The sequence below is a fragment of the Brienomyrus brachyistius genome, chromosome 7 (genome assembly GCF_023856365.1).
Source record: "Brienomyrus brachyistius isolate T26 chromosome 7, BBRACH_0.4, whole genome shotgun sequence".
NCBI classification, from domain to species: Eukaryota; Metazoa; Chordata; class Actinopteri; order Osteoglossiformes; family Mormyridae; genus Brienomyrus; species Brienomyrus brachyistius.
Window position 1 is genome coordinate 5,846,399 of NC_064539.1, and position 144,179 is coordinate 5,990,577.

At 44.0% G+C, this 144,179-nt stretch overlaps 1 protein-coding gene across 3 annotated transcripts; it reads left to right on the top strand.

The window, feature by feature from the left end:
- The first annotated feature begins 29,846 nt into the window (after positions 1-29,846).
- On the top strand, positions 29,847-115,446 carry brinp1 (bone morphogenetic protein/retinoic acid inducible neural-specific 1). 3 transcript variants are annotated; one of them, XM_049021421.1, is made up of 8 exons: positions 29,847-30,286; positions 55,505-55,772; positions 75,937-76,127; positions 80,347-80,516; positions 89,455-89,560; positions 105,445-105,681; positions 108,968-109,190; positions 113,610-115,446. In XM_049021421.1, the coding sequence occupies exons 2-8, from the start codon at positions 55,555-55,557 to the stop codon at positions 114,748-114,750; spliced, it is 2,286 nt and encodes a 761-aa protein (XP_048877378.1). In that variant the 5' UTR covers positions 29,847-30,286; positions 55,505-55,554; the 3' UTR covers positions 114,751-115,446. The 3 variants fall into 3 exon arrangements, with proteins under 3 accessions (XP_048877378.1, XP_048877379.1, XP_048877380.1); XM_049021422.1 differs by lacking the exon at positions 29,847-30,286 and adding an exon at positions 52,426-52,509; XM_049021423.1 differs by lacking the exon at positions 29,847-30,286 and adding an exon at positions 53,642-53,737.
- Positions 115,447-144,179: the final 28,733 nt, after the last annotated feature.

Sequence of the window (144,179 nt, forward strand, 5' to 3'; positions counted from 1 at the left end):
AATTTAGGGTCACCAGGTTAATTTCATGTCTTTGGGTGGCAAGAGGAAACTGGGATACCTGGAGGAAACCCGTGTAAGATCTGAAGAACATGCAAACTCCATACACATAAGGTGGGGCGGGATTTTAACTCCCAGCCTCGGATGTGTGAGACAGAATTGATGCCTATTTATGTTTGTATGAAACGGGCAACTTCCCAGACAATGTTCTTTATTGGTGACCCATGCTTCAAATCATACTCCTCTTATACATTTTAGCTGTTAATTGACTAACACATCTCCCAAAGACTAGCGCCATTACTTTCCCACACACACGTCCATGTACATTCTCATAACATTTCAAAACTGTTCTACCGTAGGCTGTCGAAGGGTACGGAAGATACTTGTGAACTAGAGTAGCTTTTGCGGGTGTGACTGAAATAGATTTTTCCATCATTCAGGGTGCTACGGTGGGACACACTTGCGTTCGCTGTGGCTTCGTGAGACGCCTGGGATGCTTCCGCAAAGCACAAATCGTCTGTGCCTTTGCGAGCCCAGATATGCACTCTTAAGTGAGTCGAAGCGGTGGTACGGAGAACTTAATGAGTTGTGTTTGAGCCGGCTGTGACTGCTAATTCTTATGTGGCTATTCTGGAAAGAGACGTCATGCTTATCCTTGTGCGTGTTGCAGAGGACACTCGTCACGCTACTCTAACCATTTTTGTTGTGCTTGCTTGCTTCCTTATGTGGTAGCTGGAACCTCCGAAGTCTTCTGAGCCTCATGTCACCTTGCTACACTATAGTTTTCCAAGAGTTTCCTTTTTATATAATTGCTAGCTAAAGTAAGGCAGTACCAGAGGTGATTCTACGATATCTTTAAGGTGGGCGGCACAAGATGGGTCATAATTCATACAGATGGGCCAACCAATGATATATATTTTAATTAGAGAGCGACACGGGGAAAGGACACTCTGGGGACCAATTAGCTGGGGCCAGCGCCCCTGTGGCTCCGCCCCCATATACACTGCTGGGCTGCTCAGAATTGGACGTCTGAATCTGCCTCTTGCTCTGTGTGCAGGGATTGCTTGTTTTCCTCTGTATTTGGGTGGATTTCATCCTTCAGTCCACAAACATACATCTAAATGTGACTCAAAATTGCCCTGTATGTGTGTTATGTAGGAGCCCTGCAATATGGGGGCACCCACCCAGGGAGTAGTGTGCCTCATTTATTACTTTTCTCATTTTTTGCTTTCTACTGTGTTACTTAAATCCACAGTTTCCCACTTACCCTGGCTATGGCACTGTGATTGCATTACATAACCAATTTAATGTTTTAATGGCACATCAAAACAGACATGATTTAAAACGCAATTTGACACTGTAGAATTTACACTTGCATTCTTGTACTTACCAGTTAGTTTTGTTAATGCCTCAGGGTGAATTATTGCCATGTGTCAGGGGAAGTCCTGGTTGTACCAGAATCGCCTTTTTCATATTAGATTTAAAAGGATACATTTAAAAAATCTACTGTTCCTTGCTTTGTTTCCGTATTTAATTTATTCATGAAACACACAGGTATAATCTACTATAGAAGCGGTCTCACCTGTGTTTATAAAGCTGTTCTGCTATCTACAATAAACGTTCTTCTTATTTGTATTTTCTCCTTTTCCTTTTCTGTTCTTCAAATTAAGAATTGTTTGTTTAATTGATTTCTGTGCTCTGTGCTTCTGAGTGCCGTGGGGTTTCTTGACAAGGTAAACATGAAAACCTCCCTAATGTTTACGTTCGTTGGATGCCGACCAATCCTGCCTAGGAGAATCTCTGCAGCCAATACCTTACTGGAGTTGTAATAACTGTGTCGTTATTGGCAGCACTGTTGGAAATAATGAAGATTATACCAATTGTAAGGAAGCCATACAGAATATGAAATATGCATGTTCATTCTGTTCAAGTTATCGATACCATTAAATGAAAACAACAAATACAGTGCATCAAAATAGGCTCTATTTCTCCTTTTTTACATTTTTAAGAATCCTATTGCACAACACACAAATGGGTGACTATGTTTTTTATTGTTTTGGAGGAACGGTATCCCAAAATGCATCACACTACAGTGACGGGCACATATTGTTGGGCTCAGATGTGCACTGGACCTTGAAATTGTCACGGGAAATGTGCACGTATCGAGGCCTACAGTAATAACTTAAGAGCAGAAGTATGCAAATCCACCTTGCCTGAGTGACTCCAGCAGATCTACTGACTCACGCACAAGAGCTTGCCTGGCTTCTCAGTCAGGGAGTACACCAGTAGTCACGATTAAAATACATAACTGCAGGCTGCAGATAGCACGCAAATATCTTCACTAATTATTTGAATTTTGTAAACAAGGTCCAAATAGAAAGCTGCCAGTGATATATATATAAAAAACATTAAACAAAGAGTAAAAATATAATGGAAAAACTTGCATTCATTTAGGATTCATTTGTTGTTTTCACATTTTAAATAACTGAACTGGGTATATGCATTAAGAGTGTTATTTCAGAAGAATAATTTCTAGAACCTTCTCTTCAAAACCTGTGAGGTCAAGTCACCTATCACCTCAGAACCCACAAAATCCCACAAACGCCGTCACATCAGTACCTGAACAGCTTCAGACCTGGTAATGTTGATAACTGTCATTTCAGAATTCACATTTTCCGGAACCATTGCATCGGTACGAGTGTAAAACGTTTGCCGGTAAGTTCCTCCATAACTTCTGGAAGGATCCATGTCAGATCGCAAATGTGCAGATGCCAGCTTTATGACATTAGGCGACTCAACTTAATGTTTTTCTCTGAAGCTGCTATATCTATTGAAATTTACAATGATGTGTAACTTTCGTAATACTCAGTTTGGGGGACGATAAAAAACAAAAACTTTCCATACAACAAACTAATTTAGAGGCTGGTCTTTCTGTCTTATTTGTTTATATTATGTCATAAATATGTTTGAAAGGACTGCAAATTTAGTGGGTGTATAAACTGGCGGCACAAGGAAGCTTCCTAGCCGTGCTAATTAAATAGCGATGTCGCCAATATCATTAAAATGTACATTTCATTAAATAAGCTCTCACTCCCTTAGGTTTGGAACTTAGTAATTAAAAAAAAAAAAAAACTAAACAAAACAAAGAACAAGAGACAGTGGTGATGTAACTGTAAGTAAAGTATTGTGTGAACTGTCCTGCCAAGATTGAAAGATGCAGATTCATTTATGGGAAATTATCGGCGCAGAACTGAAGATGTGATCACGTCCGTGAGTGATGCAAGCGGGGGGGGGGGGGGGGGGGGGTTGCTCGTCAAGAAATGCTGTCAGCTTTTTACAGCCCTCACACGATTGCTGGGATTGCAACGCTCCCCCCAATGGAACCTGATTCGGTAATGTTTAGGGGCTTGTGATACATGCATAATGGTTTTTTTTTTCAGAGTCGAGGCACCAATGGAAAGCTGAGCGAAACATTTCGGCTATCACTGTCCATCAGAGTGCCTGGATGGGGTGGAAATTCGTAGGCTGCCTTTAGGGTTCCCTCGCCTGCTGTGATAAAAATCAATCTACCAACCAGCTATTGGTACCTCAGGAAGTTGTGATGTATGATTTATACTACAAGGGGTTTCTGCTTAGCTGCCACCTCAAAGTCTATAGGTTCCCATCTGGGTGCAGCAGTCACAGGAAAAGGAAGGCAGCAGATACTATGGGCTATAAGCCAGGCCATGCAATTGCACACTGAGGGTAAGTTAGAGATGACAGTGCGCCTCATTTTGGGACTGTATTCAGGAGGACGCCCACAGAAATGGGGGAGAATGTAATAAAATCCACATACTCTGCCTGGGGTGTGAAGCCGCACCCAGCCCTGGAGGTGTGATATCCACAGATGTCTCTTCAGCCTCTGCATAAGGAGAACGTCAGGAGAACATCAGGAGAACATCAGGAGAACATCAGCACCGATGAATTACTAATAAAAAAAGCAGGAACTCTCCATGAGGCTGAACTTTTATTTCAGGCTGTCAGCCATTTCATTCTGATGGTTCAAATTAAACTTGAAAATATTACTGTACCTTTTATACAGAACTCTATTAAGGATAATTTCAGCAGACATCCGCAGTTTTTAAATATTCATTTTCATATGCAGGATTCTGCTAAATACGCATCACAGACATGACTGGTTTTCAGACATGTACCTTGCTGTCGATAAATGAGGGAAAAACTATTACACTTTCATGTCCTTCATATTTGAAATGTGTCATTTATAAATTTTCCTGTAAAATATTTGAGATGGGCTTATTTAATATGCTTCATGAAGGGTTGCCAGAGCTGGTCAAATTGCACATGGCAGAGAGGTGGAAAACATGTTAAAGTGTCTCTGCATGGTCTGCCTGCCCCGTTGATTAAAGCGATAGGAGGGAACCAAAGGCTGAGACAGACACATGACTTTAAATTGCTGTTTTCTGAAGCCGTTAATCATTAGTAGCACACTGACAGCAGCGGGATGATGGAAAATATCCATTTTGAGCAGGGACACACACACACACACACACACACATGTACACACTTCATTTGCACTGTCCTTGTGCTCTTCTTATTGCGTCATCTAAAGCAATGTTTCCCAATCCAGCCCTTGGAAATCCATAACCGGTCCACATTTTTGCTCCCTCTCAGCTCCCGGTAGGGAGCAAAAATATGGAAAGTCTGCGGGTCCCCAATGATAAGATTGGGACACACTGATCTAAAGGGATGAGTCTTCTAAGAGATAATGGGGAATATGCTCGTAATAATGCCATCACCGACCTGAAGGGGGCGAGCTTCACTTCAAAGGCCAAGAAGTCGCAACACCAGGGGGCAGTTTTCACCGCCGTTGCGTTCGCTCTCATGACAGTCACCATGTTGTTGTCATGGTGATTCACAACAATTAAAACTCTTGTCATTGATGACGGACATCTGTTGACCATTTGACGTGAGCTCCACACCGTACAACGTGTTAGTGTTCATAGGGTATTCACATAATGTGTGCACTGCCAAAATCAGCGGTTTCCCCCTGCAGTAGGCCCCGAGGGCCGGGCCCCCTGTGTAACAACACCGGGGATCGCAGCGGGAGCTGAGAACGCCTTCGAGGGCTGGGTCCCTTTGTTTTGACATCCACCACGCTGATTTGATAATGAAGGCTTCTGAGAAATCATTACGAAGGCGTCCGAGGACTCTCCTGCTGTGAGCAGTCAGCTCAGAGACCAAACGGAGAGCGGAGCCGTTAATAAATGCAGCTGCAAGAGGAGCGGATCCAACAAACAGTTATAGCCCTGCAAATTGCCCTGTTCAACAGATTTCCCCGCTCATTCCAGGATACAGCCAAACGTACTGCACCTCGTAATCTCTGACTTAGCATTGCACCCCTGCCATCTTTGCTGATGAGCATGTCATGCTTCCAGATTTAGCACGTTTGGTTGCTGCTCGAGGACTGTGCGTTTCCTACTCCTTTGTCCGCCCGAATCAGTTCCATTCTTCACATGAAACTTAGCTAGAACTCCCTGTGTGCGATCTTTTAGGCCGTCTGATTATTCCTCATAGGATACTCCTTCCAAACACTGCAGAAAGCATTGCCAAAGAAACAACAAAACAAGAAAGAAACAGAGAAGCAGAAACAGGGGGATCAATACTGATTGAAGTAAATGCCTGAGTATCGATCGGGCCCTTCATCTTAGCCTCGGAAACACATGCTGCGTGCATTATTCAGGTCGAGCCGACTCTCTCTCGTAGACAGGGACGTGTGTGAGCCAACTGCAGCTCCGTCTCTCACACATCTGCTATTACCAGGGATAAAGTTTGATTGCCTGTCAGCGTTCTTCATTAATGAACACCCACTGCAATAGCTTATGGTTGGCACGAGTCTTTTCTCTTACGCAGTTCAGACTTGTGGATTTTTTTGTTTGCTGCTGGTAAAGACCATCAGGTGTTCCCTTTCAGTGTCGGCAGAGCACGTAATGCGGTGTCACAAACTGATGTATGAAAATATGTTGAGATTACATGTGATTTATGTGGAATGCAATTGATATGAAGGAGTAGAAGGAAAATACATAAAATGATGGTGACAGCCCATAAAAAAATTTCTTACTTTTATATTTATTATTATTACTATTAGTAGCTATTATTATTATTATTAGTCGTAGTAGTATACTAGTAAACATTAGCCAAATATTTAATGGAGGGCAGTTCTTCACCTGCTTCAATTACACTAGACAGTAATACAGAAGCGAAAGATTTTGTCTATTACAATACATTTTACCATTCAGGACTTGGATTTTTCCTTTTATTTGCTACATTTAACAACAGTTCTTGCAAATATAAGCAGGTACCTAAAGTGCACAGATGGTGGTGGATAAGAAAACTAATAATTATTAAGAATTATTAAAGAATAATATAAAGAATTATTATTTTTTTAAATAAAGGAAATTATATAAAAAGTATATAATTTTGCTATTTCCCCCCGCGACCCAATAGGATAAGCCGTTTGGAAAATGGATGGATGGATAATTTTGCTATTTTACAAACAGTTAAAAATTAACATTAAAACCATGTAAATGGCATGTTTTAAAAAAAAAAAGACACTGAACAATGTCATTTGTGTTGTATGTATTTATATACTGTATAGAGCACAGCTGCAAATTAATTTTTTATTTTATAGTTTTATGTAGTTTTATTTCGCAAACATTGTCTGCAGCTTGTTTTAGATTGGAGTGACATGTGGAGTGAATCTGGTCATTTAAGAACTATTTGTGAAGGAGAAGCATAAATGCTCTCTCCAGAATGGCTTAGGGGGGTGGGAGGCAGGGGTCCGAACTGCCAAACCTGTAATGTCACTAATGTCACGGGAGATGGCCGCACTTCAGCAAGCTGTCGCAGTGAGACAGGGACACTTCCACAAACATTACTGCGCCCGCTGACACCGAGTGATGGACACGCTCACCTCCTCTCCGTCCAGTACGGCTGGGCTGACTTTCCCAAATTGGTTTGCTTACGTCTGGACAAAGCCAAACGAAGTTTAATCCCATCATTGTGCAATTATTTTTAAACATGGATCTTATCGACATATCATGCCACTATTATGACTGTTCAGGGGAGAAATTTCTCATTCCTGCCATTTCATTTTATTTTCCTGTAGTTGTTCTGTAAGAAGTACAATATGGTCGTGTCTAGTTATACACAACTATGGGTATCATACCAAGCTCAGCATCCATGCAATGCATAACCAGAGATTTTCGATAAAGGTAATCCAGGATGTACTTTAATGTATCCGTAACTGCAATGCTCAAGCAGAAGTGGAACAGAAGATTATTCCTACAATGTATGCTCAAAGATTTTTTTCTCAGATATAACTGATAAATAAAAAAATCCTGACTTGACCCACTTTTCTTAAGCGAATGATGGTCTGAAATGCGATGGCAGAAACTTTTAAGTGCAGTTATTTGTCAAAATATGAGTAATACAAAGAAAGACTGCAAAATGCGTCTTTAATGAGTATTTTTTCATATTAACGTGGATTAGATTAATAAATTATGCTATACAGCATTTCAATACACTTCAGTTTTCTGTTGGGAAAATTAAATATGATGGCTGAAAGTATGCATAAGCCCCCCCCCTCCGCCCCCCATATTAAGTTCAATTCATTTTTATATAGTGCCTTTCACAAGAGTCACCCCAAGGTGCTTTACATGGGTATAATATATTCCTAAGAAAGAAAGAAAGAAAGAAAGAAAAGAAAGAAAAGATGATGGAGAAGAGGAACCAAAAACTTCCAAGTGGGGAGAAAAAAAAACCTCTGGGGGTCCAAGGTCAACTGGCAGCCCAACCCCCCCGGGCATACTAACATTATACAGAAGAGAGAATAGACTTGCCCATTAATAAATTCCCCAGCTGACAAAATCCTTCAGCAGTTTGGATTTTTTAGTCAATATTATACAATGAAAAAAAAAAAATCACTGTCCAATGCAGTGATTTGTTTCACAGGCAAAAATTAAACGCATCATCTTTAGTGAAAAGCTGAGATATTTGACAGACACGACCCGAAGCAACATAATGATTAACAGCTGCTATAAAAATGGCAGAGTGACAGCAATGCCCAGACTAGCATTTCATAAGTGGCACATCCGCCCTCTACATTTAAATGTAAACGTTTAAATGAATTTAGGTGGACAAACATATATTACAAAATAATAATGTGAAATTTCTGAATAAGCTCTTCTTATGTGAACCAAAAATACTATATTTGTCATAACCGTGGGGATACGGAATGGGGAAGCAGGAGTCGAGGAAAGGAGGAATTTATTCGTGGAGAACTCAGGCAGGAACTGGGAGTAGCACATAAAACGTCAATTACAAGACTGGGGAAAGACTAACTGGGAAACACTTGAATATACAGACTCAATTAGACAAGACTAGATACAGCTGGTGACCAGGAGGATTCCACACGAGGTTAACGAGGGGGCGTGGCACACGGGAGGAGTGACAATATTCACATCATTTAAAATATAATTTGAAGTTCAATGGCACTGGAACGCTGCTTTATGTTAAACCAATAAAGGCCCTTAACATAAAGTTAAAAGTGAGCAAAACGTTGTGACAGCACAAGACGTAATGCTTTACTTGTCTGAAATATAGCCAGTGCCAAATTATTTTTTATAAGATGATGGATAAGGTACATCTGATTTCTTGTTTTCATAATGGCCTATGTAATTGTATTTCTACAGGAGGGTGACGTATGGATTTGACAAAAAGGTTTGGGCCAGTATTCATTCCCAAAAAACAAGTGGCAAACCAGAACCTGCACGGGTCCCATCCTTTCTGCTGGGCTACGAAGGAATGGTTTTGCCGCGTTCCAGCAAAACCTGCTGCGCCGCAAGTTCATCGAAACTTTTATCGATTCGGTCTACAGTAATTGACGAGTGTCGAGCTCGAACCGCAGGAATATTTCATCGCCAGCAGAATGGAAAAGTCTGCGCAAGGCCTGTTAAGAGCGGTGATTGCAGGCAGATGAGTGCTTGCCTCGGTATTGTGTGAAAAGAACATCGGATATTTCAACACAAATAACTAAATATATAAAAATGAGCGAAACTGAAGGAAAAGTCATTTTAAAATGTGCCACAGAAAGTGTAATCAGAGGCCCTGTGGTTGCCAACTTGCTTAAGTGCAAAATAATAAATAAACAACACCTCTTCCATGTGACAGTACGCATGTGCAAGACGGTTCTGACAAGCCTTAGTGTGATCTAGCAAGTCCTAGCCTGTAATGTAGGGGTGTGTGTCCAATTTTATATGACAGCTTCTTCCTGACATTAATAGGAATGTTAAATACACACTGCTAACTTGGCAACATAATCCCAATCACCACTATTACTTATAAATCACTGCAGCAGCTTGTATGTTATCGCATATTTTATAAATATTGTATATTGCTTGCATGTTGTATTCATTGTTTGTACATTGTATATTATTGTTCACTATTCTGGTTCTCTTGTTCATAGTTATACGTTGTTTAAGTCTGCAGGGAAGTTCGCAAGCATTTCATTGTAGTTGTATTTGTACAGATGATGGTTACTCTTGCGAATGCTTGATCGCGTCTTGCACCTTGCAAGTTAAATGTGCCTCTAGACCAGGTAAACGCCTGCGGCCTTACGTCTTACTCACATACATGCGTTAACCTGAGCCTGATTCAGCCGCTTCAGAAGTCAACAGGCTCTCATAATCTATAGCTATGGCTAAAGAAGGCTAAGCCCGTGCACAGGGTTCCTTCCATCTTCCATAGCTGCTTATCCAGTGCAGGGCTGCGGCGATCTCCGGAGGGATGATGCTGGAAGCAGGATACACCCTGGGCCTCGCATGCTCGCACACGCAATCGCGCTCTGTGGGGAGTTGTTTTGAGAGCATGTTCTTGGACTGCCGGAGAAAACTGGAGCGTCTGGAGGAGACTCGGGTAAACGTGGGGAGAACATGGACGTGGAGCCAGGGGGAGGATGCAAAGCCCCCCCCCCCCTGCCATGGAGGTATCAGGCTGCAGTTCTGCTTGCTGAATCCCGGTATGGAACCTCTGCTCAAGGATAATACACAGGAAACCTTCGACTCCAAATCTCTTTGGTCTACTGTGACTATACAGTTTTTTTTTGTACACCCATATCTCTTCTTCATGCTCATTGAAATAGTGACATTGATTTGCAAGTACATGCACAAAATATATTTTGTGCTTATTTTTTTATTAATAATAAATATGGTCCTAATATATAGACCAGTGGAACTATAAGGATGACTCATTGCCTAATATATAGGCCAGTAAAGCGGAACTATAAGGATGACTCATCGCGACATCATCATCCTCACCACCTTTTAGATGAGGAAATAAAATCACTTTTTTTTAATGACCACTTGCTGTCTTCTATGCACATAATTTTCACTTGTTGTCCTGTGGACCAACAGAATATAATAAAATTATTATTATTTCCTTCTGCTCACACAGCCAAAGCAATAATAGATACACTAAACAACATAAATTTTTAATCAAAGCTTGGTCCTAAACAGTCATAAACCGCTTTCCAGATATCCGTGTATAAAATTTGCAAATAATTTCTAAAAGTATCTAAATGGTGCACAGATTATACATTGCGCCACTGACCACAATAACATATTTAAACAGAAGCCAGAATATGCTACACATCTTAACAAACAGATTATAACAGACATATTTACACATAACATGGATTATACCGCATATACCCACAGAAGCAACCCAGACCATAATCCTCAAACCCTTTTTAGCAATACACAATAGAGATCACACATTATTGCTGTAAGCAGGTATTTAGCAAACTTTTTAAACCGTTAAGGTATCAAGCTGTTAGCTTTCTAACAGCATAACACATTTGCGTGTGGGTTTAACAGTGTTCTGACATAAACCATAGGACAGTTACCCATCTCCTTTCATTGCATTCTGTTTTATTCACCTGCATTTGGAATCTTTTTAGTTATGTAGTGTACGTCTGTTTCGTAATCCTTGACGATTCATACTATAAACATTTCCTGGCCTATTGTGTTCTGTCAGTGCTCCATCAACCCACGAGAAGATAATACTAGTAAAAGTGAATTATATAATCATATAAATGTAACTAAATCACTTCTCTACTTTGACTGCTATTATTAACGTCATTATTGTTGTTCTGTATGAAATGGAGCAGCCATAAACACATCATTACGTGACATTCATTTAAATCCAGTGTTTATTTACAGGCCTGAAACAACATGAACATTCCGGTCAAGAAAACTGCTGAAATCATGACACGTTTAAGGTGTATTATGGATGGATATACCGTTCACATCTCACATGACGGCGTGCAACGCGCGTCCTTTCCCCGCAACATTTAAATTGCAAAGTGGATGAGCAGTGTCACAGAAGAAAGGAAATCTTGGGAGAATAATGCAAAATTAATTATTTGATTTAGATGCAGCATAATTGGTTTCTTTCTCCAAATGGCTCTATAATGAGGCTGTCAGATGGGGCGTAATAGTTGAAGAATACTGCTAACAATAGGCATGAAATTGCACCCATCTCCCCACATTTCCCCACTGCAGTGGCTCCTCTGGAAAGCGACTATGTACAAGAGGCGGTGGAGAGAGGGGCAGAGAACTGGGGGGTGGAGAGAGAGGAAGGGAGATATTGGGAAAAGGATGGAAATGGAGGGAGGGAGAAAAAAAGGGTAGAGAGAGGGACGACTAGGACGTTTTAAGGTGAGGGGCAGAAGGAGGACCACATACAGAGGGGTCAGCCTTATCTTTAGCCAATGACGTGCGGAATCGGTGAGTGACAGGAGAAAGGTGTGCCGGAAGCCAATCAGGTTTCAGTTGGGGTCAGTGACCCTGTGGCCACACCCCTCTATATGCACCTGAGTGATAGAGTGATAGAGGAGGGGAGGGAATTGGAAAGAGTGCACTCTTGAACACAATTCAGAGAGCATTGAAAAAGTTATTCCATAAAAACAAAGTTAACCTAACCCAACCTCAGCTGATCACATGACGTTGGACTGGGGGGTAGCTGTGAGGATGAGGTCACGCTCACTGCCCTACCAGAATGCCCCTCCCGGCCCCCGGTGGACTACATGGCCTGTGCCCCTTGTCGTTAATTTTAGCTTAGACACATACATGGATGTGACGGCTTTTGCCACGCAATGCGGTGGAAGACAAAGCCGGGCGAGACGAGACCAGACGAGCCGGTCGACAGCAGGCCGTGAAATGGGCTGAATCGCAAGCGTCCACCGAGTCCGAAATGAGTGTCACTGAAGGCAGGCAGACACAAATGCGTGGTCACAGAAGGGATCGTCAGTGGTCATACGAAGGCGCTACGGAGCAGCGAATCACCAGAACCGTGTGACTTTGGATCTTTGGGCCAGGCTCTGGAAATTGTGATAAATGATAAATCTATGAAACGCTCTCTCTCTGACTAGAATGAAGCACACGAAGCAAGCAAAGGGAGCACAAAGTGCATTATTCATCTGTGCTGGTACACGGCTTGCTAAAGAACCCCTGATCTGACCCCCTGCAAGAAAGACCGATAAATAAACAAACAAACAAAAAGAAAAAGGAAACTCCCGTGTAAAGGCACGAGTCAGGATGTGCTGAGACTCATGTGGGTGGGACCCATGAACTGACATATGGCCCAAACCCGTTTTGATGTCCTGGTCTTCAGGTTTTTCTTCAGAGAGAAGACACGCAAGCTGGAGACTGCCGGAGCACCGGCTTCCCACGATTCCGCGTCGGGTGCAGCATGCAGGACACCCGGAGAAAGTCGACTCGCTAATTAGGCCAGAAATCCTAAGTGATTCTGATCGAGAGCGTTGCTGGTGCATTCAGCAGTCACGCCCTAAGCTCCAGCTTAAAATCTTATGTGCTTCATGTCAATAAATAAGCCCCACATACACTGCATGCCAGAAAATAGCCCACGGAGCTCACTGGGGGTTCCATGTACACAGATGGAGTACTGCTGTTTTTTCGCTTTTAGTGAAAGATGTCACACTGTGTCTTTGTTCGCGTTCCTCATGTGTACCGATCCTGCGTGCGTGTTATGGCAGTCCGGCCGAACCACCCGATGCTCCCGACATTTACAGTACATCCATTTGCCTTCCATTGCACATCCATTTTCCTTCCATTGCACATCCATTTGCCTTCCATTACACATCCATTTGCCTTCCATTGCACATCCATTTGCCTTCTGCATGTCTTTTCCAGTACAGGGTGGCAGTGAACCTGGAGTCCATCCCAGCAAGCAGAAGGCGTGAGACGGCGGGACACCCTGGGTGGGTTGCCAGTGCCTCAGTCTCAGGGCGAACATTTACACAGACACACATTATGGGTCGTCTAAAGACACCATTTAATAAAAATATACTAACAGCTTATTTTTGGATTCTGAGAAGGGAATTACAGGAAATACATGCACAATCCACACACACACACACACACAAACACACACACACACACACACACATGCACGCTCACATATTAGCTGTGTATATCTTTGTGGGGACACTCCGTTCATTCGAATGAGCATAACCCAAATCCCAACAATCACGGCCGTAGTTAGGATTTTTAAAATGCAGAGGTCAAAAGTGTTACCCCTTCCTAGCTGTGCCCCGTAGCAGATCTGGTTCTTAGAGCTGCAGAAAAAGTACTGAGGACTTGACCTTGGTGTCCTCACTGGCAGGCACGGGCATGCCAACAATGACAACTTTCATGAAACAAACAAAAAAACAAGACTTTTGGCAGTTTTTGTCTTTTTGTTTGCAGTCACGGATATTTATAAAAATTTAGGTTATCCTTGTGAAGATAAAAAATATAGTTCCCAGCAGGTCAAAATAACAGGTTTTTATCACATTGTGTGGTCATTTAGTCCCCAGAATGTAAAATATATGCCTCCCGCACCCCACCCACACACACAGAACAGTTGCACTGAATGTTGTATTCGCATGAATGTCTAATCATTATCCCAGCATTTGTGAAGTTATGTGTAACAGACAGTTGCACCTCGGCTACATTCGCCTCTTTTTTTTCCCCCAGGTGCTGTTTCATTCCTCATCGTTCCTCACTTTAGCTACCGGAACCACATTACATAGCCCCCTACCTGAGGCTCGAGGCTGCCCATGCTCTGAGCACGCAGTATGCGCGGGCGTCTGTCTCTTCGAAAATAAAGGCCAGATTTAAAAGCCAGGCAACATTATCCTCAGCAAACAAATCAATACAAATTATTTCCATTTAGTCAGTCTGTAATTAAAGAGCAGTATTTTTTTATTAAAATCTCCCATAAAGCAGAAAAAATATCACTAATCTTCTGTTTTGCCTGTTTCCATAGGGATGATTTTTGAAAAGAATTCCAGTAATTTTCGTCTTGATTTTCTCTTAAGAATACTCAAACCTATACAAACATACGAGAAACACTGTTAATGTACATATTTAAGAGTGAGCAGCATCACTGTTGTTGGGCTATAGTATAGCTGCTATTAATAGTCATGTGACAAGCGGTAGGCTGTTAGCACAGTGCTAACACTCATTGAATTTCATCTTTACTCGTGCCTCTTGAGCAGCTGATATCCTCCAAGGACATGCTGTCCTTGACACTCCAGAGTACAGGTTTATAGGCTCTCATTGTTTACTTTCTGGCATTGACAGGGAGCCATTTTGGTTTACATCCAGTGCGCTATTCTCAGGATGTCGTAGTCATTTTGTGTTGGGCTGCAGTGTGTGGCTGCCTGACGTCCGCTGTCAGTCCTTCGCCTGTCGCTGTCCGGTGGTGGATTCGCTTGGGCCCACTGCAAATTCAGACTGCAGAGCTTTGCCTGGACCCAGTAAATCCCTGTTTGCTTTGAAGGATCCTGAATAGAGCCCCAGAAATAGGCCGCCATCATCCCCTATTCTTTCAGCAGAGATGTGGCCTGGCCAGGAGAGGAAATGACAATGGAAATGGCCAGACGTGGACAAACAAAACATTAACCCTGACTGCAACCCTGCATTATCTCTTTGCGGGTCCTCATCCTGACCCACATATATATCGTGGTCAAATTAAAAGCACCATACTTTTTATACTCTAGTAGTTTTGATACACGATCCCATTCATGTCCATTACTCAGCAGTCTGTCTAACCAACATGACCTTGTCTCAGGAATACAAAACAAAGTCACATGGCACGAGGCAGGACAGCACGCGACCCTGGGGGTAGAACACTGTGATGGGAAAGTCGCCGGTTCAAATGCTGTTTCTGGCAGAGTGATGCTGCTGTTGTACCCCTGAACAAGACCCTAACCCCCAATTGAACCATTGACACTAACTGACCCTCTTCTGATCCTCGCTTACAACTACACTACTTTGAACAAAAGCGTCTGCTAAATGAGTCCTACTTGTTATTGCATGTATACTGCATATTATATGCTTTATACACTCTATGCATTTTGCATGTACATTATAGTCTCAGTTATTTGATTTTTCTTTTTCTTTAATCTTATTTAATTTATTTTCATTGTACCTGTACGAATGACAATGAAACCCTTGAATCCTTTGACTAAATGAATGAAATGTAAGATGACAGCGCATCTTCAGTCCGAGTGAGAAGGTCCTCCGTCTCTTTACTTACTCTTTTCGTAGCTGCCTAGCCGAGCTCTTCCAGCTCTCTGCTGCAGGAGCATACAGGGAACACGTTGCATCTCTGGTGTAATCTGGCGCTTGTTAGCAGCGCAAGTCGTCTGCCGAAACCCAGGAGGCTTGACAGAACGCAGGTGTTTATTTGCCTTCGGTGGAAAAAAAATAAAACAGAACTATATATTTATTACATTTTGTATTGTACAGGTGGTGTGGGAGAGATGTAGAGTTTTAGGGAAGCAAAATTAGCTTTATAAATTAGAGTTAACTGTGCATTTGACATTAGTAAATTTGTCTAAAAGCCCTGCTGGTTTTTTCCATCACATCTGTTGTTATGAAAGAAATTCAGAATCCCTTGTAGGCTCATTAGTGTAACTGACTACACATTGTTTCTTTAAAGGTTTATATATATATATATAAAATCCCTCGTTCCTTCTCTGATATACATTATCATCTGTGCATGTCTTCCACACTTAGTCGCCGTAAGCTATACTGCACTCCTTTCCCTGCCGTTTCTTTTTATTTATAATTGCTTTGACAGTTCAGTAGCTGGTGTCTTGTGTTTTAGAAGTGCTGCCAATGTTCTTAGTAGTTAAAGCACTCTCCAGCTTCACTTTGCATGTAAGTAGATTTAAATCAGGTTAACGGCACTTGGGCGGGTGGTATCCAAACACGAGATACGATAAGCGCATGTGACGAGCTGTTAGTGAAAGTCTAACAGATTAACGCCTGACATGACAAGCAGCATTTTGTGTTTGAGGAGTGATTGTAATAACATGTCATTACAATAATAGGACCGGAAACTCCCATATACCCTTGGACTCAGTTCTACAAGGCATCGTTCCGTAGCTCCTGATTGCTTTTACTGTAGGTTCTGCCCGGAGAAAGCATGCGCTGCTCGCTGTATGGCATTTTTCAGAATGTTTGAGAGGACCACGACTGTACAGGGGCTGATCCCTTATTACTGCAAGTCCAATTTCCTGAATTTGTGTCTCAGGGGCGAATCTAGGATTTTTTCTGTAAGGTGGGGGCATATGAAGGGACATAATTCATACAGGGGGGCAACATTATTGTTAGCTAATGATATTTTTGAATTGGTGAGTGACAGGAGGAGGAGGGGCACTCCAGGGGCCAATCAGCTTTCAGCAGACTTAATTCACTCTCCAAATAAAACTTGGAAAAGGGGCATTACTTTATTTCTTTCTTTAATATGAGGGACTTTTCTTTCTCTTTTCACTGTGGGAGTTCTTTACCCACTGTTGCCAAAAGCTTGCACTTTCGGGAGTTTGAGCTTCCCCGTCTGCCAGAACATTCTTTGCAGACATTAATAGCACTAATTCGCCTGTTGTGCTTTAAACACGTTAGCGTTTTTTTTTTTTTTTTCCCCTAGATTCACGGTCTAATTCACATGGCTGTGTTCCTTTCCCCTGTCCTGGTGCTTACCTGCTGGCGATGGAGATTGCAAGGAAGAATGAATCACAGGTTTAAAGTGGCCATATATCGATAGCATAATGACGCAGTGCCTGCACACCTGGACGCTTTAATCCGAAGGCTTTGTCCGATCGATTGGGCATTAAACGAACTTTTACTTGCCTCATGATGTGGCTGCAGCATACTGGTGATCTGCTGCCACAAGTGCCCATGAAATCTACAGCGCTGAAAGTTTCAAATGAATCCCTAAACCAAATCTGACTTAATTGCTTTTAGCAAACAATGACCTTCATAGGCATCAGACTGTCTGCAATAATTACGTTTTAAGAGAAGCATATTTGCCTGGCGATCAGCTCTGTACCCCTGACACATCTGTTGTCAATAATGTGGCTTCCTACGTTTTTTATCGTACTTGACTCTCTTCTACAATTCGGGTTTTGGTTTAAGTCCAACCCCTAAAAAGTGCTAGACATGTGCACTAGTTCTTAATGACAGAGTAAGCAGGGGAACTTGACCCAACCAGGTGGAGAGCTGAATTAACCACAAACATGGTGGTAGACAGTTGAACTAACCACTACTCATCAGGCAGGTAGTAGGAGTAAGCCTTAAAATAGGTGGATTTATTGAGAAGAAATAGAGACAGACTCAGCTGAGTATAACCCCCCACCAGAGTCATTCGGCAGAAGTTTCAGGCCAATTTTGCCAGAAACAGGAAGTTGTGAACATTACGATTTGTGCTGGCGGTAGGGCCATATAGAGGGGCAGATTCAGGGGTCCGAGCTGAAAGCCGATTGGTCCGTGGAGTGTCTCCTGCCCTGTCACCCATCGATTCAAAACATATCACTGGTTAATAAGGGTAGCCCCTCCGTATGAGTTATGCCCATCTTATGCCCCCAACCTAGAATCCTAAAACCTAAAACCTAGAATCACTCCTGGTAGGTGGACAGAGAGGTTCTGGATGTTACAAGGCATCCAGTTGGACAATGCTACGTCAACTACACTAATGTCATGCATGGAGATCTCCATCCGGCTCTCCCAAATTCCTTTGTGACTTCCACTGTCTCTTATGCTACATCTGAGAGGGAATGTGTCACTCGCTTTTAAGGCCTTAGCTTGTGGCATCTGTCAACGCACTTCAGTGTCCACAGAAAGGAAATACCATGGAATGTCCTGGCTTGCCCTGCTGGATAGAAGGAGGCTGGCAGGAGGCAGTTCAGTGTCTCCGGATATCATAACATTGAAACAAGGCACGCCCAGATGCAGACTGCATTAGGGACACGCTAGTGGGAATGTGAGGGGATTAGACAGGTGGTACGGGCTGGATATGACAGTCCCCCCCCCCCCCCCCCCCCCCCACAGGGTAGGACCAGGTGAACAAGACAGGATCGTACACCAGACAGGCAGACTCTCGGGACTATGGACCTAGAGAGACAAAACTGAATCAGGAACAGGACCAGGCAGATTGAACAGGGAAACACTGCACCAATGGCAGACTCACAGGGGAACTGATCAGGTAGGACCAAGGACAACCAAGGGGGTGACACACTACACACCCACTAGGACAGGATACCAGATGAATGAGTATACAGGACAAGACTCAGAAACTCAACGAAGATCAGGGAACAAAAAGGGCAGAGACAAGGAGCACAGGGACAGCAAACAGGACATACCTAACAGAGTGGACAGGTGGAGAGACAACAAAGACAAGGACCGGGACAAACAAGAACTAAGCATAGTATGGACCTGGGTGAAACAATGATATGATAGGACAAGAGGGCAATAACTGGGGCACAACAGACAGGAATGAAATCAGGCAGGGGGATCCCTTTTGGGAACCTCCAGATTGGCCCAGGGATGCTGGCCCAGGGACAAAAGACCTCCCGGGCTCCGGAGCGCCAGTAGGGCCTGGCGGTACCGAGGGACTCATAAGGTAGGAACCAGAGTAAGAATCAGAGCAGGAACCAGAGCAGGAACTGGGGGATGCAGAGGGACCTGTAGAGTAAGAGCCGAGGTTGAGGCAGGGACTGGAACCAGAGAGCCCCAAGGGGCCTTGCAGGGCAAGAGCTGGAAGTGGGGTGGTGACCATGGATGGTGTGTCCTCTGTTCGGGAGATGGAAGACCAGGCTAACTCCTCTTTAGGTTGTCTGCTGGGGCAATTGACGTCTGTGAGGACCAGGCTTAATGTGGCTGGGGCTCTGGACAGCACTCCCCAAAGCAAGACTCAGGGCAGTGCTGAGAGGGTCCCACTCAAGGTATTTCAGGGGAATGTCTTCCTCTGGGACAGAATCACCCAGGGAATCAGGCGTGGGACTAGCAGCTGCTGGAACATCAGGTGCAGGACTGGAAGTGGCCTCAGGCAAGCAAATTCAGGCTGACAAGGCAACGACCACAGTTTGGGCAGGGAGGGCTGGGCAGCTTAGCTAGAAGCCATCGGGACAATGGCTGAAAGGAGGCAGGCAGAAGCCGTCTGGGTGACGGCCATAGGTGAACAGGCAAGAGCAGGCAGGTCTGCTGGCAACTGCATGGCAGGAGCTGGGACGAGGGCGGAGTGGCCCTCTTGGGCTAAGGCTGGGGGCAGGCACAGTACAGTAGGATCCTCTGACTGTGAGTGAAGCACAGCAGACCCTCTGGAGGTGGGTGCAGCATGGTGGGATCCTCAGGCCATGAATAAGACACAGCAAGGACCTCCGGCAATGAGCAAGGCACAGCAAAGGTACCTGGGGGTAAACAAAATGCAGCAAGACCAACTTAAGGAGGGCAGGATGGAACTGGGGCACGTGGACTGATCACAGCAGCGACCAGTGAAGCTGCCTCTTCTGGGCTGGACTCCAGCAGGGAAATGGTTTCTTCTGGGCTTAACAACAGCGGAGCAGCGACCTCTCCTGGGCCGGATGCCAGTAGAGCATCAGCTTCTCATGGACCCGACACTGGTTAAGCAGAAGCTTCTCATGGACCCGACGCTGGTGAAGCAGCAGCTTCTCATGGGCCCGACGCTGGTGAAGCAGAAGTTCCTCATGGGCCCGACACTGGTTAAGCAGAAGCTTCTCATGGGCCCGACACTGGTTAAGCAGAAGCTTCTCATGGGCCCGACACTGGTTAAGCAGAAGTTCCTCATGGGCCCAACAACTGGTTAAGCAGAAGCTTCTCATGGGCCCGTTGCTGGCGAAGCAGCAGCTTCTCATGGGCCGGACACTGCCGAAGCAGCCATACCAGGCCGGGTGCTGGCAACGTGGCATCGGTCTCTGCCGAGTCGTGATCTTGCAGAGTGGTGATGGCCTCTTCCGGCCAGGTTACTTTTGTAGCCGTGGCGCCTGTAGTGGGTCTGGCCGCTTGCTGAGATGCAGAGCTCTTCTGAAGCTAATGTTGCTGCATTGGGATCCGTCGGCTTTTTAGCCCTCCATCTCCTCTGATGGGAGTTAACTGAGAGTTTAGCTGGTAGCACAGTGCTGGGCTCATCTGAAAATTCGGGAAAGGTAAGCTTGGCAGGCAGGAGGGTAGTGGCAGATGAATATGCCTCGAGTGTTGGCTCCTCGGTTGGCAACAAGTCAGATGTTGGAGTCGTTTCTTTTCCTCTGGCGGTGAGTGCAGCACGTTGGAACCCTCTGAAGTTGGTGCAACACAGCGGGACCCTCAGGCTGCAAATAAGGCACAGCTGGGACCTCCGGCAGCGAGCAAAGCACAGCAGGGGTACCTGGGGGTAAGTGCAGCCGGGCCTTCCGGAGGAGGGCAGGATAGAATCGGGGCACCTGGACTGATCGCTGCAGTGACCTCTCCTGAGCCAGATGCCAGTAGAGCTTCAGCTTTTCTTGGACCAGAAGTCAGTGGAGCAGCGGCCTCTTCTGGGCCAGACACTGGCGGAGCAGTGGCGTCTCCTTGGTAGAGCAGCAGCTTCTTTTTGGTCAGACCCGGGGGGAGCAGCATGCCAGGCTGGGTGCTGGCAGAGTTCCAGTGACCTCTGTTGAGTCCTCAGCTTGCAGAGCACTGGTGACCTCTTCTGGGCAGGGCACTTTTGCAGCAGAGATGGCCGTATTAGATGGGGGTGCTTCCTGAGATGCAGTGAGCTCTCCCAAACTGGATGCTGTCTCATTAAGGTCCGTCGGCATTTTAGTCCAACTTCTCCTCTAACAGAATATTACTGAGTATAGCTGGTAGCATGGGGGTGGGCTCCATGGGAAATTCAGGCAAGGTGAGCTTGGCAGGCAGGAGGGCAGTGGTGGATGAGAGTGCCTTGAGCGATGGCTCCTCGGTCGGCAGTGGGTCAGATATTTGAGTCGTCTCTTTCACCCACCGGTGCAAGGCAAACAAAGCCCTGGATATCTCCCATGTCACCAGGGAAGTGGAGGCTAGGGAGATCGCTTCCAGCTCTGCCCCTATCGGGAGCAACAGGGCGACTGCCTTGGGTGACCCTTGAAGCCGGAGATCTCCGAGGAGCTCCAGCAGAACTCCAGGGAGAGTGTGAATTGCATCTCACACTTCATTCTAGTCTAGAGCGGACTCAGTGTCTGACAAAGGAGCGACTGCAGGTTCCTCTTGGGCACTGGGCCAATACCACCATTGCTCATAGAGGTAGGTGATCTCTGGAATCAGCTAATGAATGAAAGTAAGTGATTCCTCTGGTTGGACCTACCTTTGTATTCAATGTTCAGCCATTCTGCCGCGACATTGAAGCAAGGCACGGCCCACATGCACGTGGTATTACAACAGAGTGTTTATTAGTGAATACGGGGAAGGTTCACACATGTTAACATCAACAATGGCAACTACGGTCAAACAGGGAGTACAGCACTGACAGACACTTATAAAAATGACTAACAAAGAAGCAAACACAAGGCAGCTATGACTGGTTAACAGGAGGGCAGGAACAAGAGGTAAGACTACTGAGCAGCAGGCGTGGCTAGTTTAGAGCCAGGCATGAAGGGAAACGAGGGGATTTGACAGGCAGGACTGGTTTGGACGTTACACCTGATCGGCCTGCACATGTGGCAACACAAATCTCCCAATCCTGTTTTGCATTGCTTGGTGTACATTTTAATTGTGAACAGCTAGAGCTTCTGATTATACTAAAAACAAGGGAGGAATCAGGAGGAGGGTTATGATTTCAAACCATTTCCAATCATTTTAATTCTCAGAAAAAAAGTTGGTGTCACCACTACTGGCCTCCAAGAGGCTTGTTACTCACAACATCGGCATATGATCTTCCTGTCAGGGTACCAGCAACGTGACTCCGCCGAAATGTGTCAAGTGAATGTCAATAAATGTTTTGGTCATGTGACACAGGGGTTACAGAGATTTTTACAGGTACTATTTGGGATACTGTGTATCGCATGTATATAGATATGGAAATACTAAACTACCCAGAGGGAGTTTTTACTGGACAGTTTTCTCTGTAATGCTAACATCTGCTAAGGCATAATCTCACGTCTGTCCGCAGATGGAGCTTTTAATTCTTCTTGCTACAGTGAATCATTTTTTTGTGCAGACTGTCTGCTTTGGCACTAATGTACTTTATTGGTTTTTTGCTGGTGGAAACCACACCCTGGGAAGAACCCTATTTCGAAATAAGTTGGGAAGCCGGGCAAAATGTAAATAAAAACAGAATGCAATGATTTGTAAATTATATAAACCCATATTTAATTTTAGATAGAACAAAGATAAAATATCAAATGTTGAAACTGAATTATTATTTTTTTTGTTTTCTGATATATACATGATATTTATATCATGCCAACAGCATGTTACAAAAAAGTTGGATCAGGGGCAACAAAAGACCGGAAAAGTGGTGTAATGCTAAAAGAGAACACCTGGTTTAAGGTCCAATAAGTAATCTGGTTAATTGGCAACAGGTGAGTAAGATGATTGGGTATAAAAACAGCCTCTCAGAGAGGCAGAGTCTCCTTGTAGTGAAGATGGGGGAGAAGATCGCCACTCTGTTTAAGACTGCAGGGGCAAATAGTGCAACAATTTAAGAATAATGTTCCTCGGCTTAATATTGTAAAGAATTTTTGAATTTCTCAGTTTCGACATTCGATATGTTGTCTTTGTTCTATTTGCGATTAAATATGGGTTTAAATGATTTGTAAATGGTCGCATTTTGTTTCTCTTTCATTTTACACTGCATCCCCACTCTTTTGGAAACGGGGTTGTACAAAACGATGTAGAAATTGCGCAGCCTAAGTACAGCTCTCACCTGCACTCACAGCCCCCTTGTTCATCAGTGACCTACTATGATTTTACCATGGAAAACGGCAAACAAGAAAACCCAAACAGCAGCTTAGCAGCAATGATTCAAGTGCAGGGTGGATTTAAATCGTCACCGAGGAGTGTCATCGAAATGCTTTCTGAAATATCCCCGAGAAAGAAGTCTTCTATGCCCGCTTACAAAAAAAAAAGTACAGGAGGGTAACATCTGCGGTGCGATTTGGAGAGGAGGGTCACAGAGGCTGTAGCTGCTGAGACTGCAGCTTCAGGAGGCTAAATGCGACCTTTCTGTCGAACGGCAGACTGGAGGACCCGGCATCTTCATTACTGCTCCGCATACTGCACTTAATGACTGACGCCCAGCGACCCCCATGAAGAAAATGTTCGTGTTTATTTCTTAATATAAAATGTTTCGTTTTCATGGTTGTGGGAGATATGGTTTAAAATTAGCTTCTCGTTCAGAATACAGCTGACATAAGGTGCGGCTGAAATACCCGATTTTAAAGAACATGCGTCAAATGAGACGTATATAAATAACTGGACCTTTGGAGTGTGTGTGTGTGTGTGTGTGTGTGTGTGTGTGTATGTGTATTGTACATGTAAAATCACTTTTGCTGACTACAGCCTCGTAAAGAACACAGATGTACGACATATTGATTTCTGATTATTATTTTGCTGTCTGCTGCACTGTACTGTAATGCTTTCTCAAAAGAAACCTTTTTTTTAATAACTGTGTGGCCAGCTAGACATATTTTTTGGAGCAATTCAGGTTAAGGACTTTGCTCAAGGGTACTTCAGCACTGCCCCCTCTGGAGACTTTAGGTTGCACGTCTGTGTCCTTAACCACAATTCCACCTGCTGTCCTGCATCGTCCCAAATGTTTCCCCCAAGGGTGCCGAACCCGGGACCCCAGGACCATCGGTGCGGCTCTTCTGTCCGCCCCGGCTGAGGCCGGCCTGCCACGCCGATGCGTATTTAAAACATGCGGGACGGGCACACGGTCATCGTAAATGTACTGTAACGATCTGGAGGGCACCCGATTTATTTTCAGGGGGGGGTTGGAATAGCAGGACAAGAAGCGGAGAGGATTAGAATGGAGTCATTAGTCCGCCTTGTATTTACAGTACAAAAGTTCGAGGTGGTGTAGCGGGGCCAGGGGTGCACCTGGAAATTCTGGACCCCCTGACAAAATGTCACCTTGGGCCCCCCCCCCCCTCCCCACCCAAATTTACACATTCACTGGCCCCTGTAAAGTGCTGGGACTCTTGAATCTGTCAAGGTTTCCATGCCCCCCCAGACGCACCTGGGAGAGGGGGTTTTGCTGTGTTTAGCTACTCATTCTCGACGAGCCGGGCCTGTCCCTCAGACCCACGGTTAGCGCCGGCTTCCCCATCACACGCTCTAATGGCTGTAAGCTGCCATTACCAGAGTCATTTATCTCTACAGTAAAGCTGCCTGTCCTCGGCCTGCTGTAACACTGTGCCACGGGAGTAATGTGGGGGGGCGGCGTCTCGCGGGCGTCTCGCGCCTTGTTAAATACATCCAGGTCGATCTGTCTGACCCCCGTTAACCCAGACAATCACAGGGAGGTGTTTCATTTCCCCCTTCTTGTTTTATAGTCCCCCCCCCCCCCCCCCCCCATAAAACCCAGACCTCTTAATGTTGAATGAAATATTATAATTTGTTGACTGGCACATCAGCAGCGGGGCCACTTACTGGATGGCGGCGTGTGTTTCTTGTGCTTTCTTGGGGGGGGCGTGGCATTCCAATTTCCTGGGACTCGTAAAGACGGCAATGGCCTCTCTAAGGAGTTTTACAGCAAGGAAGGAAATTTACTCAATTTTAAACGGTTTTTATCTTCTGCGTTTATAAAGCCAGTAACTTCTTAAAGAGTATTTTTGTTTTGCTACAAAAAAAATATCAGTCTATCTATCCCTCTGTCTGTCTTTCTGAAGTTATCGAATGTAATCCTTTTGTATTCACTGTGTTTTTTTTCCCCATACAACATGCTAACTCTCAGAACACCCTGATCTGTACACTACATATTTCCTCCGGAATCAGTCACTAAGCTGATTCTTTGCTAAGGAATTTTACAAAGTGTAACCACCCCCCCAATGGAAAACCTCCTTTGACAAGAGTATTGCCACGTTACTAGATTCCTAGAATGCTTTGCGACTTGGTAACATTTTCTGATTATGATTTTGCAGATGCTGTAATTCTTTGACTCTTTGTGACTGTCCACTTCTGTTTTATTATTATTTTTTTTTTGTTTCTTTCTGTTCCGGGGGGGGCATCCTCATGCAAATGCAATGACGGATGCATTTGCTGGGTGTTTGGACATCTGTCGTCCCCTTCACAACTCACTTAATGAGGTGTAACTCCACGGCAGACAAGGAGGACCCGAAATAACACGGGGGGGGGACGCTCTGAGGCCTCATTCGGGAACCTTTACAGCACAAGTCATTAGTAAGTTGTCAGCTAAGCACCACGAAACTCCTACCTTGCAGACATGCTCAGTCAACGCTTTGGGTCTGAACTCCTCTGCAAGGGTGCAAATTATCATTCGACCTGCGATTGCTCTGTTTCTTTGGGTCTCTTCCCTCCCCTTCACCGTCTGAGATGAATGCCGCACCACTGAGCGAAATAATTCGTTACAAGAAAAAAAATAAGCTACCGTATTTTATGAGCAAAGATAAAATTCTACGTTTTGACGTTGTATTCGACTGCATTATGCAGCAAAATCAATAAAGTGCATCTACAGTAAAACAATTCCAAAAAACTATACCCAAACCACGTAGAACTCCTTATTTTACTGTAAAATAATGTTCATTGAGATGAGTTGTATGATATATCTTCATCAGTTCTTTTTCACAGCATGAAGAAGGATCTCAAACTTCAAATGGCAACTTAAAATCCAAAATCGTGCCATTTTCTCTCCGCCCCTCACCAAGCAGATTGCCTCGCATGACATTCCAGATCATCCACAATCTGCAGTCTTCAGCTTCACTCCTCTGTTCGTTTCTCATACCATTTGATTCCAAGATGATTCACTCTGCACCATTGTCTGGTTTATTTAAACCGTGCGGCAAAGCCTGGCCTTTGCTCAGTGTGGGGGAAAAAAACCTCAAGACAATCATTCATTTTTTCTTTGTCTGCCTCAAGGCAAAGCAGATTCCCAACACAGTTGAGCCTCCCCTTTGTTTTCATCCCTTATACTCTCTCACATGCTACATTGTCATCCTTTCCTCCGATTTTCTCCTTTCATCTGCTACTTTAGCTTTTTTTCTTATTTTTTTTACAGCTGACTGCTATGTCTGGTCATCCCTTACTGGTACAGTCCCACAACTTTGTAACTAATACATCTTGACAGGACTTAATGCAGTGTTTCCACACAACAGAGCCACCGAGAGACGGCGTCCCCTCCAGAATCCATATTCCATCCACAGTGTCAGAAAGGTGACTTTGATGCATCCCATCGCCAAGGCTGCATGGAAACAGAGAAACTTAAAAAAAAAAATAAAAGATACTTTCAGTCATTTCAAATGTCATGTGTTTAATACATAAAATAAAGAACCACATGCAGGAAAAACTACAATGCAGTTCTGAATCCTAAAATGTTCCGATGTCAGTTTACAATTAAATTTCAGTTGCAATGACAGAATACATAAGATCGGGGGCCTTTGAGCTGTGATGTGAAGTGATTGTGACAGTTGGTTTTGGCACAACAGACTTTTTGGAAGCTTTAGACTGAAACCTTTCACCAGCTGAAAGGTAAGAGAAACGCAGCATTTATGATTCGGCTGGTTCCGCTGAAACACTGAAGCTGCTTACGGCAGCCCCATCACCGCCTGCTTATTAATCAAACGTACCCACAGTGACCTGCATGTCCACAACATGCAAACTGTACAGGCAAGCAGATGCACTCGCATACAAACAGAGGCCAAAAGATTATAACCGCAGTAATTATAAACATGTATATGTTCATAATTATTGACATAATTTTGTGCCCCTCCCGCATGTAAGTTTGATTTTACTATTATTAATGATTTTGACTTGGTCACTGCTCATCGTTAGTTGTCTAACCTCTGTGTGAAAAATATGTGCATTTGTTTTTGTCTATTCGTCAATTTATTAACAAAACAGAATATAACTATCAAATATCCCTTCGGTGATTATGACATTCTCACATTTTAATAAAACTTAAAGTTTTATGTCCTGCCTGCCTTACCCACTGCTTTCGCATTGCTCTTCTATCACCGACACCGGGGAGGGGGACAGTAGGGGTATGGCTACTGTAACGTCCAGGGGTAGATGAGCAAGTGGGAAGCAGGGAAGGATGAGGCAGGCAGGCGAAAATGCGGGATATGAGGGTTTATTCGAGGAAGACAGGGCAGACGGCGACGAACATCAATGACAAGTCTTCGGAATATGGACTCAGACGCGGACTAAATACACAGACTAATAGGAAACAGTTGGGCACGATCGGGGGAGCATACGTGGATGATCAGGGGGCGTGGCCACACGAGGACGGGACGCGCAGGTCATGACTGCTACCCTGGCAGATTCAGGGGGCCCAGCACTCTCCAGGGACCTATAAACACCTAAAATTATATGTATAATGCGGGGGGGGGGGGGGGGGGGGGGCACTCAAGGTGATATTTTCTCAGAGCCCCTAGAATATCCTGGTTCCTACACATTATTCTTATTTGACAGAATACAGAAAACTGAGATATTGGCTTAGGGGGTCATCGGCTGTAATTGCATTTGCAGAAACTCCTTCCTCTCCTACTATGAATTATCTAGTGATCTGATGGCGTGGAACAAAAAAATATTACTTATTAAAGTACAAACAATTTAGCAGAATTCGAGGGGAAAAAAAAACGGCTCGCAAATGTCCATTCTGTTTGGCAACGGCATTTTGCAGAACATGCTGAAATGTGTCAAAGCTCTATGACTGGGCCCCTATGCTGCTTTCACCCCAGTGTACAGTTTTTCTTTATTAAGCATAAGGAGCTGATTCATACTTAATTGAATTTCCACACTGCCATTAATTCAGGATAGGTCATGCCTGCTCCCAGATAATGGTCATGCTTATTTTGCTATATATCTATCTGTCACTTTTTTTTTTTTACCTATGAATCTGAGACAAAGGGTAATATATCACAAACAAGTCATATTTTGACATAATCTATATCCTCCCAGATGGGCAATCTTGCAAAGCCCTTAGATAATGATGTCAGCTGCCCAAACGAGAGACGCCGCCCATGACTGAATCCTGCACTTTCCAGATTAATACCACGTCATCACACCTGTGCTTCTGCCCATTGCTGACTTCCTCTCGTTTTTTGCCCCACACTTCCATGTCACATGTTAATTTCCATGGCAGATTTTCCAGAATAATTATATGCACTCCACACGTCTTAAAATCAGACTTACAGACTCACAAGGGGGGAATAACTTTTTCAAATGTTGTATTTAATAATAACCTCAACAAATCTCTATATAAATTTTTATATAATACTTTGGGTAATTATGTATTGTTTTATTCTTTATTTATATTACTATTATTAGTTGTAGCTGAAGCTATAATATAGACGTAGCAGTACTAGTATTTTTCCTTTTTTAAAAATGTTTTCACAGCATGCAGTCAACAATCCTGCTTGTGTCCTTCAAGCCGAGCCGGGAAGCCTTATTTTACCGGCGTACGTGCGCTCTCCTTGTCCGGTTACGCACGGCGTAAATCGCGGTGCACGTCCATTTTTCATCGCTGCGTTTCATGGATGCAGCAAAAATACTAGTAGAAACCGTGAGAAATCAAGGCTGTAAACATTACAAGGCTGTTCATAGACGTGTGTATTATTTGACCTTTACCGGCGGTCACCTTCGTGTGTGATGTCGTCAGGTCCCTGGACAGCGTCCGCCGGATAGTTTCCCCCTTTTCTATTACGTGCCCAGTATTCATCGATCACAATGTTGTTTGTTTGCATTTAAAAAAATAATTCACAGCGTTTTATACAGTGTTGCAAATTACAGAACGATGACGAAGCCGAACAGCCTTTTCCTTTAAAACTTATTTAAAGTATTAATGGGCGGCAGCACGTGTTCCTCATTTTTAATGCAAACTTGCCATTACTCGCACGTCACCAGCCTTGTGCACATCGTTTCCAGCGCAGACTGAGTTTGTAAGTTATTTTGCACAGAAATCCGGGTCATCCATGCATCCTTGTTTGCTATATTTTCCGCCTCGCTTGAGTTGAAGCTTCTCATATTAACAAACTCGGTTTATTTTCAATATAGCGAACATCCCGTCTTGGGGCGTATTTATGATTCTGATTATTTTACGGGCAGTACCTCGCTATATACCTAAGGGGTAAAGATGCTGAATCGATGTTTATCAACAAAAAAGCCCACGTCAAGATCGGCCAGTCCTTTTTCCACCCATGTCCCCCCCTCCCCAGTTTTCTTTCCCATTCACTTTATGTGGTACAGTCCCACCCCTTTACTGTCTAGCACAGCCATCCTCTATAATACTAAACTGTAATCTCAGCACCTCCCCCTAGTTTCTCTCCCCTTTTTGCGCGCTCACATCACTCGCTGTGCCTCAGTCTATCCACCGCACTCCTTCACCTGATCTTTCGCGCTTGCTTTCTTTCTCTCCACGCTCCGGATCGCGTCCAGTCTGAGCGGATATTTCATCCCCCCCATCCCCTCCTCCGGCTGGACCGCACTCCACTCCATACACTTTTTTTTCCTGGCAATCGCCGCATCTCTCTCTCTCTTTCTCCCCGCACGCCGATGCCCGTAGCCCGGCCGAAGAGAAGGACTCCTCTCCCCCGAGCATGAGAAGGACTGCCAACTCATCCGCAATCCAGCATCAGAGATCAGGCTGCCACTATGAGAGCTGGGATCATATGCTCCAGCAGCAGAAGTTTTTCGTCAACAGAATAAAACAACGGGGACTTGGGCTTCCAGTGACTGGGGAGGATCGGTTTTAGGTAAGGCTGCCTTCGTACGTGATATTCCACCGCCTAATCTGCGCTTTAAGGTATGCTATTACAATATGTTACCTCGTAGGAGCTTAAGCTTTCATTGCAAATATTTGTATTTATAAGGCAACAATAATATATGTGTTTTTCCCCATTTTAATTCATTGCAGTAACGATTAACGATTGCCATATATATGTCTCTAAGTTTATACGCAGGCTTATGCAATTGCATAAAGTGAGTTGTTAATTCGAGGCGCAAACTTTCATGGCCGGTTATTTTTCGCTTCTTTAAACGTACACGTAGACCGAGAACCTTGGGTATTTTCTTTTTCCTTTCACTAAAAAGAATGGATGAATGGAGCAGTGCTTAGTAAACGCTGCACCGGGAGAGAGGGAGTGTAGGGCAGTCGCAATCTGTTTTCAGTCCACGCAGTCTCCTTTTATTAACCACGTACCGGCACATCGTCCCTCAGCGGCAGCAAAAATTTGCTATAGAGCTGGTCGCAAAAATCTGGCTGCGGAGGAGCTATTATTCGATTCTTGTGGTTTAATACCCGGTGCCCTTCGACTTGCACATCGCAAGCCAATGGATTGTTATATAGGTTTGAAAATCTGTATATTTTATTCCCCCGTTTGAATTGGATTAAATTGTTAGTACTATATTGCAACATTTATTTTGACAAGTACCTACATCCGTGCATCTGCTAAGCTCTGGGATCGTGCTTGTTGAAGTTGCGCTCCTCTCCAAGGTGGTAATGAATCACTTACTGTTTGAAAAGAAACCGGCGCTACATTTCAAGAAAATGAATCGCCCCACATGTACACATGGGGTAATGCTCAATCAATCAGACTGATGACTACAAACTCAGTACCCGAAGCGTGGTGTATGAATTTTCGTGTACGATCACAATGCGCCTTCGCAATACGCTCCTGACATTGCCAGCATTAACTAAAGTATTCTAATATTCTTCCTTTTAAGCCTTCATTTCTTTCGTGCTTTGGCTTAACGTCTTATTTCTCAACGTATACTACACTGACCACGCAGTAAAGAAGTTTACGTGTCCCTGTGCATTAACCAGGGAACTCCGCTCACGGTGTCAGTGTTGTCATTTATATACTACTCAATGGCCGATGATTTGTGTAAGTGCGTGTGATAGATATATAGATGTTAAAGACAATGCGAAAAAGAATTGCTATCCACCAAAAACAACGCTATATCGTAGTATCCATCATTACATGATATAGAGTAACATGACAGATTGAATGTTACTAAAATACAATACTGTGATTACATATCTATAAACGTTACAATTTATTTTATTTTTAGATATATAAACCTATTCAAACAATTTAGGTAAACTAGAAGGTATGTACCTGTAGGGGGAGCTCGCGGCATTCACCGTTTCTTTTCGAATTTACAATTAACAACAAACTAATTGAATGTGTCATTAAACTATATAGAGCCATTTCAATAATGGCCACGCAAGAATTTAGTCTTATAATGTTCATTTTATTTTCTTTAATAAATTTCTTCCTTCAGTGTATATGAAATATTTGGCATTTGATGTATTAATTGCTACTGTACTATCTAGACTTAAAGATAAAAAACGAATTCACGTGGTTCTAATTTTCATGACACTAACACCTAAACCTAAAATGACACCAATGCCTCAGCTGAGGAAGGATCTCCATGTGCGTCTCAGTGAGAATGAAAGACCACCTGAACTTTACAAGAAGTGTATATGTTGCCTCATCTTGGAAATGAATGACAAAGGAATCTAGCTAAATATTTCTGGTGACCATGTACATTTTAATCACACACACACACACACACACACAAATTTAATATTCTATAACTTAATTGTTCTGTTCTTTTCAAAGCAACACGTTTACTTTAGTAATACACACACAATGCACACAATGTTGCTCTAACTTTCTGTAATTTGTATAATCAATTGGAAGGGATCACAATGCATTTATGTTGTAGTCTGTTGAAAAAGGCTTTTGACTTTCAAAACTAGCACACATCTTTACATAGATCGAAGTTGTCTATTTTTACATGTCTGTCTGTTGACAGAGTAACAGTGCAATGAATTATTGTGTTAGTGCAATATGCAAATTGTGTTTTGGGTACCAGACAGTGAATGGAGTTAATGAAGACAAGCTTTATGCATCAGTGACAAAATACCCCTAGTGTGGACCAAATCTCCACAGTAAAGTCATGCTTATTTCAGTGAAGTTTTTGAACTTATGCTCAGGCCATAATTACCATATTGTCACAAAGGATTCATACTTATTTCCAGGACATTATGCTCATAATTAAAATGTTTTCCCTTTGGTTCTGTAAAATCATGTAGAATCTTCACAGCTCCAATGATTGCTACTATTTTAGGGCCTGAACATGTCCTGTTTGGTTTGGTTAATAAGAAAATGACCCTCTGTAGTACATCAGAATTTATCAACAGCTCTTTTGTGAACATCTCTTGCATGCATTTGGGTTTATGCTGGGCCATTGAGAAGTGACTGGATTGTACATGATATCAACTACTGACCTCTACTGACTGGAGGAATGAAGCTACTACTTTCCCTTTCATATTTTTTGTCATAAAAAGAAGAAATACCTTTACCAAAATACATGTTCTCAACCTGAACACAGGCGATGTTAAGCAAAATTTTGGAGAACTGTGTTTCTTCTGTGAACATTTTGTGTTTTTTTTTTTCTTTTTTTTTTCTCCCAAGACAATAGCTTTATCAGCCTGACAAAGCCAGACAAAGAGACAGACAAATCTTTTATTTTTTTCGGTGTGGCTTTACTTGCATGTTTTGTTTTTTATTCTTTCTGAGACACAAGCTGTCGGCCAAGAGTTGTGACTGTATCCTGTTCCAAATTCAGTGACAAGATCCTAATTACATATCTGTTGTCGTCCATTGTTTTGAGCATTCTGGTAAGCACTATTCCCACATATATATCTACTTATAAAGCAAATATACATGACAGTTCTTACATTAACATTTAATATATTTCCCTGCAGATTAATATATGCATGTATCATGATTTATTTTTGTAAAAAAAAAGTTGAATGATATCTGTAAATGCAATTAAGCATTATGTAAATGCATATTTTGGAAAGACAAATTTCTGTATGTACTCTATTGCGTAGTCCTACATCTTAATATACAATAAAATCTGTATATGAAAACCTGTAGTCATCCTCCAGCGTAGAAACATACAGTAGATATTTGACAGCAGCTATAGGTGTCAAGAGAAGTGCCTGACAAAAAAATGTAATGAACCTACAGCTGGATTGAATGAGCTTTTGAAATCTGCTAAACGAGTATAGACAGTAACTGGTCATCCACAGACCTGCTCAGCTCTCAGGGGTAGTAACAAAGGCATAGATGTCAATTGTGAATCTTTAAAATATGGCTCGCCTCTCAATCTTCAGCCAGGTAACTGCAGCCTTGAGATCAAAGATGAACTAGGTTTGCACTTCCAGAATGTATCTGTTTAGTGGCTAGCGTTTTGTGCTGAATATTCATAAAAGCAAAAAAAAAAAAATCTTTTTATTTTTGGAAAAATTACCACTTGAATTCTTGATATATTTTACAAAAGCAATGTCTGGGGGGAAAAAAAAACGTCTTACCCACCTGTCGTGCAGGATATAATTATTGAAGCAATGCAAGTCAATTAAATCACTCAGTGGTACAAGAACCTAACCCCTTCTAGAGCTTGAACTAACAACCATCAGGTTACTATCATTCAAGTCTGTTTACTTAACCTGTACAACTCCTGCACAAGAGAGCTATCAATGTTGAGTGTTCTGTTATAGCTAGATTTATGGGGCGATGGTGGTGTTTCATATTTAGTTCAACAGTACTAACACACAACAGAGTTTGAGGTTTTTGAGGACTCTTACGTATGAGTCTCAACAATCAGATGCTCAGATTACCTTGGATGATTTGATACAAGTGATCAGATGTTATGCAAATAGATAAGAAAGGGAGAAAAAACACACAAAGGAAAGCAATATTTCGAGAGTTCTACCGTAGATGATTGAGCATGCTGGAATGTGGATAATTTATTGCAGTCATGTCCTGGTGCAGTTCCACTGAACAGGAGTTATGGATGCACTTGATGTGCAACACCTGCCTTACGTATCACAGAGAATTTACATTTTTTATTAGCGTGCAACATCTATCGGAATCGTATTGTTACCTTAACCACTTAAAAATAGCTAAGTACCATGTCAGATATATTTTTAATACATTTTAATACATTTTTGAAATGTATTCTTTTATTATAATCTGTTTTAGATTTAGAAAATTAAATATGATTTTATAAACTTTTCAAAGGTTTTTGAAAGATCTCAAAGAGAATCATGGTATACCCAGTCTGTAGATATATAAATATCTTCATTAATTCAAAATTTTGTGTTTTTACATTCATTCCCATTGAATTATACAAAATATGCCCATTCAAAATAAGTTATACAAATGTAACTGAAAAAATACAGTTTTTGGCATGTAGTGCTACAACTAGGACAAGAGTCATTTTATTTACACATGTATCAAGTTTTTGATAGCGGTTTTATGACTATTTTTGATATATTTAACATAAAAAATAACATGTTAGAGGCGACAGATGCAAAAATGCAGCAGGTATGATTCTGGTGGGAACAAAATTTTGTCTAAAAATTAATTCCTGTTCAAACTGCCAAAAACTCAGGGGTGTCTGTTGCACTATAGTTGTGTCACTGATATGCTGACATAGTCCTGCTGATTGGCGATGCTTGTGAACCTCCAGTAGCGGTGGGATGGTGAGCCTGAACAGCCCTTTCAGTGTCTCGTACAATTAACGAATGAAACATTCAAATTGAGCAATAGGGTAACGTGAAGTGGACGTCTCTGGATGCGAGCTACTTTCGTGTAGGTGAGCCTGAACACGGGGGACGGGACTCGGAGAGTGGGGCCCCCCCATGTGGATAATACAGCAGGCCTGCCAGCTGGGTTGCCCTCGCACCAGTCCAAGGAGACTGTTGAGATCATTAATAAACAATAGCAACCTGATGGGGGAGGGGACCCTGCCAGCTGGCATTTCTCCGCCACTGTCACAACCCTCCCTAGCGGAGTGGGTGCCAAAATTTGCAAAATTAAACCAACGAAAAGGAATTCCGCTTAAGTCACTCATTTCTCGAGAGTGAGCGAATCGTCCCACCCCGGTGGGAAGCTGTAGTGGAAAAACAATGACGCTCTGCCCTTATACACGACTCTCCCTGCCCCCCCCCCCCCCCCCCCCACCCCTCGGCTGTGTTTTCTTTAGCATGACTGACTTAACTTGCCCTTCGCGTCACCTCATCACTTAAGTGGGATGGATTGACAAAGGCCCCATTTCCAAATGGGCGCCTCCGTCCTTCCGTGATCCGTATGTTGTGGGAGAGTGCCAGGTAGTGAATCATACCCATGCGTCCAGTTCAAGCATTTACCTCCCATCGTCCTGTCCGCTCTGTAGCCATCCGCTCATATGGCAAGCCTTGGGTGTCCTCATTGAGCCTGTTCCTAATGGAAACCTGTGCCAGCTAAGTGCCAACAGGCCATCGCTGTATCGTTGATCATGACGATCCCGCATGACTGTGCTTTGGTAGCAGCCTTCTCAGCGTTTGCAAATATGACATCCGTAAAGGTAGCTTCTTAAACGATATACCGCTTTACCGCCACCAAAACACCCGTGTGTCTCTTACAGCTACGATTGATCCGTGAATATTTAATCCAGGAACTTAATTTGATGCTTTGAAGAAATCATTTCTCTGCTAATAAGAAACCACTGGTACGTATTTAAAGGATTCAGAAGTCCGTGGGGCAGAATCCTACTGGCACATAGCTAACTCAAAACTGAGACTAGTAGGCGGCACTCAGATACAGGTTCTGCGCTATTTCAGCCTGGTTTTAATTGTTGGAAACTCTCCGGTCCTTATCGGGGATCCATGTAATGAATTTAACCTTTTAGGGAAATAAAGAAAGGGAAACGATCCTGACCTAATTCATTATATTACACGGTACTCACAAGCACACGGCACTGAGAAAAGGAAACAGTGAAAGTGAGCATTATAAAGGCCTCTCACACATTAATCCCATGATCCCGCAAAAGCTTTTCACACATTTCTAAAGGGAGCACCGTCACGTGACCAGCTTCCTCTGCTATGTATTATAGCAGATACATGTCTCAATCTACCTTGAGCTCACTAAGCTTTATCTCGTCATTGTTTGTGCCGTGTTCGGTTCTCGTAGGCGGAGTGCAACCTCTGTGTCTCCATTCAGGTGGTCTCGCCTAAGATCGTGCGCATAATTGAATAATCAGTGGGGATTCATCCGAGATCCACCCATCCATTCATCCTTTCAAAGTCAGTTTTCCATTCAAGCCTGCGATCATCTGGAACCTGTAGCATAAGCACTAATGTGGGCTGAACACCCAACAGGACGTCAAACAAAAATGCCCATTTTCCTGTTTGAGCAAAACATCTTTCTTACTCGTTTATGTATAATTACAAAATATAGATAATATGGGACTCGCAACAAAGCAAGGGGATTCCTCACCACCGAAAGGAGCTTACAGTGGCGGTGTCGTTATTTGGCTCTACGGCAAGCCAAGGCTGGAGCACTGAAACGCTGGAGCTTTCTGGCCACATGGCATGACGGTTCCATCCAGAATCTTCTCCAATGGTTACCATGCCACCCAAAAGATTGTGTAACCAGTCCCGGGGGGAGACGGTCCATCTGTCACATGCAGCGCATCCCGTTACACTGATGCCTATCGTTGATGGACGGGACAGTCGCAGAGGCTCGGGTCGTGCATTTGCCACGAGACTCGAATAACACGCTGCGCCCGACCTTTCCCCAGACGGAACCGAGTACGGTTTTCGCACCAGCTGAAATTTACGACGAGAGGCCGTCCACCAACTGCTCAGGTTGCCTGTACAAGAAGTCCTGTGAGAGATTCCAAAGGGTGATATCATTCTTTACGACCCACAGATGTCCGCCAAGAGGCCTATTATGCTACTGTCCCATTGAAACCGCACTAGTCCGTTCACCCGGCATCTGCTTTTGGCAAATTCATTGAGCCGTATATTATATATACCATCATGTTGTAAACCATCTGCATATACACTCGCTATCATTTTCCCGTTAAAGTATGCACCGAATCTTGAACAAGGTCCAGATTCTACGCTCCTTGGCACGTGTGGCTGTCGGGTCATCGCAGAAATACGTTGCACTTGCTCACACCGAACGCGCCATTGATTCCATGAAAACGAAGTGGACGGCTATAAATTGCGACCCGTACTCTGGAGAGCTGACATTTGATTAAAAAGTGTAGCTCACTGACCCCCTGTTATTGAAAGTGTTACAAACCTGAATATTGAATCGACTATGTTCTGTGACATTTTTATGAGTTAATGTTAATTTCCTTGTAAAGGTTAATTGTAAAAAAATGATATTAATGATTTAGTATCTGAACTTTCCGAATGTATATTTTGTTTAAAAATGTGTGTGTGATTCCAGCACTGACTGCATATTTTGGATTTTAAAATTCAACTGCAGGCTCTGTAGTCACATTGAGAATTTTTAATCAGTTAATCAGGCGGCCAGATAATCATTTTCATCTCATTTGTTTGTTGACCCAAGTGTCTGTATGCTTTGAGCGTTCCCGATATTTTAGCATTGGATTATGCTTTTGTTTTCGATCCTGTTGCTGGTTTACCTGGTTTTTGGTTCCGTAAATCCATTTAGGTGCCGTACCGTAATTGTTTTCGTCCTTAGTCAATAGTAACTGCTATATACAGTAGGGCATAAACATTTCCTTGCTTTTGCATGGTCCCACCAGGCTGAACTAGAATTTTTCTATTTTGCCAGTAATTAACATTACTTATTTTCTACCTGTCCCTCTGTTGCTAAACACACAGATATTCTTTCATCTTGTTGTGACTCAGCTGTGTAATGGGGAAACGTCTTTTAAAGCTGTTTCAGTCCCCTCAGGACATTAGGGATGATAGAGCAAAGGAGGACTGCGGGTCTAAGGTGACCCCGTCGCCAAACTGTGTCGCGCTGTCGAGGATTAATGCCACCCAATCAGTACTGGGTGATAGGCAGCTACATTTTTCACTAAAGCGTCGCGCTAGAGAAATGTCTCGAAATCCTGCTCCCTCTGAAAGCTCATCTTTGCTTTGATATGAGAGGGCTCGGAATAGTACCCCTCAGAGGAAAGCATGACATTCAAATATACGATATTTAGGTCAAAATGGTAATCACTTGAACTGCTCCATAAGGATTTGCTGTAACAGTAGAAGAAGAAAGTCCAATACTAGCTAAGTATGAAATGATGCAATAATCACGCTAAATAATGTTGCGTAGTTTATTCAGATTCCAGGGCATGGACAGACGTTAATCAATATATTAAATGCAACTTTGATGTTTTTCTGTAATGCTTTATGTGACGTACAGCTGTGTCACTAATGTTAGCTTATTTGAAACTAAATTTTTGTTTCTGTTTCTAAGCCTCAGAAGACACTTTTACAGACCATTTTGATTTCTGTTTTTTATCGATCCTTTACCTGATTCTTTTTATAAGGGGCGTTTGTGGTTGTTTTTACAACCACCTACAAATTTACACATAGCCCTGTGTCATACTGCACGGTGTAATTTTGGTGTAAGAGTGTGACCTAAAACTCCTTCATTTTTTTAATTATCTGGGGGGGCGGCGGATGCTATTTTGTGACTCTACCAGGAGGCATAGTGGTTCTGGTATGCGACTGTAAGCTTCTGGTTAGTGAGGACCTAGGTGTAGCTGTTTGATAAGGCTTTCTCTTAATTCCAATTAAATGATACCATGTTCACTTAATTCTAATTAATGGGAATGTATAATCACATTTCTCTTAAAGAAAAAATCTATAAATCAGCCCATCCTGCTCAATAGCAGTTAAGACAGAGAATTATTCACCAAAATAACGGTAGTTACAAGCAGAAGGTCTGACCGGAAATGGCATCATGTAAACCGACTACGTTTTTTTTAGTCTGCGTAATGTTAATTTATCTGCAAACATGTTTTTCGTCCATTTCCGATAACCAGATAAACTCTGAGCTCCATAAATCAGGAGTGAAATTGATGTTGGTGAAGTTACTTCATAAGATCTCGTAAATGTCATATAATGTCTGCAGTGGGACATCAGAAAAGTCACACTGACTTGGGAGAATGTAGTGAGCTTCTGAAATATGCACTAATACTGGCAAGACAAATTCCTAGTACATGCAGGTGTACCAATGCAATCATTTCCATTATGCCAGTAGTCTTTAGCTCTATTGTTGCTAACTTTGAACCATCATCAACCAATATTGACACATTGGACTGATGCTGATGTGTGAAAAATGTTTACTAATGGGTGAAACTTTTCATTTTTTATTTTGCATTTTTTAGGCTACAGTAGTACCTAGTCTGAGCCCTTGTGTCATTTGTCGCTCTCCCCTTACTCCTCGCAAACTGGGTAACGTGTCATGTTCTGTTATTTGGCTGTCAAACGAGATCCAGCTTCTAGGACCAGCAACTGCCTGGTCATTACTGCCAATCCAGTGAATGTGAAATATGTTCACAGGACTTCATTTTACATATAAGAGTCGATCACCTGACCCGCTAGGTCTGGGTGTTGATTTGCCATGGAGCGAGACTGGCTGGTTTTAAACACAACCCCCAAGACCAAGCTCATAGCTACATAGCAAATCAATAGGCCTGAAAGCCATCCCCCCCCCCCCCCAAAAAAAAAAATACAATAAAATTATCGTTACTGATTGAGAATGTGGCCTGCAAGTAAAATATGGATTTTGAAGCCTCCTGTCAACAGAATTCTATGGAGGGGGGCAAGCCCTCTATCTGGGGAAAAGGTTCTGTTAGCTGGATCCCCCACCCCCGACAATTTATTTCTGGCTGCAGCCTGTCCAGAACATGGCATTCGATTCTAGAACATAGACTGACATCAGTCGGGACAGGAAATACAGTGTGTATTTACAATCAATATGAGCAGATGAGAATGGAGCAAGCCACTTCACCGTCGCTGGCTGATTTCTCTACTCAGCCATAATGGAAATGCTGGGAAATCAGGATGGGGAATCCAGACAGACATCATTTAAAAAGGCATGAGACTGTCCAGCAGCTTATAATCAGAAGAAGAGGCCTCTTGGCCCATGGGACTGCACTATAAACTGCCTCCCTCACTTGCCAATTTGCTGATGCCTTTCAAGTAACAAACTAGTGACAGCTAATTAAAGGTACGTTCAATTTATGATATTTTTACAATCAAGACCTGTGCCTGTTGATCATCCCCCCCCAACTGTGATCACATGGATGAACAGCTTTTTAGAACCATATTGCTTCACTGGGGAGGCTCAGTAGGTAGCTCTGCCACATCATACCTCCACGTTTGTGGGTTCAAATCCCACTCCTGGTCCTATCTGTGCGGAGTTCAGAATGGAATGGAACACTTTTATTGTTGTACAGCGAGTGAGTATAATGAAATTAAATGTTCATGTATACCATAATGTCACTCCAATGAGACTCACAGGTGAGAGCAATGCTTGGGGTCAGAGCACAAGGTCAGCCATTTTTTTTTTTCTAGAGCTGTTTTTTTTTAGTTAAGGGCCTTGATATATATACCCCAACAGAGCTATGACTACTGGCCAGGGGATTCAAACCAAGGACCTTCTGGACCCAGGCTCCTATCCTACAGAGTTACACAATGTCACGTCCCTTAGTTTGCATAGTTCTCCATCTGGTTTCTCTAGATTCCACTCGGAAAAAATATATGAAGAGAAAATAAAAAAACAAGCAGTGATGAATTCTGTATCTTAAAATGTCCATGGTTCTGCTTCAGGAGATTTTGTAATCTCTGCTTTTAATTACTGTCTGAATGCATTGCAGATGGATGGGCAATTTTCCTTCCCCTGCTGTGGTTCCATTATGCAGTGCCGGGAACAGAGGAGAACTGATGTCGAAAACATTGAGGATGAAAAGCCCCCCGACCGACCTTAGCGTCCTCCCCCTGTCGCCCGGCCTGCGCCTCCGTGATCCCTCACACAGGGCGGACGCTACTCCCGTTGCGAGTTCTCAGTCGAAAATGTTCCAGAAAGAGCGGCGGGCGAGCTGCCGGTTGCTTGTGTGACAGACACGTTTTAAATTTCCGATAAAGAGCAGCGGAGATTCCGACGTCACTTTTTAAAATCGGAATGCATTTAAAAGAAGAAACGGCGGTTCAAAGTAGTCGTCCATTAAGCGTCTGCTCGCTAAAAGGGGTATTTAAAATTCCATTCATCTATCCATTTTCTATACCACTTATCCAGTGCAGCGTTGCTGTCTATTTAAAAGTCCTTGAGCTTAAATCGGTTAGGAATATATGAACACCATGATTTGTGGAGTACAGTAATAACAGTGTACCAGACACGTAGCATAGAAAAATTATGGGTGTGAATCCCCACCCCCCCAAAAAAAAAAAAAAAAAACTTGCCCCGTGATTCATATTCTAGCCTTTTTCTGTTTCATGGTGGGGGAAAAAAACTGACCAAGCATGAGCGATACCACCTCTCCTGTCTCCCCGTCATTAATCTTCCAGAAAATGTAATTCCCCCACATTTTCATTTTTATATGTATGTATGCACTTTTCTGGTACATAGTAATAATGATAGGCTTCCAGAGCCACACTGTGTAAAATCAACATGCCCTGTCACTCACCGGGTGGTTTAATCCACTGGGAAGTGGTTTAAACCATTGGGTGATTGACAGCGTGCGATAATCCCAGCCTCGGTGTGTTTCGGAGCTACGCTTTGCCAATGAATTCATGACATCCATCATATAGCGTCAGGGATGTGGGAGGACATGCATGCTCGAGCAGATTTAGGGTGCCGTGCACTTCATAGGGGTCCCAGAATCTTTCGGTGGGGACTCCTCGCTCACTTGCTGAGGCCCAATGGGGGTGGGGGGGGCAGAATTTCTAACTACGCTCCTGTGTAATTTTATATCGCGTGATACTACAAAGATACAGGCTGCATGATCATTCTTTGTAGATTTTTCCTCTTTCCCTATGTGTAACTTACTGATCTCACTGTGTTAACTTTGGGGACATTTTGACCACAGTTCCATTTCTCTAATGATCGTCATTGGCCTCCTACGTCATTGTTTTATGTTAATCTTTAAAATAAATGGATTACAACTGTCAGGTATAGATACCAACTAATTAAATAGCATTATGTTGGAAGCACATAAAAACAAATGACTTCTCTTGTTTTCTATGCCCAAGTGATGTGTTGTTGCCCTTTTGGGGGGTAAAAAAGGTTAAAAACATCGGCTGTCAAAGATTTGTATATTCATCTTCAGAAGCTCTGTGGAGGGCATCCCCTGTAGGGTAAATTTGCATCGGACTCTAAGGGCAAATGATGATGTAATACTGTATATTAGGGAAGACCTTTACTCGGGTTCCTCATCTTTGGTGGACTGGGGTGGCAATAGGCTTAAGAACCTGGGCTTCAACATTACTGGCCCAAGTATTAAGTTTTTTTTCCCCGTGCATTTACCAGCGTCTTTTCCAAGAGTCGTTCATTGTCCAAACGCAGCTTTTGATTTACAGACGTATTATTCTGCATCTGCTAAATAATAAAAGTCTGCACTCTATGTTCCTCCTGCTCTAGAGTCTTTTTAGGAGCCCTTGAAGATTCGTGAACCCTGACATAAACAACAAAGCCCTTAGTTTTAGACGTCTTGCCAAAATGTTCAGACGGGTCTGGGAATTTCCAGAGAACTGCTATACAAATGAAGTGAAGCGAATTTGGTTTCGCTGATCGGCATGAAACGCCTTCGCACCACCTTGCATCAGATGCTCACTGCAGCCACACCACCGACTACATTTCTCTGAGTTCGTGGACAGTCTTTACACAGTTCCATGATGCGAGGTAATTTGTCTGAATCTAAAAGTCCCTCATGCCCCTGCAGTCCCTCCACGCTTCCGTTTTACCCCCATCTCCACCTCCTCCAAGATCTCCACTGGTCCATGAAAGCTGAGGGACCCTGGAGGACCAGGTTCTGTCTGTCCAGTGGGAGAGGCATCACACATACCCCCATTTTCCCGGTAAGAAGGTTTGTGGTAGATTTGTCATGTATGTCAATCTGTTCAGGAAGCAGATCTTTACTGAATTGTACAGCAGTACACACAGACGTAAACAAAGACCTCTCTAAGGTACTTAACCCCTACAAAGAGGAAAAACTCCCCTGTAAGATGGCAAAACACCTTAATTCACGCATCACGTTGGTGTAGTGTCAACTGACTCTGGCGACGATCTTGACCCATTGATGACACGTCCTTGTGTGCGGACCTCTCAGAAACATCCGGAAGCATGTGTGAGAACCCGCCGCGTGTCCTGCTCTGCGGCATTTCATCCTCGCCGTTTTTCTGCCGGCACTGAGAGCAAGTCTGGAAATCTGGTCGGTGAATAATTTAAGAGGAACCGACTTCCCCTTTCGGGAAACGTTAAACAAGGATTTGTTTAGTGTTTGTTGCCATGGATAAAGAGCATCTTAGCTAAACTCTACGTGTTATGAATTTTACATGAGCATTTTTATATAACTCTTTGTTATTTGGGGAGTATGGCGTACCTTGTAGTACTTTGTAAATGGATATTTCCTCCCCTTGGTCTGCGTTTTGAAGGATATAAAAAGATGATTGAGCTCCGGGGAGGGCTGAGTTCTGGAGCAAACATTTTAAAGGCAAGGGGTCAGGATGAGTCTATTTTAAGACATTTTTTTAAGATCAGGGGCATTAAACACCAATGCCAACACCCACATCAAACATATCACCCTCCACCATTACCACTCCACCAATATGTTTTTTTCGCCTTGAGTTTTTAAGCAGTGCTTTTTTTCATCCTGCTATTTTCTACTGGGAAGTGTCCCAAATGGCCGGCGCACATTGCCGAGATGTGCCCTACACTCAGCTGGGCCACACTCGCATGGCAGTGGTCGTCCCGCGCACAGTAGGACAGCGTGCCGCCAGGCTTTCGTCTGCTGCCAGTATAGGAACACGGAGTTTTGTACGGAAGCGATGTGCAGAAATGATCAAATCTCAGTACGACTGACACCTGAGACATATTTTTCGATATAATTGTGTGACTGGGGAACACTGAGCCTAGACACCTCATCTCCCTACTGCATCATATTGGCAAATTAACTGAAGAGTGTGGGGTTAATTCATCACTGGGGTATTCCGTCGTGCTTCTCTTTTTTTCCCTCTTACTGCATGGCTCCTGTCCGAGCAATAAATGGCGGAGTTTCATGTAGACCTATATTTTTTCTGTTAGACTTAAACTCATTTAAATCCCCTCAACAGGTCTTATCGTCATCTGTCATGGAAATAAGGAGACCTTTAACATCCGTGTTGTGTGATTTCACTGGCACCGGCAGTTTCTGTGGGCGTGTCCAGATGTTTAATCATAGCCAGCTATTAAAATAACTAAGCGTGTTGACATAAAGTTAGGACGAGCACCTTTGATGTTGCTGCCAAATGGTCATATTTTTGGGAGACTGCGTTCTTCAGTCCATTATCAGTCTTTGACTTCATCAAAGGATAAACATATCAGTAGTTTACTTTCTTCTGTTTTAATTGCCACTGTCTGTTGCCTTCTGCTCAGTACTGAATCCAAACTTGATAATTCTCCCAAATTGTTATTTATTTTTGTCCCTGTTTGAGAGCTTGTAATGGTAATCGTTGCCAGGAGGGCCCTTCACACTAGGGTAATCTCTGCACTGAAATGAATCCAGGTCTACCAAATAAGCAGCACCGTTGAATCTGGCTGTATAGAAGAATGAAACCAGAATTTGAGATGACTGAGCACATTTTAGCTGGATGAGCAGTAGTGCTGTTGTCAACGAAACACACCCAAGAAAATACATAATAAATGCTTAAGGTAGCCTGATCCTTTTATTTGCACGTATTCGTGAGGAATTTCACACCTATTTAAGCGGAGCGCTGATCATATCCTCAATCCCGTGAAAGTTTTATGGTATATTCATAGCAGAGGACAAACGAGGGATTTCTGATACATCAAGGTTTTATAAAATACCGACAAAACTTTTTTTTTTTTCCTCCCTGTAGCCTCCAGGTTTTTACAGAGCGGGTAGAAGAAGCGTGTTAATGACATGCGGGCGCTGACTGGCATGTGTCGACAGGATGGGTGCCGTCGATTGATGTTCCATGATGTGCCGTGTCACGTGTAATCTGTCAGGGATGTGCACGCCTCGTCAGACGTACTGAGGGGGTACGGGGGAAGGAGTCGGGCTGCCGCCCCATGTTTATCGGCCAGAAACTGAAAATTGAATGTGAGCAATTTCTACCATCTGCTTTTTTTGTCCCTAGTGGCCTCATTGGCACCCCCCGTCTTCTGCTCTCATCTTATGACTCCTGCCGTTTCATGAATTCTGCTTCATTAGGAGCCGTAAAGAGGGCTTGTAATGAAGATTACTTAGTTTGGTAGTTAGTGTTAGATGAATAGTCTAAGTAGGTAGATGTTTGTATGTTAAGTAGGCTTAGTAGTAGCTATGTGCATATAAAAAGCAACATGAACACGCTCCTGTCCACTAACTGATGTTCACAATTGTGTAGCAACTGGGGACAGATGTGTAAATTCGAGTACAAGCACAAAACTGCGAAAAATTAGGTCACAAAGTTTCGACTCGCTGATGCAGTCGAGCAGTGGGGGAAAAACAACCCCCCTCCCCCCAAAAAAAAACATTCAAAACAATAAGCAAATCCTCTGCAATGCGATGGAGAGGCACTATAGCATGAGAAGCCATAGGTCCCGTCCCTGGAGAGAACTGCAGATGTTCTCTGCCCCCTGCTGGGAGGCGCAGGAATCAGCGCTGACTGCAAGTATTCGCATCCCTGGAAACATCAAATACATGCTAGCCTTGCAGTGGGGGTTGTTAGAAAAGGCACTCGCTTGCAAATCTGCAATTTATTTTTAAATGTATTTATATGGCGTAGATTGTGATGCGCCCTGTCCTCCACAGTCAGCTCTTGCAGTGAGATCGTCACTGGCCGTCCTTCCATTACCGCGTGAAGTTCTTGGCAAAATGCCTCAATTTCCAGCTGAATCTGTGAAGCTATACCGCAGACGGACCATTTTACTGCGATAATGCCAGTGTGCCGTCCCACCTGAAGCCCAGGGATTTTTTTTTTGTCCATCTGACAGGAGGCCTAAAATCAATTTTTACGGATTCACGCAATTACAGGGACTCCATCTGAGCAGAGGGTAGGCCTATCCATCAAAACAATTTGACAGGTAATTAAAGGAATTATCAACAACCTCTGGTCAAAACACTCCTTCGATGTGCCTCCGCTTCAAATAGCGCCTCCATCTGCCAAGGTCACAGCACTGATAGCTGCCCCCCCCCCTCCCATTATCACCACCCACCTTCCACTAGCCATGTACAGTACTCTCATTTTATCTCTCCAGTTAGGGTTTTTAATATATCGTCCGTCAGTGAGGTCTTTATGTCCGCTGGGCTAGAAAAAAATCGTAGGGATAACGTGAATCGCCACTTACATGTGTGAGGGCATGGGAATTTATCCAGATGCAATGTCATCTGCCTCTCCCACGTCAACTCTAAGCTGCTTTGACGGATGGGATTAATTTGCCCAGCAATGGGAATAAGCGTGGATCTGAATTTTTTTTTTATTACGCCCTTACAGTACATCATAGGACAGCCGCCCCACTGGGGCATTGCTTTCTTCTTCCTCATGTAGGACGTGCAGGATTCTTTGTCCACCGCTCAGAAATCTCATTTCCACGAAGTCCGTGTGCTGATGCGTCACGGCGGCGAAGCCTATCCATGCCAGCCTGTTGCGCCGCCCGACGTCGCAGGACGGTCCTGACCGATCGGACGCATGTGGAGGCTGCAGTAGTCCGACATCTCACAAATACATGCTGCTTATTAGTTGCATGTACTAAACAGGGTTGTTACATCACAGTAGGTCATACTGCGAGCACGTGCCCTTGCATGACAACCGCCTGAGCTTCGTCCACATGAACGGCTATGTAGAGCACGAATCAAGACCTTCAAAGTTAGTACCCAGCAAACTGTTTGCTGTCTAACCAATGAAAGAGCACTGCGTGCACCTGTTCCATTTAAGATGTAGAAATGAGCGTGATACATAGATCAGCAAAGGGAAATAAACGAAATTTTCTCACTGGCTTGCAAGATACCTCAAGCAGCTACAGTCATTCTACTCGTTTGACAATTCTCAGAAATCCGAGAACGTGTCAACGATTTATTCGGTCAATCAGATTTTATTTTCCGTAACAGGGACTCGAAAGAGAACCTGCTGAAAAGTAATTTCTGGTGGATTTTTCCACAGGGTATCTAACCACAGAAAGGAACAGTGTGTAAAAAGCTGAAAAAGAATTCCCTGACCCACTGAACGCCGGTGATTCTGCTGGAAATGAAAAAATGCCGATCAAGTCTGATGTTTCACACGCAGTTACAAATAATAAACGGAATCTGAGCATTATGGGCTGCAAATTTTAGATATTTAATTTTAACAGTGTACAGAGCTTTGATGTTTCAGATACTATGCAGAATACTTTATACATCAAAGACTTTTTTTTTTTTTTTAGATTTAGCTAATTGTTTCTAAACAATTAAAGATTTGCAGTCCGGCACCTGAGTTAGTGACACATTATTCACACGTTTTCCAGGTAAAACATGCAGAACGCTAAACACTAAACTCAGGCAATGATTGTGTTGCCCCAAGCTGCACAGCGCGGCTTTTAAGGCAGTGATTATTTTAAGGGGGATGAGTCGCTGTTGAAGAAATACAAGGTACGAGGCTATTTGTCTGCCTGGCTGAGTATCTATGCCTTTGGCAACTTGTAATTTGACTCGGTTGGGTCGGGGCAGCTTGACACAGCAATGTTTTGCGATGGACGGCACTCATTGGTGCTCCTCCAAGCTTGATATCATGAGTCAAACTGCCTTTTTTTTTTTTTTTTTTTTATAAAACTTCAGGCCTATTACCTCCCAGGCTGGTGCTTAACCCATATTAACTGCTATTTTAAAATTGCATCACTCTCAACGCATTTCCTGAAATGGCCGAGTGGACTCCATCCGGACCTCCTCTGCAACGCATCTTTTCCTGCGACAGCTGTCCCGCATCACATTTCGCCCGGCATGCAGCCATTGATCGTCCGCTGATACAGACCAAAAGACGATAAATCCCCGCCTAGCTAAATTGGAACAATAACTCAGACCATTAGTGAATTAGTTTGTTTTTAAAGTCTGCCATTGATTTAGGAGGCTGCTGATTGGGCCGGGTCTGATCCAGGCATTTAATTATCGAGCCTCCGTGCTGTGGCTTCTGAAGGTCAGGCTTTCTTGATTTTTTTTTTTAGGGGTACAAAAGTGACAGACCTCCAGTGCCCAAAGGCGGCCACCGGGGAGTTTGAAGATCTTACGAATTCAGCCGTAGAGGTGGCAGGACATGATTTGCTACCTCCCTCTCTTCCCCCCCCCTCTGCCCCCCTCTAGCACTCCTGCCAGCCCTTGCTGACAGCCCCAGCTGCGATTGCTGGCAAATATCAGGAATCAGTGTGAACCCCCCAGCGGGTGACGAAAGGTAATCCTGAGAGGGCCCTGACTTCTCCCTCCGACTGACACAGGGCTGAGGCTGACATCAGTCCCAGAAAGGGAACAATGGGGGAAAAAAACGGTCTGAAGATCACAGGAGAATGGAAGATGCCAAGGGGCAGGGATCTACAGCACTTGTCCCCACCTGACGCAGCAGTAAACATTCATCCATACATCCATCTTCCATAATTGCCTATTCAGTGCATGGTCACAGCGAGCTTTGCAGCCTATTCCAGGGAGCACAGGGTACAAGGCAGCGAACACCCGGAATGGGATGGCAGTCCACTGCAGGGAACAGATCCGCATACGCATTCGCACACAACTCAGAGATGCCGATTTAACTCGCTGCATATTGCTGGACTGCTGGAGGAAACTACAGGAAACCTGCATAGACATGGGGAAAATGTGCAAACTCCTCGCACCCGACGCTGAGGGCAGAGTTCAGATCTCTGACCCCGGGAGGCCTGAGGCTCCAGTGTTTCTCAGCCAAATAAAACTATCCATAACTTCAGAAATTGGGAAGGTTAGCACTGTTGCCCCAAACCACTGGAACCAGGGTTTGAGTCTCCGCCCTGGCTTCGTGTGTGCGGGTTTCCTCTGGGTACTCCTGTTTCCCCCCACGGTTCAAAAACAGGATGAGGCTAATTGAGTTACCAAATTGCCTATAGGTGTGCTTGTGTGAGTGACTGGTGTTAATGCGCCCTGTGATGGGTTCGCATCCCATATTGGGTTGTTCCCTGCCTTGTTCCCATAGGCTCCACACCCTGAATAGAATAAGTGGTTACAAAACATGAATGGACAGATGGATGTTTAAGGTTTTTTAAAGGCCAAGCATTGCTCACTTTCATATATTTAGTATATAGTGTATTTATATGCTTTGTCTAATTTCCAGTTGTCAGAAGCAGTTGCATAGAAGTACGCAGTAATTGCCATGACGCTGTCAGTTCAAAGGTCATGTGACTTATCACTGCTTGTTATCTCATGTTCAAATACACAGATCTATCTTCCTAGATAGGAAGGGCTATTTTTATCTTCCATCATAATTTTACATCACATCAATGCATCATTAGTAGGATCAGCATTCGAATACAGGAACAGCTCTTTTATGAACGAATGAGGGTGACATGAAAAGAGTTTGTGTTTTCTTGCACAAAACCAGCTCGAGGGAATCAAAGGGAGCAATGAGGCGGCGATGAAAATGCAATGCCCTAAAAATAAAAATCTGCCACAGTGAATGTATAATTATGTCTTAGGGCATTGTCACAGTACAGAATCTGCAGATGCTGGTGCATCGATGGCATTTTTGTGCCGGACGGCCTTATGAGGAGCATCCAGGGAGAAAGTCCCAAGTTGTGCTCTTTGGTTTGGAAAGTCCTCCGTCGAATGGCAATCTGTCTACAGGCATCCCATTGCCTTTGGCTGAGATGAGTTTGGGATGTTTGTGACCCAGGAAACTGTCGAGAGCAAGCCGCTGGTGGCTATCTACTGCCATATAAATACAATGGAAAAAGGCAAGTCTTAGCAAAAATATTACAATAAGTAGATCTGTAGTATCTGGAGCAATGGGATTTAACGTCTGAGTTAGGCTGTTTCCTGGGGTACATATGTGAAGGTGAGCTACTGGGTGCTAGCACGGCCAGTGCCACGCCAGCGAATAACCTCAGCTTTTCATTTTAATTACATTTTTATCTTCCTGGGTAATAACACAGGGGTTTCCAGAAACAATACAGCATTATCAGCGGCGGCAATGGGAGATATGTTGACTGGGCAAATTTTCTAGTATGGCTTTTGATTGGTCAACTCCAAAAGAAGCTGCTCAGCATTGTTAATTTTTCAAATTATTTTAATTTGACTTGGAATATTACCATGAAGTACCACTGACTGGATGTATTTGGGGGTACAGCTGAAGTGCCCCCTTCCATAAGAATAGGAGCAATAGCGCAAAGCATTATGGGTAAAAAGTACAAAAGCAGTATAAACCAAGTCACTTTGGATGAAAGGTGCTGCCACCAAAATAAATAAATCAATTTGCCTATAATCTGTCAGCTGGGTCATGCAGAGCACGGGGCCTGTGCCTGCTGTCGAGCCAGACGCACGGGGGCTGGAGGGCGCCGCGTTAAGCGTCCCGGCCGTTACATAATTTATAAGAGCGGCTCTTTGACATTCGCCCGTGAAGACGGGAGTCCGGATGTTGACGGGCGCGTCGGACACAAAGCGCCAAAAGCTATGGGGTCTCGTATATTTTTATAGCTTCCCTTTGTAATCAGAAGACCCAACGCAGAAGACTGACCGCGGCGTTTATAAAGTTTAACCCACTAAGGGGGGGAGAGAATGCCCTTTATGGAATACTCCATCCTTGATTTTGGAACGGTCTCAAAATGCTTAAAGGGGCAGTTACCCCAAAACCAAAAAAGAAAATATTTTAGAGGGGTTTTAGTGCTATCCACACACTAATCATATCGCTCAAACTTGTGATACGAGTGATGTAGGGAGTTCGGTAGAAGGAAATAGTTCTTGCATTAAACTGCTCAGGACAAAGTCTGGATTATCTGGCTCTTTAATCACCACAGAATGATTCCCATTCATTCGCCGATAGCTCCAAAAGTAGAAAACTCCCAGTAGAACAACCAAGATGGATGGATAGCACTGAAGTTCCTCTAAAACATACTTTTTCAGTTCTGTGGTGAACTGCCCCTTTAAACACTTCTATGAAATCGCTCTATATTTCTCATAAATGATTATGAACTATAAAATATTTTAAAATGTGTGATTTGCAGCCTAAATGTAGTACATGTGTTATATTCAATCCATAGATCCATTTTCTATGACCGCTTGTCCTATACAATATACTGATATTATCAATTTTTGTTCAAGGTGATATTAGAACTGCACTCAAAAGTGCTGAACACATTAGAATGACCCCCTTTGATTTATTAAATACTGATGGAGCGCTTAAATATACTGCTATAGCACAACTATATGAACAGGGATGCCAACTCTCACGCATGTGACGTGACACTCCCGCTTTCAGACCCTCACGCTTATGCAAGAAATCTTACGGCAAATCTATATTATTACATTATAACCTAAAATTAGCTAGATCAAAAGTGTTGGGAGAGTTTGCAAACCCTAAAGACTATTTACAAAGTAATAAAACTCTTACATACGTGCACAGGTGTGTGCAGATTAGTCTGGAATTGAAAATCTCACTGTAGCCAAAGTTTGCGACAATGTATCGATATTAACTTATTGTAGCCCGTTATTTTAAAAAACCAGTCACTGGGAAGCAAAACTCAGTACAGATATCTGGTATAGGTGCCGGGTATTTGACGCAAATTGGATTGTTTTGTTTTCGACTTGTGCTCAGGGTTTAAACACGCATAACAAACCTTCGCTCAGACACTTAAGAGCCGTCCACTTAAGCTATCGAGTTACAGCGCTAAAGGGATAGAGCGCCGCGCGAGGCTGTTAACACCTGCCCTTCCGGTCACGTGATCCACTCGCGCCTCCATTAGTTGAGTCACCTAATGTGAGTAATTTGTATCAGGGTGAGTTTAAGGGCTGTATATGACATTTACATGTATTTTTACCCTCTTATATGTACAGCTCCGTTCTCGCTTTCAGACAAATGAGATGGATGGCAGTCTGCAGAAAATGGGCTTGTGTTTACCCGTCTACTGACGTCTACTCTGGGGAAAAAGAGCACCGTTAAATATATCCACAGACACATTAGCGAGTACTGAGTAAACCGTGAAGCATGAAACGTTTCTTTGATGTAGGGCGTTAAAAATCGGGATACTAATAGCAGTGAATTTTTACTAAGGTTTAGTTTTTCTACTGTCTCTGGAAGGTGTCAATAATCTTTGACGAAATAAAAAATAACTAGGATGCGAGTTATGAAATGAAATGACCTTTTCTGCACTAGTATTACTAAATATCTTTAATTATTGTATGTTTATGTGTTTGTGTTAAGTATATATAGTCTAGTGATTAAGTGACTGCGTAACGTGTTGCGTACCTGTACGTGTGAATGCAAATATATGCTAATCCAGCGGTAGTGAAATTCAAAGACCGATTCAATTAACCAATACCAAACACATTTTGTCCCCACAAATATACCAAATCTTGTACACACAAAAAGGTTAACTGAAGTTTAATTGCACTGTCCTTCATACTCTAGAACATGGTCCTACGAATCCCCTACCTTTCCTTTCAATTAGACTAATTGCGATATTCTGACAGCCAGCCTCATTAGCTTAAGTTAATTATTTAAAATGGGATTCCCATTTAATTAATTTGCCTCAGATCTATCATTGTCTCTGCTGCCTTTGTTTATGCCCCGGATCTCATAGTCTGTCCATTGAAATCTGCCGGCGGGTTGAGGATGCTTAAATAATCACCCAAAACATATGGTTGCGTGTAAAGCCAATAAATAAATAAATATCATAATGACTCCTAACATTTGTGATGAAATGCAGGTCGGGAAACGAAAGTGTAAGGGGCACCTTCACCTTCTTTCTTAGCTAGTACTGTTATAGCGTCTTTCCAGCTGATGCTTCCTATTAAATTACCAGCAACAAAAGTCTTAATTAGTGATGTTCTGTATGTCTTTAAACTTTAAATTGAAGTTCAGTGAACTCAGCTAACACTCTAAACAAAAGACCTTGGTCAAAATGTTGTTCGGTTTGCTATATGCACTCTAAGGAATTTAAAGTCCTCCGCATGACCACTGGTGGCGTTCTCGATGGATATCATTGGTAAATTATGTTTAGGCATGATTTATAATATTTCGGTAATATTCTGGCTTAGCGCCATTAATTCTCTCTGACTTTTTGGCTGCGTTGTAACTTTTTTCCCCCCAGTAAAGCATGCAGAAAAGAAATCATTTCTGCACACAGTAGTACTAATTTAATGCCATAATATTGGTGTTCAGAAGCTAGAGGCCAAAGTTCTTAAATGCAATTATAGTCGAAAATGGCTCCCTTATCACTGTGGGTAGATACAGGGTAAAACTCCTCTGGCAAATCAGGATCACAGAGTCCCTCTGTAATGTATAATGCAGCACATAAGAGTATTATGTCACAATGCACTTTGATGAATAATTGGTGTCTAATTTGGTTTGGCATTGAAACTTTCCTGGGCCAAACGATGGCTATATGAGGTACTCACTGCAGGATTGTGCTCATGTTGTGGGCTGCTTTGATTATAAATAATGCAAGTCAGCAGGCGCATGCACAAGATACTGAATAGCTAACGGGCTGTTTTTGCTGCACATGAGCTCTGAGTTTATGCAAAATACTGAAAAGGAAGGCTGTTGAATACTAGAAGTCATGACTGTAGGTGCTCTAGCAGCAAGGAGAAGCAGATTTGCTACGCTAGACTAAAACTCTGTGTTCATTGTTGCATTCAACTGTTATGCCTATGAGAAGGCTTGTAGCTGAAGATAGGTATGCTTTATATGGACGTTCTTTTTGCAAACAGTGGGCAGTGTTGTGATTTATTTCATACATGAAATGCTTACTAAGGACCAGCGTGGTGGCTCAGTGGGTTGGCTGTAACCTAACAACTTCAGGACTGGGTGGAGATTTGTATCCTAGCTCTTATTCTATGTGCTTGTGGAGCTTCTACATTCTTCCTTTGTTTGTATGGGTTTTGTATTCATGTCCCCTGTCTCATACGCTGTGTTACCTGGAACTGACTCCAGGCTTACTGTGATCCTTTACTGCAGTGTCTCCCAGTCCGGTCCTCGGGGACCCACAGATTGTCCATGTCTTTGCTCTCTCCCAGCTCCCTAAAAATGTGGACTGTCTGGCAAGGAGTTGGGAGGGAGCAAAAACATGGACAATCTGTGGGACCCCGGGGACCGGATTGGGAGACACTGCTTGACTGGACATCTTTATGGAAGTTGGATAAAATGTTTAACATATGGGAAGCTTTCCCAGTAAGACGGCAGAACATTTAGCAGGTGTGGTGAAATCCCAATCCACATATCAGTTAGAAATATTTTTTTTCAACTCTACATGGAAAACAGTGTTTGCTTTGAGTAAACATGTCACACATTTTCCTATGAAATAATTCAACATAAATGGTGATTTTGTCAACGGAGGCTGTATCTGGCTCCAATAATCAATGGAACAGTGCAGTTTATCGTTGGTCTTTCTGACTAGCCTGATGCTGTAACGTATGATAAACCAGGCTCTTAACCTTGTCTGATCTTATCATGGAACCAATTAGTTTATAAAAAGTGAAGAGCGCTCGTCCTGGGTGCCGATTCATTTTCATCTACAAAGGGCAATGCTCCTTGTTAGTATGGACAGCTGCAATCTGGACCTGATAACAGCCTGAGGATTCTGGGACCAAGTGCTTTTGAGACGGCGCGTGTGCCATCACAGAGAAAGAGGAACACTGCAGCACTGCCTCGTTAGTCAGCATCACAGTAATTAGCTAATTTTATTATGAGTTCTTTTCTTATTTATTTAAATGGACTGAGTGTGTTTGTTTTCTTCATCTATCGCCCCCTGCAGGTCTCCACAGAATGGAGCGAGAATGAGCAGAGAGCGGCTGAAGGAAAAGCATGAACTGGAGGTTTATTGAGGTCATCTGCTTCCTGTTTATATGGGACCATATAACAGTTCAGTCTTCCCGCCAGGACCCATCTGCTGCCGAGCAACATGTCTCCAAGCAATTTGACTGGCTCATCTCGGACCGCGGGCCTTTCCACCACTCTCGGAGTTACCTCTCCTTTGTGGAAAGATTCCGCCAAGGATTTACAACCAGATATAAAATATATAGGTAAATATTGTGCCGTGGCGATCACCGTCTGTGGTTTTTAGAACACCCGCATTTCAGCGGGGCCCATTAAAGGTGTATCGACTGAAACAGACAACCAGTGTTTGTGGTGATGGTTGAAGTTCTGGAAGCGGCCCTGCTGCCATGCCCTTGAGCGTGGTGCTTTCGCAGGTGAAAAGTACAAAACTTGTATGTAAGTTGTCAGGCAGGGTCTGCTAAGCGGCAAAATGAATGACATTTTACTTAACTTCTCTCTGGAATTATAACCCAGCGATCACACTCTGATCTCTGTAATCCCCGAAACCCAGTGATCCTGATCTGAAACGTGACGTCTTCAGATATCCCCCTAATACGACATCTTGCTGTGTGTGGAATTTTCCGGTATATGGAATGCACTGTAAGAGTCAGTAATCTACCCCGGGGCGGATACATTTCCATTTAGCTCCAAGCATTATTTAAAAATCATTTTTAGCGTTTTGACTTGTTTTGTTTCCTCTTGAAGCACATTTGGGACAGAGCTCTAAACTGTGCCGTAACAGTGCTTTGGGGGTGGGTAGGGGTGGGCAGGGGTCACCGTGACCCAGACCTGCCAAAATCCTTACTGTCAGTCTATCTGTCAGCTTCACTTTGGACCTAAAATGTGAAAAAAACCTTGATGTTGTTCTGCAACAATAAGCTTTGCCCGGTACAGGACTGTGTAAATGACTTGTCTCAGGGTACATTTGTAGTATCAATACTTTCACTGATAGCAAGATTGGAAAGGAAATACGCCATTTTTTTTTGTCTGGAGTATCTCAAAAGTGAAGAAAAGGTGTGCACTGTAATGGCCTCACATTTCTGCGCAGGGTAGGATATAAGAGTGGAATAACAGTCATTTTTTGAAGTGATTCTGTCGGAGAGAAGAACAGAGATAGCACCTAACCGTGCTAATCATGTGGTAACATGAAGGGAACAGACAGTTTAGCGTAGCACTTTAGCTTTGATCAGCGCAAAGACGATAGCTTAAGGTTTTCCCAGAGATGGACTGAGTCTATTTCGTTTCTGCGCTTTTGAGCCTGCAGAAGTGAAATAATTTTAGTTTTACGTGTCTCCAACAACCTTGGATATCATTCCAGAAGAAAATAAATAAAGGCTAGATGCCAAGTACCCCAGTCTTATGCCAAGGCTTAGATATCACTCTGCTGATCACTAGTTCATTAAAGAAACCAGAAAGGTATTTCATCTCATTATTTAGCTGTTTGGCAGATGTATTCAAACAATTCCAACCCGTAACCCTGTTAAGTGTTTATGGCTTGCAGATGCTTTTTTACTGATGCAATTGGGGTTACGTGCATTCAAACACAAAGCTTCATGCTTTTAAAGGTAGACAAACAAACGCAATGGCCACAGTTACATAACATACAAATAGGACAGATTGTGAGCGTCATGTCTTCCATTAAACATATTTTTTCTAAATTCCTCATAAACAAACTTCTCACCTGCAAATGCATCTAAAATGTGGCTGTTTTACTGGTTTATAGCAGTAAAATAGGTTGTTGGTTTATCTGTGTCATGCCCGTAGTATGAGAACTTTATGTAGCAGTTAATTTGATGGCCGGAGAAGTTTCTCAGAGCTACAGAAACATATAAATGACATAATATGAAAACTCTCAGCATTTTGGCATGATTGTTTTATAAGAGAATGCTAAGTGTTTAGGTACAATGTAAGTGTTTGGATTTGAAGTTGCATACTGAGCTTTCTGCCAACGTCATGTACAGTATGTGGATAGTCAGAATAAGAAGTTTATTGATTAGTTTTTGCTTTTTGGTCATTTGTTGGCGCAGTTCCAGCTGCAATCACTATTTGAGTTTTTTTTATATACAGTATATCACTTAATATGTTAACTAGTTCATGTCCATTTTGTCTTTTGTGCTCAGTTTTCTGGTAGCATTCAGGGAATCTAATGTTTGATATAATACAAAACCTGTTTTGTTATTCAGTGATCTTTGTCTACTGTTGTTTGTTGCGAGGTTGTCTTTGTGATCCAAGGTGCAATGTGTCTTGATTAGCGAGCTGGTTTATATGGGGATTTGTATCCACAAATACTGCAATATTTTGGTAGCGTGCAGAGGCCGCAAAACAGAACAACAGTGACTGTACTTAATGATTCTGCCCCGGTCTTGCTTCTTCTGTGCTGTTTGATGTACTCCGCATGCGGTGACCTTGAGTCACTTCAGATGGAAGATTCAGCCAAAGCTAAAGTAAATGCATGTGAATGTAAAGTTTAAGCAGGCCGAAAGAAGCTTAAGTGAGCCGAAATGTGCAATGCTCCCTGTCAGTATGGAGGGCTGCAATCTGGGCCTATCTAGCTTATCTTGGAAGTTTTGGCTCAGATCACTGCTTTCTGTGTTCTCTTCACTTTAAACCGGGTTTTACAGCACTGCAGTTATGTATAACGACGCCCTAACCCGAAAAGTATTCTGCTAACAGCAGTCCCTAATTATTAAATAAACAAACACCCTAAATGAATGCTAGAGTCTTGAGCTGAAAAGTTGAACGATAGTGTGTGTTTGCAGTTTAGCGGCGATGGAGCTACTGTAGCACATTTATACTGCTTATGGAAGAATCGCCAGAAAACTCAGTTCGTTGTCCTTCCTGTTTAATATGTGTGCTGAGCTGTGGCATAAGTAAAATTCTGACATAATAAATCCGTAGCACATGTGACCATACGATATATAATCTGACATGTGTTATATATTATAATTGTAGATTTATAGTAGGTTATATTATGGCATATTTATATCCTGCTCTGGTCTGCAGTGATTTCATGTCAGTAAAATTGCACTGTCCTTATCAGCCATATGCTTAATTCGATCATTTTCGGGAAATCTGCTCTGATACCGAGAACGTATTGGGCAGCCTCTAAAACTGATTGATTCCCCACTTTTTTTCCCCCCCATTAAGCTTAGGTGTTTCTGCCAGTGTCATTTTTAACTGCCAAGCTATCATTTTGCCTACAACAGACTATATGTAGGTCATCACAGTAAATCCAGAATGACAGCCAGACCAGCTGACATTCAGATGCATATTTATAGATGCGGGAAACATGAATGCCATTGTCAGAATCATCAGAGGAAACATTTTTTCGGTAGCTTGGAGACTTTCAGCTTGGAGACAGCTGTGTCATAAACGCGTGTTCACTTTGACTATTGCTGCCTTCTACGGCAGCCTTAAAAGATAAAGAACAAGGAGTGTTTCTTACAATATGTGGGTGATTTTTTTTATTTTTTATTTTTTGTTTGGGATAAAGTGGTGATGCCTTTGTGAGAATGTCTCTGTTGGGATTCAGCAAAGACACGACGTTTAAATGCTGGTTTGAAGTGGCAGGAGACTTTAACGGGGCTCGGCACTGCTGCGACTGATCTATATAAACAGCAGATGAACTGGGAAGCTCCTGACTGACACATTAGTGGAATGTTGGGTGCAGACCTTGGACACCTGACATGCTCTTTAAAGGGCTGCAGTCTGATGTTCAGGAGAAAATCTGTGCACGGTTACACTTGCAGAATTAGAAAAAATAAGAACTGCATCCTTTATTTTCTATACACCTATCTACTAACTGGAAAGCACTGCTGATCTACAAAACTATTTAAAGGGAATCATGGCTTTGAAACCCACTAAAACTCATTGACACTTAATCATATAACCAATGGGAAGAAGGATAAGAATGATTGACAGGGCACAGTAATCCCACCCACTGTGAGTCTAAACTAATCTTAGACGGCATCCAGGGTTTCTCTGCTCTTGCAGCCACAGTAGCACAGATTCCGTTCTTTCTGTTGAGTTTGCAATGTCCCGCCTGCTTATGGTTGGCTGTCTCCTGGCACTTCACTCTGCCGCCCCAGAGACGGGTGCTTCAGGTAAATTGGTGACTTCCCTTCACCAGGCCGCTGTCCTGTACAGGGTGTACCCTGCTTTGCCACAGCCGCTTCCCAGATGCACGCTCTGGATCACGGTGACCCAATTTTTTTTAAGTGCATATTGAAAATACATAGAAGGTGCATGTTTTTTTTATTTTTTATTTTTTTAGACTCCAGAGTATTGGTTTTTTTTTTTTTTGCCCAGAGGTTTACAGGCCTCTCCTGAGAATCGTGGAGCTGCAGCTCTCGCCAGCTTTGAGTGCGTACTCTCTCTCTCTCTCTCTCTCTCTCTCTCTCTAAAATCTGTCTCAAACCCTGAAATGAGTATTAATTGCCCCAGAATGTGGCACATGACTGTGGATATTCCCCGACACACTCGCGGCTGCACGATGGCTTTTCACGCAGCGACGTTTTGTTCCCCCGGCAATCTAAAAACAATACTGAGCAGCTGCTGGAAATTCAAAATATTACCCCTTTGCTTTCTGTACTCTGTTAATCTTCCCTTCAACGAACTGACTAGGTATAACAAATAGACGACTGGGAGCCATCCTTCCTCTCGACGAAGAGGGCTTTGATTCTCCTCCTTTCCTGTCAATGCCTTAGAATCTTGGAAAAAAATTACCCCCCCCTCTTTGTCTCTTGATACATTTGATTAATTTTTGCTGAAGTAACATACAGGAGTTCTTAATCTTTTCCTCAATCCAGCCTGAAGTCAGTCCATTTCTGCTTTTCATGTTTGTTTCCCATTTTATGTAATTTTTTGCTACCACTTTGCCATGTGCAAATACATGTTGCGCACCCGATTGTCTGCTGACTGCATCGCAAGAACGGAGCGTTTAGATAAACTCCCTGTTGGGGTCCTGAGTCCGTGTGCTGCCTGTTCATGTCAGGGGCCTTTGATTATTTGATGGGGGAGGGTGTGGAGTGGAGTGGGCTCTGCATCTGCAGTTGTCCGAGTTTATACACGGATCCTGACACTAAAATACAAAGGTTTTGCAAAAGAGCCCAGTCTCTGTTACTTATTGAGCTGAAGTAAGCGTTAAAAATTCAGCCATCGATGCAGAATATCACCTTGCCAGTGACAGGACAATTACGGGCTGCATCAGTGCCCAGCAGAACACAGCGCATTTCTCATTAAAAATTGAATTGGAAAATCTGCAGTCACATCTGTCAGACATCTTTGCGAAAGCTGGACAAATGGCTGATACTGATTGGCGGGCAGATTTGCAATGAAGTTGCAAGCATTGGGCTTTTAAAAAATTTTATATTTATGATTTTTTTTTATTTCCTGCCATTTTCTCAGAAGAAATTAAACCTAAATGCTGCAGTTCTTCTGTCTGGTCAGAGGTCTGAGTTGCAGTTAATAAATTACCCTAAGCTTCGAATTGTTCTCTAAATGCCACTGAATAATTACTGCATGTTTAAAGACAATGCACCTTACATTCAGTGTGAAGGAGAGCAAAGTCGGGCAGCAAACAGATAATGTTACAGTCACTGAAGTACTGGAAGTCTGCAGGACACAGCTGGCTAGTGCCTTTCTGTCCATTTTTTGGCGAGTGAGGTAAAGTCTACTCAAGGGGTCTCCTCGGTATTCTGAGATATGGTTCTCTCCAGGTTGGAAGACTAAGGTGTCTGGAAGGAGACTGGCATTGTAGGAAAAAGGAAAATACAGGAAAAAGATTTTTGGGAGTTTTATATTTCCGTTTTGAGCTAAGCTTTTATTCAGCGTGCGGTGCAACTGAAAGTACAAGGAATTTAATGTGGAATTTAGATGGAAATGTTTTTTTTTAACACCTGGCCACAGTAAAATTAAGACAGAGGACTCTACAGAAGCCTTATCTTTCTCCACTGGCAAACTCCTTAAATTGGAAGAGGCTGAACTGGGACCACTCTATTAATGATCAAAAGGGCATTCACACTTGCGGTTCTCTGTTTACATGGGACAAGATGCAGAGATTAGAGGCTTTTTGTAAATATTGCGGTGGATGTTGAGCTTAGTGTTCAACTTTTTTTTTTTTTAAATCTTTCTGGAGAATCATCACGGTGCAGAAAATGAACCCAATGAGTAGAAGAATAAAATAAATAAGGAACCTACATTTCAGCATAATTTTATCATAAAACGGCCGTGTTCTTCCCGCCATTTATTTGTTGCAGCTGTTTACCCAAATGAGGCTGCAGGAGACTGTGGAATCATTCATAAATGCTGGATGTAGTGTTCAGCTTTCAGGGCCCGATAGCACAACACAGTTTCAGATCTTAAATCAATACGAAAATGTAAACCGTTCACAATGACGACGGCGATGTTTTTGAATATACCTGTATAATGTCCCCTGTCTCTCTGAAGAAAAGACATCAGTAATATTATATTATAGTCTGTAATATATATATTAGTATATATATATAGTCTGTAATATATATATTAGTATATGTATTAGTCTGTAATATATATATTAGTATATGTATTAGTCTGTATATATATATATATTAGTATATGTATTAGTCTGTATATATATATATATATTAGTATATGTATTAGTCTGTATATATATATTAGTCTGTATAATTTAGAGAGTTGCTGATTAAACCAGACTTGCATGGAGACAAAGCATCCCACGGCTTTTATTTTCAGGAGAGATCACAGTCAGCAAAGTAACACTTATCTACCGCAAGGCAGTCCAGTCACAGGCCACTCCAAGGTCTGTAATAAACTGGAGATGCCGTCGAACCAAATGCAGATGTTCCAGTCCTTGGCGTTCATTTGGAGGTTGCTAAAAAGAATTCCCAGAATACCTGTGAAATGATTCCTGCATTAGCGTTAATGGGATGATGCTAATTAGGCCAGATACACTTAATGCTAGTTCTACAGTTTACTCAGTCGGTTGGGGTAGCCCAAGTGAAAAGCAGATATATCAGTTCTTCTTTTGAGAACATAAAACATGAACTACTGTAGATATCCCATATTTCCATCCATCCATTATCGTAACCGCCGTATCGGAACCAACCCTGGGTGGGCGCCAACATACCACAGTATCCCATGTTTAACGTTAAATAAGTTGGAGCTGATTGCAGTAGCGGTAACCAACAATGGGTTGGTGCTAATCAGACAAGATACCAAAACCCATGGCAAAAATACATAAATCAATTCTTGAGATTAGTTGTGAAGCATCAACTCGCTGTTCCATATTTAACGTCAAATTTACGTTAAAGTACAAGTTCAATAGAGTGCCTGTATACATGTGCAGATTGTTTTATCATGTGCTGTGCAAGAACTGTCTCTCTGGAGAGAAGCTACTGTATCTTTTAATCATACATCTACTTGGTGCTTTAATGGGGAAATGGTAATAAAGTGAAGTAATAGCTTATATCACCGTCTATTTTTATCTGTCGCTGGTGAGTTAATTAGTTTCGCACAAGCTACCAATTTGACTTGCATACTGTTACCCAGCTGGCTTCTGTGTTCTGTAATTTTGTTCTCATATTATGCTTAGTAAGGAAAATCTTAGATGATAATATAATAAATTAATGCTTAGAAAATTGCTTTGTCCATTTCCTATTTATTATGAAGATACATTTAGAACATAGTTCAAATGAGAAGTAACAGGTAACAGATGCATTTTCAGAAGCTAAAAGTGTTGAAAATCCCAGTTTTGTTATAATACTCTTTATGCATTTATTGACACTACAAGGTCAATCATGTTTTAGATGATCTGTGATCGGCCATTGTTCCGAGTCCCTGTCTCATGCTTGTCTTGTCTGAAAAATCCAATATAAATGCAAATCTACTCAACATTACATTTTTAAAGGGTTTGAATAACCATTGTTTTGTAATCAAAGAGTGAGATGGAGAGCATCAATTGGCATGAACATATTTATAAAATGGTCAGCCTGCTCCTCGTTGATCAAGGCCGTGGCATGAGGCTTAGAGAGAGAGAGAGAGAGAGAGAGAGAGAGAGAGAGAGCCTAGAGGCTTGCTCTACACATTCATTGTAATGGGAGTAATTACAAACCGAAAATCTATAAAGCCCTGGACTTGATAAGCGTTTACAAAGATTTGCTAAAGGATCCCACAGTGCCAATGTACTCTGTTTGGGTTCTTCATCACAAGTTTTTCAGTGGGTGTCCTTCAAACACTGTATCTGAGGAATATTCAGCACTATTACAAATATTACAACTGTATTATCTACATATATTTTTCAGGCTGATATTTATATTCATGTTTTTCTTATTTGTTGGATAAAAATAAAACCATTTTGTGGTTTTATTGCACAATGTATGTCACAATTTTAACGTTCACTGGCAACTCACGCATACAAATACACACACACACACATACTGTACTGTATATACATAAACACATATTTAGATATATAAATTACAAAAGAATTAAATACCTTAATATTCATCTTTAAACAACAGGAAAAATAGCAAAGACTGGTGATGTTGATGTCCACATGACTTCACAGGGCTACTGTACGTATAGCACAGGGATGCTTTCCAGCAAGTTTCAGACTAGCTTCGGATCATTTCTTAAATTAATCATATTTGTTACATTTGTAATTCTAATTCTATAACATATCATTACAAGTCTAGGGAGATTGTGGTCTACCGTCTTTTTAAATTGCTTTGTCGTTTTAATCAGCCCGACTCTAATCAATTTATGAAAATTTTATGATTGCGATTTAGTATGTGGTTACTGTGCTGAGTTACATTTCACCATTCTGCGCCATCTCATGCTGCCTCAAATCAGGCTGATTTGGCTGATTTGAAGTTTGACGTCGATTTTTCATCACTGTTTACTGGAGTGAAACCTATACATTGTTTCCCCCTTGACATTCCAACCAGAAATAAATTCTAAACCCCAAAAAGTTGCACCTTTTAAAGACTGTTGTCCAAATAAACTCAAATCGTATAATTTCCTATCTCTAAAAATATTTGCTACCTTCAGGGGTGCACTTTTTTACTGGCCTAGTTTTCGTTGGTGTTCAGTTTCATCTGCTATATGGGGAATAGAGCGAGGCTGAACTCGTATGCACGCTGCACGCGAACTGACAGGGAGCTTACGGAGAGCGAGGGAGGTAAGCTCATGGTGTTCGGTGAGCAGTGTGCGGCCGACCCTTGCAGCGGGCGGGTGGAGAGGAGCGGAGAGGTCACACTCAGGGAGAGGAGACGTGCACAACATACCACTCTGCTTGTTCCAAATCCTGCAGCTTCATATTTACAGATGACCAAACATCAGGGATACTATTAGTCAAGTCGTGGTATTTGTGTTAGCCACGTTAGCATGCATATTATGTTTGTTTCTATGGAAGGGGGCTGCGTCACTGTGTGTGACTCAGCAGGTTTGGATGCTGTGCCTCTGATTGGAAGATCATTGTTTCAAATCCCAGGCTCAGCAGAGTGATGTCAATGTTGGGCCCTTGACCCTTAACCTCTGATGGACCATGGACTGTCTGAGCCTTTTTTCTCCCTAAGAAAAATGCATGTAGCTTTGGATAAAAGCTGAGGGTAAATAAATAAAATGTATATGGATGGACGTTGTCCAAGTGTTCAACAAATAACCGACTGCCTTCTGTTTTTACTAATAATAATGGGTCTCAAATCGTGATCTTGAACATTCTTTATAATTAAAAAAAATAATAAAAAATTGAGAAAATCCAGGCCATGACTAAAATGTTTTCAAAAACATGACACACCTTGGATGGAAAGGGGATGGAGGGAGGCAGCGGGAGAACGAATCATGTCACGACCCTCTTAGAATTCTGACGACGGTCCCTCACTGCGGGATTAGTTAATGACTGCTGGGAGGAGCTGGTAATTAGTCGAGAAATGGAGTTGGAAAGAGTGTCAGGGTTCGGCATTGACTGAGGCTTCTGTGTGGAAGCAAGGGCTTTCTCATCCTTGGGGAAGAGGCGACGTCACTGTTGGGAAGGAGAGGTGCGTCGCGTGACACAGATGTCCCAGACGTAATCTGCGCCCCATAACCGCTGAAACCTGAAAATGTAATCAATTACGGCATCGATTACTGATAATCCTTTTTAGGTAACTGAGCCGTTGCTTTCCTGCCAGTGTGAGACAGCCATATTAACAGTACATGTAAACAGACCAGTGTGGAAAGAACACATGATCATCTCTCCCGCAGTTATTTATGCGCCGATAATCTGTGAAAATGTAATGTAGCCCTATAGCGTATTTTTTAATGGGGCAGATTAGAGATGTGCATTATAACCTTATGCTTCACAATTGGGGTGTGAGTCCCGCCCTTTTTGTACGTTCTCCCTCCAATCCAGAAACAGGTGGAAGTACATGAGCTTGTTTGTGAACCTGCAGTGGGATACTATTCCTTGCCTTGTGTCCTTGTGCAGTCGGCTTTCGCTTCAGTGTGACCCTGCTCTGCATAAAACGACGAGAGTGTGTTCACACGGAATTGGATACTAATATAGTATGTAAATGTGCTTGCGTCAGAATTTTAGCTATAATTGTTACAAACACAGGTAGCAAAAAAGGAGCTTTATATATATTATTGTTGCTTAGGGGTGGATAAGGATTAAGTGGAAAAATTAATGCAGACGTCCTCGTTAGCCTACCCAGAAGGCTTGCCAAGCCTTTCCAGTCCAGCTGCACTTGGATGCCTTTCAGAGCACATTACAGTGATTAGCACAGAGTATAGAGCGCGCAAACTCAGAGGTCACTGGAGGTTATCAGTGTTTCCTCTCTATTGACTGTGTACTTAGCTCACCTGCCTTCTCCACCCCCCTCCCCCCCCACCCATGTGTATGGAAGCCTGACACCCTTTGGGAAAAAATTGCTTTTTTGCTGTCACATGTGGCCAGAAAAATTATATATTAGAATTTCCTATAGCATCTGCAGTTTTAATATATTAGTACAATATGTACCCTATTAACATGAAATTATTAGCAGTTATGCTGTTATATCGATAAATATACATGATTCTTCCTTGTTTATAATACAGCTGACTTAATAAATATAATTATATCCAATAGAGAGAGGAGTCAGAAGACGTTTACTCACTGGAGAGTAAACCGAATACGTCTGGGTATTTAATCCCTTCAGTGAGAGACTTAGGTTCCTATTTGCATAAAAATCTAATTGATTTTGCATTTCATAGCTAATCACACCCCTTTCACGTACATTCTCGGTGAAAGCTAAACCACCAATTTGCACGTGAAATCAGCCGGAACGCAATCCTGCTCCGGTAGAGTGTGATGTCAATAGCTGGACTCGGGGTGGACTGACTTCATCCCACGCTGGTGCCGGGCTTAATGTCGAACTATGGGAACCGGAAGGTTCCGCAAACGGGATCTTTCGGGAGCCAGGAACTCCAGGTACTCTGCTCTTTGAAAGAGACACTCTCTGTCCCAGTGCTGGCCGCAGAGACTGGTTTAACTGGTGTATAAGCTGGAATGGAGCACAGAATCCATCTGTCATCCCTATTTACCCAGTTCAGAAACTGGAAACCTAACACCGGGCAACGTGAGAAGACTCAGATTTATCCTCAACAAGGAACTGTGGTTACAGGCTAATATTGAATGAAAATCGAGTAACAGTTATATAAAATGATTTTCAATACTTATTTAGTTGTTCAGGCTAAATATAGCCTGTAAATCAAATTATACACCGGATAACTTTTCCCCTTTCAAACTTATAATTAGCATTCTGATTAAAAAGAAGAACATGCACTGCATAAGTTTACAACGCTTTTGGCACATGGGGAAGCGCATCTAAAGTGATGCATTGTGCTGCCTGTCTTGGACAGCAGAAAGGCCGTTACTCGGATAGGCAGGCTTGGCCTCGCTCCAGCTTTATCGAAGCTGTACTTCAGTTCTGCTTCTTCATTCTTCTCTGGAGGCCATGTGTGAACGTACCTCAGACAGTACATCTCATTGCTGGGATCTGGGAATCCTCGTCAAAAATGGCAGTGTGATGTTGATTGTCGTTGCCTAGGTGCGCAGAACCTGGAAATCGTTCACGCGGGAAGCCGTAAGCTTAGAAGTGACTGGTTATTGTTACCAGTAAAGCTGTAGAAGTTAGCGAACAAAAACTGGCATTGCTCATTTATTCCAAAGTTGACTTCCTGGTAAACTCTTTATTAATAGCATATTCAGTGGGCGAAGAAGAATACGAACGAAAAGAAAACAAAAGCCCTGAAACAAAACAGTTAGTTTTTTTGTTTTTGTGTGTGTGTGTGTGTGTGTGTGTGTTTCTTTTTGTTCTCTGATATAGCTGCCACTGGAGTCGCTGCCACCAGTGTGGACAGATGGACTCGGCGGGAATCCGGCTTGTGCATTATGGTACTTCTTGCAGAGATATTACAGCAACCCATCCAGAAAAAGGAGGCAGGAAAATGACTTGGATAAATGTAAAAAATTTAACCCTGCAATGTAAACGAACTGCTAGAAGCAGAAGGGAGGTGGAGTGAGGCTGTGGCAGGTCACTGGGGGGGGGGGACTCCACGAATGCTCACAGTAAAGCGAGGGAAATGAAAATTTATTTGTGAAAAAACATTGAAGCATCTAAAAAATATTAAAGTACAATACAAAGTAAAATCAGTCCTAGATTGCCAAACAAATAGTGTATGCCCCCAGGATGCGGCCACTGCATTCTCCCCCCAGCCCACTGAAATTTGCCGAGCTGACCCTATTTAAACCTTAACAAGCTGATTATACCAATCAGGGTCAGCGGGGGCTTTTTGCCTTAGGGCTCCGTGGTTACGGGCCCAGGGGCCATCATGGAGGTCACCCAAGCCCTGCCCCATGCCATGCCATCCCTCTCCTACCTGCCCACTGTACACATATGGTCGACTTTGAGCCCCGAAAACCTGGAACATTCTAGAATGGATTGATTTTTTTCAATGCTTTTTTTTTTTTTTTTAACTCCTCTGCATAGGCTTCTGTGCAGATTAATGATGGCCGGCTGCACATTCAGTAAGTAGGTGGGCAGTTGCTGAGCGTTTCTACGGCATTTGATTTGGAGGGAGAGATGGCGGCCGAAAAGCAGAAGGAGTCTGAGATTTATTCTGTTGGCCTCTGTGTACTGGTGCGGCGCTGGGATCGGCCGCGGGCCGCAGGGCGGCCATGAAAATGAGATGCATCGATTTCAGCAAAGCCTCCCACCGAAGGGTATTGGATAAAGATTTATTCCATAATATGTTTAAAAGGACTGGCAGCTCAGAAACCATCCAGGAATTCAATTGTATCTGTGGCCGCCTGATTTATGACTTTACACTAGCTGTCTGACGATTATGAAAACTCAGATTGGGGTGCCGTGCCCCCCCCCCCCCAACCAGCAGAAATGCAGTTCTGCCACAAGATAAAGGCTGGTGGCAGACAAGCACGAGAGAGCGCAGGGGGCCGGGGGAGTGGTGGGGAGGGGAGGGAAGGAAGGAGATAAGCGTGGGGAGCCTTGCATGCAGCCTCCCGCTTCGAACTGCAGCGGCCTAATCGCTACATCTGCTTCATGCATGTATGCATGCAGACACGCAGCCGGGTTCATGCTCAAACGGCATGCAGACGTTCTTGTGGAAAATTACCTCCATCCATGCACCTTATATAACTCAAAATAGTTTCACTTAAAAATTTAATTTCGGAAACCGTTTTCTTATGTGGAGATATATATATCTCCATGTGTCCAGAAAAAGTTAAATCTAAAAAAAAAAACGTAATGATTTGCTGTATAAACCCATACTTAACTGGGAGTAGAACAAACAGCATATCAGATGTTGAAACTGAGAAATTGACAAAGTTTGAATTTGTTTCCAGCACTGCTTCAAAAATGTTGAGTTGGGTAAGAAAAGGACTGGGAAAGGTTGTGCAATGCACAAACAAAACATCTGGTTGACTATCTCACAGCTAATGAGGTTAGCATTGGCAACAGGTCAGTAAGACGATTGGGTATAAAAACAGCCTCCCAGACAGGCAGAGTCTTGTGCAGTGAAGATGGGGAGAGGTTCAGCACTCTGTGAAAAACTGTAGTATTGCAAATAATTTGGGAATTTCATCTTTTATGGTACATAACAGCATTAAAAGATTCAGAGAATCCGGAGAAATCTCTGTACACAAGGGACAAGGCCAAAAACCGATATTGGATAGCCGTGGTCTTCGGGGCCTCAGGGGGCACTGCAATAAAAACAGACGTGATTCTGTAGCAGAAATCACTGCATGGCCCTAGGCACACTTCTGAAAACCATTGTCTGTGGACACAGTTCATCACTGCATCCACAAATACAGGATGGAACTCTACCATGCAAGGAAAAAAAAACCATAGCTGAACAAGGTCCAGAAACGCCACTGACTTTTCTGGGCTTGATGGACTGAGGAAAAATGGGAAAAATTCCTGTGGTCTGATGAATGAAAATTTCGAAATCTTTTACAAATCATGGGCACCGCATCCTCTGGGCTAAAGAGGAGAAGGACCCTCCAGCTTATGAGCAGACCGTTCAAAAGCCAGAATCCGCGATGGTGTGGGGGTGCATTAGTGCCCATGGCCTGGGTAACGTGCACATCTGGGAAGGCACCATTAATGCTGAATGATACATACAGGTTTCTGAGCAACATATGCTGCCATCCAGGCAACATCTTTTTGAGAGAAGGTATAGTTCAACAAGGAGATGCTAAACTGCTTGTATTACCACAGCATGACTCCGTAGTAGAACAGGCTGGGTGCTGCATTGGCCTGCCTGCAGTCCTGACCTGTCATTGAAAACATTTGGCACATCATGAAACAAAAAATATGAAAAAAGGAGAAACTAAACTTGTTGAGCAGTTGAAATCCTATATCAGGCAATAATGGGACAACATTTTACTTTCAAAACTCCAGCATCTGTCCTCCTCAGCTCCCAAACATCTACAGCATGTTGTTAAAAGAAGAGCTGATGCAGCGCAGCGTTAAACATGCCCCTGTCCCCACATTTATGGAACATGACGGCATCAAATTCAAAATGACCATATATTTTTACATAAAATACTAAAATGTCTTAGTTTCAACATTTGATATATTGTATTTTGTTCTATTTTAAGTTAAATATGGGTTTATATTATTTTTAAATCATTGCATTCTGTTTTTATTTACATTGTACACAGGGTCCCAACTTTTTTGTTATATACAAGCAGATATTCTACATGTATATGATATCTTGTTACATTTAATATATATATAAAAAAAAACATTTGAAAAGTTGTTTTGGCATCTTATGTGTATGTACATATTCATGCATCTATACATTATATGATATTTTGTCGCATTCAGTATATACAAGCACATGCAATGTATGTGTATATACGGTTTGTCTGCAGAGAGAGATCAGGCATGTTGTGCAGGATGTGCTTCTCCCAAGCCCCCCGCCCCCCCGGGCTGCCTGCTCACTTCCCACACTCCAAAGGCGTGCCGTTTCAGCCGAATTTATGCCTGCGAATGTGCATGCCTGCACCCCGCGAGCCCCCTGCGATGGGCTGGCACATCACGCCACCCGCGGTACGCTCTGGACCCGACACAACGGTGACTCGTGGGAGGAATTTACATTCCGTTGCCGCATCAGGGGCTCTCTCTCTCTGCCCCCATGTTGAAATCTGCGGCCGTGCTACAGTCATTGTCACGATTCTTTTTAAGCGTATAATCACACCAGCCTTATTACACACGTTAGCTATGGACATTGGAACAGGACGCGGAGCACTCCGACTACGCTTTCTCAATAAACAACCTCGATGGCCAAACCGAGTGGCATACGCCAGACCGTCTCCGTTCACGTCCCCGAAAATGACACCTTGCCACATTCGTCTTTGATGAGGGGACGGCAGTGTCCCCACGCTGCCTCCGCCAGTCTCACCCTAATATCAGACTTCAGCAGGACTGCCAGAATAAGCCATCTGCGTGGTGAAATATTGTAATTCTCGAAGGCCGCTTACAAGCGTCCAGATTTCACGCTCTGGCAATCGGGCTTTTGTGGCTGCGGCCGCCAAGGATGTGACAGGGAGAATACCAAGGTGAACAAACTGAAGAGTAGTAAGCATTATGGGAGCAGGGGTGTCTTGTGTAGCCCGCTAACGGGAGGGGAGGGGGCACATCGCGGTGTGGAGGTTGCCTAGAGAGCAGAGACTTCGTTGTCGAAGTCCGGCATGGTAAATTAGGCTCGGGAAATGCCAGCCCTTTCGGTTTGGCAGGATCTTGCCAATCTGCCGGAAATGTGTGTGCACAGATGCAAGTCCAACCCTGAGTATTTATAAGAAATATTACCCTCTTTCAAAGTCTAAATGTAAACAAAAGGTTAATATGGTTGACTTGTATGTCTTTTAGATTCATATCTGTCTGTCCACAAGCTGAAGGTCATGTATTACATGTATCACAGAACCCCTTTTCTGTTGGTAGCTACAGTAAGACCCATATCTGCTTCCAGCGTCCTCCTAGTGCTTCGTAGCATCCGGGACAAGCTTGTAGGGCTCTATGATCATCCACTGACTAAGTGTTTGGATGATGGATGGATGGGTCTGTGACTTAATTTAAACGTTAAGAAAAATAGTTTCAGATGATTGGCATTTTTGCTAATGTCTGTGACACAAAGTGCCTGATAAATGCCCCTTATGGAAACAAAAAAAGGAACACCCCCCCCCAGTCTCGCTGTAGAAAATGTGTAAGTGGAACCGACACTTAGCCATGATGGTTAAAATAATGGTCTGTTAGATCGTCTTTGCTGGAATTCAGAAGCTAATGTGTTGTGTTATGGTGAATTGGTGGCTCAAAGGAAACGCCCCCCCCCCCCCCCAAAAAATAAATAAATAAATAAATAAATAAATAAAAACAAAGTTAGTGATTCACAGATGGTCTCCAAGGATGAGAACAAGGATGATTGATAGTTTTCCCGCTCTATTAAGAAGCTGTTCTTTTAAAACATCTTAACAAAGTTTTCCCTGCAGGAAGAAGGGAGAAGAAACATCAACAACAGCATCAACGACATTAACAGAAAAAGCCCTTAAATGGGATTCCACTTCTCCAGGAAAAAGGGCAGTGTAAAAATAAAAACACTTTTATATTTTAAAAGAAGGGCAATATATTCAGAAACTGTACTGCTTGTCAGATATCTAAAGCCAAGGAAGACAAATAGATAAGGTCTGTAGAAGGTAAACAAGAAATATTTTGGATTTTGGAGCACAACAGAGTGATATTTATAGCATTCTTTGCCATCCATCTGACTCACATGAGCGGAGTCACTGTGTTTAGTAAACTTTTAGTGGATTTCAAGTTATAAAGGTTTTTAGGTCATAATGGAGATACAGTAGGCCCTTTAGAGGAGGTAGGCCCTTAGAGCCAGATCAGACATGTTTGTTTTTCTGTAGCGGCATTGAATTTTAGATCACAATAAATAAATAAAATGGACAGGTTCTATGGGTAACCTTGACCTATGTCACTGTTCCCTCACATTCTCCTCCAAGGGGCAAAAAATCAGTCCCCTTAAGTTAGAGAGCTGTTGGCCCTGCTGAAAGGTCCGGTGAGAGGTCGCAATATGCAGCCTTTTCATGGTGGAATGAAGTCATGGGACACCATCCATCTGCCAATTCTGGAATTCCGGGCATATGGACCAAAATACATATGTCGGCCACATATGGCGTGGCACTAACTGCCGAAGCTGTGAGCGGACCGTCGAAAACGGAATGACACATGAGACAGATTTTTAAAGATTCTTCTGGTTTATCTATCTCCTCATCGGTTTGGTTGCCTGTCTTGCGAGTGCATCTGCGGTTTGTGGTGTATCACAGAATGAACATCTATTAATCAACCAAAAGGGTGCAGTTGTATTCTGGTCCGTGTTTTCACCTGTGCAGATGCAGAGGGTGTTCTGGCGGTAACCTTTCAGAAGTCGCAGGTCAGTTAAGGACTGCGATGTTTTAAATGAGGCCGCGTACTTACAGTACCCCCCCCCCCCCCGTTTGCCCGTGAGGACCGAGCTGGAGGGTAAGGTGTGGGCACGCACGAATAAAGACAACGTTTGACATTTTTGTTCTTTCCTGTCTGGAGGGTGGCAGTGAATCACAGTGATTTACCGCTGTCATTCCTGACTAATAGGCACCTTGTATAATTGGTGAAATGGAATCTTGAGTGAAGCCACAAACGATCGCAGGAAGGTTCAAAACGACTCGAAATCTGACAGCTTTGCCAGGAATGACAGAGAAGACAGGGAGTGGGAGAACGAGAGCCCAGAGGATTAAGCGCTTTCCTTATTTATTTGTTTTTGTAGGCGGCCAAACTGGGAATTCATTGAGACAGCGAGGAGCTGAATTAAAAACCGCTCTTTCGCAAAACAAACACAAAGCCCACATTAAACTAATTTTACCGGGTGACTCAACGTCAAGCCATCACATCCAGATTTTGTAAGATAGTTCAACACATTCTTTCAGCAAAAAAAAAAAACAGACTCTCTCTTCCAAGTGCAATCAACATGTACCTTGTCAGTTCCATAGTGCGTTATGTTTACTAAGTGAATAGTCTGTATGTAAATGCACCTATTTGCAAAGCAAATTTGAGTAACACCTGAACATGGCAGCAGAGGAGGCGAGACGCTCGTACTTGATGGCGTGCTGAACATGGGGAGACGAGGACAACGAGGACGGCCTCAGAAGTGCAGAGTGCGGGATACAGCATCCCGTTCGGCTCGAGGCCCAGGAACATTGGAACACCTTCTGATTTTGATGGAATAGTGGTTGGCGGGGCTGGAGCCCAGCGAGCCAATCCCCACACATTTTTCCCTTTATATATTTATTGCACTTTATCGGCCAGATCTTTATTCTGCCATGGCGTTCTGTTAGGGACCGTGGCAAGCAGATCTTAGCTGCTGTGCAATAGGTTTATTCTGAACGGAATAAAGGCCCCCATTGATACCAGCCCAAGCCGAACCCCAGGAACAAATGAACTTCAATGGAGCTTCAGTTCACAGAACATTCACCAGACAAGTTAAAATTGAAGCAGAATTATCCATCCATCCATCCATCCATCTGTCACCCCACACGATGAACATTTTTGGGAAAACAGGGTCACACATTCCCTGGAGCAATTGAGGGTTCAGAACCTGACCCAGGTGCCTGAAGGCGAAATCACTCTAGGATTTGAACCTACTCTTCTTCCACCTGGAGAACCAAGGCGCCTAATTCTTACCTCCTTTATATTAAGACATGTTGGTGTGGAAATTCTCTTAAATTTGTTACCACACCTTTATATTGAAATGTATTAAAGGGGGGGGGGGGGGGGGGGGGGAAATCTTGCTCATTTTAAAAAGGCAGAAAAAAAAGATTCACTTGGAAATGGGGCGATTTCCCACAGAAGGAGTGGAAAAAAACGCAGTCCGTGAAATAGCTTTGAGCACATAAGGCTTAATTGTGTGTGGATACCCGACTGATCTGTGCCGCCAAATGGCATTTTTATTATAAACCCCCCTGCAACCTTTAAATTGTAACAATTGTTTTGTAGGCCGGTAGTGCTAAACAGCTCTTCTGGCCTCATGCGATTTGATATCTGTCTCTGTGGAAATTAATAGGACAACTGGACCGCCTGGGGTATTAATAAATAAAAAAAAAAGCAGTTAGATCCGGGGGATATTTTCAAATACAAATGCACTTACATCCGGTGATTCGTATTGCGTAGTAGGAATTATGAGCAATTATGCGGTCGTGTCATTATGATCTCGGTGCCGAAACAGATATCGGACGGGTAGGTGGGGCAGTTCAGCTGTTGCCCCCCATTTCCTGCCGTTCCCAGGATGTGTCAATCACTTCATCTCCTGAAATGCCACTTCAAAATAATAACATGATTTTAAGTGCAGAGACCAATGTTTTTAGCATTTGATTCTATAACTTATCTTTGCAATAATGAGGGGGGAGGGGTTAAGTTGTTTAATTTTAATTGCTTCCATAAACACCTTTTTGAAGTAAAGTGAGAGCTGTTCGTGACGTTTCTCCGATTAGGTGTACGTGAAAAACAAAAAGTTAACGATTTTGTATCACGGCATCCCTTGTTAGGATGCTGGTTCAGAACAAAATCATCTTAAATTACTGAAGGGGTGGGATCGCCAGCACGCCACAGCTGTGGACTGATCACATTTCCATCTGCGGGTGCCGATTTTTAATTTGAGGGTGCCAGGCAGCATTATGCACCCCTGTAAATCCAGATCTGGTAATGCAGACTCGATGGATGTATGCTGGGTGGCAGTAAGGTACATCTCTGGTGGTTAATGGGACCTTGTTTGTCACTGCTCCCCCCTCCCCGACAGAGAGTTTGCACGTTGGAAGGTGAGGAACACCGCCCTCGAGCGGAGGGACCTCATCCGAAACCCCGTGCCCCTCATGCCAGAGTTTCAACGCAGCGTGCGGATGCTGGGCCGGCGGCCGTCCACGCAGCAGTTCATCGACACCATCATCAAGAAGTACGGGACCCACATCCTCATCTCGGCCACTCTGGGAGGTAAGATGGTGCTAATCTCCTAGCTCTCCCATCAGTGCACCTTCAAGGAAATCAATTACTTTGGGTTCTCTGGAAAGATGGTCCCCAAGTCTTCGGGCCTCATTTCCAAAACTGCGTACGCACAAAAAGACGACGGCGATGTGCGTACTCAAGTTTTTACACATGTTCTTGTATTTATCAAACAAAATTTGACAGGAAAGAATGTGTGTTTCCAGAAACTCATTAATTGTCACGAGTTGCACTAAATGTGAAATAGGCATCAGACATTCGCATGCATGGATTGACTTATAAAAGTCTTTTTTGCGAGTGACTATGTAAACAAAGATTAGAAGGGAGCGAGTTTTCATGGACCATCAAGATTGTTTACTGTTTGCACTATGCATGTGCAATATCTTCGCAATTTATTTTGAATTAAATGTTTCCCTACACTGTGGGTGAACAGACGAATGCAAATACTATATTTGCAACTATGTCCAGTTTCCAAATGTAATCTGAGCAATCAGCCGCACTGACGTTGCGATGAGGGGACCTCAAATCAAATCAAATGCAAATAGCAGTAGATGGAGGTGGTGAAATGAGTGCTAATTAAAGTACTTTTGTCAATCGAAAGCCATTTCTTTCTATTAATGGGCAAGTCATCTGTCATGTCAACATGAAATTAAGAATTGTTCATTTTGAGTTTAACTTACCACATCAGTGCCTCCTAACAGCTCTGGCACAACACTAGATAATATGCAATTACCCTATTTACCCTACTATAGGTGCCATGCCCATTTTGTAGAGCTGACAGAATTTATGGCAGTGGCTATACGTTGCCATTGAACACTCCATTTGAGATCCAGCTTTATTATCAATGCACAATGTGCAAGTACTCTGACAACCTAATGCAGTATGAAATCTAAGCTTAAAGTGCAAAATAGTGCAGAAGTACTAGAAGTTTTGCAATACATACACGTGGGAAAAATATCATCAGAAAATGTACTTTTAAATATTTAGTTGTTCATGATAAATGTGCCTCGGCACCCAGATATAACATTTCATTGTGCCCCTTCCTCACACTGTTAAAAATTCCTCTATTTTATTTAAAACTGGTATCGTTGGAATTTGCAACCAGAAAGGCTTGATTTGCATAATGTATGAGCTTGCTGCTTATTTGCATTGTCCATTTATGGTTGTTTGTGGGTGGTGCCTGGGCAGAATCTCCGGCTCATGCATATATGCACATTTACAAGATAGTTCCGATATTTCTGAGGGGAAATATGCATACACCTGGTTTGAGAAATCCATTTTTTTTGTCTGTAAGCATTTTTTTTTAAGCTTACACATTTTTTCATGATAAAATTCAGGCAAAGTTTGATAAATGAGCCCCTTGGTGTCTATTTGAGTTTAGCTAGCAGGAGCTACCTTTTAGGTCGGTATGGAAAGGTTTACCCTGGACACATCATGTGTTTTTTTTTTTTGCCCTCGAGTCTCTCCACAGTCAATCTCAGCCTCAGATGAGAAAGTGGATCGAAAGACCAGCCCCGACACCAAGAGTGACATGAGTGATAGAGGTTCCAGAGATCAGTGAGTTCTTGCGGTTTGACTTAGAGTTGTTTCACCCATTTCTTTAGGGTCTTGTCAGACAAATGGTTTTCGTTTTCTTCTGTCATCGCCCTGCTGTCAAATCGTGATGGAGTCAATAAAATCGCATGTGCAGTGGTGGTTATTTGGCTGTGTCGGCTTCCGGAAGCGTTTGTCCTGCCTTTCGCTTAGTCACAGAAGGGATTTTAGCCGAATACTAAAATCTTCCCCTTGAAGGAGCTGCACCCCCATGAGACGAAGCTTTTTATCTCATGATGAAGCTCGTTGTGCTCAGCCCGAACTTAGACGTGCTAATTTGCAGAAGCCAGCAGCATCGAGTTAAATAACATCAAATACTGCCTCATCTTTAGGCTGTGTAATAAAACCGGGTCTGTGCTGCATGGGAAACCCGTGAATCCCGTCTTTATGATCAATAAAATGATGCCTTGGATGCAGAAATGGCCAGAAATGGCCAAACATAGACGCAGTAATAACGACTCATATTTGTAAGTGGTTCCCATGGCCCCCCCTACTGCTATAAACTTGGGTGAACTTTTCTTAGAAGAATTATGGCCCGGGAGTCACTCATCTCGGTGTTCGAGCTGCACATTAGCGTGAGCCGTTGCGTTAACTGATAAAGCAGGAAAGGAACACGGCTGGAATCTGCCACTAAGGCCGGCAGCTAATAGAGTTACGGTGATAATAGGCCACTGAGGTGCCCCAGTTTTGCGTGTTTCTGTTTTTTTTCCCCCATCCGTCCTTCGAGAGCCAGTTTAATGTATGTGCTCAGAAAGCATCAGTTTGTTTATTTTAGGGTTCCTTCTATTCGTGTGTGCGTGTGTTACTGCTGTGTCTGTCAGCTTCACCACCGGGCTACCGACGCGCCCTCCTGCCTTCAGCAGATTTGAGGGGCCCTAACACGTCCAGAGTATGTCCCAGAGTAAGGTCATGACTTCTCTTCATGCAGCGGAATGGCAGTATGGAAAATGATAGCCCATATTGTGACTTTGCATTTCACAAATGACCCTCATACTTAGCCTTGATGAAAAGTTGATGCGGTGAAAGGTGGAAAAAAAAGGTAAATGCTTTAGTTTGGAAGGTACAATAAATACCATCTGCGATGATGCTTGGTGCAGAATGTTACGAATGAAACCTTTTCTTTTCGTTAATTTTCACAAAGCACAGTCTCTTTGCTTCATGTATTTTATTTTAAAAAGGAATATAACAAGTTACTTACAATAACATGCATTATTAAAATATCAAGTCAGCTCTCTATGCTGATCGGCTTTATAGGCTTATACAGGTAGGCATATACTTTGCTTTTAAAAATTCCTGTTATATTTAAGCAATGACATACGAGAAGGGTGTGGTTGTACTCGTGTCTGTCACGGCTGTGATTTCAGCTGTAGGCACGAAAACGCAGTTATACAGTTAAATTCAGCACTCATAGACCATCTCTCATCCAATCAGGTTTGTTGGTTGGAACTGTATCATTTTTTTATAATGTTACATAAGATTGTACATATGTGGTGTTAATTAGTAATTAATTACACAGACAATGTGTAAGCACAGACAATAAAAAAAAGTCTTACACTGACTGGTTTCAGATAAGCATGGTACACTGTTACAAAGCAAGTTAAGAATTAAGGTTTTTTTTGACAAAGCAGCTTTTAAAGTATCGATACAATGTAAAGATACAATGTAAAGATACAATGTAAAGATACAATGCTTTGCATGCTGTTGTTCGCCGAGGTGTGACCTAACACAAGCTTGGGAACTGAACCGAGAGCTGACACAGGTTCTGACCGGTTTGATTAAAGGGCTGAATGTGGGATAGGGGAATATTCACTTAGTCATTTCTAACAGAACTATGCAAAGCAGCTCACATAATTATACACTGTATTCTATAATGAAAGCCTTACTTTGTGGGCCTAACCAGAAACGAGCAGGAACATGGTCCCAGAGAACTTAACACAGCCAAGTTAAGAGCATGAGAGAGAATGTGACAGAATCTTTTATGGAGTATTATATTTTATACGGTCATTTATATAACATCAGACTATATATAATATATATATATATATATATATATATATATATATATATATATATATATATATATATATATATATATATATATATATATATATATATATATATATAGCTTTATACAGGTCACAATGAGTCACTAGTTCTGATTTATCTTCAAGATCGTGCTAATAACTGTCAGTAAAGCTGTTGAACACTGAATGAGGTAAATATTCATTAAATTGGGCAAATTTGATTTGAAACTTGTAGCAGTCACTGCTTCCTTCTCACTGCAGAGGTGGTACATTATTCTTATTTAAAATATTCACCAAAACATATGTTTAACACCTTTTAAAATCACATTTTTATGACGCGTCTTAATCACTTCTTTATCGTTTTATAACACAGTGTAAATCACTAAAATAACACTTCTTAATCACCGTAGTAATTATGACCATGTCGGCCGTAGTTAGAGAAAGGACGTGTACTGTGAAATATCACTGGCACACTGTTTTTCCTTTGTGTTCCTCGAGCCTCCTATCAGGAGACGCGTCTCTCGTGCCAAGTGTGAGCGTTTCTCACAGGCATCTGCTGATCCGGCCGCAAATCCTTCCTTTTTTTCCCGCAGGTGAGGAGGCTCTTACTATGTATATGGCTAAAAATAAACTGGACCGGAAGATCGTGAATGTCACGCAGAGCGTGGAGACCCTCCATCAGCTGGCCTCCTCGTATTTCATAGACCGGGATGGGACCATGAAGAAGCTCCATGAGATCCAGATTTCCACCAATGCCATCAAGGTAGGCACCCCCCAGCCACACCCCCCCCACCCCTCACCATCACTCCCCATGCGCCACTCCATGTTCCATCCAGTCTTCTCTGCCGTCGCCGTCGGTGACAGACCGGTGAAGCAGTTGTGGCAGCCCAGGCTTCGGGTACCGGCAACTGAGGCGTGATGAAAATAAGCAGAGTCGACAATGACTGCTGAGTCAGAGGGTGGCGGTGGTGATACGAGGGGGTAGGAAAAAGATGCCCACACAGCAGAATCGCTAAACGTGTCCAGGTGGTGCAGCCTTAAAGAGGAACGGTCACTGGCCCAGCATCCCGGATCATTGTGGATCAGCCTCAAAACGCAGACGGCATTTTGTCTCCTGACCTGTTCTCTGCTCCTTCATTAGAAGAATCGCATCCCTTAGAAGAGAAGAGTCGCGTTTCTCACCCTGGGATAATTTAATTTGTGTCAGTGTAATTATGTGCACGGGGCGTCCGGCTTTCAATGACGTCATCGTGAAGTTCTAATAAACTGCGTCGTGTCAAAGGGGGAGTGGCAAGACCTTAGCTTATGGAGGGATTATTAATGGTTAGCTAACCACCAAGTGGGGGGCGAAGACAAGCTAAACAGGGATGTAAAACTCAAGCCACATATAATTCCCACATAAATCACCATTTGCAGAAAAGTAAACAAAAACACATGCGTGCAACGAGACCATGGGGGGTTAGTGACGTGCGTGATAATGTTCAGGCTTCGTTGGAAAATAAGCCGGATGAGTCTGCAGCTCGCCGGCGAATGTACCTCGCTCCCTCTGCGGTCACGCCGGGCAGATGGCTACCAGTGACGCATCTGAAACCCGAGTCTGTCGCTCTCTGAAATTCTCTGATATTCTCTGAAACACGAGAGACCATTTTGTCCTTCGAGTATTTAGTTCATTTTGATGTATTAGATTTTGTAAAGTGTATTTTTTGTTAAGTTTATTATTATTATTATTATTATTATTATTATTATTATACTGCATCCATTACCAGAAGTGACTAGAATATGCTGAATTAGTAGTGATTACAAATTGTAAATTACAGTAATAATAAATAAATATATGATTTGTGGTATTTTTCGAAATATAATAACAATATGAAAAAGAGCCCTATGAATAGATCCCATGCAGAAAATCCTCATGCCTTGTGCCCTATGCTAACTGGCGTCCCCCCCCCCCGGCCACCCACCTCCCACGATACTGTCCAAATTAAGCAGTTAGACGATGGATGGGGGGGGGGGGGCTTTCTAGTGGCTCATTTTTTACTCCTCCTCTGCTTTCTTCTGCATTTTTTTCCCTTTTTCGTCTCCCCTTCCTCCAGCACACACACTCGCACGCTCACCACGGCCGGTGACAGAAAGGGCATTCGTCTCTGACAACAGCACATCCCGCCCCTTCACCAAAGCCACGGCAGCACTGACACTCCAATAGCTTTCCGGCGTGTCTGTAACAGGCCCATCCGCACCATCTCGTCTGCCAGGCTCCACTTTGCTTAGCGGGGCCCTCACTCCCCCAGCTTGGAGTCTCATGCGGCCCGCTTAAGTCAGGTTCTGAATTTTCGACACCATAGTGATGTTAATCAAAAAGGCAGACAGTTCTGCGGTGATGTGGTTACGCCCAAAGCGAGTCGAAGAGCCTCTGTACACAAGGGTGTTGTCCCCACAAAGAAGGATGTTTGTCTGATCCAATGAATTCTCATGCCCTGGAAATCCCAGACATCACTTCTCTTGCCTTTCAGCTTTGAGAAATCAATGAACCTTTGAGCGTTAGTGGAATAAAGAAAAACAATTCTATTTCCAGCCAAATGATTCCCAGACCTGCACTTTTCTGATGTTCCAGTCTAATGTCAGGATACTCTTTTTTTGTGCTTGAAACCTTCTTTGAGTCACGGGGCCCACTGACAGACAGAGTTAAAAACCACGGACTGTATTGTACATTTTACAGAATCTGAAAAATTGACAGTAGCTTGAAAGTTACATGTCCAAAAATACTGTAGATTACCAGAATAAATGTTATATCTGAAGTAAAAGATTGATATATGTCCAATATTTCATACATAAATAAGTGAGAAAGGATTGAAAAATTCTGAAATTCTATTCAGCTCAACGTCCTCGCCACGCTTCTTTCATATAATGACTGTCTTAAAGCGCTAGAACATAAATCTTTAATGATAAAAGAAAATCAGAAATGCAAGCATAAGTTTTTAAATATTCTTGTTTGTTTTTTTTTATAATAGTGCTAATCTTGAAGCCGAAGAAACCATTCACCCCCCCCCCCCTTTCTGGGGTCTGTTCCTGTAGGAAGAAAAAAACAGTCTGATAATTGGAGCAAAATCAATTTCACACAAACAGCATGGGGTGACTAAATGTACCCGTCATACACCAAGATAAAAAAGTGATAAGTGTAAAGCAAAGCATTACAAACTCCAGACCGTGCAGGACCACGTTGCCCGCTGAGGGAATGAAATGAACCTTGTCGTTTCTTTTTATTAGAACCAGATTTGCTATATGCCATTCCTGCAGGCACACTGTGGGCGAAAAAAAAAATAAAACACAGTCAATGAAGCATCGCAATAATGGTACTAAAAAATTCCATTTTACAATCGATTGTTTTCCCTGACGTTCTCTGATAATTGCACGGCGTAATGTGCTGTTGCGTTGCTGTCAAGGTCACCCTCCGCATTAATCACTCTCAGACTCAATATGCAAATTATGATGATGCTGCATATTTTTTCCAAAGGAATATTCCTCCACTCTATTTCACGGTTGGTTCTTCTGTATCTTTTCGGCACACAGCCAAACGTGAAAGAATAAATGGATCTTAAACCAAGGGAATCAAAGGCAACGCAAGGCTCATAAGAAACGTAGAAAAAATAAATAAATAAGGAAGAGCTGCCATTAAAAAATGAAAGAGTTGCCGATGCTGTCTTAAGTCAGGAAGGTGAGCCAACCGGCTGGGGAACTAGAAGCTTTAAAGAGGCTGATTAAAGGGAATTTTTTTGTATTTTTTGGGAATGGGTCAGTAGGGTTAGAGCCAACTAAGAAAGTCCAACAGATGTAAATAAAATAATCACAAATCTGGGCTGGGAAAAGGAGGGGAAAATGAGACTTAGGTCAGACGCTGTAGCGGTGAAAGGGGATCAGATTAGCTAGTGTTGGTTCTGGGTCTGTGGTCTGGGTTTCTGGGGACCAGGCAGAACGGAACATGACAATATTTACAGATTGCTGAGAGCGAGGGACAGGTGGAACAGATCAATGAGGATAATCCCAGTCACCCAGCTCTGTGTTTCCACGACATGAGGGGCTCTGTCTTGCCCCTCATTCCACTCGAATATATCATTTCTGAACGCTGTTGCCAAAACCTGCAAGTCGTGACGTCACCCTCAGTTTATTATAGTATATTAGTTTAGTCATTCCATATAAATATGAATATGCAGTATTACCCCATATTAAGCTCCTTTAATTAAAGTTTATGTCCTTCTAGCAATAGATATTTACCGAATCTGATCCAGTACGGTCCCCTGCAGAAGACCAGCAGCTTCTCTCCCGAGGAGAAGAAGCATTGAGATGGCACTGATGAAACCGATGTCGGTCACATGGCCGTACTGTAGATGTTCTCTGCTCAGCTCTGGCCAGACGCTGTAGCAGCATGCGGCTAGGCCGAGCGTCTCGCGTAATGTATGACTGCAGACAGCTTCCAGGACATCGAGTACACACCGAGCGAGCAGACACCTGACGGCTGAATGCAGCCAGTCCATGTAAAGTGGCCGGACCGCACGGCGCTTCTAGACAGCAGTGACGGATTCGCCGGGCGCCCAGGCCCCAGAACATTGGTTCCATTTCCTGTCGGCTACCAGATGAATGCCTTCTGCATATGGGAAATCCTAATTTTGAAGAACCGGGAAGAAAAATAGGGGGTAGGAACAGAAACTGAGAAATATCTCACACCCAGTGAGAAATGAACGGTGGCGAGTTCACGTCCCAGATCATCCGCACTGAAGCCGACGGAAGAGAAACTGCAGACAAAGGTGAAAATATGAAAGAGGCATGTGGCAGAAGTGCTTGGTCTCACACAATCCATCTGCAGATTAGGCCCGGGTAGCTGGACGGGCCATTTATTCATTGTGGTGAATTGGCGTGGTGGTGGAAGACTCAAAGCGCAGGGGTTGGCACATAAAGGCGGCCTGCAGCAATGCAACAATGCATGCATTAAGGGTGAGGAGAGCAGTATGCTTGGGATAATACTCTGTTTGGAACTAGTGGAGTATAACAGAATACATGCTGTATACTTGATGTGCTTGACAGACACAAAACATCTCATATTTGTATGGAGGTGACAACAAACCATGGATTTTCTTTAGGAACTGTGAAATATCGTGGAGTTATTTAGAAGCTCACTGAATGTTTGGGCCGCATTTAGTGGTAACAACATAATGAAAGATCTAGGCTTGCTTTGGAGGTAATGGAACATGATGAAATATCTAGGATTTATTTTTAGATAATGGGATCATATGGGCATGTTTGGCCAGGGCCTGGTGGTAGGGTAGCTGACTGTAACATCTGGGCTTTCATGGGAGGCAATAGAACATTCAAAATATAGCAATACAGACACCTTATTAAGCACTAGTTAAGTGCAGCAGTGTAGAAGAAATTTAACGTCACATACTGAATATATAGGATATGATGAAGGATCAACAAACTCCCAAATGCTATCAAGAGGACAACATCAAAATATCAGCTACTGTACAAGAGATCATACAGTCGAAGATATCAGAGATCGCTGCCATTTCTTCCACAGAAGAGGAAGAAAATCCTTCAGAATCTCATGAAAAATGACTGGCATTAGGATCTGCACACCTTAGCACTGAAATAAAAGCTTTCTGCCAAGCTAGTAGTAACGGATGTTTTGGTCTGACAGCTCTCAGCGAAGTGACACACAATGGCTCGCAAAGTGAACTTAATGACTGGATGGAAGTAATCACTAGATGTCGTATGTGTGCTGCTGGGATTTTGCTAATCAACAGGCACAATAAAGTTCACGTCAAAGAATTATGAAGGATGTTTTTTTTTTTTTTTGGGGGGGGGGGGGGAGAAACGCCCGTAGGGAGGGAAAATGATTTCAGCAGAATTGAGCCCAATTATCCGATGACTTCGACTGGCTTTTGAGACCCCTTTTAGATAAGATAAGTACCCCCCTCATACATCCAAACACACATTTATGCACTCATGTACGCTCACGTACGCCCCTGCTATTTACTGGATCTCGTTGAGCAGTCCTTTTTTTTTAATTCAAACTTCTGCTGCCTCTGGAACTGAGTGCAAGTGGGAAATTCATTATTGATCAAGTTGCATGTAGAGCAAAATGCTTCGCTAACGAACTGCTATCGATCAGCGTCCTGGGGGCAGAGCCGAAAGCGATGACCTAGCTGTGGTGCCCCGTAGGCGGACAGGAGAGGATGCTTCTGTCAATCACATGAAAGTTTGCTTAGAGGCTTAGGGAAAATCGGAAAAGAGGCAGAGAGCTTAATAAGGTGGCCTTCAGCCACTCTGGCAAAAAAGGCTGAACATTAGTGACAGAGGGTCCTGGAAATATTTTACTGACTCATGTATGTGCTGGAAGCTTGTTTGAGTATTATGATTTCTCTGCTTATCCAACATTTTCAAAGCAACTTACAAATTTTATGGCTGGATATTTTACGGCAGCAATTTGGATTACACTAAGAGCCTTTTCCTGACTGTACAACTGCAAGACTCCTTTCTGGGATTGAAACTGGCAACGTTCCGGTCACGAGCTCGTTGTATGTAACTTCGCGGCCAGCAAAAAATTCCGCACAGTCCCCTGGTTCGGGGGCCCTGTTATCTGAGTCTCCAAAAGCAGCACTTGGCAGTATCAGTCAGCCAGCCAAGCATAGCTTATAACCATCAAGTGCATTATTTAAGAGCGAATTGACTAAAGGCACAACGGGGCAGGTGGGAAAAAAAGTCAGGGGTTGGAGCTGTGGTCTGTCTGCAGTCAGGTCATGCAGAGACTTCACTGAGAGGCGCTCTCGTCGGTGAGCGATCGCAGATGGGAAGAGTGATGCAAGTTTTAGGCTTTCATGCATTAAAAGGTGATTTTGACAAACAGGACCAAGTGATGGCAGCCGTATGCCTCCATCTGTGCCGTACCTCTTAAACTCTCATCTCTTATATTTGTTGCACCAATAGGTGAATCGACCAATAGGTGCAGTGGGTGGGTCAAAAGGGGCACGGCCTCATTGAATGCGAACATTTTAAAAAAGAACATCGGTAATTGTATGATTAAAATTCAGATCATTTTATATTTTATTAATTAATCATTTTCTCTCCCGAGAAAGCAGAATCCGAAATCTCTTCAAAACGTGGCATACTTTTCTGCTTTTTTTTTTTAACACCATTCTGGTTAAAAAGGAGAAGACAGGCGAGATTTCTATCGGATGCGGGGTGAACGATTGAACCCTGGCTTTGCGCGGGAATCGAGCCTGATCCCTCTGAAAGTGTGCGAGGGAGTTTTTGGAGCCGCCCTCTCTCAGCTCTTCCAGGATAGAATAAGCAATGAATCAGAAGGGATTTGGGAGTTTCTGTGCTTCTTAAATAATCAAAATCCTCTAAGTCCACGGCATGTTGCTGAGATTCGATCTCCCTTTGTGCTTTTTTGTTCCTTTATATTTTAATAATCCGATTCGCTAAGCATATTGCTGTTTATCGGCCATCCTAGTGAGGCTGAGCTGTTTACCTCATGATGCAAATCAAAATAATTAGATTTTAGTTTTTTTTTTTTTTTTTTTCTTTTTTTTTTTTTTCTATGGGGCTTTGTTTTAGAGCATTTCCCCGCTCCGAAGTACGATTATTCATCCGAACTTGGAATGTGGGTGGCTTCCCGGCGCCTGCCATGTCAGGCACTGTTTGGTTCGTGGCGGGAGGCCGCCTCGTCCTCGTGTCACCGGGCAGACTTTTTGACGACATGTGGCAGTGGCAGGACCCATGCTGGCTGAGGAGGTGCCTGTGTTCACAATCTCGGCAGCTCAACCACAGAAACAAACCTGCACTTGTCACACTCCATAAAAGTTACACTGTAAGCAAAAGTGTCTGCTGATCACCTTTATATGAAATGCTATGAAAGTCATCCCTTCACTTGGCCTGTTACATACAACATGTTGGCAGACATTCTGCCCTGAAGAGTCACTGTCCTGACATCCAAGCAGGGCCGCAGAAGTACAATAGCCATTCATCAAGATTCTAAGATTACATCATATTTAGCCAAAAAGCATCGTTACACTGCAACTGGAGATCTCCACTTGTTTATTTACAGTGAACTTCCCTGATTTCAGAGCATTTGCATCATGCATGTGTGTAGACTTAAAGGGATGTGGTGGGGTCACTTTTTTTTTTAACACCCCCAAAAAGTTTACGATCTTTGAACATTGATGATGGGATACCACCACGAAATTGCACTTCATTTAGAGAACTCCTAGTGCACGTTTTCTTTACATTTTTTTTTCAAGTTGTATGTATATTATGCATAAAATTAAGAGGAAAAGCGTAAGATGAGGTGCATGATGTGTCGGTGTCAGGATTTGCGCCCGTTTTGTCGCAGTACACTGGCTTAGGTCGCACAGGCTTCCTCTTGTCTCAACAAAAGTGCCTTGTGCCCATAACTAAGCTTCCTCTCTCTGTTTTCCCGTGACACGTGAGGGAAATAAAAAACAAGAGAGAGGACTTCAGCTGATCTGAATTCTGGCTACCACGAGCTGCCGGGGGGGGGGCACGAGTAGGGGATCACAGTGTTCTCTGGCCGTGCCGCACAGACAGAGTGCTTCCTGTCAGCCCCCCCTTAACAAATTCACTCCATTTCCTGGCTATGCGAGGGACGAGGTCCAGGGACCCTGTGGGTGGGATTTATGACACGCTGTCAATCACAGCCCGATTTAACCCAACTTAATAAAGCAACCGATGAGAAGGGTCAGATGAGGCAATGACTGACAGCACGCTGCAACTCCACCGACGGATTCCTGGCCTCATTCCTTCCTTACCAACCTCAAGAGCTGCTGTCCTCAGCTTATTTGGCAGATAATCTGACCACATTCCTCAGACATTGAGTTACTTTTCCGTATCTTTCGTGGGTCGTCCAAAAGGCCGTTCATGGGGGCTGCCTTTGCTTGTGCGCATTTTTGCTTCCATTACAAGAAAAAAAGCATTTAAAAATGTCAAGAAAAAAAACTGTGTCACTTGAGCATTTTTTCCGGAACATTATTAAAAGCATATAAAAGCATAGACCTTGGGCTGGTTACAACTGCTCTCCCAAAAAGATAATCATGGTGCCAGCTAATTCTGCATGGTGGACATTTTTGGCATACTAAGATGGAAATTTTAATTTGTTTTTTTCTCTTACTAGTTTCTGTAATAATGAATGGAGTTGAGTAAACAAGGCAGATAGGATAAGAAGTTGAGGACTAAGGCATGTGACGAGCATCTTCAGTAGCTGGAAACTGATGCCTCTTTACGTTCCCTGATTGTCTCTATATTGCCCTTCTGATCCTTCAGTAGACTTGCTATCAGTTCTCGCTTTGTTAGAAGTTATTGTGTAGTTGTTGACTCCTCGACAGCATGTATGTTTGCACATCTATGTTGTTTATCCCGTTTAGATGCTTCAATCCAAAGTGATGTGCAATTGAGAAAGCAGAGTCAGCCAGTGTCTCGAACAAGTGGGGGCCCAACCCTGGGATTTGAACCAGTGACCTTCTGCTGACCTGGATTTTGACCCCCCAGCCCCCTCCCCGCCATTAAATCTGTGTATATTTGGAGACTTAAAGCTCTGGGGACTGTGTGAGGTGATCCGGGGATCTTAATGCTGTGCAGAAGACACCTGTCCCCCTGGCTTTTGGCTGAGGCCCGTTATTACTGCCTTTCAGGTGACAGAGACGAGGACAGGCCCGCTGGGATGCAGCAGCTATGACAACCTGGACTCTGTCAGCTCAGTCCTGCTGCAGAGCCCCGAGAGCAAGCTGCACCTGCAAGGTAAGGGGGTGGACGGAGGCGGGACAGGCTGGTGCAGAGAGACACGGCCGAGCTTATCCCGGGATTAGCTGCTGGGCCAGGGGTGGCTGGGAGGCGGGAGTTTGGGGAAGCCAGGTGGGCGTTTTGAGAATGGCAGGTGTGGGTTTTAGGGAGAGCAGGTGGCGTGGAATCCCTCCACCCACTTCATGGCAGTTGCTGTTACCCGACATGCTAAAGAAGCCAAACAAGAAATCTAAGTGTGCAACTACCAACCGATTGGTTCATTTCAGTTCCACTTCATTGTTGCCCCTTTGCCTTCTGGTCTCTGACAGAGTGTGAGAATCTGTGAAATTTTTTTTTTTTTTATTTTATTTTTTTTTTTTGTCCTGCTATCTGCACCACAAACCATCCGGACCAGAACCTACCCTCAGACAGGCCTATGTGATATCAGCTTGTAAGTTTTTAGTTAACTGGCAAGTCAGTGGTTGTGTTGATATTGCTAAATTATAATGTGCTGAGGAACCTTTATGGAGATGCATCTATGTGTTCGTATCTACTTCAGCTGAGTCCTTCGATGCTCTACACAAAATCGACGGTGGTTGTTTACACTGTCTGCTACGCCCCCCCCCCCATCAGCGAGTCGTCCATTCCAATTTCCTGGTGTCAGGACACAATCCGCTGGAGGTCCAAACCGTCAAGGAACACGTCACCCCTCCCCGTGTGGTTTAAGGCACAGCTCAGGATGCGAGAGGCAGCGAGCAGGCCCTGCTGTGAGACATTTTCACGGTGCTTTGCGTTTGAGGACAGTGTTGTGTTTGTTCCTGGACGGCGATGCGCCTCAGACTGCTGTGTCGTGCAGGATGTGAGGAGACACAAAAGGCACTGAAAATAAACCCAGATGATAATGGACTAACCAGACAGAATGCTGAATGAATGGAGTATGAAGATAGCTAGCGCTTCCATTAGCACTGATCGGCTGACACATTCATATTTATCTACTAAGGGTTTAGATAAGGTCATTTTGAAGGTTTGGCTGAAATGAAAGATGAACATTTGAACTTATTACAATAAACATCAATGAGTGAGATTATGCAGATTATTATTTTAATGGATGAGAAAGGTCTCCCCCCCCCCCCCCCCCCCCCATGTTTCATTTTTCGGCCTGAAAGCTACAGGGATCACATTTATGGAGCATGCGGGCTAATATCAAACATTAACATCATTAACGGGCAGCTGGCTGGCTGACAGTGTTCAGGATCTCTTACTGTGTTCATACCATTTGCCCAATAATAGAAAGTCTGTGGCTGTTATCATTAGAGACATCACCACACACCGCCGCAGAGGGCAAGGACATCTCCCGAATACACAAACGTGCTGGGCTGTCCCGCTCTGGGCTGTCTGGCTCTGGGCTGTCCCACTCTGGGCTGTCCCGCTCTGTGTTGTCCCACTCTGGGCAGTCCCGGCCTGCGTGCAATGAGCTGTCCCGCTCTGGGTTGTCCCGCTCTGGGTTGTCCCACTCTGGGCTGTCCCGCTCTGGCCTGTCCCGCTCTGGGCTGTCCCACTCTAGGCTGTCCTGCTCTGTGTTGTCCCACTCTGGGCAGTCCCGGCCTGCGCGCTCTGGGCTGTCCCGCTCTGGGCTGTCCCGCTCTGGGCTGTCCCGCTCTGGGCTGTCTCGCTCTAGGATGTCCCACTCTGGGCAGTCCCACTCTAGGCTGTCCCGCTCTGGGCTCTCCCGGACTGCGTGCAATGGGCTGTCCCGCTCTGGGCTGTCCCACTCTGGGCAGTCCCACTCTAGGCTGTCCCGCTCTGGGCTCTCCCGGACTGCGTGCAATGGGCTGTCCCGCTCTGGGTTGTCCCACTCTGGGCTGTCCTGCTCTGGCCTGTCCCGCTCTGGGCAGTCCCACTCTAGGCTGTCCTGCTCTGTGTTGTCCCACTCTGGGCAGTCCCGGCCTGCGCGCTCTGGGCTGTCCCGCTCTGGGCTGTCCCGCTCTGGGCTGTCTCGCTCTAGGATGTCCCACTCTGGGCAGTCCCACTCTAGGCTGTCCCGCTCTGGGCTCTCCCGGACTGCGTGCAATGGGCTGTCCCGCTCTGGGCTGTCCCGCTCTGGGCTGTCCCAGCCTGAACGCTCTGGGCTGTCCCACTCTGGGCTGTCCTGGCCTGCGTGCTCTGGGCTGTCCCGCTCTGGGCTGTCCCGCTCTGGGCTGTCCCGGCTTGCACACTCTGGGCTCTCCCACTCTAGGCTGTTCCACTCTGAGCTGTCCCGCTCTGGGTTGTCCCGCTATGGGCTGTCCCGCTCTGGGCAGTCCTGGCCTGCGTGCTCTGGGCTGTCTCGCTCTGGGTTGTCCTGGCCTGCGTGCAATGGGCTGTCCCACTCTGGGCTGTCCTGGCCTGCGTGCTCTGGGCTGTCTCGCTCTGGGTTGTCCTGGCCTGCGTGCTCTGGGCTGTCCCGCTCTGGGCTGTCCCGGCTTGCACACTCTGGGCTCTCCCACTCTAGGCTGTTCCACTCTGAGCTGTCCCGCTCTGGGTTGTCCCGCTATGGGCTGTCCCGCTCTGGGCAGTCCCGGCCCGCACACTCTGGGCTGTCCTGCTCTGGGCTGTCCCACTCTGGGCTGTCCCACTCTGGGTTGTCCTGGCCTGCGTGCTCTGGGCTGTCCCGCTCTGGGCTGTCCCGCTCTGGGTTGTCCTGGCCTGCGTGCTCTGGGCTGTCTCGCTCTGGGTTGTCCTGGCCTGCGTGCAATGGGCTGTCCTGGCCTGCGTGCAATGGGCTGTCCCACTCTGGGCTGTCCTGGCCTGCGTGCTCTGGGCTGTCTCGCTCTGGGTTGTCCTGGCCTGCGTGCTCTGGGCTGTCCCGCTCTGGGCTGTCCCGGCTTGCACACTCTGGGCTCTCCCACTCTAGGCTGTTCCACTCTGAGCTGTCCCGCTCTGGGTTGTCCCGCTATGGGCTGTCCCGCTCTGGGCAGTCCCGGCCCGCACACTCTGGGCTGTCCTGCTCTGGGCTGTCCCACTCTGGGCTGTCCCACTCTGGGTTGTCCTGGCCTGCGTGCTCTGGGCTGTCCCGCTCTGGGTTGTCCTGGCCTGCGTGCTCTGGGCTGTCCCACTCTAGGCTGTTCCAGACTTCGTGTAATGGGCTGTCCCACTCTAGGCTGTTCCAGACTTCGTGTAATGGGCTGTCCCACTCTAGGCTGTCCCACTCTGGGCTGTCCCAGCCTGCGCGCTCTGGGCTGTCCCGCTCTGGGCTGTCCCGCTCTGGGTTGTCTCACTCTGGGCTGTCCCGGCCTGCACGCTCTGGGTTGTCCCACTCTGGGCTGTCCCGGCCTGCGCGCTCTGGGTTGTCTCACTCTGGGCTGTCCCGGCCTGCACGCTCTGGGTTGTCCTACTCTGGGCTGTCCCGGCCTGCGCGCTCTGGCTGGTCAAATTTAATTTTAGGGTAAGTGTGACACGTTGTCAAGTCAAGAAAATGTATGCCTTGTTTTGTTGACCTGAAATTCACCTGAGAGTGCAAAAGGTAAAGATGCATTTGTGCTTTTGCGTTGTAATATGGGAACGTCCAGTGGCTCAAAGGGAGACAGTTTGTCCTCATGCCTCCAGCGATGTGGGTCTGATTGCTGACTCAGTGTGGGGTTTCATGTTCCCTCTGTGTTCTTGTGGGTTTCCTGCAGGTACTCTGGTTTCATCCTGCCAGTAGAAAACTCGCATTTAAGTGAATTGCTGTGTCTACATTGCTTGTATTGCAGTGTTTCTCAATCCGGTCCTTGGGGACCCACAGCTGGCCCATGTTTCTGCTCCCTTCGTGCTCTGGGCCAGACAGTCCACAATTTTGCTCCCTCTCAGCTCCTGATAGGATGTGGACTGTCTGTAGGACCCCAAACACTGCTGTATTACATGTGCCTTTGTGTGTGTTTGTACCCCACAGTGGACTGACATGTCATCTAGATTGTCCTCTACTTCATGCCCTGGGTTTCCTGGAAGAGAAATATTTATGCTACCAGACCATAGACCTACATTTGTTTATCAACCACATGTGAACATGGCTGTTAGCCATGTTTTACAAAGCGGTATTAATCATGTGCTGTAGTTAACACTACCAGTAAAAGGAAATGGCATGGTTATAATTAATTGCCTATTAATTAATTAGGAAGAAACTATGCATATGTCAATGTTTTTAATTGTTATTATTTGTTAATCAATAACGACTAACTCTGAGTTTTATCATGAATATTAGAACGCACCAGTGGTTGCGTGAAGGATGCTGGTATATTCTTTGTATTCAGCTCCCAGGGGGCTTTCTGCTGTACACTTGGGAAAGTGCAGAACTGTCTTGGTAAAACATCCAGCTGTCTAAATAGGTCAGGTTCTTACTGGAAGCTGCTTGAGACAAAAAAAAATCCATTCCATTCAATCCCATTGCATTCCCACCATAATAAACAAATCAGCATTTGGATGGTCCACAACAATGGAGGACGTTTCTTGAAAAATGCCTCCCGCCTGTCGTCTGTCTCGCCGGTATCATCAAACAGAGGGACTGTCGGCTCAAGCTGGCTGAAGGGAGAGGTGTGGAAGAGGCCTGGTCATTATCGGCACGGTGCTGCCAGGGGAGAGCGAATGCCAATATTGTGTTACCTCTCATGAGGGCACTGTGGGAGACCTGTCCCTGGCTCACCAGGGGTCTAAGAGCAAGTTATAGGAGGGATGGATTGTGGAGCAGGCGCCACTTGGCACGGCCGATGGGGGTCAGGCCAGGGGAAGATGTGCTCCCTGCTGTAAATGAAACTCCTGTCTCTGCCAGGAGAGAATCACAAGCCCGTTGCCAAGGTTACCAAACTTAGAAACTTCGTATTCTCTGGCCGTTGATCTGCACCTAAGAAATGTGTCCGTTTGTCTAGTTTATTTTATTTATTTATAGTCTATTAATTCCGGTGAGCAGGATTTGAGGAACTGTTTGACTTGGAAGTTGCAATAAAAATCTGATTCTTTTATCCTTTTTCTGCAGGTGTTTTGGTATCTACTGAATTGTGTGTACATTTCATAATATACATAATATCCATCCATCCATCCATTTCCCAAACCGCTTATCCTATTGGGTCGCGGGGGTCCGGAGCCTATCCCGGAAGCAATGGGCACGAGGCTGGGAACAGCCCAGGATGGGGGGCCAGTCCATCGCAGGGCCCACTCACACACCATTCACACACACATGCACACCTATGGGCAATTTAGCGACTCCAATTAGCCTCAGCATGTTTTTGGACTGTGGGGGGAAACCGGAGTACCCGGAGGAAACCCCACGACGACATGGGGAGAACATGCAAACTCTGCATACATGTGACCCAGGCGGAGACTCGAACCCGGGACCCAGAGGTGTGAGGCAACAGTGCTAACCACTGCACCACCATGCCGCCCAATATACATAATATACATTTCATAATTCATAAGTACTACTCAATTAGAGGCGTTGCTTCAATTTTTAGATACTGTAACACACTCTAAAAACAGATTTGTTAAAAACAACACAAAATGTGTTTTTTGCACATCCGTGTGTATAATAAAAGACAACACAATTTTAACAGTTTTACTAAAACCAGTGGATTAATCCATTGAACACGGGTGTGGTGTTTTTTAAAACAAAAGTGTGACACATATTGTGTTTTTTTTGATATTTTGATGTTTTTTGATCACTTTTGATATTTGCATTTCATCGATGACGTCATGTATCCATCCATCCATTTTCGCTTCTCTAATTCTGGGTCGCAGGGCGGTCTGCAGCCTATGAGCACAAGGAAGGGGACAACCCGGGACAGGGCACCAACCTATCATAGGGCGCACTCACACATGCACGCCTACGGGCAATTTGGTAACTCCAATTAACCTCAACATGTTTTTGAACTGTGGGGGGAGACTGGATTTCCCGGAGGAAACACCACAACAGCATGGAGAGGACATGCAAACTCCACACACATGGAGCCTTGGTAGAGACATGAAGCCATGTCCCAGAGGTGTGAGGTGACAATGCTAACCTATGCACCACCGTGCCACCCCTGAGGTTATGCATTACACTCGTAAAGTTACTGATCTTCTCAAAAAAGAGGTATGCTTTAACTTGTATACCTACCATTAATGCTTTTAACAAAAAGGCAAGTCAACAGCAATAGTAAATTGAGATTTATCTGACTCCTGTTGATACAAACAACCAAGAGGATTGAAACGAGAGCAAGTTACCAGGCAGACAATGATATCTGACTTGAAGTCTGCAATGTGATTGGACAAATATTTAACACATCATGTGATAAATGAGATCCTTGTGTATGTGTGTGTGTGTGTGTGGTGTGTGTGTGTAATAGTACACGTATTATGTATTAACTAACCAGACGCTAAGTGTTGGTTATATACTGATCCCATGTTCTTTCACCACTAATCACTCATAAAGGTTCTTGTGCATCATGAAGTTACTATGTTTGTTTGTGATTTGTATGTAAGTAATAACAGAGCAACTAAATTACTTGTTTCCCCTCAAGTAATGTTACAATTTTTTTCTTATTCGTTTTAACACATATTTAAGGTAATGTGACACAAAATGTGCTGAGGTAGTGATAACATGAGAAAGTCTGTTGTTAATTAACACATTTTGTAGAGTGCAACAATTTAAAGCACAACAGTCTTTTTTTAAAATGCAATATTTATGTTTGTGATTTGGGGGCTGGAAAATGTGAAACTGGCATGCACAGCTATGGCTGCAGAGTTAGGAAAAGCTTGGCATTTTGCACTGAGATTTACATCGATTGGCATCACAATAGACACTTTCTCTGATAGAACTTAAGGGAGTCGATGTTTCTTTTCCTCCCTGAGTCGATACTTTGGAGAAACACACATTCGTCGGGAGCTGTGAACCAAAGTGTATCTCATGAGCTCAAAGCCTTCAGGAGAGAATGCTTTCAGCATTGTTTATGTGTGGAGGCCTTTGCAAGCTTTTGGGGCGTGGAATGTGTGACTTGTGTATGCATGAAAGCCTAATTGGAAGTCACAGAGCATCTGGCGAGAGACACATTGCACTTTTGGACATTACTACTAACATTTTATGCTCACAATTCACTGGGGCACCCTTCCTATTTTCACCTGAATACAAAATCCATTTGCTTAAAACTGCAACAGCAAAGTTAAAATATACAAACAACCACAATTATTTAATGACGTAGTTTTTAGACTTTACAATACCCTTCATTATTTCAATCGCGTTCCCTATCAGAAATATTGTAGAAAGTGTATAAACCTCGTTCTTTGTTAAATGAAAATACAATTTAATGTCAGGGCTATTCTCTTTTTAAAAGATGACTTGCGTTGGAGTGATTTTGTGTAGCCATTTTAACCCTAACCCAGGCTTTACCTGCTGTTCCGTCCGGTTCTCCAGCTGTGCAAATTGGAGTAATTAACTAATTGTCGCGTTTAATTGTATTACTTCTTTCCTGTTTCCTCTAAATGATTATTTGCTCGTGTACAATTTTTAATTCCCATTTTATTAATTTGAATCATTCTTTTTGGGAAAAAGTAACTGAAATGGCCATTTTGGTATTTTAACATTGACCATTATTAGCAAACCATATGTGTGTATGACAAGCATCGTGGTGGTTAATTGAAATCCCTGAGTACTAATAGGGCAATAAATGATGGCTTTGCCCATAATTAGTTTTAAATTTCCATTATCTTTGGATTTCCACAAGTCCATCTTTCACCCAGAGAGAGAGTGCTTTCCTCCAATGAGGACTTGCCACCTGGCGTTGACTGGAAAACAAAAGCAAAGTCTTTCGATGTTTTATTTTCTCTCTCCCTCTGCTTCCAGGGGCTCTCAGCCTATCTAGGAAGATTTATGAATATGTTAAAAACGGCCTGAGCCAACAATTTTCAAAGTGGAAAGGTGAAAATGAATTAAATAGACCTACTGGCTATTCATCTGCAATTTGATGGATTAATGCTTATCATAGTCTGGGGATTCCGCCAGTTTCATTGCGCTGACAGACGCGTACAAAAAAACTGGAATGGCGTAAACAAAGCAATAAAGACACTCTGCTGACACGTTATATGCGGTATCATATTAAATCTTTCACATAAATAAAAGGAAATCTAGGTCTACGCAAGCATGCGTGACCACACCCGTGAACACGAAATACATGCACACATTGGAAAATGACAAGACATCGCAGCACTGCCCTGGATAATTGGTTATGGATGGATGGATGGATGGATGGATGGATTGAGGGAGATGAAAGTGAATAAGTTTCTCTAACGAAGAGAATAAGAATTGGATTTGAAGAGTTTACTTCATTGGGACATTCTTGCAAGTCGGTTTTTAAGTAATAATCATCCTGAAAAGATCACACACACACACACACACACACACAGAGAGTCGTGTAATCATATGTTTTTGGGGACCGTTAATTCATTTCTATAGGAAAAATATTAATGCTAACTATGACAACCTTAATCCCTACCCATCGCTAACCATAACCATAAGTTACCAAGCAAAATACAAGTTTTTGCAGTTTTTAGTTTTATCATTGCAGTCACGGATTTTTATTGAGTTTTTCCTTAAAAAAAAAAGGTATTCATCACGTTGTGGGGACATTGTGTCCCCATAAGGTAAGGTATACACACACACGCACAAACCCAGCACCACAGTTCCTGATCCAGAATGAAAACGATAAAGTAAGATCCTATATTCATATAGTGCACCTATTACCTGTGTGGCCACTGCTGTCTTAGTTATCCGAATCTTTTCTCAAAGACAAGACCGCATAGCATTAAAACGTGACGTAAAATACGACTTTACTGGGGAATTACTTTCCTGTCAAAGGTGCACTTACGTTAAAATAAAATACAAAGTCATGCCATATAGATTGATGGCATTACCCTTTATTTTTATCCCATCTACTGCATCAAACTCTGGTTATCTGATTAAATCGCTCCCAGGTGACCTCGAGGTTAACTTTGTATCAGAAGCGGTCAATCAAGGGTGTGTTTCTTCCTGGGATAGCAGACATATAAATCAGTCGTAAATCAGCTATCATCGCCTCAGCTGCCTGGCGAGGTCTTCATGCTCAGCCACACTGGGAACTCCTGGATTCCGTATAGCCATTGGTCTTAATGCAATTTCATTTTACTGACCAGAATTCGGTTCTATGATTCAACAGTGATGCCACTCATGCTCTGATTTCAGCAGTATTTCATGTGTTTTATCTCAATAATTTTATTTCTCAATATTGTCCTGTGATATCAAGGACCCTGGTTATATATATGTGTGTGTGTATGTATACTATATATATTTAATGTTTTCTGTACATATGGGAACGGAAACTTTTGTTACATACTTTTGTAGTTTCATGTAAAATATCAGGCCTGTGTGCAGCTATGATTAATACCGATTTTCATATATTTTATTTTGTTTATTGCATGACTCTTAGCACGTGAAATTGTTCCTAATGACAATAATATTATATGACAATATCTATTTTGAACAAAAATGTCTTAAATGTAGTTTTCATTGTAAAACAAATTGTGTGACGAGTGTTGGATTTATTTTCAGATATGAAGACCAGCACTCTGCTTTCTTTGTGGCTCTGTGATGCTTGGAAAAATCAAATGAAATCCGAAGGAGTCTTGCAGTAGGGCGCAGTGCAGTCCGCGCATTACACCCTGCGATTTTGGCTTGTTGTGTTGTTCTGGGAAGCCAAGCCAGAATTTGGGTTAGCTGCCCCCTTGCCTCCCCAGGGAATTTTAGTTGAATGAACAATTTCAATATTGGCCTACAAATGCCAAGTGAGATACTGCTGTCTCCGCTGTGGGTACAGCTTCACCCTTGCTGAAAAACAGAGAACTTCAATGTATTATTATTATTAATAATATTATTATTATCCATCCATCCATCCATTTTCCAAACCGCTTATCCTACTGGGCCGCGTGGGGTCCGGAGCCTATCCCGGAAGCAACGGGTTATTATTATTATTATTATTATTATTATTATTGTTGTTGTTGTTGTTGTTGTTATTGTTGCTACTACTACTAATAATAACAATATAATTAATATTAATAATTTTTATTATTTATTATTAATAATGTGGCATCAGTTGGGCTGAATCCGCAGCAGAATGGCTCTGTGTGTCTGTACAAAAGGCAGCAGTCATTTCCACTCCAGTCTCCTCTTACTGGTAACATGCAATTTCTCCCTAACCCTCTTCAGTGACAGGCTTTGGACTGAACGGTGGGGCAATTTATACGTGTAATTTTCAGCTTTTATGGTAATTACTGCCCCCCCACCCCAACCCATCACCAGCACCACCACCATTTCCCCCCCAAAGTGTTTGTCAGTGTGTGCTACCCAGAACGGAGGGCTCTTAAGACCAGTCAGTGAGGAAGGACCTGACACAGACTGACCTGGGATGCATGTACATACCATGTGAGCAGATACTCACACGCCCCCTTGGAGGGCCTTGTTTCCTGTGGCATTTTATGACAGCTGCGCTCTTTTAGGATAATTGCACTGCTACATGAATCTCAGTGACGTTAATCAGTGTCTGCAGCAGGTAGCTCCTTTTGTACCACGTGCATTTAACTAAATCTCTGCAATTGTAACGTTTATTGCAGAGGACAGCTGAATTTTAAATTGTAACGTCCGGTTATTTCAATATTACCACTTTCTTTTTCTCCTATCGGATTTATTGAACTGGTTTTAATTGGAAAGAAAAATACATGCTTCACCTGCCAGTCCTTAAGTGGGACAGTTTTGCATTGTTACATTCCCTCAGGTATTCTGGCCGACCACGCCACGCTTGAACAGTCAATTGGGCCTGATAACCGTACATTTTGGCGAGGTTACAGGGTCCTGTGCTTCAGTGTTTTTTTGCCCTTCCTTACAAAATCTGAATACTAAGGTTGAGGTTCGCAGTTATTTGTATGGATTTCTCATTACACTACTGTAGAATGAAGCGTAAATGCACTTTCGTACTCAGTAAAACTCGTGCATACAGAAAATGCTGGATGACGTTCCCATAAAGGGGACAAACTATTTTATCCCGTGCAGAGTCCTGTCTGAGAGATTGTTGCTTTCAGTAGACCCCTGCTGTTTTTTTGGGATATAGGACTCCGCAACCTGTCTCTCTGTGTAAACAGAGATCACACAGACTGCGGACATGGGAAGGCAGGACAGCGCAGGATAAACAGAAAAGGCAGCACCCTGGGCTAGTGAGCCAGGGGATGAAAGGGAATTATCTGAGGCCTCTGTCCCTATACAACAGGTGAGAGCGACACGCGGACGTCAAGGAACGTGGCAGGCCTTGGCCGACGGCTGCCTCAGCCACTGGTTACCAAGCAACGGATCCCTGTGCATGGCACGACACCGTGTCGTGTGCGGCCAGTGAGGCAGCTTTTCTGGCCTTTAGAGCTAGACGCGTAAAAGAAAAGTATTCCCGTAGTCCGAAAAGGGAAGAAAAATAAGAATCTATCATTTCACAAAGTTAATTGGCTGATATCTTTTAACTAAACACTTGAATCTGGCTCCTGACTCGCATGGGATCGGAGATCCCCCATTGCAGTCATCTCCCGAGCGTTCGCGTCAGTACATGTGGCTCCCAGCGACCTCCCTCTTCTATTGTTTGTCCTCTGTTGCGCCCCCGATCCCCTCCTCTTCACTTCTGCAAATGTCCACAGGTCACGGAGGAGGAACCGGCCACCGTTTGTACAGACAGGCATCACCTAAGTGTGCTTTGGTTTCGCCATTTTGCCCCTTCACACAAGCAGTTCTGGCTGCAATGCAGTGCAACGGCAGTTTGAGACTCACCCATTGCCATTACCCTGCAGTGTTTTAACCCAGCTGACGTGCAGTAACAGCATTAGTAGCAAGTGCAGTGAACAAATCCCATCACTGATGTCTGAGCAGCAACATGTGTAAAGCTCCCTGAGGACCCAGGGGCTGAAACACAGCCGACTTAAGGTTCTGAAAAGGTTGTCGCTTAACTGCTGATCCCGATGGTGGATCTTATAATGCAGAACATGTACTGCAGACTTAAAAACATCAAGCCTCTTGACTTCTTAATGCTGCTAATGGACCAGCAGCAGCCATATTGGAAGATAGTATGAATAATAAATCATCCACCACTGATAACTGGTAACCTTGATGAACTGACCAGATTAGTCTAGTGGTCATTCTTACCCCCTGTCAACTTCCTAAATGTAGGACAGGAGGGGTGGGATGAGGGTGGAGGATAAAAAAAATTCATTCTCGATTTAAAATCCACCATAGTTCACTACATCTGTAACAAAGACTTAGTGTAATTGAACGCACCGCACTCAAGCAGGGCGTTTTATGGGGCGGCGTGTTAAATAATGATTATTTTGTGAATTTGTGGCTTTGCAATGCACAATTAATCCTTGATGAAATCAAAGTTTATAGGCCACGGTCTGGCATCACAATGCAGGGAATAAAGCCTTTGTAAGCTCGGTCTGGGCATTGTTCCCATTTATCAGTCCATAAAAATACAATGTTTAAAGAGCTGAATCGACATGCTGTGCAGGCCTGCCATGCTGAAGGTGCAGTCCCATCTTATGTAAACCTGCACACATTTTCTTCACTCCTGTGCTCCTTCTCTGACTAGCGAACAATAGCTGCACATTAAGGAGTGAATTTCTGATCGGTGTTAAAGGTATACATTCCGTCGGTCGCCACAGTTCTGTTTGCTAATAAAGCGAGACATTTAAATGCTACTGTTATGTTTTTTTTTTGGGCGCGCATCTGTGAGTCAAAACAAGAACGACATGCCATTGATCGTGTTTGAGGCAGCTGCTGATGAATTTTTTAAATTTTCGGATCCGATGCTACACCGGACACACCCTGACTGCCTGTTACTTTAAAGAGAAAGTCATTTTAAGATGTCTAACTGTGAAAAATGCGTTTTGGGAAAAGGGGGGGGGGAGAAATCCATAAATCTGCTGGATGGAAGTATAAAACTATATTTGTATATGTGTGCCGTCAGCGCTGGATAAGAAAGGATTCAAAAAACAACAATAATGACGAGAGAGAGCGATGCCGTTCTGATCAGATTAAAAACGGTGAGCGCTCACCTTCGGCAAGCTCTGATGTAATAAATAAAGGAAAATGGCCCCGGTGTTATTGTGGACTCGACTGCTGGCTCCACTACTGTCAGCAAGCGGCACCCATCCGTGAACTTGCCATCTGGATCCTCCCACAAATCACATTAAAGTTTCAGGCCCAGGAATATATTGAGCTAAATGAATATTGGCTCGGGGGCCTCGGGCAGCCTGTCAGCGAGAGAATCCTTGGTAGTCCAAAACGCCGCGGTTGAAAACGTGCCATTTCTGCCTGCGTTCGGGCCTCCTCGGCGTTCTGGGAGGGGGACCGTGGAGTTGACCCGCAGCGAATCTTTCTGCTGCATGCCTCAAGTTCTTCTGCACGGGTGCGTCATAAAGACCGCTTTCTGGGCACCGTAGGGTCGAAATGAAGAGTGAGATAATAAGGGAGTTCGCCGCTCCTACTCAAACTACCATTAACCACCCCGGGAATGGGTTCAAGTCCGCTTTACAATCCCAGGCTTCGCCCATCATTAACAATTTCCCCATTATCTACAATTTTGGTGCTGCAATTATTTTGGATAAGATTCCAAATGGTCGGAATTGGTGTGTTCATTTTGCCGCAGTCACCAGCTGTTTTCAAACATCGCCAGGAAGCCGCCCATCTCAGCGACTGAAATCGGCGGGTGCAAATTTTTTACGTGTGTGGAAATTGTTCCCGATCCATTCATGGTACCATACGGAAAACAAATATTGACTGGCGCAAATGCTTGTGCTGGATGTTAAAGGAGAGAATGGTGCTGTTCCAAGCATTTTTTTTTGCATTTTCTGGGAATCTGCATCAGTAATTATCACACATAATTAGTGTTTTATTGCACCTGTGATTTGCATTGTTCATTTTTTTGTAAATTTTGCGTTGTTTGCGCTCATTTTATTAGTGGGGGGGGGGGGGGTAGGGGGTGGATAAGACAAAAACCCACTGACTTCTTCTAACAACATCCCACTTAGCAAAACCGAGCTACTCTTACCAACTAGAATTAAAATATCAAGGTTTAGCCTGACAAAAATAATGAGGATAACAAAGAAACATTGACCATCCATCCTGGCTGAATCATATTTATGGATGGACAACATTTGCATAATTTCATTCTTTGCAAGTGTGTGATTTACCCCTTATAAAACTGAACATCTGATGCAGCAAGATTTAATCAGCAAATTGACTTGCAGTGTGTTCAGAATACACAGATGGGCCAACACTGATTTCAGACAGAGGAATCACAAAATGGGAAATATGTAAACACTCACTGAATCAGAAGTATATTACATATATTCAAAATATGTGGGGAAAATGGTATGGAATTGATTTTTAATGTAACCTACTGGTCATATGCCAACATTCAAACAACGTGAGAAAGTGAGCATTGCTGTCACTCAAAGGACAAGTAACCAGATTGTTTATAATAATTTTCTTGTTTTTCATTCAGAAACATTTTGTGTTACAGTAACCCTGACTGCATGGTAAACTCCAGTACTGCTATTGGTATATTATTTTGGTCTCTGACTTAACTTCTCCTGTTCGTCCAATTCATTTGTTCACTTGTCCACTTACTGTAAATGGATTGTATTCATGTTCTCTTTTGTGTGGTACTCTGCTTAGCCCAAATGGTTTCTTAACTATCAAAACTATCTATTACAAGTGTCACATGGTTCTGATTGTTGGTCCGTCAGAGAGGATTCTTACGCAAAACTTTAGACAAAACAATATTTAGCTGACGGATGTCTGTGTGTTTTCCATATGTTTATCAAGTCAATAGCATTTTAACTTAATGAGTTTGTGGTGTACAACAGTTTCTTCCCAATGGAGATAGAGCATTTCTTATGGCAATAACTTGGTATTTTTACAGCTATATCTCACCCAAGGGAATAGAAACTGGGGAGATGGGGTGGATGTGCCCCCACCCAATATTTAATTTGGCTTCATTCATTCCTCAGTAAACAGACCATATCATTTAAAATATGTTGTGTGTCCTCCGATCTCAAACTCCCTCCTTCACAATTGAGTTCTAACCTGTTATATTTTGGAGGCTTTTAACGGCTGGTGACTCTTTTCTTAACGTAACTATTATTCAACCTAATACAAGTTGAACGGTGATTTCGCAATAATGCTTCGTCTGAGCGGAATTAGTGATGCTGTATACGTATAATGACATACATCATGTAGCCTTGCATAGGATATATATATATATATTACTTTTCAGAACACTGTATTCTACTGAGTCTTTTTTTGTTTTTGGAAGGTGGCCAGACTTCGGAATAAGCTGAGCGGAACACAGGTTCCGATAAGTACAAAAAAACAACTCTCCTTGCCAAGACTTGGGAGAACAAAAGCATCCTTTCTTTGGTCCATCGTTGCGTAATGCTGAATTGCCTTTCTATATCTGTTCACAGTGTCTTTGCACCCTGCGCTGGCCTTGGCAAAGAAAGCAGAATCTGCCACCTCAATTTATGCGGTCGTGTCCATTCAAGACAAGATTAAACATTACTGTCGTGTTAAATTAACCAAAATGTGATGGGATGGCGCATATCAATCACTCATTTATTTGGTGTCGCATGTCACGCTGTAGAGAAGGGCAATTCAAAGGTGTTTGGACCTGAGGAAATGGTCTTTGAACAGTTTACGGCAGAGATCAGATTTAATCGAACGATCCTATTCCAGGTGAACATGGCCTAACAGAGGCTGAGAAACAGCATGCCACTTTGAACTTCTGAGGCCTCTGTCTCAGTCATGGGCTCTAACAAAGACTTTCAGTCAACTGAGGATCCCTCTTTTTTACTGCCAGGTCTGCAGGTAATCTTCCCCGAGTATCTGCAGGAGAAGTTCGTCCAATCGGCCCTCAGCTACATAATGTGCAACGGCGAGGGGGAGTATGTGTGCCGAAACAGCCAGTGTGTGTGCCGCTGTGCCGAGGAGTTCCAACAATGCAACTGCCCCATCACCGACATCCAGATCATCGAGAACACCCTGATGGGGATGGCAGAGACGTGGGCTACCACCTACAAGGACTTTGAAAATTCAGGTAATAGGGGACCTGGGCATCTCAGACTGTACCGATTGGTCATAACAGCCAAGAAATTAGCCTAGAAGTCCTGTGAAAATGTTGTCTTCATTGTCTTTCAATGAAGATTTGTAACAATTAATGTCTTCAGGACAGTATGTGGCTCAGTGGGTTGTGATCAGACGACCCCTGGTTCTCATGCCAGGGTCGGCACAGTAATTTCACTGTTGGGCCCTAGAGCAAGGCCCTTAACCCTCAATAGCTGTGGTTGCTCTTTTAGCATAACCCTACAAAACCTCATTTGATATAAGAATGATTCAACACCAATGTGTAGCGGTAGCACAGGTCAGAAGGTCCACAGATTAGCCATAGCATGTTAGCTGAAGATCAGCTGTGCTCTTCCAGTCCCAGTAATAAACCAGCAACAATAATGTTATTCTGTGCCTAACTGTGGACCATGGAAATAAAATCAAGAGGTGTACTTCTCTGGCAGGGGGTTTGCGGTGGCTCTTTCTCATCCTCCACGGTTCCTCGTATAAATGCCGCATGTTAAATTCTGTAGGGCAGCATGTAATAAAGTGAGAATGAATTATTCAGTGTCTTTTAGGCGCCTTCGGTTAGAGGGGAAGGCTCTTGCAGTTAATTATATCAGTCAATTTCTTCATTCTGCCAGGTTTTCATGAGACACGGCGCCTAACAGGAGCGAGCCTCTCTTTGTTCGTTGTCAAGGCAAACGTGGTGGTAGCGGAGTCACTTTCAGACACGACGCAGTGTGCCTACATGCCCGCATGAGCTGGAGGATGAATAATTCTCTTTGATGCTCAGAAGTCAGCTGTTTAAACGGCTGACGGGAGAAAAAGCCAAGTTCCATTAACGTCGCAGCACTTCCCACTAAAAAGGTGGGGCCGGTTTAAGGCACGGTCGCCTTTCCGCAAACACTGTTTGCATTCTGAAGGTGAAAACGATATTGGTACATATTCAGCATGGTTAAAGTTCAGCTCTTTTCCATGAATAAGTTAATTTAAAATGTAAAGAATAAGTGTGTTGAGTAAACTGGACCGATGTGTGGTCTTTGACCGGCCTGCAGACAGTAATAATCTTTCTTTCTTGCTCAGCTTACCTGATCAAAATGCATGAGAGATGGCTCAATATCTCACATCTCCTCTGCCTTATATATTATTAACATGTAATAAAGGCCAAACATAGGGGATCGGTTATATATAATGGTGGACACACAAATCAAACTTCCCTCGGTCATGGAAGAACTGTAGTACCTTGCACTGGCATTCCAAAACACCCTCAAACTTTCTAGTAAACATTCACATAGTTTTATGCCAGACAGAGAGTAATGGGGAAGAAAAAAGAATCAGACAATCATAAATATTCTCAGTGAAATGATACGTAGAAATTTATCGAAGTGATATCAAGAAGTAGACGTGAGCCAGCGTTTTTGTTAAACTACTGTTTATAGTTTTTTTTGTCAGAAAGCGATCAGGAGAAAACTAATAGGCATCACATTCTGTCATCATAATGCTGGCTGGTCAAACAGGGAAAAAAATCTGCAGGAGCAAATGTTTGTTCTTGGAGGAGAGTTTGCTTTGCGATTCAAACGGCTGCATATTTGAGCCGGCTAAAGAGCTGGCTGAACAAACGCTGCTGGCGTCACGGCATGTAAGACTTTTTGCCGGCTAATGGCTGCCAGCTAGCAAGGCAGTTCATCTGTACATCTCCCATGACCACATATCCAGTACATGGTGGCACTGAGAGTGGAGCAAGTCACAAGAAGCACTGGGCCGTAAAAGCTAACTCTGTCCCAGCCTGTTCTCCCAAAGGCGTCTCCTTTATGTATCCCCCCAATGCTAACTCTGTCCCTGCCGGTCCTCCAAATGGTGCCTCCTATCCCCTAAGATGTATCCCTCTAGCACCAATGCTAACTCTGTCCCTGCCGGTCCCCCAAATGGTGCCTCCTATCTCCTAAGATGTATCCCTCTAGCACCAATGCTAACTCTGTCCCTGCCGGTCCTCCAAATGGTGACTCCTATCTCCTAAGATGTGTGCCTCTAGCATCAATGCTAACTCTATCCCTGCTGGTCCTCGAAATGATACCTCCCATCTCCAAAGATATGTGCCACTAGCACCAATGCTAACTCTGTCCCTGCCGGTCCCCCAAATGGTGCCTCCTATCTCCTAAGATGTATCCCTCTAGCACCAATGCTAACTCTGTCCCTGCCGGTCCCCCAAATGGTGCCTCCTATCCCCTAAGATGTATCCCTCTAGCACCAATGCTAACTCTGTCCCTGCCGGTCCCCCAAATGGTGCCTCCTATCCCCTAAGATGTATCCCTCTAGCACCAATGCTAACTCTGTCCCTGCCGGTCCTCCAAATGGTGACTCCTATCTCCTAAGATGTGTGCCTCTAGCATCAATGCTAACTCTATCCCTGCTGGTCCTCGAAATGATACCTCCCATCTCCAAAGATATGTGCCACTAGCACCAATGCTAACTCTGTCCCTGCCGGTCCCCCAAATGGTGCCTCCTATCTCCTAAGATGTATCCCTCTAGCACCAATGCTAACTCTGTCCCTGCCGGTCCCCCAAATGGTGCCTCCTATCCCCTAAGATGTATCCCTCTAGCACCAATGCTAACTCTGTCCCTGCCGGTCCCCCAAATGGTGCCTCCTATCCCCTAAGATGTATCCCTCTAGCACCAATGCTAACTCTGTTCCTGCCGGTCCTCCAAATGGTGACTCCTATCTCCTAAGATGTGTGCCTCTAGCATCAATGCTAACTCTATCCCTGCTGGTCCTCGAAATGATACCTCCCATCTCCAAAGATATGTGCCACTAGCACCAATGCTAACTCTGTCCCTGCCGGTCCCCCAAATGGTGCCTCCTATCTCCTAAGATGTATCCCTCTAGCACCAATGCTAACTCTGTCCCTGCCGGTCCCCCAAATGGTGCCTCCTATCTCCTAAGATGTATCCCTCTAGCACCAATGCTAACTCTGTCCCTGCCGGTCCCCCAAATGGTGCCTCCTATCTCCTAAGATGTATCCCTCTAGCACCAATGCTAACTCTGTCCCTGCCGGTCCTCCAAATGGTGACTCCTATCTCCTAAGATGTGTGCCTCTAGCATCAATGCTAACTCTATCCCTGCTGGTCCTCGAAATGATACCTCCCATCTCCAAAGATATGTGCCGCTAGCACCAATGCTAACTCTGTCCCTGCCGGTCCTCCAAATGATACCTCCCATCTCCTAAGATGTGTGCCTCTAGCACCAATGCTAACCCCGTCGCTGTCTGTCCTCTCAGACGAGTTTAAGTCCTTCCTGAAGAGGCTGCCCTCGACTCACTTCCTGCCGGTGAGCAGCGTGCACCTACTTTGGGGCAGTGACTGGGATCTCCAGGCCCGCTTTCGACTGCTGCAGAGCTCCCTGGAGGCCCAGCGGCTGAAGATGCAGCGTACGGCCCGCAAGCTCTTCAGCCTGAGCGTGCGCTGCCACCACAAACCCAGCCACCAGATGCCCAGGGAGAGGTGAGCTTCTCCAGGGCGTCGTTTTAGCACTCTCCTGACTGTGCCACTGATCTCCCCACCACCTTGCTGCCCACAGCCACCCAAAGTCCTGGGGCTGGTGAGCTTCATTTGCATGGCAAACTTCTCAGATACGTGTGACGTCCCCAGTGTTTTCCTAACTTATAGGGCAATGTTTCCTAGTCTGGTCCTCGGCGACCCCCAGACAGTCCACGTTTTATTCCATCCCAGCTCCCAGTATACCTATACCAGGTATTCGGTGTTCTTGATTGCTTGATTGATTGCTTAATGTGTGCTTGGAGCTCGGAAGACACAGAAATGCAGACTGCCTCAAGGTTGAAGAGGACTGGGTTGAGAAACACTGATATAGGACAATACATAAACAAATGTTGTATGCAAATAGGATTATGTCCATCCTCTGTCCATCCTCTTATCCTGGCCAGGGTCTTAAAGCAAACATTAATGTATAAGAATTTTTTTTTATTTTAATAAATATAATAATACATGCTGACGCAAGGAAGTACTTTTGGGTGTCTGTCCTGTAACAGCATCCTGTCAAAAATAAATTACCTCAGAGTGTGGTGTGTTTAAGGCTGTAAGAGAAATTAAATATGATGCAGGCAAAAGAACTTTGTCTAGCAAAAAGTCTGCGGTACTGTCAGGAGTCCCTTGGGTTACTTTTTGCAAAGTAATGCAGATATCGACATTTGGGAGAGAGACAATCCCCTCTGCACTCCCAGAGGAAGTCTGTAGGAAAGGTCCCCAGGATAAAACCTAGAATGTTCTATTCATCATCTATGTGTTTGTGAGTGACTTGAGGACAAAATGTTCCCAACGCCAGGGAACATGGATGATTAAAAATCTATCTGGATGAGGGGATCGAACTAAGGGAAGCAAGCACGTGTAAATTCGAAGTCACCTGAACACACTTAGAACTAATGCTAATGGATGTTTGTGACAATATCAAGAGTGCTATCAGAGCCATGTAATTGAAACAAGATGAAATAAATGAACATAATTTACATTGAGCGCAATCACACAAACGGCATTAAGTCGTTTAGGTGACAGTTAATCTCTGCCTGCACACTGTGTGCTTCTCTGGCGTCTAAGCGTTTGATGTACCGCGTTCTGTGCTTTGATGGAAAATGACATTACCGCCGTCACGGTCGTCGAGGGAACCGGGCAGCCGTTGCCATGCGGCAACGCAGAAATCACAGTGTTTTCATGGTAAGAGGCAGTGACGGGTGCCAAATCTAGGGCTCGGCGTGAATGGATGATAGCGCCCCCTACAGGTGTGGAGATTTACAACCACATCCCGTCCCCACACAGGCACACACACACCAACACACACCCCATGTGCTTCATTTGACCCTGACGGTCCTTTCTGGTATTGGGGCCCTTAAGTGTGGTAAGGAAATGGAAGCAGAAGTTCATTGCCCCTCCCCCCACCCCCCACCACCCCCCCCCAACACCACCGCAGGGCTGTCGAAAGTCATGACTCCCCGTTTTGCTGCTCTTAAGGGAGCGTGGCTCTGCCCTCCACCTGACCTGAACACTGTCCCGCTGCATGGTGTGTGTGTGTGTGTGTGTGTGTGTGTGTGTGTGAGTGTGTGTGTATACAATCACCGAGCCTCTCATCCGGGCTCAGCAGAAACACAGCTCTCAGCCAAGTGCCTTGTAATAATTATTAAATAAAAAAACATAGTCTGTCCCGTACAGCAGCAAGACTTTTCAAAAATTCACTAATCTTGTCAGACATACGGGTTTCTGGCCAGTATCCGGATTTAATTAATTACCGCACCAGAATTCGGGAAAAACACAAGCAGAATTGCCTTTGTGACAGGTGACAGAATGTGGGGCAATTTATATAAGTAAATAAACACGATACGACCAAATACAGATATCTGTAGTTATGCATAATATCTGCCTGTGTACTAATTCCATCCAAACATCCTTCCCTTTTCCATAGCTGCTTATGAGGTTCAGGGTCTGTTGCAAGTGATAATGCCTTGCTGAGGAATATGAATGCATTAACACCAAAGACAATGCATTAAGCATCGGGAAACATGTTGCTATTTAAATATTAAGTTATTCAAACGGAAGATGATATAGAGAAGCTTTTTTTTCTCCAATGCATCAGCCACTAATGACATGATCAGGGGGTCAGGGGGCTCAAAACCTGCTTTCTGGCATCCCGACTTGCCAGCCAATTGTGGAAGTGATATGCTCGTCTCGGCTTCTCTGCTTGCTGTTGTCGAGACACGGCTTTTAATCGCCTGGCAGTGAGCGATTAAGCGAATAGCCTGCAACACTCTGCCGTTCCCGGTGTGCAGACGGCATCCTGTAGCTGTTCTTTACCACCCAGACTAATGGCTTCTCTTTAACTGGGCCAATCTGCCATCACTCGTACCCTGATTAAGGCACACTCAGAGATCTGTGACAGCAAACGGCGAACTTCACCACACCTGCGCGTCTCATGTGCCTGTGTTTGGAGAGACGGGTCTGTTAGATCAACCCGTAATCAGATATTATGACATTTTTGCTATGGTGACACAGGAAGACCAAATCCTGTTACACACACACACACACACACACACACACACACACACCTGTGCTCATATATTTGTGAGAACCATCCATTTCTATGGGAAAAACCCTAATCCCAGCAATTGAAACCTTAACCCCAACCCAGCCCTAACCTTAACCATAAGTAACTAAAGAAAATACAAGACCTTTGGCATTTTTAGTTCTTTGATTGCACTGACAGATTTTAATAAAACTGAGTTCCCCCTTGACTGAAAAAATGGTTCCCAAAAGTTAGAATAACATTTTGTATCACATTGTGGGGACAGTTGGGGACAAGTTTAACTTTCATGAAAAACTGTGCAGTGAAATAAAATAGAATGTTTTTCCCCAAATTACAGTTGTGATAATTAAAACAAAATAGGGATGAAACCTAAAATGCGCTGGAGTGTTTGATCTGCATCTGCAATCAATGCAGAAAACCGACATAGAATTCCTAGTGTTTCATTTGCCGGAAGCACTGCTGGCTTTCCCTCCCTTGCTTGCAGTAATGTCTGTCATCCACACTGAGTGCCAGAACCAGTCCAAGTCCCTGTTCCCGGTGTGGGGATTACGTGTGGGTTTGTACAAACAACCCGTGTTCAGTCGATTCCCGTCATTTCCATATCGGCCTCTGTGGCAAACCGCAGAGTTGCATGTCACTCCTGGAGAAAACAGGTAACAGGAGAGTAAAAGATGCAGCTGGAGGCCTTTGAAGTGCGTACCGGCTCAAACCGGACCCGCCTCTAGCGAGGCAGACTTGGGATACTATCAGCTCTCTTTGGTTCCTAATAGGCAGCAAATGGAAGACATTATTTTTTGGTATGGACATATACGCATAAACCGTACTCCTATATAACAGCATTGGAAAGGAGCATAGAAAATATCTGTGTATGGAAAAAAGATACAGGCAAATGGTCCCCAGGAAATTGGCCCATGTAATGTGAAAATATATAATGTTAGTAATATATGAACAAATAGTATCTTTGTCAGTAGCTCATACATTTACAGTTTTTCTAACTGTTCCTACTGTATGACTTTTACTCTGCAATTTTTTGTAATGACCACTGGCCAGCTAGCAAAAATATCACAGTTGAAACAGTTGTATCTACACCAGTATGTAGGGAAACCAATGAATGTATGTATCCTGCTTTTGAGTTATGAATATTGTAGCTTTGCAATATGACACAGCCATTGTTCTCATTCTGTAGTTTTGTCTATGTCTCTTCACTACTGACTTTTAGAAAAGTCAAGCGATATTTACAAAACTGTTTCCCAGATTTACTCATGACTATCTTGTGATCTGGTTTAAAATTGTGGATTCAATTGGACACTTTGGAACAAAAAAAATGCCTTCAAATGTAATATATCCTATTCACTTCATTCATTTTGAAACTAGTGTGACAAACTGATGTTTATACAAAGTACCAAGATCTCAAACCGCAGTGGCGAGAGGAACAGCCTAATCTATGATCGGCAGGGTTCTGTTTGAGCTCGTCCTCACTAAACAGTTAAACGGACTTTGCGGTGTGTGCTACTAGCCCCATCGCCTGTCCCTGCAGTTTGATCTGGGACAACTGTCATCAGAGTCATCCTTGCAAATTGGGTTAATTTTCGTGTCGTTTTAACCTTGACACATTCCCTACTGAAATCATAACTCTCCCTCATCTAGCAGAGATAAAGGACTGTAGAGATGACAGGGGAGGAGGCCTGGGGGGAAAATATGGAGAAGAGCGGAAAGATCTACTCAGGAAATGAGGCGGGCAGCCTCAGGGAATGGCGGGAAATGGCCGTCGCTTCACGGTTGCATTGCGAGCAAATGTTGCTGAATATCTTTTCCCTCTGTTGCCCGTTGTGCAGGTCCGTGCTGCAGTGGCTGAACAGGGTCCAGTCCTTCTTGTACTGCAATGAGAACGGCTTCTGGGGCACCTTCCTGGAGAGCCAACGGACCTGCGTGTGTCACACGGGAGGCAGCCTGTGCCAGAGGCCCATCCCCTGCGTGATCGGCGGCAACAACAGCTGCGCCATGTGCAGCCTGGCCAACATCTCGCAGTGCGGCTCCTGCAACAAGGGCTACAAGTTGTACCGCGGCCGCTGCGAGCCGCAGAACGTGGACTCGGAGCGCAGCGAGCAGTTCATCAGCTTCGAGACAGACCTGGACTTCCAGGACCTGGAATTGAAGTACCTGCTGCAGAAGATGGACTCGCGCCTGTACGTGCACACCACCTTCATCAGCAACGAGATCCGCCTGGAGACCTTCTTCGACCCGCGGTGGCGCAAGCGCATGTCTCTCACGCTCAAGAGCAACAAGAACCGCATGGACTACCTGCACATGATCGTCGGGCTCTCCATGAAGATCTGCCAGATGCGCAACAGCAGTGTCGACCCCATGTTCTTCGTTTACGTCAACCCGTTCAGTGGCAGCCACTCAGAGGGGTGGAGCATGCCCTTTGGCGAGCACGGCTACCCGCGTTGGGAGAGGGTACGCTTGCAGAGCTCACAATGCTACAACTGGACCCTGCTGCTCGGCAACCGCTGGAAGACCTTCTTTGAGACGGTGCACATCTACCTGCGTAGCCGGGCCAAAGTACCCACCAGCGTGCGCAATGATACCGGCCAGGGCCCGGTAGATCTCTCCGACCCCAACAAGAGGCAGATCTACATCAAGATCTCTGACATCCAGGTGTTCGGATACAGCCTGCGCTTCAACGCCGACCTCCTACGCAGCGCCGTACAGCAGGTCAACCAGTCGTACACCCAGGGGACGCAGTTTTACTCGTCGTCGTCCGTCATGCTGCTGCTGCTGGACATCAGGGACCGGATCAACCGTCTGGCGCCTCCGGTGGCCCCCGGCAAACCGCAGCTCGACCTCTTCTCCTGTATGCTGAAACATCGGCTGAAACTCAACAACAGCGAGATGATCCGGGTCAACCACGCCTTGGACATGTACAACACGGAGATTTTGAAACAATCTGACCACCTGACTACCAAACTCTGCTAAGGAAAAGAGAAACACTATATATACATATAAATATTTACAAAACAGATCAAGGCGGATAACTTTTTGGAAGTTTTCATTCGACTTACTCATGTACTCTTGAACACTTTGTAAATGTTATTGTTAATTGAAATCGAGGAAAAAAAAGAAAAGAAAGATTTTTAGTTTGAAAAAGTGACTAAAACCATTTAACAAGACTGTATCATATTTGTCCAAGCATGTCTGTTGTTACCTTAAAGAACCTATGGAAAGGAACAAAAGAAAGAAAAAAGAAAAATATGCTGACTAAGAGGCCTTGAATTTATTCCGAGGGAGCAAAGGTACTTTAATAACTGCCATTCTTAACTGAGTAAAAGCATTTTTAATCTAATAAAACAATGTAAATGTAGACCAGATATGATTTTTTTTTTTTTAATTTTACCAAAAAATGTTTTGTCTAAGTATAAAAGAGGGTAAATATATTCTTCAGTTGAACGTGAAGCATTTTAACCATGAGGCCTGCACAGATGTATGTGTTTCATTTCACACGACGCAGTGTTAAGAGTCTTATTAATAATCAGTTACGAGTGATGCCGGACTGATATTTGCCGCGAGCGGAATTCAGTGGAAAATAACATTAACGTTTTTCTCTGGCGTAAAAGTCAAGGTCATTAAGATTCTGTTTTACCGTTTTAAATAAAGACAATAGAAACAGTCGAAGAGCATAATGTTCTATTCAGTTGTAGACGTCTTCAGCTTTTTTTCCTCCTTATTAATGTTTGATGGTGATTGGACTGACTGAGATGGACTGACTGCACTATTTGCCTGACCTCACCTGAGGCGGCCAGCAACACGGCGTGCGGTTTGCACCCGGGGCTGGGGTGGGGGGCAGGGGATTGGGGGGGGTTCTGGAGAAGCTGTGCATCGATCGCTCCGATCCCTCACAGCAGCTAGCATAAGCCATTAACGTGACCGTCAAAACGGGAAGCGTCCACCCACCCTCCACAAAATTCTATTTTTATTTTCCAGTTTATTTATGCATCTATGTTTGTGTAAAAATGGCTGGAAATCGCCACGTGGAATGAGAATGTACATATTCAAGGATTAACACCTTAAAAGCCATTCTATTTCCATTAACTACAGAGGACTTGTGAAATGTGAGCCGATATGAAACCATACAATTAAAATGATTTACTTTCTAAATGTACTCTACACACGTTGTTGCTAATCTCCATTTTGCCTCAGCAACAGGAATTTAACATTAATAAAACATGTCCAGTGATAGATGCGCTGATTAACACCTACTCCCAGCCGAGTATCCCATTCTCTGTACATCCACCCAAACCCAGGAAAACATTTCAGGGTAGCTGGGCCGATTGTTTTCGTTTGTTAGCAGAATAAATATCTGTCTGTTATAATCCCTTTAACAGGATACAAGAAAGGTCAGCTTCCTTATTTTCATTACTCAGAAATAAAACTGGATTAAGAGCAAAACAGGGACACAGTTAATTCTGGAATAAGAAATGAAGAGAGAAGAGACACGCTGGGTGGCTGGGGGGTGGTGCTAAATTTTGCAGAAATTATTGCCTCTGAGAATTCTGACAATGTGTGGCATTGATTGTTTACCATTGCTCAAGCCACACATTTGTGTGCGGCCCCAAGGTTTGCCCCCAAAGTTGGTCACAAACAGTCACTTCATTTAAAAAATGTAATAAGTGCATAACCTGCATTTCTGAGAAGGCGAAGCAGCATGTTCAGCCAACTAGCTAGATACTCGTACAATCTTTTGATTCTACTAGCTGGCCATTTATTTAGTTTTTCGAACATCTAAAGGGAGGGGTGTCTCCTAAGTGACTTTTTAACTGAGGCAGTGTGTCCGCAGTAACAGTGGACCCATCCCTGGCCAACCCAGGGCACATTTATCCGACCTGAGTTTAAGTCGAGTAATCCTGTTTTACCATGCGTGTGTGGAAGGATTATTTCAGACAGCGTTGTACACCAGACATGGTAATGAAGTTCATAAATTCAACGTTCTGTAAATAGTTATTTTGGACTGATATATCTAAAGGCTGTACTTGAAGTATTGTAAGAAAGAATAAAAAAAAAAATTAAAAGATTTAAATGTGGATTTTCAAGTGCAGTCTGAGAAGCTGGGAAGTATTCCCTAGCACAACTTGGTATTTGAAGTTAACCATCCTGAAAGAGTTCACCTGTCAGTTTTCGTTTTGCCGTTTTATCCTAAGTCTGTTTGGGTTGTAGAACTTTGTCTCGCAGGTGTGTATGTGAAAGTCAAGCACACACTCGCTCACACACACGGTCGTGGCCACATGGACGGAGAAGAGTCGCGTCTGTATCGCAACACACGTTGACCTGATGTTACAGCAAATGATTTCTTGTCTGTGTAACTTTTGATGTTCTGTTGGGACTGTTATGGTAGCTCTCTTCAAATGAATGTTTCATATAATGATTCTATTTCGCATTAAATGCTATATTTACTAAGAAATGCTGTTTGTGTGTAAAAATTTACAGCAGGGATGACTGGCGATTAATGGTCATTGAGTATCAGACATGTACCCATAGAAAATTGCGTGTGTGTATGTGTGTGGGTTTGTTAAAACAGTCACATTATTGGTTGCCTAAAGTGTTAGGGGGCCATTGGTGGTCAGGATTGGTCACTCGTGCTGCCATAGCCTGGTTTCGATTACCCCATTTCAAGAATTTCCCCATGGGATCAATAAACTTAATCTTATTGGTAGTTTTCGCTGTTCTGGAAGCTTGATTACCAAGTTCCTCAAACTCTGAACCTCGGAACGGAGGGGAAATGTCTCGCCGAAATCCACAATTTTTTAGGAAATGTCATGTCACTTGCAGCGCAGAGATTTCAGTATCCCTCCGTAAACCAGAGGCCAGACTGACTGACAGACTGACAGCGGGAGGCCTAATCGCTAAAGATCTGCATCACAAGGGCTCTGCTGCTGCACCCGATGAATGGGTGCAATAAAAAATATCTTTCTCTATAAATAGCCACACCAATTCTGAGCTCTGGAAACTGCTTTGGATAAAACTGGCTGCTAAATCACTTTAATGATCTCCCCCCCCCCGTTTAAATTAAAATGCTATTGCATCATCCTAGAAACAGGAAAATGCCTGTAAAAAACTTAGGCCCTGTCTGAGGCCTGAACACTCCCCCCGGAGTCATACTGTCAATCACGGACACTGAAAATATATGCCCTACCAACATGACAATGGCTGAAGCAACATAGCCTGTGGAAAAAAACATACAAACTAAATACAAACATTTGCATATGTCAGTCATTTTATTGCAAAGCATCCGTTTGCTACTTCTCCCTGCCGAGCTCCCCTGTTTTTGTTTACCGAGTACTGGTATGTCTGCCATAAAGGCTTTGGGGCTGCTGTGTGGCTCGGCGGGTTGGGATGCTCTGTTTTTGATCAGAAGGTTACTGGATCTAATCCCAGGGTCAGCAGAGTGATGCCGCCGACGGGCCCTTAAGCAAGGCCCTAACCCAGCAATTACTCCAGGGACTTCCAATCCCTGCTTTGTCAGAAAAAATGTGTGTCACTTCGGATAAAAGCTAAATATCCAAAATGTTATGTCAAAAAGCATTTTCCCTGACAGAGAACTGCACTGCTGGCCTGCCGTCTTCACTGAGCCCATAACAGGCAGTAGCAAAGGGCGGCCATCACTGTACCGAATCAAGATGGACAAATGAGTGCCAGTTTCGCGGATTTCCTCGGCGTCACCTCAGGCGTGTTCCGGGCCACCTGCTCTGGACGTTCCCGAGCCAATTAGCCGTACATTGTGCTTCCGGGGAGGGGGGTTAACACCCAGTTGTCAATTCGTATTGAGCTTCTTTGTTGAAATATCAAAAGATCAAACTCATTTTGTAGATCGCGGGATGGATGGGGTGGGAGGGAGAAAGTGTGGGGGAATAAGTGAAAAAAAATTCAGTAAAAGTCTGTCTTTCCCCTTGTGAGATTATTATAATTTCCTCTAAATCTACACTTAAAGGGGTAAAGCATTATACTTTAAAATGCATTACCTTAAAGTGGAGAAAAAAATTGTACTAAAGGATAATGTTTTATCTAATGGCTATGGGTGATTATGGACTTCTGCAGGGGTTGTTGCTTCAACGGGGGGGTTGGGGGGGGTAGATTATGATGCTTCTGCTGTGAATTTTAATTCAGATTGTTTCTCGTCTTTCTCGTTATAACAGAAAACTGCCTTCTGTTATCTGGTTCAATTACAGTTAGAGTGCGAGGACTGACTCAGGTCAAAAGTGATTTAGGAAGAAAGCGCTTGAATTAACTTGTTGTCCTCAATGAGTGTAACGGAGCTGGTATCTTGTGAGGGAGGTTCAGCTCATCAGGTGAAGTTATATTCATCCCAGATCACCCATTTATCTTCTCAGGCTGGAGTCTGTCGCAGGCAGCACAGGGCTCCAAGCAGGGGGGCACCCTGGACAGGATTCCCGGCATTTGTAGGGCGCACACACCCACAAATAAACACAAACTCTCCCCCACCAAAAAAAAAAATCAGTTACAATGCAATCAGAACTCCAGGATATGTACCAAGAATTGCAAACTATATTTCCAGAAGTTCTCAACGATGGATATCACAGAGCATGAAATCCTCTTGCAAAGACCAGCTATATGACTACTACACCCATCATACTTTGCACCACGGATCCTACCATGGGCTACTAAAAAACTAAAGATTAATGGCCAGGGATCATGTCTCATAGAGGGAGGGGAGCCTCCTGGATGGGTATAAACTGAGCACTTTAATAATTCCTTTTTGGGTAATGTAGGTCAATTGCTAAGACAGCTAAGGTGGATTGATGTGAGACTCCCCTCCTCCCCCCCCCCACCCCCCCGACCCCAATGATAATAAGATCAAGCCTCCCTTAATTTAAGGCCGGACAAGCAAAATATATCAGGGTTTCCTGTTTACACCTGACCATATATTGTGAAGTATAGCCCTCTTTGAAATTAAGCCTATCTATCATTCTCCAATCTTGTTAAAGGAAACAACCAAAAAAATCATCTGGATCCTAGACAGAAATTTGTTAGACCTAATTATTGCTTGTTGCTGAAGGTGTAGACGTACACAGGCCTCCCACGTGTGGCCTGGTCAGCTCCAGTGTCCTCAAGATGATGACAGGAAAACAGCCCCATCGCAATCACCTTGCTCGTTCTGCCACTTCTGCACAAGACTGAAAAACAAGTGGCGGACTCCTCCTCCTCAATTTAATCAACGAGTACAAGTCTACAGCATTCTATTCTGTGGAGAATGAGCACTGAGGAAAAAAAAACTGAAAGTATGGAAAAAACCCCATTATGCAGTCAATGTGAAAGCAATTTAAACTCCAAACAGGTGAAGTTAAGTGCGCATGTTTTCCCCTGGGTGCTCAGAGAAGCAGGCAGATTAAACACACTTGTTATTGGAGGCTCTCACCTCAAGAGGTTTGAAGCCGAATCTTGCATCTCGAGACGTTCGAGAAACATCAACAAACACCGCACGGCTGCTGCTGTATCAGAAACACTGACAGGGCTAGTAAATTCACTTTCAGTATTACAGCTTCTTACCAGAAACTATGTACTGAACTATCATGCTATACCAAACTACAGTATAACGTCATACTATGCTACACTACACTATGCTAAAATTACAGTATGTTACACAACACTATGCTGTGCTAATACTGAGCTATGCTACACTGTGTTGTGCTATACTCTGGTACGCTACACTATGCTATGCTATTATGCATTATGCTACACTATGCTATGCTGTTATGCATTATGCTACACTATGCTATGCTATTATGCATTATGCTATGCTATGAATGCTATGCTTTGAAACAAATATTTGTGCACTTCTGTCATTTCAACTAAATCTCCTATACAGAATGTTCTAAACACTGAAATACATTTACCTTTTGATGAGACTAATTGAGTGGGCACAACAGATTAATGGCAAATTATAATAAATGTATTTTAAGACACATTGTGTTAAGTATGAGCACATGAGGATATCAGGGGATGTGTGACACCAGGGACACTCATACGGCTTGAGGTTGCTTTGTGGTCTGCTTGGGACATCAATACAAATGTCTGTGTGTATCAGTGTTGTGCCAAAACTGAGCAAATGGATAAACAGGGTTTCAGGGATCACTGTCTCAGGGCCGATGAAATACAATTTAGAAAATATGTGAAAGTAATCCATTAAGTAATTAGTGGAGGAGATGAAAATGATACTACCAGAGTCTGGAAGCAAGCTTGACAGTCTGGATCTATATTAAGAAATGTGAAACATTCTTTAAAAAATAGTTCCTAGTTTAAAACTTTGAAGTTTGAATATATATTTTTTTCTCTCCATTTCTTTAGCATTGATTTCCACAGAGAGCGCGGTCTCTTTACAGACTAAGTACAAGCTGAAGCCGCAGTGCAGCTGTGCCGATACAGGCTCCGTACAAATCCGGCGTGGCCTGTAAGGCGGTGCGGCACATCACAGGAAGCACGCGGACCGGGCCGCTGTCTCCTTGGGTTTCTGCTCTTTCAATTAGCTGAACATATTTTGCAGGGGTAGCAGCAGGGCTCGGTAGGCAGAACTGCGGCCTCACACCTCCCAGATTGTGGGTTTTGCACAATGTACACATCTCCTTATGTGTGGAGTTTGCATGTGCTTCCTGTGTTTGCATGGGCCCCCTACGGGTACACATAGGGGTCAAAAAACATGTGGCAAATTGGGTTTGCCCATAGTCTATGTGAGTATATGTTTCCTATGATGGGCTGGTATCCAATCCAGTGTCTCCTGACTTCATGCTTGAGGCACTCTACTGAATACTGTACAGTCAATACTTTGGGGACACCAGCTTATTCCAAGGGTATCAATATGAAGCTGGTCATCCTATTCTTGCTAGATTAGCCTCTCCTCTTCTGGGAAGGCTTTCCATTGGATGTTGGAGCATTCGGGATGGGTGTTGATGTTGGTCTATCAGGTGTGGTCCATTCTGTGAGCCTGTGTCGCTGCCAACTGAACTTGCTCCCAGATATTCTGACCTTCACGATCACTTCACTTGCGGTCGATCAGGACAGTTGTAGAAGGGCAGAAATGTGGCAAACTGACTTACTGGAAAGGTGGCGTCCTATGATGGTGCCAACTGGAAAGTGTTCTGTACGGTCGCCTATTCTGCTACTAAAGGTTGTCATGGATTTTATGACTGCATCCTTAATTATAATTATGCAGTGTCAGCAATGTGGCTTAATTAAGCAATACCTCTAATTAATAGAGGCGTCCACATACTTTTGGTCATATAATGGTGATTTAGAGGCGCTTCAAACTGACCGTGAAACCGTGGCAGCTGACCGGCTGGACTGGCAGGCAGGCTGCCGGAAGGTGAGATTCCCTTAAATTTCCTGAGCTTTCCTATGACTCTTGCGTGTCATATAAATTTTATCGGCCCGCTTTGTTTAGAAAAAGGTTTGTTGTTTTCTCGGGAACCTTGTGTTTTCAGGTTTTAGAAGCAAACAACAGCTGCTGCCTCAGGAAGCTGCCCTCAATTAAGTATCATGAGCATCAAATGCCAACAATATTTCAGTTCAGAGCCTGTAGCTTAGCAACATGTTTGTCTCCTAACAGAAGCATACTCTATACTCCCCAGCATTTAATCCTGGACCTCGTTAATCTCCTCTGTATCTGCACTCAACTTACAAAAAAGTCAATAGGTGCACTCAAAATCCATTTAGCTGAAGGTTTTCACCAATTTTAAAAGTTCAGATATTGCATTTACATCTAAAAATTTACTGCAATTTCTCCTTTTTAAAACAAAATAGGAAAAAGCCAGCTGGCAAATGAATAAATAAATTACATGTTTTAAGACAAATTGTGGACCGGAGGGGAGAAAGGTACTGCAAATATTATAGTTGCAGATAGAACTAACAAATTTCGTGCTAAACAATAATGCATAATGTCATGGCAAGACGTCACCCTCATCAAACCGTCCATTTTGAAGAGTCAATCCCAATAGCAGTTCTTTTAATCAACATTTTGTAAATCAGTGAAACAAAAATGTATTAAATATGTCCATCACATACGTATACTTGGGGTACATGGGAACAGATACCCCTAAAGAACCAATTACTGTAATTTCAATGATTCAAAGGGCATTTGATTTATTATAAAATTATGGTCTTTGTTATTCCACTGTGCAATGACATGGTAATTAGATCCTTCTTTTTGAAATGTAAATTCCTTTGAGGGGATGGAATAATATGTGACAGACTTATATTCTTCATAGAATAATTAGGTTTCTTATCTGACACAATAAAAAAGTAAGTCTTTTACAAATGGGGCTAATGTCAACATGCATAAATCCATTCTTCTTTGGGCTCCCTCCCTTGAAGGGAGTAACGGTGCTGTGGAACTTGTTGCTATTCCGGTGGAGCAGCGCAGACACATCGTCCGGGGTGTGCTCCCTGCCCTGTAAGCCTGCTAATGAAGGCCAGACTTGTTTTTGCCACTCGCCACGGCACAGTGCTTCCAATACAAATTTGGTCATTGGGGATTTGCCCGTGGAAAGGAATACAAGAGAGGCCTGGTGTTTGGGATTTGAGCAGTGGTTTTGTCTGTGGGGCACAGAAAGGGGGCAGTAAGTGGTTGCGGGGATGTGTTGCAGGGGGTTAGGATGCTGTGGCCAAAAACAGAAGGTTGTTGGTTCATATCCCAGGGCTGGAAGAATGATTTCAACCCAAAATTACTTCATAGCACATTCATACATTATGAATGTATCATAATGCATTATGAAGGTATCTACAAGGCATCATAGATTGATGCTTAAAATAAAGTGTTACCAAAAGTGTCTACTAAATAAACAGGAAAAAATGTGCATTTGTTTAATCTGAAACTTTTTTGTGGCAGAGAGGTGGAATGTGCTCTTCTTACCATTCAAGAGTTGTAGTTTAAATCCAAGAAACCACATGAATTATAAGGAAAAAATACCACATCTTAATTTTATTTTTTTTTAATTTTTACTATGTGAGTGCATGTGTGTAACTAACCGTGTTCAGCAAGGTCTTGACAGGGGGAACTGTGCAAGAATTCCAATGTACTTGTACTTCTATACCGGTGCAAACGGCAAAAAAAGTTCCAGTTCAATTTTGTCTACCCCCAGCTCTATTATAGTACGGCATTGCTGGCTAGCATGGTGCTTTTAGGGGAGTTGGTGCAGATCGACGTCAACCTTTGGTCAGGGGCTTCGGGATGAAGAAGAGTCAAGCCAAGTGGAAATATTCCATTCATCTGGATGCAGATGTTCCCCTGTCTTTCAAGATTAAAGATTTCAAGATGTTTATTCGTCACGTAGACAGTTGTACACATACAACATGTGGTGAAATGTAACCTTGGTGACTCCGAACAGCTGTGCGTGATAACAAAATATAGAAAAAAAAATAAAGAAAAATAATAATATAAGATAAAAAAAAACATATGAAATGTAAGGGGTATTTTGCTGTGCAATATAATAGCAATGTGCAAGAAGCCTGAGGTATGTGCCAACAATTTGGACAGTGTGAAAGCAGTACTTATATGATATGACATTGTAACAGTGACTGAAGAGTCTCTGTAGAGTCCGGCGGAAGGCCTACAGCATTGAGTATTGTCCTGGCTTAGGAGCCTTATGACCTGGGAGAAAAAGCTTCTTTCTGTTCTGGATGAGTTATTGGGGTGGGATGGATCCTTGGAGGTTTTTGTTGCTCTGGTTGTACAGCGGCTGTTGTTGATGTCTTGCAGGGAGGGCAAGGCAGATCTGGTGCAGTGCTCAGCTGCTCTAACCACCCTCTGCAGGGCTTTCCAGTCCTGGGCAGAGCAGTTCCCAAACCACGATATGATGCTCATGGTCAGGATGCTCTCTATGGTAGCCTTAAGGACAGCAGGAGAGACCCTAAACCGCCTTAGCTGCCTCAGTTGGTAGAGCCTCTGCCTCGCCTTTATGTGTGTGTGTGAACCAGGTGAGATCCTCTTGTAGGTGGAGGCAGAGGTATTTCAAGGTGCTCGCCCTCTCCACTGTAGCATCATTGATGTGGACAGGTATGTAAGAGCCCTGCTGTTTTCTGTAGTCCACAATCAGCTCCTTTGTTTTGCTGACATTCCATTATCATACTGGTGCTTAGTAATTTCGATGGATGATGTTTAGCGTTTAAAGTTATTGCGCACTGACCTGGAAGTCGCTTTGCTGAGACGCATAAAAAATTCAAAGCATGCCACGTCTGTCATGACCCGGCTCGTCGGCTCCTCGTGTGTGCCACGCCCCCTGATTACCCGCGTGTGCGTCCCTGATTGTCTCCAGCCTTGTCTGATTACTTTGCTTAGTCTTGTCCTGTTTTAAGTCCTGGTCTTGCCTGTTACCCTGGTCCGTCATTGTGGATGTTTGCTAGTCCCTGTCCGATGTTCCCTAGTCCCCGTTACTCCAATAAAACCCCGTTATTCCCCGTACCTGGTTTCCCTTGCCTGTTTCCCGCACGATCGCCGTCTCCAGTATTTCCGGATCGTGACAGAATGACGGACCCAAAGAAGAAGCGGAGAGAGAGGAAGAGGCTCCCTCAAGAGCCGATCTCTCTCGGCGCCTGCTCGCTCTCCAGGCTTTGGCTTCCGGCGGAGGACGAGAGGGAGGTACCTGCCCTACCTCCAGCCCGGGGGCCGACCACACGCGTCCCCGATCCTGCGTGGAAGTACTGGCTCTCAAGTGAGGACGAGGACGAGGAGCCCTTCCACTACCCGGAGCCAGAAGCCTCTCTTCCACCGTCCGTTTTCACGGACATCGCGCCGCCTCCCGCAACCGCCAGGCGCCTGCGAGGGAGACGGAGGAGAACGGCGATCGCCCGTACGGAGGACCTCCCTCCGTCATTGCCGGCGGACCCCGCTCCCGTGCGGCCGCCATTGCCGGCGGACACCGCTCCCGTGCGGCCGCCATTGCCGGCGGACCCCGTTCCCGTGCGGCCGCCGCCGCCTGCGCAGCCGTCTTCGCTGCCGCCGCCACCCATGATCCTCGCTGACAGGTACTTCACCCTCCAAGGACTGTATTGGAGGGTGATGGGAGAACCGGCCCCACAGGGCCCTCCGGAGGGGGAAAAGCTCGCAGTGCAACTAGGGCAGGATTTCGCCTCTTTCACTCCAGAATCCCAGTATTCAGATCTGGAGAGGATGGCTGAAGACCTCCGGAGGCTGATCAAGCTCCGGAGAGCTCCGGAAGCGCCCCCTCCGCCTGCAGCTCCAGGGCAGGCGCCCCCACTGCAGCAGCCTGCAGCTCCAGGGCAGGCGCCCCCACTGCCTCCAGTTCCTGACCGTGCTCCAGTTCCTGCAGAGGCACCCCCTCTGCAGCCGCCTGCTGCAGCTCCCGGGCAGGCGCCCCCACTGCAGCCACCTGCTGCAGCTCCCGGGCAGGCGCCCCCACTGCAGCCACCTGCTGCAGCTCCCGGGCAGGTGCCCCCACTGCAGCCACCTGCAGCTCCAGGGCAGGCGCCCCCTCTGCAGCCGCCTGCTGCAGCTCCCGGGCCGGCGCCCCCACTGCAGCTACCTCCAGTTCCTGACCGTGCTCCAGTTCCTGCAGAGGCACCCCCTCTGCAGCCGCCTGCTGCAGCTCCCGGGCAGGCGCCCCCTCTGCAGCCACCTGCTGCAGCTCCCGGGCCGGCGCCCCCACTGCAGCCACCTCCAGTTCCTGACCGCGCTCCAGTTCCTGACCGTGCTCCAGTTCCTGCAGAGGCACCCCCTCTGCAGCCGCCTGCTGCAGCTCCCGGGCAGGCGCCCCCACTGCAGCCGCCTGCTGCAGCTCCAGGGCAGGTGCCCCCACTGCAGCCACCTGCAGCTCCAGGGCAGGCGCCCCCTCTGCAGCCGCCTGCTGCAGCTCCCGGGCCGGCGCCCCCACTGCAGCCACCTCCAGTTCCTGACCGCGCTCCAGTTCCTGACCGCGCTCCAGTTCCTGACCGCGCTCCAGTTCCTGACCGCGCTCCAGTTCCTGACCGCGCTCCAGTTCCTGCAGAGGCACCCCCTCTGCAGCCGCCTGCTGCAGCTCCCGGGCAGGCGCCCCCTCTGCAGCCACCTGCTGCAGCTCCCGGGCCGGCGCCCCCACTGCAGCCACCTCCAGTTCCTGACCGCGCTCCAGTTCCTGACCGCGCTCCAGTTCCTGACCGCGCTCCAGTTCCTGACCGCGCTCCAGTTCCTGACCGCGCTCCAGTTCCTGACCGCGCTCCAGTTCCTGACCGCGCTCCAGTTCCTGACCGCGCTCCAGTTCCCGGGCAGGCGCCCCCCCCGCGGCCTGACCGTGTTCCTGTCCCGGCGCCCCGGCGACCTGACCGTGTTCCTGTCCCGGCGCCCCGGCGACCTGACCGTGTTCCTGTCCCGGCGCCCCGGCGGCATGCAGCAGCTCCAGAGGCGCCCCCTCCGCCTGCAGCAGCTCCAGAGGCGCCCCCTCCGCCTGCAGCAGCTCCAGAGGCGCCCCCTCCGCCTGCAGCAGCTCCAGAGGCGCCCCCTCCGCCTGCAGCAGCTCCAGAGGCGCCCCCTCCGCCTGCAGCAGCTCCAGAGGCGCCCCCTCCGCCTGCAGCAGCTCCAGAGGCGCCCCCTCCGCCTGCAGCAGCTCCAGAGGCGCCCCCTCCGCCTGCAGCAGCTCCAGTCCCTGTCCTAGTCCCCGAGGTGGTCCTGGACAACTCCATCTTGGCTCCTCCCTCTTCGGAGGTGGAGGAGCTGGAATGGGACCCCTCGGGGACAGAACTCGTAACCCCTTGTCCTTCGCCCCGGCGAGATCGACCCCGAACTAGGGTCGGCTTGTCTGTGTCCCGCAGGGGAAGGGGACACAGACGCAGGGCTGGGGTCCCGCCCGCCCTGCCCCCTGGCTCGCCCTCCCTCGCCTGCGCTGGGGCTCGGTTGGCGCCTGCGGGTCCTGGCCCTCCGCGTCGGCTGTCGCCTGCAGGTCCCTCTCCGGTGCCTCGTCGCCCTGCCTCGCTCCCCTCTCTGGGTCCTGGTCGGTCGCCTGGGGGTTCCCCGACGGCGGCTCCTCGGTTGCCTGCGGGGCCCTTACCTCCGGCCCTTTCCCGGACGTCGCCGCCTGCTGCGGCTCCCCCCTCCTCCGGGCCTTCGCCGTGGGCCCCTCCTGCTCCCTCGTCCCCTTCCCCGGTGCTCCCTCCTGCTCCCTCCCTGGCCCCTCCGCGGGTCCCTCGCCCTGTCTCCTCGGCCCCTCCGGGGTCCCCTCCGGCTCCGGCCTCCCGGCCACCTGCGGCCCCTCCGGCTGCCTCCCGTCGCCCGCTGGGGCTCCCTCGGGCTCCCCTTGGTACCCCCTCCTTCTCGCCCTATGCCTCTGCCTTCGTACCTCATGTCTTTGCCCCGTCTGCTTTTGTTACTCGCCCGTCTGTTCCGCCCTTTCCTGCTCCTCGTTTCCCGATGTTCCCTCCTTGCACTCCCGCTCCTAGTGTCCCGCCTGTCCCTCCTATCTCTCCCTTCCTGGTCTGTCTCTCCGCTTTCCCGGTCCTGTGTCGAGTCGTGTCTTACGTTCTGTCTCTCGCTGTGTTTTGTGCCTCTGTCCTGTTTCCGGTCTCTCGTTAGTTTTGTTCTTTTCTCGGTCCCGGTTCCTGTGTCCCGTTCGTCGCCTCCTCCCTGGCGCGCCCGGTGAAGCGCGCCTTTGGGGGGGGGTTCTGTCATGACCCGGCTCGTCGGCTCCTCGTGTGTGCCACGCCCCCTGATTACCCGCGTGTGCGTCCCTGATTGTCTCCAGCCTTGTCTGATTACTTTGCTTAGTCTTGTCCTGTTTTAAGTCCTGGTCTTGCCTGTTACCCTGGTCCGTCATTGTGGATGTTTGCTAGTCCCTGTCCGATGTTCCCTAGTCCCCGTTACTCCAATAAAACCCCGTTATTCCCCGTACCTGGTTTCCCTTGCCTGTTTCCCGCACGATCGCCGTCTCCAGTATTTCCGGATCGTGACAACGTCAAGTCCCGTTCTCCAAGGTAAACACCAGCCTCCCTCCAGGCTCTCGGAGCCGATTAAACACATTTGCATAATTTATTTTTTTTCCCTGACATTATTTTCAGACAAATTGAGAAATCACTTGCTACAGCATCACACTCGCATTTCATCTCTCTGCTCTGCCACTTTCAGGGAAAAAAAAAACGTGATGCACACTGACTTTCTGTTTAGTCAGGGTTCTGGGTTTCTGGGGAACTGCCTGCTATGTCCTTGCAAGACACAGCTGCTGATGCAGCACACGTTTTACCCCAAATCAGAAATTAAGGAACGGAAGATCGCAGGATGTTCAATCTTATTCAGAAGACACACTAAATGGTTCAACTTTCCCCCTCATTCGTGCTTAACATAGAATCTACAATATATCTTACAATGGCAGTAGAAGTAGACTGTCATTCAAATACACAAAACTTTATTAACACATTATATACTGTAATAGTAGTTAGCAAGGAACATGTAATGAAATTCTTAGTTTTTCTTAAACCCTGGTACATTAGGGGAACACAGTAACATTCTTTCTGTCTGGCATTTGTTCTGTTGATACTGTACAGGCAGCTAATTCCCCTAGACACTTTTAGAGCAAAGTATAGTATTTGTGCCACATTCGATAAGTGAGATGTTAAAACTGAAGGTACAGTAGCACTTTTTACTTACAAATATTCATCATTAAGAAGAGTACACTTACAGGAACACTTACAGTTTTTGAAACGTGCCCAGAGGTCCCAGCTCATTAAAAATAAACACAGTTGTGTTAACAATCTCAATTAAAAAGAAACAATTAATGTAGCTAATCTGATTCATTGTCCCCTACTGTAAATCAAAAATTAGAAGTCTTAGTCAGAAAACAGTATTTCTATTTTTAAGACCATTTGTGCTACCGACAATCGTAATGTATTAATTCAGTGGAAAAATCTGCCATTTTATTTTACAATATACATATTAATAGTCCATCCAAATTCATCTGACTGTGACGGAAATGATGGAAAGCCAGTCTCCGGCAGTTGTTCTTCTTTGATAGCATTCTTTAACTAAGGATGTAATATTCAATACTAAATTGCCCCATAAGGCTGGATATGAAAATATTTCAGACTAACTATTTGTGCAGTAATATTCAGCTCTCATTTGGGACTCGTGCGTTGTAATTATGCCCTTGAGAGGCACAAGCAGTATCCACATTTGCATTCCTCGTTTTCAATAATAATTAACTGTACCTGCAGGAATACATGATGTGTAAGTTTAATTAATCTTTAATAATTTAAGGTGGCCCGCCATACTTTGTAAATATATGTGCATGCTTGCATATAAATATAGTATAAATATTACCTCAGTACACATCCTTTGAAAGGGCAGTCAGAAAATTATCTGATTATTTTAGATCAGTCGTACTACAGTATGAGTATTATTGTTATTCAAACACAATCCGTCCAGATAATTCCAGTTAAATATCAGGATAAACATGTTTCTGCTGTCAGAAATATCAAGCAGTCCCTGGAACTCAAGTAAAAGCCTAAAGAGTTTTTGCAGTGGGCAGGCAATGACAATAATTAACAAAAGGATGAAGGATTTGGAGAGATTACTGATGGGGGTATGGATTCATTACCACCTGCGGAATCGCCAGTCATGGCCGGGGTCACTCAGCCAACTGGTCTACTTCAGCTAGGCTGCGGAGAGGAAGCAGGTCGTCATCATTCTGCAGGTTTTCTATCTCTTTCCAGTATAGCAGGACATGTGTGCTGGGGGGAAAAAATGCAGCATGTCGCAAAAATGCACAGTGTTGGTGTTATAATCAGGATGTGGGGATGTACGATAGCATTGATTTTCTTTTTGATCCGATTCCGAATTCGATCCAAGGATGATATTGAAAATATCGATCTCAATACCAATATTCAGGGCTGGTCCAAACCTGATGGAAAAATTTGCCATCTTGTGGGGTGGGGCGGGTGGGGGACGCTTGCTGGTAGAACCGGTGGAGTGATCGCTTATGGGGGTCCTGCCCTGGTGTAGGAGGGAATTAGTTATTGGGAGGGGGGCACAACCTGATAATTTAAATACAAAGCTCTATTTAGTGGGGGGATGAATAAATATAAATAAAATATTGGGGGGTGCACCTCCTCCCGGTTACCAAGCCCCTCTCCTGCTCCCTATGATAATATTAACATTTAAATTACCAAATAGAAATGAATACTTTTACGTTAGAATCAATTCTCAGAATTCAAACATTTATATTTCAGTATCGATCTGTGCATCCCTAGTGCAAAATGGACCGGTCAAGTGGCCGTGGTATTGAGGCATTAGCTGTAGCCGAGATATGCAGTTAACACGGCTTAAGCCTGTACGAGATTGAAGACCTGCTCCACTTGCCCTACTCTGATTTTCTATATCGGATATGTGCTGGGAAATTATACAGTGGGGCAGTGGGGTATCACAGCTACTGGAGAGTGGAAATTGCAAAGCCAATAATAGATTTCAGGAATCACACATTCACTGGTTGGAATTTTTTATTTTTTTTAAATAATCACACACCTAAATGTCATATTTTAATGGCTGTATATTTCTTATCTGTTTTGGATTAATTAAACGTTCAGTAAGTTTGTAAGAAAGATACACTTTTGGGTGTTATATTAATTTAATCATGTTATGTTTTATAATTAATAAAAAAGTAAGAAATACACAGAATAGCTGACTCTTTTAAGATCAAGGCTTCAGCAATGACTACCAGTATGGTATATATGCTTATTAATAAATATAAATATTATTGCTGCTGTTCTACCTCCATCTGTGAGTTTTATAGAAACCCAATTTTCCCCCAATTTTTCTTAAAACAAACACTCAGTGGTCAGTTAATATAATCCCATTAACAGCCTGCTCCTCCACAGAGCTCATCATGCTGAATAACTGAATATACAAAGCATACAGATGGGGTCAACAGTTCATTTACCATTTGGTTAAGCACTACTATGGCGAGGATCTAAGCGTTTCTGAACGTGGTGTGCTTGCCGGTGCTGGATCTCGTATCTCATAAATAGCCACCTTCCACTACAATGTCTACATTTTACATTTGATCATGTAATAAACAAGAGGCATCCAGTGAGGAGCAGTTGTGAGCGGAATACACCTTGTTAATGAGAGAGGTCAGAGGGAATGGCCGGACTTGTTAAGGCTGACAGGACGACTGCGAGTACAAAGATGACAGCCCAGTGGTGAGCAGAAAGGCTTCTCTGAATGCATCATCTGAACTTGAAATGTTTCTGGAGGCAAAAGCGAATCCTACCTGGTCCTTAGAAGTTATATCTATACAACAGAAGTTATATCTACTTGGTAGGAATTGGATGACCTTGGTGCAATGAAACTATGAAACCAATATTGCAATGGATTGTATGAATACTAGCATCCCATCTAGGGTGTACACCAAACTCGTGCCCTGTGCTGCTTGGGATAGACTCCAGGCCCCCCCCCGAGCAGGATAAGGGGTTAGAAGATGGCTGGATGGATGTTTAAATGTAGAGTTTATTTTTTGATATACCTGGTGCTTTAGATTGCATTTATCGAAGGTCTGCAGATATGTGCAGTCAGAAGCAATTTTTTAAAAAATTCTAAGGTCAAAACATTGTTTTATTTTCTTTCCTATCTCTGTGTTGCGTCCTCACAGTGCTTCACTGCAGCCCACATCAGGTTCCTGTCCTTCCTGCCCAAGGTCACAAGGTGACCTTAAGTATGCGGGAAGCCACTCAACAGGCAGCTCGAAATGGATCGACTTGTTGTGACGGATAATTACAAAAGTGCTCCAGAGGTCAAATATTAGAGGAACTCGCTTCCTGAATCACTTCCCTGGCTGAAGACCGATCGAAAAAGGGAAGGCAATTCTGTTTTCCTGTATGATTCCCAAAAAATAGAGATTTTACATGTAATTAACCACATGAATTTTGAATAAGAACTCTTACATGGTTTTGCGTGTTTGCTGGTTGCCTGCATTTCACAGGTCTGTGGGACCACAGATGCAGTTTATCAACAAAGAGCGACCTCATATGCAGGTTTAGAAACGTCGCTCTCAGTGGGCGCATTGAAAATCGGTGCATGCAGATGACCGGTGCTGACTGACAAATAGAAAGCGCTTGTAGTCCCTCTTAATACAGCCGAGTTTTAAAGGAAATGATTTTCTACAAGACTGCAGAATGTAATTACAGATAAACTGCACGCAGGTAGCCTTTGCTAGGCCTGTGCGATCCACCACGGAGTCAAATTCTCCTGAAACGGTGCTCCGAATTACTTGTTGCAGTGTTCATTTCCAAAGCTCGGTGAGAATATCAATGGATTCTGTGCACGGGGAGAGGAATGGCAGTGTCAAAGGGTATTCTGAGTTCTATAGAATGCACTTTCAAAAGCTAATCAGCACTGTGCAAGTAAACTATTAAAGTACTGTTGCTGGGCAAGCGAATAAAACATATAGCCCAACAACTTGGCTGTACACTGGGGCAACTTAAAGATAAAAAATACAGATAGTTTCTATGGCACCCGAGTGCTTAACTAAATATGAAGGACTATGCTATATATATATATATATATATATCTGAATTTACAAGGGTGCATAGATTATAATATGCACACTATTTTATAAGAACATTATAATGGATTGTTCTGCAAAAAAGCCCTTCATCAAGCTTAATTGGTAGTATTTATACAATCATGTAATATAGAGGTTTTCTGCTTGAAAATCAGCATTTGATAGTGTAGCATGCTTAAGAAACAGTTAGTGGCCTCTACGTTGAAAATGAGGAATAAAATAACGCAGCCAGTTTGAAGGGAATTCAAACTCCACAGCATCCATGATGTGAGGACTGGGGACAATTGTTTTATCGAATCTGGTATCTATTTATTCATTGGTTTTTATACTTTGCCTTTGACATGTTTCGTAGTTGTTGCTAGGAGGCTTAAGCTAGCAGAAGCGGAGGGGAATATAGTCAGACTTAGTTGCTAAAGTGTATTAAAAGTCCCCGATCAATAATTGTCCCTGGTCTCTCCTAGTATCGGGTAGTTTTTGTCTGATATTGGAAACTCTGGTTCCTGAACAAACATTTCGTTAGATTCTATATGTATTTAAAGCTAATGTGAACGTGTTTCCAAGATCTGCGGAAGGATTGTTCTACAACAATATGGAGGATTTTCTACACGAGGTTTCATGTAAATATGACTTTTTTTGGGGATGTGTTTCCATGTCGTCCTTTTTGCTTTCATAGCGAGAGGTGTGTCTACACTAGTGGCTAAAATTGTGGAAACACTTCCAATTTTTAGAGAATGCAGAACTGCATTCAAGTGTTGCTCCAGTTACTTACTTAGTCGAGCAATGTATATTTGTAGCATGCTTTGATTATTTATAAACATTACCTGCAATATGTGTGTAGCAGTTTTTAAAGCGTGATTCCAAAAATGGTAGGTGTTTCCACAATTTTTGCCAGTAGTGTATATTCCCAGTGTTATTCTGTTGCAGCATAGGAAACTGTTAAGGATGCTATCTTGTTTTCCCACTTGTCCCTGATCTTCCAGAGCAAAGAGGCACATGAACTTTGCAAACCAAAAGCTGGTACAGCAGGTGATACTTCTGCTTAATTATTCTTTACTGTATCAGATGAGAATCTTTGGAATGCCTTGGAATGTTGTCCTTGTGAGCGAGAAAACTCAGACCACGGATGCTTTCGTGGAAAGACAAGGGATGGAAGAGTCTCCCCGACGGATGGGAGTGCAGCAGGAGTTTGAGTATCTCATGATCTTGTTCTCAGGTCCTGGATAACGGGAGTGTGAGAATGGCAAACAGATAGAAGCAGCTTCCGCTGACTCGCAGCCGCCGTATCGATCTGCGGTGCTGGAGTGGAAGGCGAGTCTCGGGAAAACACGAGACTCTGGGTTCGAGTGACTGAAATGGGGTTTCTCTGGAGCACGGCCCCCGCGGCTTTCTGCAAAGGGGGTGACGAGCCCACTGATCTGTGAAAGACTTGGGGCTGTGAACTGAAAAAAAAAACACAGGAAAACCCTCTCATCTGATACCAACCTCGCAGTCCAATATCTCTGTACCATGACATTCAAACGGTAACTCAGGGCTGCAAGATATAAATAAATAATAAATAAAATATTTTTCAAAAGTACCCAAACAACGAATTTAACCTTTGCTCATGCCACATTGCCTAAAGCATCCGATTATGCAGATATAGGACATTGACTTTCTCCTTTTCTTTAATTCTTCACAATGACTAGAGCTCAGCCAATCAGCACTCATTTGCTGAGATGCAATGCTCTACTGTGTCAGTAAACACTTCCTGTTTGGAAAGGAAGACTGCTAACTCATTTCCTCATTCATTTCTTTCTTTTCCATAGAAGCCACTCAAGCGGACGTTAGAAGATTCTGTTGTCCTGCACAATTCCCATCATATTGGGTAGAAACGCCAGACCCGATCTGCCTGGAAGTGTTTTCCCCAGATCTTCATCTCACAGCATCTGTCAAAGAAACCTCACTCCTCTGAAGTGTGCCAAACAGGCAACTCAGCCCTGCAACAACACGTGATCTATATCTTAAGACTAACATCTGTTAACATCTGCATTCATAATGAGGGCAGCAGGCATGGATGCCGTTGATATACCATGATTTTTTTCATGCCAAACTATGATAGAATATTTAGGATGTTAATTTTTAAGTTGAAATGCATCCTGCCACAGTCGTGACTGTAGTCATCCACAGACAGGCAAAGCAGTAATATCTTTATAAATTAGGTCTTTTTTTTGGCTGGCTGTAAGTGAAAAATAAGATAGTCATTAATCATGACGCCGTTAACCCTGCATCTTGGTGACAAGCGGGCTTTTGAGGCTGCTCACTGACTCCTCTTTTCACAGTGTCGACTATCTTGTGCAGTCAGTTGACTTACTAACCTAATTGCGAGTCTACTGTTAGAACTTTTCTTTAAAGCGATGATTTATTATAGGGCAGATTGACTGAATCTAACTGCTTTGAAATGCTTTGAAATCACTGCAGGGTTCAGGTAGTAAAAGACGTGATTGTCATCATCGGTAGGGTTTAGGACTTTCGGCCTACTTTCCGAGTTCCGTTGAATAATTAATATGATGAAATTCTGCTTGTTAATCAAACGTGGTACTGCTTTTGGTTAGATTTACTTTTACCATTAATGTTGGTAATTTCAATTATTAAACATCGTTTGACTATCTGTTGTGCTTTGACACATGCAGAAAGCAAACACGCAGGTTGTTCTGGTTCGCCAGATTTAACTTTGTTCCCTCAGAGTGGAGATGATGCCCCTTTGTGTAAAAGGGGGGCAGATCAGGTGAGTTTGGGGGCCCATTAAGGTCCCCTATACTGCAGGAAAATTCTCGTGTAGGTTAGACCAAAATGCCAACTCAGGATCACCTACAAGGATTACATCACTCAGTCTGGGAATGCCTGGTAGTCACCCAAAGGGATTGGCGAAGGATGGCTGCAATGCCCCCCCCCCCCCCCCCCCCCCCCGAATACTCATTCTGGAAAATGGGCATATAGAAAGATTGATGGCCAGAATATGTAAGTTTATTCAAAGGCCCCGATTTGACCTAGCTTTGCTGTTAATTATTTCTCTCTTTGCGTGATCCATCTTTCTTTTTTGTCGATACTTATTTCGCAATTAAGAGAAGTAGGCCCATTTTCTGAATCTCAAGAGGTAAACAACGCTTGCGTAATTTATTCTGTCGGGGGGAAGCAAATTCTTTGCAATCTGTCTGCGTGATTCACAGCATCACCCTCAGGATCAAAGCTCTACGGTTCAGTTATAGATTAGCATGCTTATAGTGCACAGGGCACACGTTTAATTAGGGGCAGTGCTACGGGGGTGTCATTAACCCTCCGCGCATTTGATGGCACCATTGTCTCTGATCTTTGAAGGATTTATCACGGAGAATACACGTTCGTTAAAGATGTAACATGCTACCGAAGTATTGTGTTTTAAATACTAAACTCCCACCTTGCTCATAAGTCAATAAAGACATTGTTTACCTCAGGGAACCATTCTGGAATAACGCAAAAGGGAACAGCTCTCTCCACCTGAGTGTTTCAGTCATAACGCAATCAGCGTGCCGTAATTGATTGTGTGTTCTTAGCAACACTCCAAGCCAAGAAAATTAACGAAGAATTACTCCCATCTTTTACCTTGTCCTCAAAGTCACAGCCAATTAACTGGAGCCATAATTCAACCCGCCAACTCACCTTCAAAGTAATAAGAAAGTTGGCTTTCTGCGCGTGGATTCATTTTAAGTTACCGTGGACCAGTAAAGAGCTTATTAGTTTGGAGGTGGGAGGAGGGGCGACACACTTCATGTCTCATTGACCTCATGCATGTATCAAGTTACAACTGAGAGGTTGAAAATCCATCAAAATATGACATAACCGCTCCTTCAAATGCCACTCAAGAGCCCTGCGGAAGATTTTATGTTCTGGGTCTTAATCAGAATCCTCAAAATAGCTACACCTACACTCCTACATTTTCCAGTATTGAATAATGTGCAATCATATACAGGAAAAATATCCATGATGTCAAAATTATATGTCCTTAGATCTTTGTTCCTTCAATTGATTAGCATCACATCTAAATGACGTGCCCTGTGCTGAGTATTTTAGCTGGACAGGTACCTTTTTCGTCAGGCATCTCCATCCCTGAAGCTTTTGGGCGGCCTGATGGTTTCCTCATACATATTAACTAGCATCTCATCCACTGCTGCAACACCATGTAAGGTGACTTTGATGTGATATTGGGCAATATCTTGTGGGCCACTGGGCCCACTGTGGACACCTCTGCCCTAAATACACAAAATTACCAAATTAACAATAGGCCATTATCACATTCTGTTAACAGTGTGTTGTAGCTGGGTCTGATTTGACATTGTAGTATTGCTAATGAAGGCTTCTAATGACCAGTCTAATGGACGGCATGGTGGCCCAGTGGGCAGCACGGCAGCCTCACACCTCCAAAGCTGCAGGTCCGATTTCTGGCCCCAGCTCTTATTCTGTCGCGTTTGCACTCCCCCCTCTTTTAAGGAGGGGCTGCCTCTCTTAATCCAAAAACCTGCAGCTAGGTAAATTGGTGTCTTCAAAAATGCCTGTAGTGCATGATGGGTATGTGCCCTGAAATAGAACGGGATCCTCATGCCATTGGGTGGAGCAACAAACTCTCCATGACCCTGTATAAGCAGTTGCCAGAGATCAATGGAAGTAAATTTTGATAGTTCTGGATCACTAGATGCTTTCATATGTGTGTGTATGTGTGTGTGTGCCTGTGTGTATGAAAAAACTGATATCACAGACTTTGAAAGCTTTTTGAGTCAGTTAAATGTTTCCTTGATTCAAAGTTCGGATGTCAATGGATATGAAAGCAAGTAAACACACTGTGTACTGTGTCGTTGCGGAATTTCGTTATAGCTCTAAGTTGCACTAAATATCAAACACCAGAAAAAAACAGCGATTGTGTAACATATTAATATCGATTTAGGTGGTGACTGGCTAGATTAGCAGGGCATATAAATGGCATTCAGCTGTAAATGGAATGGAAGTCAAGCTGAGAATAATGTGCGATCGCATTTACATAACAATATCTGTCTATGACAGCAGTCCGTAGCATGCAATCTGTGTTCCTGTAAAACAAAATATTGCTCCAGATTGATGACAGCACAATTAATGCTGAAATGCCTCTTTTAACTACAGAGAAGGAAGCATTCGATGTGCAGATTAATTAATGTAAGAGATCATCCAGTCAACAAAGTTAGCATTCAAAGAGTCGCGTTGATAGCTTTTCCCAAAGGAAAATTCAATAGCGGCCTTTATGAAGGAAAATTGCATTAATTAACGAAAGTACACAAGGTTTAATAATAATGATGATGATGATAGAGGTAGCCTCACTTCTTCAAGGCCTCCACAAATAACTCAATGGTGTAGATGTGTGAACTGGTTTCCCTTTCATTCCCCTCAGTGTGGCTGTGTATCCTACTATGGGAAGGCAAACTTAGTGTCCTGTGTTCCTTAGGAAGGGCTCCAGGCAATATATTATTATTCTAAGACAACAACAACAACAATAATGACAAGGAAAAGACCCTGAAATTTATCAAGGCATAATAAGTTATGAGTTGCATAAGGCTTGGTGCTGCGATCCATCAGACGCATTTGACGGTTGGGTTGGGTTTTTTCAAGAACGGTGTTTATAAATACGTGTTTAAAGATGACTACTTTCAGCGGGCCACGTAGAAAACTGTTCTATCCCGCAAAATTGGTGGAAATACATCCTGAGTAGAGTCAGATGCACGGGCTTTGAATAAACCAGAAGACATATGAGCCCAGAGCTTCCAGGGTTGAGGAGGGAGCTTCTAATGAGAAGATGGTTTTGGTTGTTCTTGGATTAAGATTTTATTAGTTTTATTTGTTTCTGAGGGTATGCCATGACAACGGCCGGGGTGAGTGTATAGGTTCTCCCACTACTAGCTGGAACAGTTACTCTTGTACGCTTCTGGGTGGATAGTGATGCAAGGGGGCAGGGACGTCAAAGGGCACGATTGGGAATCTAATGCTTTCAATTGCTACTGTGCAACAAATGAAGGTAAAGTGTAACATGCTTTCAAAATGAGAATGGGGGAGTTTACCATAATAATTATGTCAGTAAATATAAAAGGCATAACATGGCAAGATAACACATGAACCTTAATAACAAGGTGTAGACCAGCATGCAGCAGTGTAAATGAAATTCAAGATTAATATGTATATTGTGCCAGGAATTTGAATAAGTAAATGCACAAACATGACCCACAAAGTGTTTTCCATTGTGGACATTTGAATGCATTTTCAACTAACTCAGTATGTTAATTTTTGCCCCTGCAATGCCTGTCTCCTTTAGACAACATATCAGTCAGTTGCAGGTTTGCACTCGGTTGCTAAGGATTTGCATGTTCTCTTAAATGACCCAAGAGACAGTCGCAGAAGACATTTTTCATCCGTGTTTTGTGGGTTAAAATGACAAACACAATAAACATCTGTAGAACTGTCATTTTCGCATTATATAGGGGATGTGAAATAAATTTATAATGCTGTCAGACATTTAAATGTTTTTATTCATAGTGATCTTTTATGCAATAAATACACCTCGTAAATAAAGTAAATTTTTGAAGGGGCGGCACCAAAAATATTCCTTCCACTGGCCGTTTAGCAAGAACGAGTGACAGATGACGTGATGACGAACAGAAATATTATTCTGCAAATACCCACAATGCTGACATAAGAAAGCAATCCAGACCTGTGGCATTAGGGCGTAAAGCACCTTTTCAGTTCAGGGTGGTGCCATTTCATTTATTTTTAAATGATATGCTTTTCAAAGGAGGTACAGTAGCCCCAAAGCGCTAAGCAAATGTTTTGTAACAATGGAATAAAAACGTGATATAATGACAGTGGAGCTTTGAGTTAGGATACTGTATTAAATTGCCCCTTGTTTCTTGCAGTGAGTGCATAGTACTGCACTGCATTGCACTGCACACTGTTGGTGATATTATTTCTGCACTTTATCAGTTTTATATACTTTACTGTCTATTTGCATATTGTGGTTCAAATATTGCATTTTCTATTTATTACCTAATTATGTTTGCTTATTCCTATATTATTTTATTTTGTGCTGCTATTAGACTCCAGTTTTGATGTTGCAACTGGCAGCTGGAAATAAACCATTTACATGAAGAAGACAGACATACAGTACTAGGCCATTTTTTTTTAGAGTACTCATGGAATGCGACGTGAGACGGACGCATCTGGACACCTCGAATGACCAAAAAGAGTGTGTTCTGGATGACTTGTGCATTTATGAGTGAAAGGTTGAGGTGTGTGGTTATTATACGCAGGCACTCAAAGGCTTATCCAGCTCAGAATTCTGGGAGATTGATGACCAGCGGCTGGGTTTTGTATTACAGCAACTCCTCCAATTCCCGTCTGACAGCACTCTATAAACTTGCTTCCGCGGGTAAATCTAGTTGCCACCGATTCATCCGTCTCTGTCAAGGGAGCCCCCAACACCCCTTACCTGCCTCAGCAACGGGGCAGACACCCCACCCTTACCATGTAACAGCATCATTTATAACCCTTGCACCTTCCCACCCCTCTCAGCAGGGCTTCTGGGGGTCCAGGAGCTTGGTGTGGGCACCACAAGAGGCTATCTGAAACAACAGCACCTCCCCATCTGTCAGTATGTGAGGCGAGGTCAGGTGTGTGGAGGAGACAAGCTATGGGCGCATGGCAAGTCGTGCTGCCTACACTGTAGGAGATCAGGACATCTCACCCTAAAGGACAATCACCAATTAACTTGTGACACCTTTTAAAATGTGAACATGCTGTGTGTTTGCATAACTCAGCTTTCCATTGCTACTGTTTCTACATCAAGTCCTCCAGATGTTTGCTAATTATGGCCTCCTTATCACTGATTAACCAGAGAACAGCTGAAATTCTTTAAGGAGGTCCTCGGCGTTTGGCGAGAGCGAGATCTTTATGGCACCAAACATCTGCGGATTACAGATTTAGCCCAAGACCTGCATCTTGGCATTCATCTCGTGTCTATTCATGGGGGCACCGTTCCACTCTGAGCGGTCCCCAAACGCAGAGCATCCCTCTCATGGCCAACGTGCCGTGCCACCTCCTTGTGGATCCCTCACGTATCGCGGGGGATGTCTCTGCCACAGATGCTCGACGATGCGGGGACAGCCACAAACTGAGTTCCTCGAGCATAGAAGGTGTGAAAAGAGATTAAACTCTCCCTCCCCGACCCCCTCTCTCCCCTCCTTACGCGCCCCCCCCCCCTCCGCCCTTACTTCACCCCTCCTTCCTTTCTGTCCCGATCGCAATCTCAACAGCCGTGCACTTCGTAAGTAAGAGCAAATCACCCATGAGGCTCTTATCAAAGTCTGCCAGGAAGACAAAGGAGAGAGTGCGACTGAGAGAACCGCCAACGCGTTTGAAGCTCGCAGACGAAAACGCCACTCATGAGCCGAGATCCGCCATACCTCTGACTCTGTGAAATTCATTTCTCATGCTATTCCTCGTGTTTCCTTTTCATCTATTAAAACCAGTCTTCTTCACTTCTATGAGGGTGTTGGGGGGGGGGGGGGGAATGTTTTTCTCCACCATCATTTTTACCTCCGCGTATTTCTTTCAGTCAAGGCTACTGTAATGACATGTTTCAATATGACCCCAGGGACGATTACTCAGAAATAACTGTGCATTAGTTGCAAAGTATAATAAAAACATCATAGACCTACACTGCTGATTCACGGTCATGCACTGAAGCCACAAAGGACATTCCGGAACATGTGAACACATGTTTTAAAGAGCTTTCCATTGGTGTTGGGGACCTTAATTAAATTTTTTTTGCTGTATATAAGACATTAATAGGAAAGGAGAAGATGGCCTTGAATTTAATAATTTCATACTTATTGCTGAACTGCAGAAAAGCATCTCTGACCCTGAAAAAAACCTGATAATAAAAATACAAACCAGCTAATTTAAGCCCTGATGAGAAAAGCAGGCCTTGTTCTCATAAAATTCCCGTTACTCAGATCCATGTAGAGCATATCAGCAATATTTATCATTCTGTGCAGTGCAATTTGTATTTGTGACAGGCGGGCATTTGCAGCTCTGCTCAATTATCGCTTAATTGAAGTAATTTAATGTTCTTTATGAGTGCCCCCTCCTCTCCCCCGTCTCCTCTCCCTTACTCTCAAAGTTCTTGTCTCCCGAATCTTATAAAATGAGGTCATAAAGGGCTTTTCTTTGCCTCTTTTCTCCCGTAAAAGGGAGGAATGGCACTGGAGCAGTGCCAGAGAGAAATGGCAGGCCGTCTTCTTGTGGAAGCAGCTATGAAGGATCCTCGCACCCCTTCCCTTTCATGTGGGGCCTTGGCTGTGTTGATGGCTGCGTTTTGGTTCCCTAAAATGAGGTTAGATTGCAGAAGGAGATCAGCTTCGCTCTCCCTTTTCTAGGGGAGCTGCACACGGGACTGGAACGGGAAAACCGCACACCAAGGTTCTTCAGGAACTCTCTTTTATAAAAGGAATATTGTTTTGGAAAAAGACATCTTTGTGTGAAGGTGTGGCTAATTTGGATTATCATATTGCACACTGTTTATATCGGATATAATGATATTGTTAACATCAGCTGGAAAACAAACATGCATTTCTCAATCCGGTCCTTGGGGACTCAGTCTACGTTTTTGCTCCCTCTGAGTCCCTTGCTAGACAGTCCATGTTTTTGCTCCCTCTGAGCTCCCTGCTGGACAGTCCAAATTTTTGCTCCCTCTTACAGTATCTCCTGGATAGTCCATGTTTTTGCTACATCCCAGCTCCTACATTACACATGATGCGTTTCAGGTTTCCCTGATTATTCTAAATTTGTATATTTACAGTATATTTGCCACACTTTAAGGTCTGCAGGTCACCTTCCAGTCCCCTTGCAAGAACTTCTGATGTACACAGGATGTTTGTTGGTACCCCTTAAATTGATATTGATTTTAAAACATGAGGTCACTCTTCTGTGGTCACTCTTCTTTGGCTGCCATGCAGTGAAGGGCACTATATGAGATTCTGATTCTTTGTGACAAATGGAGTGGATGAACCATGAGGGCAAATTGACCGTTCTGCCTTTCGCTCGCTTCCATATAAGCATTATGCAATAATGTGCTGACACTCCACACCAATCAAAGATCCTTAGCAATCGTGCTACCATTCCTGTATGTCATTGGGGTGTGTTGGATTCCTCCTAACACTGGGTTAAATGTAACACTAACCTTTCACATAGTACTACAGGGTTGAGCAGGTCAGTTTACCACATTGGCAGCAGTCTCCCACTCATTTTCAGAGAGTTTTGATGTGTTTTCATTGGATCTACAGCAAAGGGTGTTTTTGCGTCATGAAAGTAAATTACTATATCATATTTATTTTTCGATCACTGACCAGGGTGTTCCTGTCGCCAAATCCAATCTTATATTGTAAACATGTAAGCAACTCAAAGTCAGTGTCAGCCAGGGTTAAGATAAACTCCCGACAGCAGAGTTAGTTTAGACAGTGTTACAACTAAGCCACCCATAGTTTACAACGATAGTGAAACAAATAATGCCATCATCAATTCGATTCAAAGAAATTTATTGGCATGATGGTTTCAAGAGGAAAACTGCAGAAAAGTGTCTAAGTACAGTTTGTCGAATTGTCGAGAAATATGAACATTAATACAAGAAGACACATACATCTACGGGTTAAGCCTCTGTGCCTCTGTTTGGAAGGTCGCCGGTTCAAGCTTAGCTTTGGCAGAACAGTCAAGTCTGTGGGCCCCTGTGTAAGGCCCTTATCCCCTGCCCCCCTCCCAGCACTGCGGGTAGCTGCCCTTCACTGC

What these genes read in the sequence shown, in the direction of transcription:
- brinp1 (XM_049021421.1), top strand. Translation starts at nt 55,555, where the DNA reads ATGAACTGGAGGTTTATTGAGGTCATCTGCTTCCTGTTTATATGGGAC. An exon ending in ACCAGATATAAAATATATAG is followed by an intron (nt 55,773 to 75,936) that starts GTAAATATTGTG and finishes CCTCCCCGACAG; the next exon opens with AGAGTTTGCACGTTGGAAGG. An exon ending in CAAGGACTTTGAAAATTCAG is followed by an intron (nt 105,682 to 108,967) that starts GTAATAGGGGAC and finishes CTGTCCTCTCAG; the next exon opens with ACGAGTTTAAGTCCTTCCTG.